The 119,828-nt window shown below is 39.8% G+C and overlaps 5 protein-coding genes and 2 long non-coding RNA genes across 7 annotated transcripts; 5 read left to right on the top strand and 2 right to left on the bottom strand.

The window, feature by feature from the left end:
* Positions 1-16,193: 16,193 nt before the first annotated feature.
* Positions 16,194-79,375, bottom strand: tex264b (testis expressed 264, ER-phagy receptor b). Its single transcript, XM_088337147.1, has 4 exons — positions 78,930-79,375; positions 63,400-63,621; positions 29,981-30,146; positions 16,194-16,492 (listed from the first exon to the last, which is right to left on the bottom strand). Exons 1-4 carry the CDS (start codon positions 79,182-79,184, stop codon positions 16,230-16,232), a joined length of 906 nt encoding a protein of 301 aa, XP_088193273.1. The 5' UTR covers positions 79,185-79,375; the 3' UTR covers positions 16,194-16,229.
* Positions 51,050-52,422, top strand: LOC148364005 (uncharacterized). The gene is made up of 2 exons (XR_015850629.1): positions 51,050-51,198; positions 51,955-52,422. It is a non-coding gene; the product is annotated as an uncharacterized LOC148364005 (long non-coding RNA).
* Positions 52,506-53,668, bottom strand: LOC148364004 (uncharacterized). Its single transcript, XR_015850630.1, has 2 exons — positions 53,301-53,668; positions 52,506-52,881 (listed from the first exon to the last, which is right to left on the bottom strand). It is a non-coding gene; the product is annotated as an uncharacterized LOC148364004 (long non-coding RNA).
* A 1,942-nt stretch (positions 79,376-81,317) lies between the features above and the next one.
* On the top strand, positions 81,318-86,844 carry gpx1a (glutathione peroxidase 1a). The gene is made up of 2 exons (XM_088338133.1): positions 81,318-81,633; positions 86,181-86,844. The coding sequence occupies exons 1-2, from the start codon at positions 81,415-81,417 to the stop codon at positions 86,529-86,531; spliced, it is 570 nt and encodes a 189-aa protein (XP_088194259.1). The 5' UTR covers positions 81,318-81,414; the 3' UTR covers positions 86,532-86,844.
* Positions 86,845-89,808: 2,964 nt separating this feature from the next.
* Positions 89,809-93,208, top strand: brk1 (BRICK1 subunit of SCAR/WAVE actin nucleating complex). The gene is made up of 3 exons (XM_088338132.1): positions 89,809-89,976; positions 90,374-90,456; positions 92,592-93,208. Exons 1-3 carry the CDS (start codon positions 89,859-89,861, stop codon positions 92,616-92,618), a joined length of 228 nt encoding a protein of 75 aa, XP_088194258.1. The 5' UTR covers positions 89,809-89,858; the 3' UTR covers positions 92,619-93,208.
* A 1,790-nt stretch (positions 93,209-94,998) lies between these two features.
* Positions 94,999-115,168, top strand: rbm5 (RNA binding motif protein 5). Its single transcript, XM_088338130.1, has 25 exons — positions 94,999-95,136; positions 95,320-95,360; positions 97,691-97,901; positions 103,360-103,527; positions 103,622-103,691; positions 104,077-104,150; positions 104,790-104,873; positions 105,134-105,194; positions 105,473-105,538; positions 105,632-105,792; positions 105,876-105,973; positions 106,050-106,137; positions 106,213-106,281; positions 106,661-106,715; positions 106,788-106,888; positions 106,956-107,109; positions 107,197-107,288; positions 107,377-107,541; positions 107,612-107,752; positions 107,837-107,923; positions 107,997-108,173; positions 114,259-114,333; positions 114,400-114,500; positions 114,579-114,708; positions 114,804-115,168. Exons 2-25 carry the CDS (start codon positions 95,344-95,346, stop codon positions 114,927-114,929), a joined length of 2,571 nt encoding a protein of 856 aa, XP_088194256.1. The 5' UTR covers positions 94,999-95,136; positions 95,320-95,343; the 3' UTR covers positions 114,930-115,168.
* On the top strand, positions 109,990-114,009 carry LOC148364000 (uncharacterized). The gene is made up of 2 exons (XM_088338131.1): positions 109,990-110,689; positions 111,489-114,009. Exons 1-2 carry the CDS (start codon positions 110,249-110,251, stop codon positions 113,484-113,486), a joined length of 2,439 nt encoding a protein of 812 aa, XP_088194257.1. The 5' UTR covers positions 109,990-110,248; the 3' UTR covers positions 113,487-114,009.
* Positions 115,169-119,828: the final 4,660 nt, after the last annotated feature.

Below are 119,828 nucleotides of genomic sequence, written 5' to 3'. Positions count from 1 at the left end.
GCCGGGCACACAGGGACAGACAATTCACTCGCCCATTCACACCTAGGGACAATTTGGACCGGCCAATTAACCTGACATGCATGTGGGAGGAAACCGAAGTGCCCGGAGGAAACCCACGCAAGAACGGGGAGAACATGCAAACTCTGCACAGGAAGGTTGGTAGCTGGATCCCATGAACTCAGAACTGTGCCGCACACGCGCTAACCACTGCTCCGCCGTGCTGCCCCCTATATTGTATATATTGTAGCATAAAATAAACATTCCACTGACTTACCTTAACTTCATCTCCAAACAGAAGAACAGAAGAGCAGCTTCAGCAAAAGACTACTGTTACAGTCTTGTTCCATGGACAGACTGGGGAGATCATTTCATGAGGCTCTTTAACTCCACCCGGGGGAGTAAGAGCCCACATTAAACCCCACCCCCACATTTGCATATTACCCTATTTTTATTACAGTGTGTATTTTCCGTAGCACTATTTAAATACTCTATAGCAAAACGTTATATTAGGTATTTTTGTATTCTATATCTTTATTTTATTATTTTATTTTTCAACACAAGGATACTGCTTGAAGTGTGAATTTCCCTATGGGGATGAATAAAGTATCTATCTATCTATCTATCTATCTATCTATCTATCTATCTATCTATCTATCTAACTCTTAAATTAGGTGTATGCGCTGTTTCTTTTAAATAAAAGCATCAATCTGAAGGTAATCCTTCATTATGAAAAAGAGAGAAAAATCACTGGATGGCTTGACTTGCTGTAAGCTTGCTAATGTTTTAGGCTCGCCCTGTGCCATGAGGCAAGAGAATTGCGTGCCTCACTCTGCATCTGCAGATGCTCAGCCCAGTCGGATGCTACAAACTAATTGTTGTAATGATATTCATAATATTATGCGGAAATTCAGTGATTTTGGAAAAGAAAATCCCCAAATTGTTAAGTTAAGTAAGAAAGAACTTGAACAGCAAATAAATTTAATTATTTTATTTTTCCATTACGTCAGGTGAGACACAACCTTTAATGCCTCACCCTTACTGCATTTCACTGTTTTTTAAATACAGGAAATCTCATTCTGATGTCCTGTAACATGTGTTTTTACACTTTGACTTTCGTCTGAAAGTTTGGTTCAATCCACCACACCCGACTTTTATGAGCCAGCAAGTTTTTGCTTTCCTGCAAGCCTCAGAATCAATCTGGAGATGTTGCTGATAACCAATATGTCAGCGTTGGACCTTACTGCTGCCCTTTTTGAGCCTCATTCCACTTTGAGGAACCTTCAAGTTTGGAGTAACCTTTTTTTTCTTCGTTCTTACGTTTCTAACATCGGTCTCAAATCTTCTCTCCCCATCTATAGGTCGGCTTAATTTTCAGAGTTCTTATAAGGCGCCTCTTCATTTTAGTCTCCCTGTCCTGTCAATCTCAGTCTCTAAGCTCATTACTCATATCTGTGAATGCGTCTACAAACTCAGGTGGCCCGTCACATAATTTTATATTGCCCACGAAACAATGCTGAGAGAAGCACAAGAGAAAAATGAGCCACAATGATGATTCGTTTTAAATATGTCCGCTGGATGTCGCCAAAACAGGGCGCTACTCACAAAGCACCCACTGTAGCTGTATTTGCTGACTACCATTAATCAACCAGAAAACATTGAGGAAACCTATCCCGGTATTCTATTAGGTAGGTAATAGATGACCTACCTACTTATCGTTTTTTTGTTAAAATTTACACGAGTGTCTTCAGCCCGGTTTTGTGTCAAGGCCCCCGAACGAATACCCCATAAATCGATAAACAGCTGCTTTTGTGGGGTCACTCAAACTTTATGGCAGCCAAATTGGGTACTGCAGCTCCCGACCACTGACCACTCCAAGCAGTGGAATCCAATCTTCTATCAGAACAAACACCTTGATAGATGCAATTGTTTCTTATGCACATGTTCCAACAAACCATGGCCAGGCAACATTGTTTAACTTAAATTAAAATGTACGGTCTCGCTGTTGAAGGCAAACACAAAAATGCAAAATTGAAAAATGGCCCTTGGGTGTCTTTGCAGAAATATAAAGAAGCTTTAGCTGTTTAGCCCAATTCCCATATTCAGGTAAACATTTTCATTAAAAAATATAGATAAAAAGCAGAAAGACTGTCTTGTAAATTAAATCAATTGTTTTTTGTTTTGTTTTGTTTTTACAAATGCACTGATTGGAAACACTTTAAGGGATTGAATCTAGGTGAACGAAAAAAATATTGAGAAAAAAAGCCCTCAAAATCTTTTTAAGATCCCGTAATAATATTTTAATGGCGAGCCTCCCAAAACAGCCCCAGCCCCCCAATATTTCAAGAGAATGGTTTCTACCATGTGGCCCCAAGCTAAACTGAGTTTGACACCCCTGTTCTATTTTGTCCCTTTCAAGCACGGAATTTTACCTTCGCGCATGCTCTGTTTCAGAATGTATACCAAAAATGATTCACTCCATTGCAGGTGTCTCATGAGTGATTTGATTAAATTTCAGTCTTATAATTTTGTTTTTGGTTTTGGTCAGGGCTGCGAGTTTTTTTGCTGCGTGGAGTTTGTTTACCTGCCGCTGTTGCGACTTGGTTTCTGGCTTGCCTTGACACTATCCGGGTTTTTTCATGCTGTCATCCAAAAGTGTTATTGGAATCCATTGCCTCTTGGGTTGTTGGATTTTGTGTCCGGCCCACCCCTTGGCACCTGCGTTTGCCGAAAATCCTCGCTGCTACCTGTTTCGGTCTCTTCCCTACATGCTCTACTTCATCCCATGGGTTGTGTCCAGCTTTGTGGGGGCTGCCCTTGCCCTTCTGCAGCAGTTGATGTCTTGGCTGTGTCCAACATGTCCTGCTAAGGTGGCGTGCGGCATGCCCTGCTATTGCTGCGGGCCGATAGTCTCCTCTGGTGGGCTGAACGCGCCTAGCAGGTCTGTGGGGCTGTGTTCCTGCCCGGCGTTTATTGTGTGGTCGGTTCCTGGCACCGGGGCGCTGTCTGCTCGGTCAGGGGTACACAGCGGCTTTGTCCCCGTGCTGCTCCTTGTGTCCCATCTCCTGTTGGCCTATATTTGTACCACTTGCTAAGACAAGCCGTCAGTGGGTTTACTGTAGGGCTGCGCACTTGCTCGCCTTGGAGAGCGTTGGCGAGCCTCACGCCTTATCGCTGGATTACGAGGACAGTTGCCAGTATAATGCCGCCTGTGGCTGCCCCCTGACTTCAGGGGTGCGGTGCCATTCTACCAGGGCTGATATCACCTTCTGGGCCACCCTGAAAGGGGTGTCCTTTCAGCTACGCTACCAAATCTTGGTCGTTTGCCTAGCACTGTCGCCAGGTTGTTGAAGCATTGATGTGGCTTCCCCCATAAGCTTCTCAGTGAGGTTTGTATCTGGGGTTCCTCATGACTACGCTGGTAAAAGTCATTCCATGTTTGAAGCACCGCCTCTGGTGGTCGGTAGGGACAAAATTAAACGAAAGTCACAAAATTGCCGGAACATCTTGTCACCCTTAATCCTCGCGTCCAAGTGAGGAGGTTCTGAAGGTAGCACACCTGTGATGAGACTGGAATCCATGGGCATTTCTATTGAGACAGGTCCGATGGAGTGACCAATTTTTGGTACGCATTTCTCGAACTGCACATACTCGAAGGTGAAATTGCACGAAGCACTGCCCCTGGTGGTCGTACGGGACTAATACAATCGTAGTTAAATTTGTAACTTTCGTTCTTCGCTCTCGGAGTGTTGCAATTGGACAATTGATTGAAAATTGTACAAACCTCTACACGTAAATGTAGCTAAAATTATCTGAATTTGCGTTCCTTTCCGACATGTATCAGTGTTTACTTGTACAGCGGTTTGACTCGTATACATGCTATATGTCTATTAGGCCTAGTCTCTATCACTGAATGAGAGATGGCATATACATCAGAATCAAGATTGATTTTTACTCAAAATTTGGCATTTGGTGAAATGCCGTTGTCAAAGGATCAAACTTAACAAACGTAAGTCTGGTGGGCTTTACAAATTAGCAGTACTGTTTTGGAGAACCGACAGCACAGGCACTGTAAGAAAAATAAAATAAAATAAGAAAAACAAGACAAAGATCTACCCAGTGTCTATTTTGATTGCATCAAGTTGGACACTGAAGGGGCTTATCAGTTGTTTCACCACAGCCTTTTTCTTTTGTCTTATGTGTGTATCAAAGCCTCTTCTGACATCCATCCATCCATTATCTGCACCGCTTATCCTCAGTAGGGTTGCAGGGGTGATGGAGCCCATCCCAGCTATCTTCGGGCAGTGGGCTCTAACACTAGGGGGACATGGCTCTGGTATATATATATATATATATATATATATATATTTATATATAATAATATTAGTTACACGTGAAAAATATGACTAGAATAGCCTTCTTCCACCTCCGTAATATTGCGAAAATTCGTTCGATGCTGTCCCAATCTTATGCAGAGGTTCTAGTTCATGCGTTTTTTACTTCTCGGCTTGATTACTGTAATGTATTGCTTTCTGGTCTCCCGATGTATAGCATCAAAAGTTTGCAGCTGATTCGGAATGCGGCAGTAAGACTCTTGACTAAGGCAAAAAAGTTTGAGCATATTACTCCTGTATCGGCCCACTTTCACCGGCTCCCAGTCCACTTAAGATGTGACTTTAAGGTTCTCTTAACTAACATAATTTTTTGCATGGACTTGCACCCTCTTATCTCTCAGATTTGGTTTCACGGAGCCTCCGCTTGTAAAATGGCGGTCTACTTGTGACTCCAAGGGCCAAGAAGAAGTCTGCAGGCTCGAGAGGGTTCTCCATCCGGGCCCTGGTGCTGTGGAATGCTCTGCCTCTGGAGATAAAATCTGCAACCTCAGTGGAACTTTTCAAATCTAGACTTAAGAGACACTTATAAACACTATTCAATAGCTTATGATTGATGCCCACCTCATATTTTGTATTGTCCTGTCTTTTTCCAACTGTCTGGCTGGTGGTGATACGAGGGAGAAGGATAATTCGAAATGAGTCAGAGGACCAGCATCTGGACCTGAAGCATGTCAATGCCTGCATTGACCAGCCGGCAGAGATGGGAAGCTGTGTCGTTGCTGTTATGGACTTTTCGGACTAGTTTACAGGCTTGAGGCGTTGTTGCTGTCATGCACTTTCCGGACACATTTCAACATGTTACCTCGTGTTCTCTTTTATTAATGTTGACTGTGTTTGTGTACTGTTACCCAATGCATGTTGGTTTGAGATCAGGCGATGGTGTGATTGTAATCCTGTGCAGTCCTTTAAGACTCGTTGTGATTAAGGGCTATACAAATAAATGGGACATGACTTGACAAGGCAACTCACAACTCAACAACGCACAACTCACTCACTCGTTAACATTTAGAGACAATTTGGACCGACCAATTAACCTTACAAGCATGTCTTTGGAATGTGGCAGGAGGAAAACTCCCCCAAGCACAGGGAGAACATACAACCTCCACACAGGAATGCCATAGCTGGATTTGAACCCATGAGCTCAGAACTGTGCCACGGACGCGCTAACCACTCAGCTGCCGTGCCGGCTCCATAAAATATATTAATTCCGATTTTTTTTTTGTAATTTTTAAATTAGATTTTTAATTTAATATTTTTAGAAGATATTTTAGGAATGGAATATTTTTATCTGAGTTTTTGACCCACCCTTAACCCAGACCCTAGCTACAGCGGCCCCCGCATAATTAGTTAAGACCCCTGATTTCGCATATTAAAATATTTACAAAAGACCAATAACTACATGGTGGCACCAAAACCATTATTAATCATTAAGAAACAAACAAAAACAAAAAAACTGAACACTAAATGATATGGTGTCTCTGTGTGTAAAAATAACTGATATCTAGTGGTTGTCTAATAAAATGCAGCCAAATAAATAACTTTTTCACTTATGTCTTCAACATGGACCAATCACTACTAAACTGTTTTTTTTAGTTTGATTTGGTGTTTCTGTGCTGTATATCAGAGTGACATGCTAGTAAAAATATTCATATATTTGTATTGACAAACAACGGAAAACTGCACTATATGTCAGGACCAGAACGGAGACAGGACCCACTTGTGTTACGTTTCTCATAAGTTTTATTAGAAGAAAGGGAAAGGGTTGCGCCCCCGATGTGGGAAGCAGGTTGCTCCGAACGCAGAAGTGGATCTTCCGTGGCGAGCGATGGCGTTGTCTGGAACGGAAAAACGTTTCAGTAGCCGGACAGGAGAGACGTGGTCGAGGACAAAAGAGGTTGAAAGCCAGGACGGTAGTGTAGACGTGGTCAGGATAAAAAACGGGTCGAAACCGGGGGACAGACGGGAGCAAAAAACAGGTGGGAGTCAGGGTCGGAAAAGGCTTGCTAAGTATAAACTGAGGTTCGCAGAAGGACTGACCACAGGGGACATATAGGAGTGGGGTTAAACAGGGACAGAGAGCCAATCAGAGTCCGAGGCAGTTGGCGCCAAAGGAGCGGGCTCAGGTGAAGCATATCGGTAATCATGACTCTATTGTAGTATTGTAATATTCAAGTGACATTTCTGACAACTGGGCTCCTTTCTATCATCGAAACCCCAAAAAATAGCCCACAGATTCATCTCTGCATAGGCAGTTGAGATCTTCAGCTCACGCCCCCGTGTCAGTCCCGTCCTGGAGAGTTGCTAAGAATTGTAAACGCCACCACAGAGCTTTGACTACTTCATCTGTAGAAAACTGAAATCTTGAAATGCAATATCTAAAATGTGAAGGCGGAATTGGAACGTATTGCAAAACTGAAGAAAAACGAAAATCCTTCTAATTTTTAAAGGGCTATTTTATATACATGTATTTTTGTTATTTGAGGATAATTTTTTTCCATTATATGGAAATAATACTATATATACATCGTTTATAAGCAACCATGGCCGTGTCTAATTAGAATCAAGTTTTTTTTTTAATATGGATTTAAGACAAATGGAGAGTGCCATTTTTGAATAACATACATAGTATTATTATAGTTGATCGACTATACACAGGAATTTGTTCAGGAGACCACACATTAGGGTCTGCTTAATAAAGCATTTCTATCCGGTATCTATATATGGTTTACTACATGGATAGAAAAAAAATATTTTGAAATACATACAGGGTGGCTATGTGGTGATTTCCGAAATCTTGAAAAAATAAGATGGAAAAATGATTTTTTTTAATTCTTAAAAACCAGAAAAAAACACCCTAAAGTATTCTGATAAACAGAATATTTCTATAAAAACCCGAAATGATTAAAAATGACATTAAGAAAGAGTTTAGAAGTTGTGGATTCAATTCCAACTACCACCCTCTTTAAGTGAAGTATGCATGTTCTCCCTGTAGCTGAGTGGGTTTCCTTTGGCATTCTAAAACAAACATGGTAGGGTAAATAGCAGGTCTTACATGTATTTAAGTATAAGTGTGTAAACAGTTATATATCTCTGAGTGCCTTGTGATTGGCTGACTACCAGTACAGGGTGCACCCTACTCAAAGACCGCTGAGATGGGTTCCAGGAACGACCTTTGTGAAAAAAGGTAAAGTAATGGATAAGAGTGAACTGCAGCATGCTTACACCGAGTACATTTTTATTGCGGCGGGGGACTTTAACCAGGCCAACATGAAAACAGTTCTCCCGCATTTCCACCAGCATGTCAACTTTGCTACAAGAGGTAGGAACACATTAGACTTGGCCTACACAAATATCAGAGGAGCATACAGAGCAGCCCCCCACCCCCACCTTGGCTCATCAGATCACCTTTCTGTTATGCTAATTCCTGCATACAAGCCCCTGCTGACCAGAGAAAAACCTACAGTGAAGCAGGTGAGGGTGTGGACTGAGGGGGCAATGGAGGCAATACAGGACTGCTTTGAATGCACAGATTGGGACATGTTTAAATCGGCTGCCACTTACAACAACAAAATAAATATAGATGAGTACGCCATGTCTGTGTCAGCCTACATCAGTAAATGCGCAGAAGACGTCAGCAATACCAAAACCATCTGCACCCGTGCCAATCAGAAGCCCTGGATGACTGCTGAGATACGCAAACTGCTAAAGGTACGGAACCTTGCCTTTAAATCTGGTGATGAGGAGGCGCTGAGATCAGCGAGGGCTAACCTGAACCGTGCTATCAAACTAGCAAAGCGATCGCACAGTCAAAAAATCCAGGACCGTTTCCTCACCACAACTAACACCAGGGATATGTGGAAAGGCATTCAGGCCATCACCAGATACAAGCCAACCACCGCCGCAGTGCAGGACACTAGCATGGACTTTCTGAATGACCTCAACAACTTCTTTGGGAGGTTCGAGGCACAAAATAGCACCCCTGCAGCGAAAGCGGTTCCAAATCAGGACGAAAGAGCGCTCCACCTGGACTCAACTGACGTGAGGAAGACCCTGAGAAGGGTCAACACACGGAAGCCTCCAGGCCCGGACAACATTCCAGGGCGGGTCCTTAGGGAGTGCGCCGATCAGCTGGCTTGTGTCCTAACAGACATTTTCAACACCTCGCTAGACCAAGCCACAGTACCATCACCTTCAAGATTGCCACCATCATCCCAGTGCCAAAGAAACCCCAGATCTTATCATTCAACGATTACCGGCCCGTTGCACTGACTCCCGTCATAATGAAGTGCTTTGAGAGACTGGTTAAAGAGCACATCACCTCCAGTCTCCCCTCCTCCCTCGACCCCTTTCAGTTCGCCTACCGGACAAACCGCTCCACCGGGGATGCCATCTCCTCTGCGTTTCACCTGAGCCTGACACACCTAGAGAAGAAGAACACCCATGTGCGGATGCTGTTCCTGGACTTCAGTTCAGCATTCAACACCATCATCCCACAACACCTGGTAGACAAAATGAGACTCCTTGGTTTCAACACCCCCCTGCGGAACTGGCTGCTGGACTTCCTCACTGACAGACCCCAGTCAGTGCGGATTGGTCAGAACATCTCCGATGTCATCAACCTCAGCACGGGCTCCCCCCAAGGCTGTGTCCTGAGCCCCTTGCTGTTCACCCTGATGACACACGACTGCGTCCCTAGGTCCGCCACAAACCACATCGTGAAGTTTGCGGACGACACAACAGTGGTGGGCCTCATCAGGGACGACAACGACCTGGCCTACAGAGAGGAGGTGGAGCAGTTGCAGGGCTGGTGCAGGGACAACAGCCTGGTCCTGAATGTTGACAAAACTAAAGAGATCATTGTCGACTTCAGAAAAAACCAGCCCAACCATGCCCCACTTTTCATCAACAACAAGGCTGTGGAGGTTGTCAGCAGCATCAAGTTCCTAGGGGTGCACATCACAAACAAACTCACCTGGTCCGTGAACACTGCATCACTGGTTAAGAGGGCACAGCAGCGCCTGTACTTCCTGCGGAGGATGAGGAGAGCCCGCCTGCCCCCACCCTCCCTCATCACATTCTACAGGGGCACCATAGAGAGTATCCTGACCAGCTGTATCTCTGTGTGGTGTGGAGGCTGCAGCGCTACCGACTGGGGTAGTGTGAGGAGGGTGACGAGGACAGCAGAGAAAATCATCGGGACTTCTCTTCCCTCCATTCAGGACATTGGCCAGAAGCGCTGCCTATCCCAAGCTAAGAACATTATCAGGGACCCCTCTCACCCCCATCATGGACTGTTCACTCTGCTAGCCTCTGGGAAGAGGTACTGCAGTGTGCGGTGCAGGACCACCAGGTTCCACAATAGTCTTGTCCCCCTGGCCATTAGACTGTTAAATGGTCACTCAAACACATAGTAAATCTAAACTGCTGCTAATCTGTACATCTGTGGGTTTTGTTTGACTTTTTGCACTACTGGGAGTTCTTTATAGCTAGCCACTCCTTGCACATCTGTTTCTCTGCACTATTGTACTTACAGCGTTATTGTTACAGTGTTATTGTTCTGTTTACCTGACTTGTTTACCTGACGACACATTTTGCACATCTGGTTAGCTACTCCTCTTGCACTATTTGCGCTACTGTAAAATACTATACATAGCCATAGTTATTTAGTATATTATTAGCACTCAATACTACAACGCAATACAACATTTTATTTATATCTGTACATTCAAGGAAACTGTGCGGGTCAGATGTATCGACATTTCGTTCTGTATACACGTGTACTGGAATGACAATAAAGTAGATCTGAATCTGAATCTGAAATACACAAAAACAGAGCCCTTTGAAATCAGTCAAAAAGAGAATGCTTGATACTTGAAGAGAATGGACTCTAGTAGAAGAGCATCGTGAGAGAGTTTAGTTGTTCATATAATTGGAAGCTAGATACAGTATTTGTTATTTTTCCTGCAAGGTCACAAATCATTTGCGCTGCTTGGTTCTATTTCCCCTCAAAGTGGAATTACTGTGTGATATAACCGATGTCATAATTATTTCAATTCAAAAGAGTGTTACATCTCTTTGATCTCTTAAAGGCTTAGCTAAAATGTTTTCCCATTATTTCCAACTGTGCAAAGTAATAAATGGAAAGAAATAATAGATGTACTCTGCAGCAAGCTTGAACTCAACAGTGCAGGCATCGAAGAGTGACTCATACATCGGTCAAGTCTCCGGTGATGGAAATATGAGGTGAGTTTGGATGGGTTAGAATTTGATAGAAAATTGAAATGTGGCACTGCATATACAGACGCTCCCCTACTTATGATCATTCGTCTAACGAAAAACACAAAACAAATTTAGGGATATTAAAAAATATCTGGACATTGCTGTAAGTTAGATATTGTATTGTGTGCACCTTTTTCCGAGTACAATACATTACAGTGGTGATTCTTTCGATTGCTACCGGCGTGTGGCGCTGTGAGAGGACACCCAGCATCCACCCCGAAGAAGAAATCTGCTTCCTCTTCTTAGTTTGTGTGTAAACATTCTATACTTTATCTCCAGCGCGCTAAGAACTGACATTTTTATTGTTTAATATCTTGTGCATCCATTAAATATGGTTGGTGTAAAGTGTAAAGAAGAGGCGAGTCGTTTCTTTTGAAATAAAAGTGGAATAAGAAAGCTTGATGCGGTTGAGAAAATGGTCGCAACGCTTTTCTTCGGCCATTTTTTACCTTGGAGGAGGAAGTCGTCTAACTGTTGAAGCTCATCTTCCAAAAGTAAGTTAAACTTATCTTTATTTATCTTTGTATAGCACAGGAGTGGCGAACAAGTTTGACACTAAGAGCCGAAATTTTTAACTGTGAGAGTCAAAGAGCCACACCACGCACTGACCGGCATTAGGCGTAACCTACGCAGATGATTGGCAGTCAGTTATGTGTCCGGAGCAGCAAAAAAAACAGCAAATCTTCAAAATTTATTTCAAAATATTATTTATTATTTTGTTATTAACTCTGATGGATTCAATTGTGTTTTAAGTAGGGAACAAAAACTAAACATGAAACAAGGCACATTATATAGAAAATATGATAAGGCAAAGAGCCGCATTCTTATTGGCGAAGAGCCGCATGCGGCTCTAGAGCCACGTGTTCGCCACCCATGGTATAGCATATTATTTTATGAAATGTTTATCTTTTTGTACAAAACAAAACACGTTATGTATACAAGTCTTAAACATACTTATACGAACCTTAAGCATACAAAATATAGCACTGAAGCAACTTACGAACAAATTTAATTTACGAACAATCTTGTTTGTAAGTAGGGCAGCGTCTGTAGTCAAAATTGTAAGTTTATTTTTTAAAAGTTATATCCTTTTAAATTATCACATCAAAAGTCAATCATTTGATAGTAATCAATGCACTTAATGATTATCCATGTATTCAAATATCCTTTTTTATTTTTTTTATTGACTTGTCGCCAATGTATCCATTAATCTAGTTGGTATACATTTCTACAGTGTTGTATGTGAGGGGTGGGCATACTTTTTGATTAGTGGGCCACTTTGGGTTAAAAAATTGACAAAAGGGCTATAACAACAATTACATTTTTTTGTCTCCACTGAAGCAGTCTGCCACCCAATACCTCGACAATACAGAAAAAAAAGATAATGTAGGCGTATCTAATTTCTCTCTCATTGTCGCTGACATTTCAAAAAGACTCATAATTTTTTCGGTCTTCTATTGAAAACATTCCACTCATGCAAAAAATGACAAAAAAATGGAGATGAGTCTTTTGTGAATAGCAGTGGCGATACAAATGTATGAATAAACAAACATGCAGACATTTACAAGAACGTGTTATATATTATTTCTTGGAGTCCACTGAAACACATAAAATTAAGACAAAGTAATACATTGTGTCCTTTTTTTAAGCACTAAATTTTATATTATACAGTGCAAAATTCAAAATACAATATGGCTAGCTCAGAAATTGTTTTTCCATTTCATTTTATAAATATCTTGGTAAATAACAAATAGCCGATGGAAAAAATAGAAAACGAGTGAAAATGTAGCTATTTATTTGAATGTTGTGGACATTGCGCACATGAGTGGCACCAAATGGTAAAAGAATAGAATAGAATATATCTTTATTATCATTGTTACAAAATGGGTTGAACATATTGTGACAACAAAATTGGACGTGGCACTCCAGTTTCAAATTTTACTACGAGAATAATAATTAAAAAAAAGATAATTTACACAATATTTACACAAGGAAGTGTGGGCATGTAGAGGCAGAAGATATTTACATTGGGTGTTAACATACAGTTCTGGGATCTTATTAGGTCTGTATTTATATAGCGCTTTTCAAGTCACTGAAAACCTCCCAAAGCCCTTTAAAATATGCTTCACACTTATCCATTCACACACTCACACAATAAAAACGGGGACAGCCATGCTTATCAACGGCATTAGGGGTTCAGTGTCTTGCCCAAGAACACTTTGAAGCCGTGACCTTCTTGTCCCAAGATGAGCGCTCTACCAAATAACCCTTGTTCTGTACTCACTCACCCAGAATATTCAGTTTTTTAAAATTAGTTTCATCGCAATAAAAACTGCTCACTCGAGCGTTCATTTTTAACCGTCTCATCCCGTGACCCAGGTGTTGATTCGAACATGCGGGGTAAGAAAAATAACTGTCCTCTTTCACTGTTTTTTGAGGAGAATGTGGCATTGGTGCATAGTCCGAAATGAACATTGTTGATACCCAAATGCTCAAAAGCGATTTTGATGAGATGGAGTGTACGCCGCCTGCGCACTCACAGCCGTCAAGTGTCTCACTGTGAAAAGCTCGCTGTGATCTCTTGTTTGTTCTGAGATGAAGGCAATGGATATGACTGCAGACATCACAGACTGCTGCGGGTCGTCAGGTGGTCTTGCACGCTGCCACGATTATTTCCGAACAAAAAGAAATGGAATGGGCGGGAAGACATTAGGTTAAAAAAGAAAGAAAAAAAATAGATATCATTTGGATGACTAAAGAGAGTATTAAAGCGGCGAGTGGAATTATGAGCGAGGATAATCAGAAGAGATGACAGTGATAATTGTACAAACAAGAGCGATTTAATCAATTACATGCCCTGGGGGTTCTCAAATTTGTTGGGCTTGAAAACCCATTAAATACATCAACAAATCCTGCTCCGGTGATGTGCATACTGATACTGAAAAATGGATACCTTTAATACCCTGTATGCTATTAAATTGATTCAATCATCAAAAGTAAGTTTCTGCAATGATTACAAGTGTTCGTAGTAAACTGTTCGTAGTAAACTCTGTCGTGTTTCTCCACCCTTCTGAGCAAAGGCGCATAAACTATTCTAATGAAAAACTCCATAAAATATATAAATATATGAAAAGAAAAATAAATAATGCTTGTTCCCGAAATGCCTTATGTAACTAATCCATCCATCCATTATCTGCCCGCTTATCCTAAGTAGGGTCGGGGGTTGCTGGAGCCCATCCCAGCTATCTCCGGGCAGTGGGCAGGGGACTCCCTGAACTGGCAGGTCACACAGAGACAGACAATTCACTCGCACCTAGGGACAATTTGGACCACTCAATTAACCTAACATGCATGTTTTTGGAATGTGGGAGTGCCCGGAGGAAAACGCACGCAGGCACGGGGAGAACAAGCAAACTTCACACAGGGAGGCTGCAGTAACTGGAGTTGAACCATGAACCTCGGCACCGTGTGGCTGCGCGCTAACCACCCAGCACCTTTCTGCATACAATGTTTCACTACTTTCTAAGGCAATACAATTCAAACTTTGACATCTTAAAGTACCAAAAATTAATTCCCACCATGAGTTTCCCCCCAAAAAAATCATTGATTGAAACCAGTAACAGGACATGAAACCCATAAACAGTAATAATTCAAAGTGTGTGGTCAAAAAAGCTAAAATCAATGTTCATTTAAATAAGACACTAAATTTAGCTTAGTCTCAATAAGATTCAATTAGTCAATTCTCTTTGATTAATACGTCAAATCTCATGTACCGTAAATTCCGGACTATAAGCCGCTACTTTTTTGCCAAACTTTCAACCCTGCGGCTTATTCAGTGATGCAGCCAATTTATGTAATTTTTCTAACGGCTTGTGTACAAAAGGTAAGATTTGAACTGCAACTTCTTAGCTTGTGCACAAATTAAATTAGCGTAGACATGTCCTCATAATGCTAATTGCAAAAAGATAGGCACATGACGCAACTTTCAAGCTAAACGCAGTCGAGCAGTCCGACATAGGACCTACTATGCGAGCGTGATGCTAGTGTGTTTATGAATAAGGGAGCGTGGGACGACATCTATATGACAAAGTCTCTTTCCCATATTGAAGGAAGACGACTTTGATGACGTCAGCTACCAGGAGGAAGATGAGGACGGTTTACCGTGCTTACTACAAGTACGGTATGTTTTTTAACAGAGCTGTATACTGTGTTGCGAGCGTGTTCCTGGTAGCGTTTTGCTACCCTTCACAGGCACGGTTTGGGATGAAAGTTATAATATTATTATTAAAGCTTTGAAAACTCTCTTGGTGTACCGTCTTTCTTTGTAAATATGTGTAACCATGTATAATGTGTATTTGCAACTGTATATTTTTGTAATGTATTTATTTTAGAAACTTATTCTGATATGTTTTGTTCGAGCAAATGAGAAGGAAGGGGCGGGGCAAACGTGGGCTGACGGGAAGTGGAGTAAAGGTGAGACGTGTTTGTGGACGCGGCCGACAATAGTGGATATATATTTTTCCCACCCTTACCTTTGGAAATATACACTTTTTTCCTTGGATTACTTTCAACGGGCACCTGGACTCTGCAAGTCTGCATTAAATGTTAATTACCGGTATAGTTTCCCGTTCATTTTGCCGGCTGTGTTGATGTTACTAGTGTCAATAAAATTGTTCAAACCAAAATTTCGTGTTTGTATTGCGTTTTTTCAATGTGGGCGCATGCGGCAAATATACAGGTGCGGCTTGTGTATGTACAAAATCGGTTCTCCTCCCGAAATGTAGTGGGTGCGGCTTATGATCAGGTGCGCTTTATAGTCCGGAATTTACGGTATAACGCTTACACAAACCTTGAGTTTTTATTCAGGTACAAAAAATGTGAGTTATACACAAATGAATAGAGCATTTTGGAACTTGTCTGACAAAACAACTTGGGAAAGATTCGTTTTCTGAGAGCCAGTGCAGGAAGCAAAAATCGATAAAGGCATTCGCGAATGAGTTTGTGGAAAATCTCCAGCAAAAAACACACATCAGAACCGAACTACAACAGATATCATTCACCAGGCAAGCCTCTCTCTTGGGTCCGGTGTCATTGACCTCTGATGTTCCCACCAGATTCCCACAGATACCCCGCTGTGAGTCATTTATTGATGGAAAAGTTAAACAAGTGAAACTAGAAACCATGCCCAACAAATGGTAAGGTGTATAATACTTGGGTAAACTAGTTGGTTTGTTTTCTGAGCATTTAGAAATGACCTAGAGCCGGCAACCATTTGGGCCGCATTGGGTTAAAAAATGTGTTCAAGGGGGGTGATCCTGAAGAACTGTGTATTTTTTTCCATTTATGAATAAAAATACATGCAGACATCTACATGTTATATTTCTTTATATGTTTGATTTGAAATAGATTAGTTTAATCAAGTAGGTTCTGAAATGCTTACAATTAAAATAAACAAATAATAGGTCCCCGTTTTAAGCACTAGATTGGATTTTTTTATTTTGTAGAAAACTGACACTACAGTGGTAACCGAATACAACTTTAATACTGCTGGGTCAACACTCACTCTTCATCGCTGACAACACCAAACCACTGCGGGACGGCGGCAAGGCTGACCCGTTCGGGGTCTTTACAAAACTGCTTTCGCTCGTCTCGGTCATTCTGTTCCAAGCGAGTGTTCCCGGGGGAACGCTCGTGGGTCGATCCCCTTCTGGGTTTTGAGTCCCCGCGGTTCTGGACGGAGTCAGAGCGAGCCGGTGACGTCTCCCGGCTTTCCGTCAGGAGGAACTCGGTCCCCGAGCTGTATTCGCTGTTGGAGTCTGCACCTGGAGAGAAGCCATCAAAAAGAAAAGGAGGAGACGGGACAGATGGTCGGAGTGTTTTCGTAAACAAATGCAAAGAAAGCAGAGCTACCCAAATAAATCCTGGAGATTCGGGTGCAATCTGCCCGCTCCAATTTGACTTGTTTTGCAACTCATCTATTATTTCCCTCCCTAAAGTATAGCCATTGATTGCACCAATATACTTGTGCATGGAAGGCATAGCGATATTTGCACTTCTGGTTTGATCACAACTGTATTTAATTGGATGCAAGCACTGTACGGTAACATTAAAGCCCAGACTATTATTTTCCTGTTTCATAACAACCATCCATAATACAGCCACTTCCCTACTTACTTTCATTCGAGTTATGAAAAACGATAGATACCAACATTTTCTTAGGGATGTCGAAAAATACTTGGACATTGTTGTAAGTTAGATTTTGTATTGTGCACCTTCTTCCGAGTACAGGACAGTACTGTAGTGCTTCTTTCCTACAGGCGTGTGGCGCTGTGAGAGGTCACCCAGCATCCACCCCGAAGAAGAAATCCGGCTTCCTCTTCCTAGTTCATGTGTAAACATACCATACTATAGCTCCAGCGTTTTGACGTTATTATTGTTTAATATCTTGTGCATTCATTCAATATGTTTGGTGCAAAGTGTAAAAAAGGGGCGAGCCATTTCTTTTGAAATGAAAGTGGACTAAGGAAGCTTGATGCGGTTGAGAAAATGGTTGGATGGCTTTTTTTCGGCCACTTTTTACCACGGAGGAGGAAGTCGCCTAAGTTTAGAAGCTCATCTTCCAAAAGTAAACTCAACTTTATATTTCTTTATAGAGCATATTATTTTATGAAATGTTTATGTTTTAGTACAAAACGATACAGGTTACTTATACAAGCCTTAAACATACTTGTATACACCTTAAACATACATTCCATACGAAAGATCTTCCGAAACGTATCTCGTTCATAAGTAGGGCAGCGTCTGTGCATATATATATATATATATATATATATATATGGTATTTTTTAATTGTAAGGCGCATCAAATTATAAGTCTTAAGTCGGATATTTTTCATACTCAAGGCGCGCCAGACTATAAGGTGCTTTAAATTGAGACTGAAGTAAGAGCAACTGCGAAAACCGTTAGGCTCTCCATTCAATATCAACTGATTAATCATTGCACTCAGTATTGCTGATTAAAATCGCAAAATGTTTTTGCAACAGGAATTGAACCCCGGATCGTAGCAGTGAGGGCTTCGACATTTTTCCACCATAGTACACACGAAAAAGCACTAGAGCATATCTCATTACTACAGTATTTTAGACTGCAGTGACAGAAAGAATGATTTGCATAGTGCATTCCGATTGGATAAACATCTCTCCACCTCTTCACCTGTGCATTGAAGGATTTTTTATTTCATAATAGTTTTTTTTCCCTATCAATTTATAGTTTAATTCATAACAGCATGAATACTCAAACGGTTTAATATGAGTTTGTATAGTAGTTTGTTGAAAGACTTTGTGTTTATTATTTTGTATTTCATCTTTCGCAACGTTATTGACGTACAGGTGGAGTGGAGATACAGTTGAACCAAGGGATCAGGAATCTTTTTGAACCAAAAAGCCATAATAGCAATTTTCTTTTGAGAGGTAGAGATACCTTATATTTTAAGACACATTTCAGCAAAACCGTCAAACCTGCTCTACAGAGAAAAGCTCATTCTTTCAGCACATTTTATTTATCTGCGTGACATTAGATGATTTGATAACATTTATAAAATAGGAATTAATGCCTTAGCCTGTGTCCCATATCAACAAATATAACACTTAAAACTTGTCTACCTCCCGCAGTTACTTAAAAGTACAATGTGTAATATTTAGTGCCTTCTAGGGGTACAAAAATAACTTTCATTTAGGAAAAATACATAAAAAATTAAAATGAAGTAAGTAGTTTTTCTTAGGTATAGGTTTTGTGACATGCCACTGGCTGTCAATGCTGATGTTGGCCTATCTCTGAAGAGCGGGAGAACACTTTACACCATAAATAACAGCAATCAGATGATGAAGGTGCTGTATTCGAGTCAGATCAGAATACTCCATCTGCTTCTGGTAACCATGCACAACAGTACCATTTGTTTCATGAGAGGAAGCAAACCCTGACTCCAAAAATCCGCCTGCAGAGGGATGGGCACCTCCAGGCTGTACTTGCCCTAGACACACCACAAGAATTGGTGCTCCGACTACTTTGGCAATTAAGGGATCCGAGAACAGTGAACTCTTTGTTCTTCTATTTTACATAAGGGTAAATATGAACTCAAGATTACATTTATCTTACCACAATAACATTGCCTCTTGGCTTAATGTGTTAGGTCAAAATTATCACATTGTTTTTTAACCTTTTTCATTGACCAAGCAAATGTTTAAAGTCTATATCCTACCTTAGTTTTTTTTAAGTTTACCCTTTGCAAAACAAATCAATTATTTTTTTTTTTTTGTCCACCAGGTTGCTGCCCTTTTCAGCCTTTTGTATAGCAGGGAGAGTTTCACATAACCCTTTTTCCAAATCAATATGTCCAAATAGGCAACAAGCCTGTCATTAGCAGCCGACCCAATGAGAAGGATAAGCACGCGGCATGAAGCAACCTTTCCCAACGAAACAAGAAAGGAGAGGCGAGCTAATATCAGCATGCAAAGAGAACGGATCATTAAACAGCTTTGAGAAAGAAAGTCTCAAAACATCTGCAATGCTTCGAGATTGAAATGAAGAGAGCCGAATAGCGGTTTGACGCTGCTGGTCACTAAAATCTGGTAATTGAGGTTTGATGATGGGGCTTTAAATCTCCCTGATCCGACACTAGTTAGGTCAAGTTATTTGAAATAAAAATGATATCTTAAAAAGTTAAACCTGCAAATCTCGATTTAAACCTGCAAATCTCGATTTAAGTCAGTCACAATTTTCTTTTAACTCATGGGAAGTGCGGATGCCAGCCAAATTTTTGCGATTTTTACTTATTTTTGAAGGCCTACAGAAAATTTAGTTCAGTATGCATATAGACATAGGACAACAGTTTCTGAAAAAAAAACCTTCCAGGAAAACTGAGATTTTTTTTTTTTTGGTGAAAGGAGGTATTTCAAGCAGAACTTTCCATTAGTCGGGAATTTTGCATTTGTGATACCTCCAATATCTTAGCAATGTAGGGGGACATGGATTGCAAAACAACATGTTATTGCAATAACACTGAACTAATGCATGGACGATGCATGAACTGTTAAAGCATCTGTCTGTCCTCCATATATTCGCTTTTCTCACAACACTGCTTCAGCATGCCTAATCGAGGGCTGCCTATACACTATAAATTGCTGGATACTGTAAGCAAAACTAGGAGGTGGGTGCTTCCTCGATGTGTGGACAAAGATCTGATCAAAGACAATCCTGCCAGCCAACGGGGTTTTTCCTACTGAAATCATTCCCAGAGGCTTGTTACTTACTGATGAGCTGTGCCAAATCCTTTCAAATAGTTAAAAAAAAACGACAAAAAAAAATGTTTAGATTTTGTGACAATAAGGAACAATGCTTCTGAAAACGTATTTACACGTAATGGCACTGAATTAGTTAACAGCAAAGCTCATCATTACATTTCCAATCTCGTTAGGTCAAACAACTTTTTTTTTTTTTTCTTGAGCGTTTGCCCTACAGAGTCGCATGTTCCGATGTTGACATTCTTCGTCCCCATTTCCTTTGATCTTGAGCTTGGTCGGGATGTAGATTCACTGCTTTAAGGTCTTTGCGAAGTGTATCTTGCCATTGTTGCTTTGGTCGTCCTCTCGGTCTCTTTCCTTTTACATGGAGATTGTATGATTGTTTAGCAAAAATGTTTTCATTGGCTCCTAAGACGTGTCCATACCATATTAAGATTGATGCAATTTGTCAGTAATTGGCGCTACTCCATGCTGTGATTTGTAACATGGTTGAGTGATTCCTGATATTCAACTGAGAATTTTTATTTCAGTCACATTTAGGCGTTTTTTTTTTTTCTTCTTTCGTTGCTGGACAGCATTCCGACCCATACAATGCTATACGTCGGATGTAGGAATGTGGAATTTTGATTGAGTAGTCACTGATTTTCTTGTAACACATCACTGCAGTAGTGTTTTTCCATTTTAGCCAGGCTGCATTTATGCGTGAGGTAGCTTCAGACTTCAGATTGCCACCAAATGTAATTTTTGACCTCAGGTGTTTGAAGACGTCTGTTTTAGGCAGTGATGGTGTCAAAAACAGAAAAGGAGAAGGACCCAGATGTGCAACATTTACTCACAAGTTTATTGAGAAATAGAGGAAAACAAACGCCAGCGATCCGGTGCCCGCTGGACAAGGGAAGCAAGGCTGCTCACGGGATCGGAGCGTGAGCAGAATGGGGAAGTGGATCTTCCGGAGCGGGAGACTGTAGCGTGGTTAAACAGTCAAAATCGGGTCGTTAGCCGGAGCGGGAGATCAGGGCGTGATCGGTGGTCAAAAACGGGTCGTAGCCGGAGCAGGAGATCAGAGCGTGGTCAAAAGGACAAAATGGGTCGATAGCCGGAGACAAACGGGGAATCAGGAACAGACGAGTGGTATATGGATGAAAAACGGGACAGCCGGGAGCCAGAGTTAAAGTGCGAGCCTTGCGTATGGAGAGGTTCACTGGCGGAATGACCAGGGGTGAGTGAGAGCACTGAGCTTAAATAGGAAGAAAGCCAATCAGGCAACAAGCCGCAGCCGGTTTCAAACGGGCGGGGCCAAGTGAGGGCAATGGGCAACTGTGACAGATGGTTATCGATGGTGATAATGTTTTGCTGTTTTGTTTGGTCATACAACCATGAATAATATTTACAAAGCTATCAAATATTTGTTTTTTTATAGCATAATATGCGAGTCCTTTTATATAACAGCACTTAAATTAGTTCCAGCAGGAGAAATCAACAGCTTAAATTGGCTGATCACCAATTGCCTGAAATGTTGAAATTGGGGCAGATGAATGGGCCATCTAAGAAAATCTTTGCATCCTGTTGGGCAAAAAAAAACAAAAAATATGAAAAACTAAGTTTTATTTCAGCAATGTCCTTATATGCACCAGTAACGTTTCACTGGTGAACTGGCACAATGGATGCTGCCACACAAGAAGACAATATTAAAAATACAGAGCTAGCTTTGAAAATGCTTCTTCTATATTGACACAGGATTCAAGACTGGGGCAAAATTGGAGAAACTTGGGTCACAAGCACAGAAACATTCACTTAAAGGGTGAATAGCAGCCTATTTTCACATCAACTCAAAGAATGTTAAATACCTGCCTGGTAGTTATAATAATAAAACGAAACTGGGAAATCTTTCAATAGGTATGTAAATAAACAATTTAAAAAGCCAACATTCATTTAAATGCTTAATTTACACGACGTAGGCACCTGCATGTGGGCAAATAGTAAAAAAAAAACATGCACACTGCGCTAAGAAAGAAAGACTCATACTAATGGTACACCGCTAGATTATTTTTCGCTTAAAAGCAAACCACATAATGAAAATTGTGCAAGAAGGAAAAACCCGAGTAAAGCTTTATATTTGTGTGCTAGAAATTGATGCATTTTCTTCAACTAAAGAACACAAATCTGGATAAAGCTATACTTTATCCCCAAAAATTTGAATGTTAGAGTCATGGAAAAAGACACTGAAATAAATGTGATCCTGAAATCAAGACAATGTTTCTTTCTAATAAATGAATTAGAAACTCAATATTTAATGAAATTTCCAACTTTTGTCACAATTTCAAGCCAACGGCTTATGCAACATGTGGCTAATGTAAGCCTTTTTTTCTAGAGTCCACTAAAACATCATACAAGAAGTATAATTTTCTGTAATGCGGTTTTTACATGGCTAAAATTAGCACAAACTGACCCTCATAATAGAAGATGCAAAGAGAAAAGCATACGATGCAGCTTTCAAGTTGAAAGCCTCCGAGTTAGCTGATAAAGAAGGAAAAGGAGCTGCGCCACGTAAACATTGATGAATCGATGGTGAGACGCTGGTAGTCCTGACACTATTCTAATCTGAGGATGAAGACTTCCTTGAACTCAGTGCACAGGAGGAAAATAAGAACAACTCTCAGTGAGTTTAACCAGCAGGACTATGCTTTTCTCCTGTTAGTGTTCTGCTACCGAGCGTTTTTGCGGTCCTTGTATTTCTACGTCTCTTTGAGTTTTACCCTTGTGTGTTTATTTTATTTTTTTCAGACCAGCCTTGTTGGCGCTGTGCTACTTGTGTTTCTGCTGCTTTTATCTCCCATGAGTTTAGTTTTCTCTTGTCGGTGTGTCTGTCCAGCAAAGCGTAGGGGGAATGAGTTTAGATATAAGCACTATATTTTTCACAGGTGGGTCATGTAGGTTAGCCTAGATGTGAAAAATGCAAAATAAATCAGATTCAGCAATTTTGTATGCCCATATCAGTATTAAAGGTTTCATCTGGACTTACTCTGACTCTGAGTTTTCACATGTGCCAATGACCCTGATTAAAAGGGAAATGCCACCCAGAAAAATGGTTTTACGTCATAACACGGGGGAGGCTCTAATGGTGCACAACCATTTTTGTTTTAGCTGTGGCATTAGTGGGGCTGCATCTCAGTGCCTTGTCCCCATGTGTTTGTTATTAAAACACTTTGAAAACTTTCTGTCTACTGTCTTTCTTTGCAAATATCTACTTTTTCAACAACAGCAGGTGCGACTTAAAGTAAGGAACGTGTTATCCATTTACAAAATAAGTTTCCTTAAAACATATTCTCGTATTCAGATGTGGGGTTATAGAACAAACACAGTACTTTGATCCTGTACAAACGCATATGTCTATATCCTTATCAGCTTTCATACAGCCTGTGATCCTACCCAATTTTGTCAGACAGACATGAACACAAAGTGACAGGACTTGGGCTTAGCGATTGTCTGTCAAACAGATCCCGCACAGCACAATGCAAGAAACTCGAGGTCTGATTAGTCCCCGAGACAGAATCGGTGTGCATTCTGGAAACACACCAGATGGTTCAGTGGACCGGCCAAAGTTCGAGCGGGCGACTCGACTAAATGGATAACAATGTGACAGGAGCATGGCCGCCTGTCAAATGATGATCCCGAATCGCAAGCCTGGACGTCACATCCACTCATGACAAGCTAAGGGCTTTGTTTATGTGAGGACAGGACACTTTCAGAACTCAGGAGCCACATTGAGTGCTTCAATACATGGACACTATCGCAACTTGTATAAATTCATGCATCGATATCCATGCACCTGCATTTTCAGTTGTTTGGATGTGGATTAGTGTTGTGCAGATTAAATTCCAAAATTGTGCAGCACATCTCAGTCTGCCTTTTATTTTGTTTCTTCGATGTCATCCCTCACCCATTTCCTGTGGATATTTCTGTTTAGTGAGCAGCCATGTTTGGTTTCAGAGACACGGCCATGTGAGCTGCATTCTGACTTGTGAATAAAAGTCAAAGTTTACATTGTTCTAAAAAATTTCAATGTAATATTGTGAACTGGAACATTAATCTTTTTTTTCTTGTAGACAAAACCAAAACATTACAGTGGGCTATTCGACTAATCACTTCAATCTTGTAACTCATTCCCAACACCTGTAAATGTTTCCTGAACCTTGAAAAACACTCAGCTTGGTTTAGTAAATTAATCACAAGTATGAGGAAGACTGCTGATCTGACTGCTGTCCAGAGGATCATCGTTGACACCTTCCATTAGGTGGCCAAGACACAAAAGGAATTTATCAATGAGCCAGATGTTCACCAGAGTGCGGTTTAAAAGCACATTCACAAAAAGTATGTTTGAAGGGAGGAATGTTGCAGGAAACGCTGCAATAGCAAGAGAGATGTCTGCAGCTTCAAGAGCATTGTGAAGAGCAGAGAATTTGGGGGTACTTCAAAGACAGTGGTCTGAAGAAGACGTGTCCAGGAAATGGGCTCAAATAGTGTTATCCCCATGATGAAGCCACTCCTGTACTCAACACAACGGAAAGAGCCTATAACCTCGTCAATGGAAAATAGTCACTGGACAGTTGCGATTAAAAAAGTAAAAATTGATGGTGCTATGGTGATTGGCTGGAAAAATGTGATCAGTGGAACCCTAGTTTTTATACAGTAACACTTTTGCTGATACACAATCATAAAAAAATAAATGACCTGATTCAAAATAATTGCTTTGAAAACACCAGGGGGAAATAAAAGATGATTTGTACATCAACGTCAAAGCCTTTCACTATTAGATTTAAGTGAAGGAGCAATTTCCGAATCTGTTACTGGTTAACTATAAGGCCAAATCTAACTCAAACTCTTAGCTTATAGCTAACAATAGCAGTGAACTAGTTGAAATGATCACCTTTTTGCCCAAAAAGTTATCTTATTGCAATTTTATTTTATTTTTTATTTTGATTATTTTTTTAATTCAGAATGATGAGATCTTATTGTTCTTAAGGCCAAAGTTGGTTGGTTATAGTGAGTGAGATACTTGGCCACGGCCACCCCAGATGTCGAAAACCTAAACAACAGTTGCCTTACGATATGTAATGGGGAAATGGGATATAGCAGGTTTATAAAATAATGAATACATTAAAACAATCTAGAAATATGTGCACCATTGTTTAAGAGCAGGAGTTCGGAACCTTTGTGACTCAAAGAGCCATGAATGCAAAATATTTAGATGAGTAATAGTTTCCAAACAAGGTGCGAACAGAGTTCTTTTGTCAAAATGTCACAAAATATAGCAAACGGGTAGCGTACAAATGTGTTTACCTTAGGGTTCCATTCTGTTTAAAAGATGTGAATCTTCAACATCTTTAAAATCTATAAACACTTATCTTAAAAGTCCAGATCCTTCATTTCTTCACAACTCGTGCAAACTACACGAGAAAAAATATCCAGAAAATGATCAAATGTGGCTGTCACACTCAAATGCATGTTCTGATGCATCTCATAAGCTGAAAACAAAACACAAAAAAATCCTATTGACATTTCTTCTTACCGGGCTTCAAGTTAAAAAACTGGTACAAAATGCTTCAGCGCCAAAAAGAGATCCCCAGGTTGGAGAGCATTCTCCATTCGGGCCCCCGTGCTGTGGAACGCTCTGCCCCCTGATATTCGATCTGCAACCTCAGTGGGACTTTTTAAATCTAAGCTTAAAACACACTTCTATTCTATAGCATATGAATGACCTATATCTCATGTTGACAATGTCTGTATATTGCAACACCCATTGCAGCCTGGTTACCCTGAAAGGGGGATTACCTCAAGTGCCGTCCCTTCTCAAGGTTTCTTCATTTTCCTCATGTCGAGGTTTTTGAGTTTATCCTTGCCCTCATGTAGGTTTTAGATCCGGGGATGGTGAAATAATAGTCTGTAGTTTGCAATACTCTGTGGTCCGTGCAGCCCTTTGAGACTCCTAGTGATGAAGGGCTATACAAATAAACATGACTTGACTTTAAATGGTAAAGCGTTCCTGACACTAGGGGTAGAAACAAGGTATTGCACTCCACTCCTCAAGGCGTTGAAATAATGAATTTTAACTGCAAGCCAAAAGTACTCATGAAAAGAGCCACACCTGGTTAGCAACCATACCTTCCAGACCGTCGTTTTACAGTTTTAAATAAATTATACAATTTTAAAGCAGGCCTTGCATCTATCCATTTTCTGTTTTATTTTAGACCCCCCATGCAATCTCCAATTGCAGAACATGGACATTTTTCATGGACAACACCAATCATAAAATATAAAAAACACTGCAGGGTACTTATTCTTGTTTTCAACACTTTGCAATTTACCACAATTATGCTTATCACCGCAGCATGGTACAATCCCGTTTTATATTTCTAACAAATATTACTTTGCAGGGGCAGCACGTCTGCGCAGTGGTTAGCGTATGTGCGGCACAGTTTTGAGGTTATGAGATCGAACCTCCTGTGTGGAGTTTGCATGTTCTTCCCGTGCTTGCGTGGGTTTGCTCCGGGCACTCCGGTTTCCTCCCACATTCCAAAAACATGCATGTTAGGTCAATCGGCCGGTCCAAATTGTCCCTGGGTGCGAATGAGCGAGGCAACCAGTTCAGGGTGTCCCCTGCCCACTGCCCGAAGATAGCTGAGGTGGGCTCCAGCACCCCCGCGACCCTACTGAGGATAAGCGGTGCAGATAATGGATGGATGGATTACTTTGCAGCTTTCTTTTTAACCCTAACCTTAACCCTATCAATATCACAACCCCTAGAAAAAGGATGGAATCACCAGTCTTGGGCAAGCCCTCAGTAAGACATTTTATTCTGCAGAAACACTAAAAGAAATTAAGAAAAACATTGCAATGGTCAGTAAATGTTACTTTTGTAAAGCAAGTGCAGGGAAATAAATACGGAATCACTCAATTTCTGAGAAAAAAATGGAATCAGTGCATTTGGAGTAGAAACTAAGGATACACCAAGTCAATTTCCTTTCCTCAATTTTGCACCTAACATAGATCAGTGTCCTTGTTAGTCAACATTTAAAAACAGTGCAGTTATCACACCTTGGAGGGCTCATGGACTAAGTGGATTGGCAAGAATCATGGCTCCAACAAGAGAGATGTCTCTTGAGACCATAGACAGGACTGTTAAACTTCTTAAAGAAGGGGACTCTACTCATATGGTTGCCCAAGGTGTGGGCTGTTGACAGCAGCTGTAAGACTGGGCTGAATACAAACAGCATGGGAACGTTGTTAAAGTCAAGCGTACTGGTAGGCTAAGGAAGACAAGTAAGCGTCAAGACAAATGACTAAAGGCCATATGTCTTGAAAACATAATATGCACAACTAGAAAAATGAAAAGGAAATGGGAGGAAGTTGGAGTCAACGTATGTGACAGAATTGTGCAAAATCGCCTAAAGGGAATGGGATTTTCATTTAGGAAAGATAAAAGGAAACCATCGTTGATGCTTAAACACAAAATAACAAGAGGGCAATGGGCTAAGGGAGCCAATCATGGACTGTGGATGACTGGATGAAGGTTATCTTCAGTGATGTGTCACAAATCTGCATTGGACAAGTTGATGATGCAGGAACATTTTCTCTGGTGCTGTTCAGGTGAGATATACAAAACATCAAAATTCCCACAGTTCTTAATGAAATGGGGCTGCATGTAAGGCAAAGGCACTGGGGAGATGGATGTGGTTCAAACCTGCAATAATTGCACAAGTTTACATTGACATTTTGGACAGCTTATTCCTTCAACTGAAAAAAAGTTTGAGGATGACAAACTCTTTTTACTCATTTTACAAGATGACAATGCATGATGCCACAGAGCAAAAATTGAAAGCATTACTTGGAGAAAGACGCATCCTGACAATGTCATATCCTGCAAATAGCCCAGATCTCAACCCAATTGAAATCCTGTGGTGGAAATTGAAAAAAAATTGTGCACAGTGAGGCTCCGACCTGCAAAGACGATCTGGCAACTGCAACCAAAAAGAGTTGGCACCAGATTGATGAGGAATACTGTTGGTCACTCATCAAGTCCATGCTTCATTTTCTTCATTCATTTCATCTGAGTTAGTTAACAGAATAAAATGTCAAAGTGAGTACTTTGTCCAAGACTGATGAATCCATACTTTTTGCTAGGGGTTGTATATTAAACCCATTTTCATGTGATAACCTTGGAGATGGTAGCCATGTCGAAGAAGAAAAGTAGAGGAATCAAAAAAGTTTCATTCATCAAGTTCAAATCCATGTCTACTTTTAATAGAAATAAAGAAATAGTGTCTGTTGTTCCCATCACACTTTTTACACAATGCGTAATGGGATGGACGCGCTTCGTGCGGCAGCAGCTTGGTAAACATTCCCTCAGAAGCATAAAAAGTCTCAAGAGGATAAATTACTGCCAAATGGAATAGCGGAAAAGCATGCTGGCAATTTTTACAATGAAAGCAAATTTTCCATATGGTGTTCAACTGCTGATGGGTCTTGGGTGAGAGGAAGGACACCCCCACTGAGGTTGTCGTGTCAAGTATTTTCATTTACACCTAAGGTGGTGTAAACGAAAAACCCTGCTGCGTGCTCCGAATAAACAAAAAAGTAATTGAAAAAATGTCCAAAATCTCAGAGGTCATATACCACAACTTAATGTCATTTTAGCTTTATGTTATATACTACTGACCACTTGAAAAAGTCAAGGTTATTTGCAATGGGTTGCATTGAATTGAATATCAGTATAGCCTCAATATTAAAAAAATGTTAAATGGCCAATAAATAAATACATATCGGTTTTATTAGACATTCTGTGAGATTCCAGTTGAAAACAAGTCAAGTCATGTTTATTTGTATAGCCCTTAATCACAAGAAGTCTCCAACCTAGTCTCCTACCCCCAGACTTCCTTAACAATTGCGTCCCACATCTTCATCCCCTGTGTATTTACATGTAAAAAATACTTATTAATATACATATTTATATTGGCTCAGGGCGACACAGTTTCTTCATCATCATTATTAAACCGTCATTACTTCCATCATTTAAAAAAAATACTAGATTAATTTAGTTGTATCCATTTATTGACTATATGCCAGTAATCACCAAATATAATTCAGACAACAATAATGACAATAATAACAATGGCAGTTATATTAATTATAATAATAATTATGATTATATAGATAATCATCCTTATTTGTATAGCACTTAATCACAAGGAGTCTCAAAGGGCTGAACAGACCACAGACTATTACAGACTACTGGCTATCATTACACCATCCCCTGATCTAAAACCTTCCTACATGAGGGCAAGGAAAAACTCAAAATGTCACATATTGTCTGGGGACCTACCAAAAAATTACATAGATGACACAACACTGTAGCAAAAGGAATGCACCAAGTACTGGTATTAAACATTTTAGCTCTCGCCAAAAACAGCAACTATTTTGTACTCTCAAATTTATCAAAAGAAAAATAAAATCCTTTTCAAAATGTCAAATTATAACCCTATTATCGTATCATACCGAACAATAAGGCACACCTGATAACAAGGGCACGCATCCAAAAATATTCCTCTGTGAAATATTTATTCACATAAAAGGCGAACCAGAATTTAAGTCACATGAAATAAAAACTACGGTAAAAAAACATCAGAAAATAAAAAAGACAAATATTAGAAAATCTGGTTTCACAAATGACGTAAATTCATTCAGTCATAAACGGTTACTGTATGTAGAAGTATGTCATTGTAATTATGCATTACGAATGTTATTTACAGTATTTGTGGTCTATGAGGTGACACTGGATTATAAGGCACACTTTTGAATTTTATGGCAAATCTTAGGTTTTTAAGTCTGGAAAATAGAGTAATTTAATTAATCACACTACAAATAACTAGAAATAAGGGTTAGGGTGTCAACAATTTCAATGCCAGGATAAAAACACCTTCAGGTTTACAAAGTCAAGCATGGGACTGAAATTACCTGAAATTTCCGAATCGGAGTCAAATTCATCTTGTTCTGGAAGCCTCCTTCCTGTTAGACGTACTTCGGTGACGTAGAAGTCTCCTTGTCGAGCCAACGGAGCCATGAAATGGATCATGTCCTCATTATAAATCTCCAAGAATGGGTGCGCACACAGCTTCTTTTCCTGTAAAAACATAGCATTTACTTACACATTGTGTATTTCCCTTCGGGGATGAATAAAGTATCTATCTATCTATCTATCTACATATGACAATCACAATAAAAACATATTGACCTGAACTGTTATCCTTTTAAATGAGTCATAAATCTCATTGAAATGCTGTCAATGCATTAAGTGTGTCCATTTTCTCCTCAACATCATTCATCTTTTACGATAAATAAAAAGACTACATTTTTTTGAGTTTGTTCCAAGTGTCACCTAGAAGTTAGATTTTTGTAACCGTTATATTTTATTGGGCACCAACCACAGATTGACATTAGAGCGGCATTGTGAAAATGCCACCTTGCAGAATATTTTCTGTCTTTTGACTGCAGTTTAATATTGCAAGCTCTTTATGATTTTAACATTGCTGATTATGACTTACAGCATACTACTGTATTTTTTTCATAATATTCAGATATTTTGATACGGGATATTTGAGTTGACCATAATGTTTATCACAATTTTCTATATTTCTAAGATAATCCCATTGTTTCTCGGAGAACAGGGATCAGGAACCCATGGCTCACAAGCCAGATGTGGCTCTTTACATGTGTATATAAGCTCGGTGATAAAATGTTACAGGTGAAAATTTCCTTTGTAGCATTTCTATTCTGACAAGGAAAAAGTCAGGATTGATGCGTGCATAGCCAAAACAACGGCGTAAATATGATTTTTGTTCGGTGCGGTATCTAAAGTGCACAGTTTAATTAACAGTTAACAGTCAAGGTGTCACACCAACAGACCACGTTTTGGCTGTACATCGCTAAAGAATTCTTTATGTGGACGCTCATTGAATAATGTATTTGAGACACTTTATGATAAAAACCCACAGAACAATTTGATTGGGTGAGCAGTTGAGGTGGGTAGAGGGACGTGACGAAAGGGATTGAGAGACTTGTCTGGGGGTTTATTTTTTAACCATTCCGCCTATCCGACCCCTTCTCCCTACCATTTTTCTTCCCCCATGTGCTGCTTTGTCTGAACCAAAGGTAGGCGATTGATATTTCATTTCCGACACGGTTGAAAATAATTCTTGATCATTTACATTACTTGATTATCGTGCATCATCTATTTGTGCATCTCTACTAGTTTTCTTCTCGACTGATCATTATTGTCCATATCAATGAACTGAAAAATCGATATTTTAAAGCTAAAATTAAAATATGTTAAGAGTATTGCTTCCTTCGTGATAAACACAATATAAGGCTATATCGAGTTAATCCGAGTGGGAAAAAACGTGAGCACAACCTGCTGGCAGAATCGGTAACAACCAAATTAGATTCTAAATTTACACGTCCTGGAAATTATTGCCGGCCTAGGTTGCTTGGGGACAAGGCCCAAAATGACAGCCTCGTCTCCCCAGCCTGGAAACATGGAAAAACCAAGCCCTTGTTCTCCTTTTCCCTATCCCTCGGCTGAGGAATGCGACGAAAGGGATTCAATGACTTCTCTGAGGAGGGTTTTTGCTCCGCCATGCGGCCAAACAAACCCCTGATAATAACAATAATGCCAGAGCTCGTGCCCCATATCAATGCTATGCAGACACAGGACGCTCCGCTCTTTTTCTCACTGCTGAAGGAAATGCATCCATTAATTTATGGTATGGGGAACTCTACAGTACTGTATATTGTAAAGGGTGCAATGCAAGGTGATTGTTATTTTCATCAACGTCAAAGTAACCTGATACAACAATGGTAAACATTTTATAATTAATCAGGTCGAGCCCTCAGGTGGGAAAGTTTACAAGATAGCAGAGCTAACAAACCTAATTTCAGACGCACTGAAAGTGTGAGCAGGCAAAACTGTTAATCCAACTCCAAAGGTGTGGTGGGCTGAGTTCCTACATATAGCACCTATTGTGCGAGTGTGCCTACTCGCATGTACCTGAGAAAAGATATCTTGATGAAATAACACGTCTGCTGCTGTCTTGTATTGCAATCTCAACAGCTATCATCCAAGACTGCTATTTCCTGTTTTGACAATTCATGTCAATCAAGGAAAAGCACTACTTGATAACCTTTCAATGCAAGTTTTTTTTTATCAGATGCAGGATACTTCCACACTCTAGCCATGAAAGATATATGACTGAATACAGCACTAGTGCAACAAGCCTTCTCTCTGTCTCTCTCTTTAAATATATATATATTTATACTTTTCTAAAGATTGTATTCAAAACACAGTACAGTAACTATCAAACCACTTGTAGATTGGGTAAATCTATTGTTTACAAATATCTAAATGAGAATTTAAGTTGGTCAGTTGTGGTCATAACTTATTTTCCTCTGCTGCTACTTAAAATATTTGATATGATTACTTTTGATTATGTGCAGTAATAAAGACATATACATCCCAAAGCCTATACACGAAGAAGGGTCTTTAATATGTCATAAAATCCAAGGACATAACGTCATTGCCAAAGTTTGTTTCTCAACAAAAAATATGAAAGCCACGAGGAAATCCAATGCATAGGAGGTTGATCTATTACTGGGCGGGATGATTTTTCGACAGACATCGGTATCAGTGTTTTTTAATCATTTGACCAGCCGATTATTAACACTCCCTCCCTTGCTACGATCTGCATTTTTTCAAGAATTTATAGTTTGTAATTTCAATGAAAACAGTGTTTGGTCAACTAGAATAGCACTATACATTAGGGCAAACGCTCTGGGGTCCTCGCTTGTGGCTTTTATCTTCTCTCACTCTAATTGGGTTAATTGGTTTAGTGGTTAATTAACATGTTTTTGTATCCGACGCCCTGGCTCCAGCGATCACTGTGCTTTTTTTGGTTAATTGCTTAATTGGGTGATGAACATAGTTTTGTTTTGCCGCTGTGCTCTTACGTTCCATTGAGTGGTGGGGAGAGTATAGTTGATTGGTGCAATCCACATGACGTTATCTTTAAATCTACAGTGAACTTTCACCCATGGGCCTAACCAGCCTGTTTTTGGTGTGCTCAAGCACCCCCAACAATTATAGCATTTTTTAAAAAAACAATTTCCATAATAAAGGACATTATGGGCTTAAATATGATGAAAAACGCAAGATTAAAAAATAAAAAAGTAAAACGAAGCAAAAATGTGAACATGGCAGCTTCAGAAATACTCCACTGCCTCAAAATAGTTCAGACCATTTGATTCCTAGCACTGTTCATGAGACAGGTTCCAGGTGAAACTGACTGAGCCCATTCAGGTCTTCCCTAAGAAAAGCTGTTTAAAAACATTCCACTGTTTTCAAATATTTTTTAATTCGCTACACAAAATAAGATCTAGCAAAAAACAATAAGAATTAATGTGAAACGACAAATGAATTAATGTGAAACAGTATAAGTGATATGATAATTTGCAGGGGCTTTACTTACATTAAAGGGACAATGTGTGTTATTGGACGATTAGATATTGCTGTATTGTGTAGTGCAACCAAAAACAAGTGCAAGGAAGAATACAAACTATACTATTTTTTTGCCTAGGCTTTTTCAATTTTTTGGGTTACCCGTAACAGCAAGATGGCTAAAAATTGACCCCTGTTATGTAAAAAAATGCAAATTTCTCAAGCAACGAGTATTTGTAAAAGAATATGCACGTTTATATCATAGTCTCAATAAACTGGTAAGGAAGGCGGGCTCTGTTTTGGGCACAGAGCTGGCAGCCTGACAACTGTAGCTGAGAGACGGGCACTGAACAAGCTGCAGTCAATCAAGGACAATTCATCATATCCACTACACAGCACCATCTCCAAACAGAAAAGCAGCTTCAGCGACAGACTTGTTCCACGGACAGACTGAGGAGATCATTTCTTCCTCATGCCATGAGACTCTTTGACTCCAGCCGGGGGCGTAAAAGCCAACATTATACCCCACCCCCACATTTGCATAGTACCCTATTTTTATTACAGTGTGTATTTTCTGTAGCACTATTTAAATACTCCATAGCAAAACGTTATATTGGGTATTTTTGTATTCTATATCTTTATGTTAATTATTTTATTTTTCAACACAAGGATACTGCTGGAAGTGTGAATTTCCCTATGGGGATGAAAAAAGTATCTATCCATCTATCTATCTATTTCTTATTCTTTTTAAATCAATATTGTTCTTTTCAATTAAATATTTTTTTCTACTACTTGGAGGCGCTAAGTAATACAACTGTCGAGGCATCAAACAATCACCCTAGGGGCCATCTGCCCTAGTCCCTCCACCAACCGGGGTCTCACAAAATTCTATGGGAAACACTGCACACTATGATTAATAACTCACATTAAAAAAAAAACTAGCACAGAAAATGGACTTTTCAAATCAAAAATCGCATCGAAATTGCGATACTGGTGTGAAAAATCGCTATTGTTTTTTTTCCCCCAAAATCGTGCAAGCCTTGAGAAGACTGATTAATTAGCTCTTATGACATAAGTTCATCAATCTTGTTCTAAAACAGGAGTGCCCACACTTTTCAATTCGCAAGCTCCATTGAAATTATCTTTGCTTCATGTATTTTTTGTTTTAGGTTAATTTAAGTCATGTAGGTTTTATTGACATTATCATTTATTTATTTATTTAAAAAAAAAATCAGGGAGCTATTTATGTACCTTTACATGAGTTGCTGCTAAGCCTTAGTTTGTTTTCTCCACTGTTAAGTTTTTGTTTCAAGTGAAACATTAGTCATTTTGTGTGGCAATTTAAATGTATTTAATGCTAAAGGTTTAAGAAAGCTATTCAGTTTTATTTGAATTTATAACAAATATTCGTTGTTTCTTTTTGCATTATTGAAAATTCTCATGCCAATTTTTAAGCTTTTACAGCAAATGAACATTGCCTCCAAATATCAGTTACCGGCCTCATCTCAATACTAAGAATCGGTATCTGCCCTGAAAATCTATATCGCTCGATCCCTATAATGCATATTGTACAACATGAATATGAACAAAATGGCCCACTAAAATTCGGAAATAAGTTTTTTATTCCCTTTGTGATCGGCCCCAAAAACGTCTTCCCAAATGATTTAGGATTTAGGCATCAGTATTGTCATACACGTGCCAGAAGGCTTTGGGGGCAAAGTGCGCCGTAACGTCCAACACATCTCTTAAGAGTGGGCGGACACTTTAGACGGACAAAAACGGCGACCAGATGATGAAGGTGCTGTTTCTGGGTCAGATCAGGAATCTTATCCAATGACTAACCATGGAATCTGGTGCTATCCGTTTCATGCAGAGGAGCAAACCCCTACCCCCAAATATGGCATGGAGAGGGATGGGCACAGCCAGGCCGTACTTGCCCAAGACACACTACAGGAATTGGTGCCCCAATGATCCAATCAGTTAAAGGATCCTTAAATGGTGAAATCTACTTAATACATTTTGCAACTTGCCTCATATTCCACTAACCCAAATTGCTGTATTTGAGTTGCACTCCGGCAGAAACACAAAATTGTGTTACAAAAATTCATCTGCATATAAAAACAAGTTCGTTTTTTCCTCAACAGATGTCTCCAGCTTTCAGCTATAAGATGGTAGTTTAAAACACAGAATATGATGATGAGTCATGTTTTCAGGACATGAAAAAAAAGACATTGTTGTAGCAAAATAATTAAATATACGCTAATTATGCTTTATCCAAAAAGAAACGTGCATTAGTTTGATTTAAAAGCTAGCAATCTGAAAAACGTGGAGGAAATAAATATATGGGCACGTGTTTTTCCATATGGAAATCACAAAAAAGCCAAATGATGGAAATATCGTACAGTAATCTTCTCTGCAGCCCTTTGAGACTCCTTGTGATAAAGGTCTATACAAATAAACATGACTTGATTTAATCGGAATGCTGTGTTTGGACTAGTGGGATTTAGAAATCATTGTAAAAAAATAATTTGATGGGTTTGTACATAAGTGCATTTTTACTGCCATTGCCTTGTCTGTCTGTTGAGAAAAGTGTTGAAACTTTTATGTTTGGAGGCATTAAAACTTTCTCAAGCTTTTGGAAAACCAAGATTGTTCAACAGTTTTTTGACAGCTCCAAAGACGACAAATATGTCTGCGGTCCCTACTGATACAGCCCATTTTGACTGAAGCACAATTGAAGACAGTAAGGTTATTCAAATGCATTACTTGTAGGATCCAGATGCACACATCAACTACACAATCATAGTCACAAATATAAAGTACACTCCCGAAGGAAATATCCGAAATCCTTTTCAAATTCCACCACGTACTCGTTATCGGCATGTCTCAGTTATGACAAGCCTCGCTCTGCCATATGCAGGAACATTCATTTCAGTGATTTCGACATCAATTATCAGAAAACTTCCCCCAACCATATGCATCGAAGGTTCTCTTAGAACAGGTGCTGCATAATGCATGCTGGTGCGCATGCTGTCGGGCTGCATGACAGACACAAGCCATCAGAAATTGTCGCAACTAAAAGGAAAGAATACATTAAGGGGTGCTGGGTTGGTAATGTGTCCATTTTCATTTTTTTTTCTTTTGTTCTAAATAATGGAAGGTCAGAGATTTCATGCAAAAGAATTGGAAGTGGAACTTCTAAGTTCAAAAGATTTGACAAGTTGCAGCATTTTAGAAAAGGCTGCGGTTTAATGGAAAACTTCACCAACATCAACCTCTCTGTCCTCTGCAAATACATACTTCATTTTTCCTTTTAAACTTCAGGATGTGAGCTTTGTGAGCATTGAGATCTTGATCAAAGCCGAGGAAGCCTGCTTTGTAAGGCTAACACATATTGGCAAGTTGTTTCGTGTACTCAAGTCCTATAGTTCAATTGATCTTTTGACGATTTACTTAAAATGAATCCTATTCTCAAATACTTTTGAGGCATTAACAGATAACATATACAAATTCCTATTCTTGTTTGACTCAGATGGTGAAAAAAATGGTGCTAACCAAATGATCACGATTACAAATGTGGGTGTTTCGTGTCATGGAGAAACAAAACTGCAAAGATAAAAATAAATAAATAAATATAAAAATGTATATACAAATAAAATGCATAAATTACTAACAAGTGAATGGCAATAAAATCCACAATACATTGTATGCATTACAAAATAAAACGAAAATATATATATTAAAAAACAAATGCAATACTACATCCATCCATTATCTGCACCGCTTATCCTCAGTAGGGTCGCGTGGGGGCTGGAGCCCATCCCAGCCATCTTCGGGCAGTGGGCAGGGGACACCCTAAACTGGTTGCCTCGCTTATTCGCACTTAGGGACAATTTGGACCGGCCAATTAACCTGACATGCATGTTTTTGGAATGTGGGAGGAAGCCGGAGTGCCCGGAGGAAACCCACACAAGCAGGGGCAGAACATGCAAACTCCGCACAGGAAGGTTGGTAGCTGGATTTGAACCCATGACCTCAGAACTGTGCCGCACACGCGCTAACCACCGCGCCGCCGTGCTGCCCCAAATGCAGTATACAAATAAATAAAATATATTTGTAATTATTAGCAACATTTTAAATTAAGAATACAATTTGTACTAGTGTATTACGCACACACGTATTTTTTTGGATTAATAATCGGTGTTGTCTATCTTTTTCTGCACTCAAACTTTGTGGTTGAGATATAGATGACATACGCAAATGCATTTGATATTATCGTACAATCAAACCATTATTATTATTATGGTTGGTTGGTTGGGGCTCCATTTTCTGTGGTGTGTCTTGAGCAAGTAGTGCCTGGTAGCGCCCATCCCTTTGCAAGCCGACCGGGTACCTTTCGCGTATTAAGCGAATGAGCTCACCATTGCACTACGGAAAAATGGTACTAACATAAAATATACATTATATTTATTTAATGTTCTTCAAAGTCGAATTCATCATCCGATACACCAAAGAGTTGTTGCCCTCGTCGAGATTTTTTTGTGTTTATTTACATCTTTCAGGACAACTTTCTACTCGGGTATCTTAACTAAAATAGTGTGATAATAAGATAAAGATGACGTCTTATCACTGGTGGAATAGTGGTTAAGATTCGGCGCTCTCATTGCCGCGACCCAGGTACGATTTCTATTGCATCCAATGTTTTTCAATTTTGGTCAGCGATACGGTAAAAGCTTGTGTATAACGCGCAACAAAACTTCTTTTATATTGTAATAAAAAAAATGGCCTTATACATGAATAAATACGGTATTTCTAAGGTAACCATACATGTGACAGTGGATTGTGGGCAACTACTGAAGTTTCACTGTAATTACTTCTAAACTGATCATACCCAACAAACGGCCCAAATCATTAGCACTTACATGATTGTTTCACTTCGTTTTCTTACTCTAGTCCAGAAGTATAAAATAACGCCAGTTTTAATGCTAAATACCTGTATCTAAATGTTGCAACAAAAAAAAGGCTTAGGTATGTCCAGTAATACACTGTCACCAATCCCTGTCTTGCTATAATTGAAGATCTGCACTGTCTGTAAACAGTATCTCATTCAACTGCATATATAATTCAAGGGTACTTTTTGTTAAGTCAATTAGTTGTGGATTTGTTTTGTCTTCATGCATTTTTAACCAATTTGATAAGCTTTCCACAAAAAAACAAAAATCAAGTATTAATCTGATTGATGGCGGTTTGAGTCTGCTGGTTTTGACTGTTTTTAGAAACTGATGAGTAGGAGTAGGAGAATATTAATAGTAGCACAAAGGTTTAGATGGGATGAACCAAAAATAAATTGGAGTGCCCTCTGTTTGTTGTACTGACAGAATGTGTCGCCCGGTTCAAAATCATCTTTCATATGTTTTGGATCCTTTTTAAAGTATGATCAATGGCAAAACTGAATATCAAGCTCTCAATACACAAAAAAGGTTGCTAGAGAGATCAAATCTGTTTGCAGATTTTAAATCTGGAGGAGGTGTTGATGACAATTAAGATGCCAAAGCGGATGTAAAAAGTCTACTTACACCTACACAAATGCCAAGTTTTAAAATATTTATCAATGACACCGATATCAACCTTTAAGAATCTGTTATGCAATTCATGTTGCCTATGGCCTGCACACCTCAAATGAGGTTTAAAAAAAAACAGTTGAATGAGTCACATCAGTTAAAAAAAATGGGCACACTTGTGCAACAGTTTTTTTATATTTAGCCTACATCGCCATTGAAGACATTTTTCAAATTGCGTGGTCCACAGAACAGGTTACCTTGATGATGGAAAAAAACTTTTAAGCATCTTGGCCTTATTTTGTATGCCACAAGAAATGCCGTTTCGAGATCTGTGTGCAAATATACATGCAGGAAAAAAATCAGATATGAATGAGAATATTGCTGATGTTACAGTTTTGTAGGGACTTGTAAAAGACCAGTCCCAAATGTGGTGTTATTCGGACTGCTAATATTCAGATAAACAAGGTTGAGTCACTCTTCACAACCGGATTTTTTGTTAATATCAGTCCATTGAGCAGGTCTGATGCCTCGTATAGATGCTTGATTTTTTTCCTCTGCGCTAGTGCCGCAAAAAAAACCTTAGTCTTGTAATGCTGAAACAAATTATACATGCTCTCTCTTACGAAATAAACAAGCCTCACATAGATATATGAGTTTCTCAGTGATATTTTTGTTTTATTTACTGTCACCATGTTGAAAATCCCGTAAATGGGTCTATACGCATGTCGCATTATTGGGAGGTCAATAAATTATTTGAACAAATAATCGATTAACCAATTAAACGAAAGAGCGAGTTTATTTTTTTTCAAAACTCGTCTCGCCTTTTTGGAGCGCCACAATAATTTCAGATAATTATATAAGGGAAAAAATGAAACACTTTTCAGTCAAATAATTTAAAGATAGGCTACACAGAACTTTAAGTGTTTTCTTTTATTTTTTTACCTTTTTTGATCGTTCAACTTTTCTTTTACTAACCAGCTACAGAAGAAACTTGAATAAAACACAAAACAAAACAGGAATAAGAAAATAAAACAAAAAAGATCAAAGTTGGAATCTTAACTGGCACTACAGTATTTAGATAGAAAACAAATTGATAGAATTCCCCCTTAACGCTACACCAATACCTAGAATTATGAGATTCGGGTTCTGGTTAGATGAAGGTGAAGGCACAGTCTGGATGTCCTCGGTTGAGAGGCGAGGGACCCTCAAGTCGGGACAAGGACCACAGAATTTAGTGTTTTGAAGGAGTAATTGGCTGTGGCTGGCTGGAGGCTTCTTTGAGGTTGCTGGCAGTGTTCCACCGGGTTTGCCGCTATCCCGATTAGGCTCGGGCACTGTCAAGCAAGGTTCTCTGGTTGTTTGTTCAACTGGGACTGGGTTAGAGTCTTTTTGGTTGTGTGAGGGCCAGGATTTGGTACTGTGCTGCCTGTTTGACTGGAGCTCTTGCCTACTTGCAAACCAAATTGCGAGGCGTGAGGTACAATGAGTCCCTACCCCGATCCAACCCGCACTCTGGATTTTGTCAGTGACCTTTAATACGCATACCACCCAACATACCAGATAACAAAGCTTATACCCCGGTGTGATCAGATAACCCAGTAACTGTGAATACTTGAATTAAAGCATAGTATTAAGTTCACATGATCCAACATTGTCTCATCATTTTCTTTTGACAATGCAAAACAGAATTCTTACCCAACGTCGAATGTGCTACACACATTTAGATTAAGTCCATGCTTCTGGTGGGCAAGGAACAAGCAAATTTTGAAAACACACAAAACGCAGAAACAAGGCACAAGAAGAGAACAACTATGGTAGTTCATTGATTGTAAAAACAAACAAACATATTTTGTCTAATGTATAGTAGTTAAAATGCAGAAATAATGTTTACTCATGTAATGACAACACTCTTGCTTAAATACTTTTGATGGGGATTTTCCTTAGTGTCATGTAAAACGGTTTAGCTCGTCACTAGCCATGAGAACGAAGACTGATCTCAATCCATCTATTCCTAAAAATAAACATACCCTGTGTGTAGACATTTTACATCCACTTTACAGTTAAGATCATCTTTGAGAGTCAGCTGACATGAGGTAATTCTGAACTTTCTTTTGGGTCTGTAAATTCAAAACTGTTAATATAGGAAGAGTAACAGTCATTGCTATCAATGAGCATCTTTGAATACCCAAGACCTCTCCTGCTTCCCATCAGAGGGAAAGGCCAAGGGGACAAAGGCCAAATAATAGGACCTGTACCAGAATCCCTGAGACACTGCCCGGCGTGCTGGTATAATTGGGGAGGGGATTGTGGTTCATGCACTATTGATTTTTGTTGTATTTTCTTCATACACAGCAGAATCAGGACCACTGGGACTGGGGCTAGCACTTAAAGACAGTAAAGACAACCAGGGTCAATAGAAGGTTATTTCTTCGAAGACTGTACAACACAGGAATGACACTTTTACCAACAGCTAGCACTTTGTCATTTTCAAAACAATGAAAGTGCTAAAGCCCAGCTCACTTAAGGGAATGGAAATGGGACGAAAAGGATTGCTTCAATTGTCTGTAAATGAGGCACTTTTGAGAATAGTCATCTGCTCTTCGCAAAGTATCAGGGTTCCCACCTGTTCAAGCTTTTACAACCATCATCCAATCTGCAGCATAAATAAGCATATTTTAGAAACCATTAAACACATTTGTTCCTGGACTAAACATTATCCTGCAGCTTTGTTGGTCAATTTTCTTTTAAACTCCAAAGGCCAAGACAGAAATGTTGCTTTTTCACATGCAGCAAATTCAGATGGAACTGATGGCCTGATGGTCAACAAGAGGAAACGGATATGCAAGTATTTTTCTCTTTTCAGGTCTGATAGCCTGGGGGACTACATCTGCATGGGACCCTCCAGTGAGTATGTCAAGCTCCCTTAGATAAATAAATCAAACAGTGCAGTGTATTTTTAGTGCTCTAAAACCGGCCAATTCTGATCTCCCTTGGTAAAACATGCCTATACACTTAGCCTATACACAACACAAAGGCTTTTCATGCGTCTTATTTTCCTCAAAAGCCAAGTAAATGTATAATACTGGGATTACATTAAAATTGTTAAGTGGGGGCGCCATACAGTTTACATAAGTTGGATCCAATTTATAAAGTAGTTAGCAGGACCATAAAAAAGTCAAAAAAGTTTTTCTGTTGCCTTGAAATGTGAATTTCATGACCAAGCTACAGGCTCATTTTACTCCATTCTGGTAAGCTATTTAGAGAATGTAATAATTTGTTAACCACACAGCGCAATCTACAGACCACTGCCCCTACAGGGAAACAAAATTACAATGTTTTAAAATGTAACATCACTCGATACAACTCTATAAAAATTCTTATATAGATTATATTCCATTAAAAATCAATCCACATGCACTCAACAAATGAACACAAAATGCAAACAAAGTGGTGATGATAAGACTTCACAATACCGACAGACATTAACGCATGGCGACATTTCATGACGAACAAATTGGGGGAGTAATCTTATTGTACATTGACTGCTTTTATAGAACAGAGTTGCATTTCCTGAAAGGTGCTACAAAAAGAGATTTATTTGATAATGTTTTGTAGATTCCAGGGGGCATTTTGCATCCTTCTGACTGTAGAAAGAATGGGTCACCACAGATTACATAAAGATTATTTTAAATGGGGACAAAACAGTCAAAAAGAAAAAGTTACTGTATATGTGAACACTGGCCTTAGCCAACAAAGACTGTATTCTCTAGAGAAGGTTGACATCAAGCAAAGCTACTGCTACAGAAGATCGAAGCTACCGAACAGAACACATGCACAACTTTTTCCCATTATAGAGTGCTATACTAGTCATTTACTATCCATCCATTATCTGCACCGCCTTTGTTCAGTAGGGTGGCGGGGGTGCTGGAGCCCATCTCAGCTGTCCTCGGGCAGGGGAGGGACACACAGAGCTGGTTGCCAGCCTGTCACAGGGCACACAGGGACTCACTCGCTCATTCACACCTAGGGACAATTTGGACTGGCTGATTGACCTCACATGCATGTTTTTGGAATGTGGCAAAAAAAAAAAAAAAAAAGGAAACGACATGAAGTAATCCAGTACAAGTACAGGGAGAACATGCAAACTCCGCACAGAAAGGCAGGTAGCTGGATTTGATCCATTGACTTCAGAACTGTGCCGTGCTGCCCAGTTATTTACTAAATTAAATCATAATTTATTTGTAAAGTACTTTTCAGGCAATGAATTGCAACTTAAAGTGTTGTATAAAAACAAAATAAATAATAGTACAAATGGAAAAAAAAATACATCGATTTATGGCAAGGCAGAGACCAACCATGTGAAGAAAGAGACCTGAGGGAGGCTCATCCAAACTGATAGAGATGGCAGCAGATGGCAGGTGAACCACACACTACCAGTGTAGATGCCCCGGCACATTAATAAACACTAAAATTAAGGGGAAAAAAACTACAGAACTAAAACATAAAAAGGTGAAATATAACCTCGAGAATAATTATAAAAATCAAATCAGTCAGGGGTCAAGCCATGTTCAATCAGGGATTCTGTTTTTTGGGGGGGACTACACATTAACAGACCATTAGACATTTCAAATAGGACAAGAATTTTTACTGTAATGCAAAGTTTACAATAAAACCATTATTTACAGTTGTGGGCTTCAAAGCAGTTGACATTTAACCACATTAGAAACTAAACATCTGTTCATGGCAGTAATCATTATAGATTTTAGAGATGCAAATCTCACACCAATGCGAGTGTTAAGATGCTACAATTCATGTGCCCCAAAAATAAATAAATAAATAAATAAATAAATAAAAATGCAAAGTAGACATATTCTGTACTTTTTCTCATCCAAGAGCAATCTGCACATCTTATGGTCTACATCTCCCATAAAAACCCAAAAGGTGAGAAAGTCAATTTAAGATCCCGAAGACATAATGAGTACCAGAACTCACTGCCAGTACAATAAACCCTGATGTCACTCAAGCGGCAATTTTCACTTTATTGAAGTGTTCGGTTGAGACAATTTGTAATAGGACTGCCTAATAGTCAGTGACCTGAATAAAGACGTTAATTCCCTAAGCCTCTTCTTTATCTACACAATATTCTTTAGTTCCAAAGTGGAAGTCCAAAACCACCTTCACCTTGGTTAACAGGAGCCCAATCCCATCACACTTTAACTTGAATAGTGTAAAATTGCTGCTTATTGCTATTCACAAACTCCCTTGAAAGCAGCTGAGAAAAAAGGTAGCTGGTGAATTGCTCCCAGTTTGACGTCTGTGGTTTGAATACAGTCTCTAGTCTTCCTTAATGTTGTTTGTGTCACTTATTGCTCTGCTTGCCACCTTGCATTATTATTTTTTCCATTGAATATAGGGTTTTTGCAGTCTCAAAATATGGCCTTAAGTATAAATGGTTTTCTGCCTCTGTGCCCCGCTGGTGGCCAGTAAGGAAAACGGTGATTAAGGGTGTCTTAATCGGATATTAATAGTAAATATAGGTTCCAAGTAACCACAAATAGTTTGATTTCATCCAAAATATCTGATCCTGGCACTTATATCCAAGCAGTAAATTCCAGTTGCCCCTATTGCTTTTCTATCAGCATCTGGATGCAGCAGCCAGTGAGTAGGTGGTCGATAAAAAAACTTTTTTTTTTAAGGAATAAACTCTTTTGGCGTGAGTAACCTGAATTTCTCAAAACTCTAATGAATATATAAATATGTATTAGTATACATTGCCAACCTGAATCGACTATTTCTCATTTCAAAACCACTATGATAATCTGTATGAGAACACTCTTACTAGTGGCCTTAAAAGGATGAGCAGTACATTAAAAAGATGGGAATATGGAAAATTTCAACAGGACACATTTTAAATCAACTTTGTTCGCATTGTGCCTGTCACACCATGGACTTAAATAGCAGGCCTACCTCTTTGCATAAAGAAATTAGGAGGATAGACATCTGCGACAGACATTGATCGGACAAAATCTATCAACATGCAAAGTGCCTCATTGTCTGTGAGCTCCTTAAATTCAATTAAAACAACCAGAAATGAGATCAATAAATTATTGAGTCTTTCACACCCTTAACGTCATTCGAATAAGGCAGCGTAGAGAGTGCAAAACAATGACGTCACACAGGCCAAACAAAATTCTCAACAAAAACACACCTTACTCAATCACATTAAAGACATCAAACCAAAAGATCACTGACAGTTTAAAAGAACTTTTAACGGTTATTCAACCTCTTAACGTTCTGACGGCGGGCCGTAGGATTGGTGAGAAGCAAATACGTGATCTCACCAGTCACTGAAATATGTCACGCCACATATCATTGGACAAACTAAACTGACCATTTGAAAATTTACTTATTACAGAAACATCACAATTAGACTTTAATAAGATACCCGAAAACTATAAATCTGTTAGGGTTCACCAAAAATGTCGTCTTGCAGCCACAAATTCGATGATAGTACGCAACCATAGCCTCCCTACATCAACACATGATAATGCCGACAGATTCAAAAAAAAAAAAAAAAATCAGCCAAAAAGAATCCCTGCACCGCTGGACGTTCCTTGTTGCTAGCTGTCTGTTTAGACAGACTGGTAAGATTATTTTATATGGGCTGTTACCCTCAGAACTTGCAGGCTTTGTTTCACATTCTACGGCCCGCATAAGCCAAAACAGGCCTGTATTGCTTAAAAGGATAAAACCTTCTTTAGCCTATAGCAGTAATTTTCAACCACTGTGCCGCGGCACACTAGTGTGCCGTGAGAGATCGTCAATTGTGCCGTGACAAATTATCCAATGTCATTTTTTAAAATTTTAAATTTTATAAAACATTTATGAATCATTTTCTGCAGATATTATGTCATTGTCAAGTGTCTGTGCTGTAAAAACTGAGGGTATTATAAACTATATTGTAATTAAACATACTGTTCAGTGTAATTTTACTACATTTTTGGTTAGTGGCGTGCAACGAAATTTTTCAAATGTAAAAACCATGCCCTGGCTCGAGACGTGGAAAGAGAATTCAAATGTTTACAACTCTGTCACAATGTCTAAAAAAATTGACCGAAGTAAAATACACATTTGCTAAGGTATTTGTGTTGTAAACTGATCCGTCTCCAAATGGCCACTTTTGAAAACACCTAAACCTACCCTTAGATAACTGTGTCAAATAGAATGTTTAGTTTTACAGACTTTGATCAAATCTGACAAGGAACCAGGTAAGGCTTCAAGCTATTGTCTGGCCTGTTTTCCAGCTAAGAGATAAAAAAACCTTTTTTTATGTGTTCTAACTCAGATTACTCAATGTTAGTAGCACTTGCAATGATTATTTCAGTTTGGGACAAAAATGTAATTTACTTTAGGTATGTCTTGGATTGGGATTTTAGGCGAATTTTGCAGGAACGTTAAAGGAATTACTAAAGATCCCTTTTCTTTCAATTAAGCACAGAATGCGTAGTTTTCCTTCCCACAATCATGCAAAAATTTTTCAAATTATTCCACGTGCAATGGATCTGGAGGAAGTCATTTTCAAAGTAGACAGTTTGATCTCACATCCCCTGGAGCTGTGACATCACTGGATGACAACGAGAACCAAAACAATGGTGTGCGCCACCTAAAAACAGACGGCGATTGTCGTTAACAGCCAATGCATAGTGCTTATTTCCACTTAGAGTAATTGGAACTTTTCTTACCGTGTCACTAAGCAGCTAATGCTGTCTTGTACAGTGTGCATTTCTTTTTTTGCCTTCGCCTTATTTTAGGTATATGATAGTGACTTTTCCTCTCGTGTTTAATGTTGTGTGCCATTAAATAAATATAGTATTGTCCAAAGTGGCTCCAAGTTAGTGTGCGGGCTCCGAAGGCTTACAGATTTTTTTATTCCCGGCTGGGTTGGTGTTTGTTGCCGTGAACGTTTTCCGTTGTTGGCTCGCGGTCATCCTAACTGCTTACTGCATGTTTTTGGTTAGCCAGCCTCCCGTTTTTCCGCCGATCGATCCTGGTTACGTTTTTAGCAACCAGCTAGCCTGCAGTATACCAGCTGGTTTAGCCCCTCTTAGTTGTGTTATTTTTGCCAGTTTCTCCCATTTTGGCTGCTCCCCAATTGTTGTACCGTTACTGCACGCACCAGCAACACAACGCCTGGACTTTATTCACAATAACTACCATAACTCGTAAAAATTACTTAACAGGTATACTAATATGTTGACTGGCTTGCTAGTGTGCTTCACTTCACATCAGAGCTCAGGAAGTCAGTTGAGACAGACTGTCGTCAAAATTCATTATCTCTGGAAATAATTGGAATATACCAATGATAAATATATAGATATAATGCAAAAACATGTAATATTTTCTAACATTTTATGATGTGAATATTTCTTTAAGAAGTTAACTATAATGATTACATTTTCCATGACACTGAACAATTGGCCCTATATGTAAAAATAACCAACTCTTGAATTACATTTAAACTCAGCAGGTGTGATCTTGATAGTGAGTGTCAGGTTCAAGATTGAATCGGATCAATCACATGCAGATATGACATTTAAAACCAACAGTACAATCCCAGAAGCCTTGGAGATGAAAGTCATGTTTGAACGGGCGAACACCGGCAAGCCTCATGTGGGAGGTGTTCGCTCGCAGGCTCATGATGCAACGTTCCCTAATAAGGAGGGAACGCTAATTCAGTTTTGTGGCCTGAATTTTTATCGCTGTTACGAATAATTAAAATTATGTTGTAAAAAAAAAAAAAAATCCTTGAAAAACATTTAAAAACTAAACTAGAAACAGAACGTAAATGGCAAATTATATAGGGTTGGAAAATTAGTAAAGACAAGACACAGAAAGATACTGTGTGACCTAATAATAGGTAATGGAAACAAAATACATTTTTTTAAACAGTTTCAAACAGCTTTTTAGACTCTCATAAATTTTAAGAACCTTCTCGCAAAGGTTAATAAGTAAAGTCAAGTCATGTTTATTTGTATAGCCCTTAATCACAAGGAGTCTCAAAGGGATGCACAGACCACAGATTAATGCAAACCACAGACTATTATGACACCATCCTCTGATCTAAAACCTACACGAGGGCAAGGAAAAACTGTAATTCAATCAATCATGTGAAGTGTCTTATGTTTGTGTGGCAGAAGTCATTATTTTTATGCACACAGACACTGATCTACTTACGAACAAGATAGGTTCCGGACGATGGCTCGTAAATTGAATCTGTTTGTAAGTTGCTTCAATGCTGTATTTTGTATGTTTAAGGCTTATATAAGTAACCTGAATTGTTTTGTACAAAAAAATAAAAATTTCATAGAATAAAATGCTGTATAAAGATAAAGTTAGGTTGAAGTTACTTTTGGAAGATAAGCTTCAAGACTTGCTCCTCCATGGTAAAAAATGGCCGAAAAAAAGTGAGCCAACCATTTTCTCAACCGCATCAAGCTTTCTTATTCCACTTTCATCTCAAAATAAAAGGCTCACCTCTTCTTAACACTTTACACCAACCATATTGAATGGATGCACGAGATATTAAACAATAAAAACGTCAAAGTTCTTAGCGCGCTAGAGATACAGTACACGTAGTATGTTCATACACGAACAAGGAAGTAGAAGCCGAATTTCTTCTTCGGGGTGGCTGCTGGGTGACCTCTCACAGCGCCACGTGGCGGAAAGAAGCACTGCTGCACTGTCCTCTACTCGGAAAAGGTGCACACAATACAAATTCAACAGCAATGTCCTGTTATTTTTCGACGTCCCGAAAAAAAAATGTATCTCCCGTTTTTTCTAAGTCGAACGGTTGTACGTAGGGGAGCGTCTGTACTTAAATAAACATCAATAGGATAATAAAACCTAATATGTAGCTATATGATTGTTCTCAGCTCAGGGATGCTGCTGGAAATGTGAATTTCCCTTCGGGGATGAACAAAGTATCTATCTATCTATCTATCTATATGTAACCCAAAAATAAATGTGTAGATATCCCTATGAATAGTCTTCCTCGCTTTTGAATCACAGCTGGGATGTACAGTATACACAGTTCTAATATGCTAACTATGTATTGGATGAATTGCCCTCATCTTCTCGTTAATTCTGTGTAGGCAGAAGCAATACATGCAATGTAAGTTAGTGTAACAACATTGCAGATGAAGTATTGCCACTGATCAATGCAAGCCGCCACAGTTATTCTGACGTCTTATTTGAGACCACTTTCTATATTGTCATGTTTGTCCCGGCTCATCTGGTAAACCTTTCGCTATTTATTAGGAGTTTTCCATGGTTTGTGCATCAATAGAAACACTAAGAGTCTAAATTATTTTTTTCGCAGAGATTATGCAAATTTGACTTCTCTTTCAAAAACCTCATGGAAAAACAGCTTGCGTGTATTAAATATTTCAATATTTTGTGGATATTTCATCTCCCAGCAAACAACACCGCCTCCATGTCTTTGTCCAGCATAAAAAACCCGTTGACCTTCCCTGACCTTTCTGAATTCACATCATAGCCAAACGTCTGCATGTTTAAGAAGCCCCGAGGATTAACAGATGTGCCCTGGTTTGCGCCACTCTGCTCCGCTGCAGTGGTGAGACCAACACAAAACTTCAAGAGGTGGCACTTTGCGAAGCTTCATGAGTGTGTTGTTGTGTGTGTTGGTTGCTAAAAATAAACACGTTATCGAGGAACAAAGGTAAAGTTGCTTTATATTCAGCACGGAAGCTCAGTGCTGGCAATCAACTTTCGAGCCCTCGAGCAAACAAATGTTCCACAGTCTGCTCTTCTCTGTGAATGTCAGAATTATTATCTTCCTTTTCCAATCCTCACCACAGGTCTGAAGGCTCGGCCGGTGCAACCCAATCAAATCTCAAGACATTGCTTCATCCATGATAAAGCTCCCTACCTAAGGGGTAAATTGCAGAAGAAAGACTTGTGGGCTGATCGATGGTCTGACTAGGCAAATATCAAGCCTGACCATAGGGCGGCAAAACAAAGTGTATGTTAGGGAGAAATCATCCGTGCCTTGGCAAGCCGGATCTGCTAAATGCTGATGAGCTGCTTTGAAAAGGTCTCACCATTTGGGATATTCAATGTGTTAGACATCTTCCGCATGCTTTATTTGAGAGAAACCAAGTTCATCATTCAGTTTATTGAATTAATGGAAGGATTTTCTTGATAATTAGGGGTTAGTGTTCCTGTAAGAATGTAACTGCTTACGACATTGGCTAGAAATGTTATACAACACATTTTGGAATAAAATGGGCCAATACCATACATTTCAATTTCTCCCAAGTTTTCATTCCTTGTTTTTTCCTCATTTCACGCCGTGTTTATGCGGTATAACAATTTTTGTACGAATTATTTTTTTTAAATGTTTTTCTAAAATGTTCAGTGGCAGGCTGGGAAGGTCGAAGTGGAGTGAATGTTTGATGAATGCGATTGTGTTCTTGACCCTGGCCACCTTCCACTAAGGGGATATGGCAGTGGTATATAGATTGACTAAAAAGATACATTTTACTTTTGTTAGACTGATCTCATCTTGCCTATGTCTGCTCTAGCCTCCGTCACTTGTAGCAAACAACAACCTCATCATAGGTTTCCAATATTATCACAGTATTCCACATAAGACTGTCTGGCTGTGATTAATAGGTGCCGTGTTGTAAGTAAGTGAAGCAGAGGTTGACAGATATGCAATCCTATGATTTTTTTCATTTTTATTGGTAAATAGTTTGGCAAAACAGTTGTATAAACACATACCAGCTCAATGGCCTTGGTGTAGGGCACCTGTCCTGGGACTGAGAGGTTGCTGGTTTGAGCCTCGGTCGAGTCATACCTTAGGCTGAGTCCCATTCTTCGCACTTTCACTCGCTATGTGCCCTAGTCACTCGGTTTGCGCGTTCACGTGAAAATGGGGTGTGTCCCGATACTCTCAAGACGGAGGCAGAAGTGCCCTCAAACCATGTCGTAACCACTTCAAGACCGAGGGGGCTCTCGACCTCACTTGGCAGCGAAGTGACTACCCAGAAGGCTTTGCGAATTCTCAATATCAACAAACATGCCCGAAAAGGAACCGCACAAATGTAAGTAGTTTTCCACAACCACGCATGTATTTGCAATAAAATGTATTGAGATATCTTAGTTAGACGTAAATGCAATAGAAAATCGTATTTTCGCGTTAAAACACGAACATTGCAAAATCGCTACTTTACGAAGTGCACTAATCTACCAAGGGAGCTGGCAAAAAAAAAATCTTCACGCTACAAACTGTAAAGTAGGATAACTGTGCAGAAAATCACGGTTCAGCCCATCCCTGTTTTTATCTTAAACGAGTCGTGCTTTTACATCTACTGTACATGGCCAGTCGCTAAAGGAGCATAGTCAGAATACCGTTCTGGACATAAGCGCTTGTTTACTGCACACAATTTCGGGTGTCGTGTTTTATTTACAATATGATTCTTTCATGTGAGATCAGAATGCATTAGTTTTCATCATGCATTATGAGTAATGTCTCCGAATTTCACGTGGAAATACAGTTGAAACAAACTACTATCACATAGTCCACTGCCTTCTCTGTAAACACATATTAATTACCTTCTCAAAATGTTGTCCAAATGTGGAGACAATTCTAAAGCATATGTGATGCTGGCCAATAGAAGGCTCATACAGCCATAAGAATAACATGTCAATTTTGTGTATCTATTCACTATCAAATAATTATCCAGAACACATCCTATAATTTCCTGTCTCACATCAACTTGTTGAGCATCCTATACACAGTTGTTTTTGTACAATACATCAGCATTAAGTAATTCTTGTTTTTTCCACCCAACCTAAAGGCCACTGTAGAACGTCCCGTGGAAGAGCTGGTCACCATCACAGCTACCACGCCATCCACACCACCGGGCACGTCGTTGGCACCTTCTAGTCCGGCGCCAAACCCCAAATCACCCAGAAAAAAAAGGAAGCGCGATACACTCCTTGACTTTTTGAAAGTGGAGTCTGCCGGAGTGAGGAAAAGGCTCGAAGAAACTGTGGCCAAAACTGAGCGGTTCCTGTCCTTTTTGGGAAGCTCGTGGACAAATTTCCAGAACAGTGACATCCCTGCAATGTTTCCCTTTGTTTTATAAAAGGAAAATATTTTTTTTTTATTAAGAACTCAATGAAGTTCCAGTTTGTGTTTTCCAGCTTCATGGAAGTATTGGTATATTTTTGTTAAAATTTGTGACACATTATTTATTTACTATTATGTATTTTGGCCCAATGTGAGTTTGTTTTTCTGAAAGTAAACTATTATTTAAGCTGGAGTGATTTGTAGTTGTTTTCTGTCCAACAGTCACATAGTTCACACACAGTATCTCACATCATTATGAAATAAACCACCAAGGTGTTACTCAAAATGAAGATGTTTATTGAATAGTAATGCAGAAAAGCACATAATGCAAATGTGGGTCTGACTTAAAGAGCCTAAAATATGGCTTTTGGGCAATTTATTCCATATTAACTGTGGACAATTCTTTGTACGGTGGACCTGGGAACCCTGAAGACCCGTGACACCACACGGTAGGACAGAGCGTGGGCCAGCCAGTACACGTAGATCAGGACCTCCAGCCACGGCCCTGTTCCCTCTTTAGCAGCTCCTGCAGGGCCCACATAACCTTCTTGCTCAACCTTAAGTCCTGAATGAGTTCTGACTCCACATCCAACCATAAGCACAGGATGGGAACATTCCTGTCCAACCTGTCCACGCTTATGGGACAGCCACTCTGGAACACAATAGATAACAAACAATTTAGACATAAATGTGGGCATAGAAAAGAAAAAGACCGCTTTAACTGTGATGTAAGCATCATGAAAAAAATGTTGAAATGACCTTTTTTATATCCAATGACAACTCTTTTGAATTAAATTCCTTATGAACTAAGGTTTTTGGGTCGTACAGGGAAGTTTGGTGACGATATTATGTCAGCTTAAGGGTCAGGTGGACTGTTCTTGTGTTTGTTTACTTTTCGTCATGTCACACATTCAAGACCCCTACTATATGTCATAAAATGGCATTAAGATACTAATAAGTAGATTGCCATTTATGTCTACACAAACATAGGGTATTATGTGAACGTGCATTGTATGTTAACTCTTACTGTATTTGACCGAACGGGTCATTTTTTTTAATGAGTGTACGTACCTTGTAAAGATGAATCAGCACTACATAGCGCCGAAGCTGTCTTCAGTATAGCACATTTCTCCTCCGTTGATTGGAGACACGGAAAAGATGATGAGCTTTCAGGCAATCGGTAATAACACAGCTGTAGCGGGCATTTTTAACGTTGCACGAACTCTCCAACTGACACACTACAGGTTGAGACTCGAGTTGTTTACATGTGACGTAGGCCTTTACGTCACTAAGGTCTACAGCCAATTAATATTACCGCCATCTCCTGGACAGGGGTGGAACCTTGCAAGTCTTGTCCAAACCATCTCCACTTTGCACTCAACTCGCGGAGGGCACTCCTCTATCGAGGGACCTCACTGGAGGGTTCTCAGGGCCGAGTGAGAGAAATGGGATTGGGCCTTAGACTTACAACATTGGTACCCATTGCCTCCCTGACCATTTCTGCTCTACGACTTACCGATGACCAGAGTTGAAGTAATGGACAGAGTCTGTAGCAGGTTTTTCCGCAAATGGCTGAGTGTTCCTCCAGCCTTCAGCTCAGTCAACCACTACAGTAAGTCATCAGTACCATGCCACAGTAACCAAAAGCAGTTCCAGGTGGCTGTGGCTGTCAAGAAGTCATAGCTGTACCCCATCTGCAGGTGAAAGCTAGCTCAGCCCTTGCTGTCACGCTCAGAAGAGATGTACAGGTTAATGGCCCTGAAATTCCTTATCAGAATGCAGAGGGTCTGTAGGAAATCAACGACACTCCACCAGTACGAACCTTAACATCCACATCCGCAGTCTCTGCTTGAAGCGAAGCACCTCTAGTGTTTAAATCATCCTAGTGATCTTAAACTTTCGATTTCACTCTAGTTGGCACCAGCTGCTGCCCTTTTAAATGCCTTAGACTACCCCAGATAAAGTCCCACTGTGCTTGTTCCAACTTCTATAACTCACGACACAACGGACAATGCTCAGAAATCTCACAGAGCATCAAACAGATCTTGTTTAAAAGTAGAAGAGTACAAAATAATCTCCAAAGAATTAAATATTTCACAAAACACTGAAGTCAGTCATTATCCAACAGAACATTTTATATAAAACATACAGTATGACACATGATTTAAAAAAAAAAAAACACTGGTCAGGGAACATGTTGGCTACTCAAAGCAAGGATGTTAAAAAAAACAAAAGGAAATTTGTCATTTTGATAACTTCAAATATAGGAACTAAAAGAACTTTAATGAAACAAATTGAATGCTAGCCATTATTTGTACACCTTTTTCATTGCCAAATTTAAGCACCTTTAAAGCACTTTCAAGGCTTCTTTTTAAAAAAAATTCCGGCACCTTCAAAGGAAGAATTCCAGCACTGATCAAAAGAAAGTTTATTTGTGTTGACTTTGATGAGTAAAATAAATTCAGTATCATGCTGCTAGCACATACTTTGCTATTTTCAGATGTTTCTATCTAGGATGAAGCCGTTACGCTTCAGCAGTGCACGTGCATCTTGGCTACATCACAATTGTTAACAAACAGAGAGCGCGCTATTAGGTGTTGGGTAATAGTTAAATTCAATACGGAAAACAAAAACCGAAAAATGAGCCAAATTTTGACTTATTTTATAGTTTGCGCAAAAGCAGAGTGCATTCGATCTTAGAGACTGCAGATCTTTTGCTTTTTGTTTTACATATCTTAATTTGTATTTTGGGATTTTTTTTACAGAGAGTCAGTGTCTGAATTGATTAGAATATAAATTTAAATAGTTAATTCATTTGCATTTACCATTTATTTATGGTACTGTATTGTCTGATCCCTGTAGTGACAGTAGTATATTTTTCATTTATATTTTAAGGTTTTGCATTTTAATTGGCCGGTCCAAGTGGTCCATAGGTGTGAATGAGCGAGTGAGTTGTTTGTTTTTGTGTGCCCTGCGACTGGCTGGAAACCAGTTCAGGGTGTCCCCATGCCCACTGCCTGAAGATAGCTGAGATGTGCTCCAGCCCCCCCGACCCTACTGAGGATAAGCGGTGCAGATAATGGATGGATGGATGGTTTTTCATTTTCTGGGATTTGGTGCTTTTTTAAATAAATGGATGGTTTATAGAGTCAAACTGTCAAAAAACATTGCAATGAAAACATTTTCAAGCATTTTCAAGAACGTCACTCAAAATACAAGCATTTTCCTGACCTTGTATACACAAAATTAAAATTCAAGCATTTGCAAGGCTTTCAAACAGTTGTACGAACCCAGACTAGCAAATCCCAACTATGGTCTCTTGATATACACACTTGTAGGAAAACTATAGCATTCCAAAATCTCCTCATTTCAAATTACTGACATTGCCCTAAATGTCAAGGTTCATTCTGGGTGATGTAAGAGAATCAGATATTAGGTACTGCAATCTGAATTTCAATGCGTAACTCCCTCGCAAAATTGACTTTAAAAAAAAAAATCAGTGAGGTTTGAGGCCTCGTTATTATGTCTCAGGCAAACTTCAAACTGCGAACACTGAGCCTGATTCCAAAATCAGAACACCTTGTTGCGGATTAAAATGGAGAAAATGCGCCGTACAGTTAAAAAAGAAAGTGCTACAAATCCTTTTAACATCATCAGGACTTGAGCCCAGATGATGTTTTACAGCAAGTATTTATTAGAGTTATAGGCCACTGATTATTTTAAATATAAAGGCTTGCAGAAATTACAATCTATTTGTCTATCCATCCATTATCTGCCCTGCTCATCCTCAGTAAGGTTGCGGGGGTGCTGGAGCCCATCCCGGCCATCTTCGAGCAGTGGGCAGTGGACACCCTGATCTGGTTGCCAGACAGTCGCAGGGCACACACTCACTCGCTTATTCACGCCAACTAACCTGACATGCATGTTTTTGGGAATGTGGGAGGAAACCAGAGTGCCCGGAACCTACGCAGGCATGGAAAGAACAGACAAACGGCACACGGGTAGGCTGCAGTAGCTGGACTTGAACCCTGAGCCTCCGCACCGTGGGGCTTGCAGGCTAACTACCCATCCGCTGTGCCGCCCCACAATTCATTCAATTAGAAACGTTTTACACAAAGTTACTTACGGTTAACTCTGGGCTTTTAGTGTCAAGAATTGCTCTGCATTTAACAGACCTCAATAACATATATACTAATTACACAGTTTATCTGTGCTTATAGCAAAAGAAACCAATGTAAAAGGCTAGCCCCGAGATTGCATTGTAAGGGAGTGATAAAGTAATTGATCTTGGTATTGGCCCACACATAAAACATTGGCTGAATCCGAGAACAAAAGAAGCAAGATATAAAAAGATAAATTGTCCTGGCATCAGCTGATCTCCATTACCCCCTTTTCTTTTTGGGGGTGTGTTGTGCTTTTGGTGTGCCAGCTCTTTCACAAGGGTGTCAGTGACTATAGGCAAAACATTTCAAATCGAAACAACAACAGATGTTACACCGAAAGCGCGAAAGGATTCCAATTGTTAAATGTTTAACAAGAAAAAATTTCGATGTCGAAAAATACTTGCTGTAAGTTAGATTGTGTGTAGTGTGCACCTTTTTTTCCAAGTACCGGCGTGTGGCACTGTGAGACGTCACCCAGCATCCACCCGGAAGAAAAAAAAATGTCTTGGATTGTGTGTAAACATTCTATACTGTCTATGTCTATACTATAACGAGCGCACTAAGAACTTTGACGTTTTTATTGTTTAATATCTTGTGCATCCATTCAATATGGTTGGTGTAAAGTGTCAAGAAGAGGCGAGCCATTTCATTTAAAATGAAACTGCAAAATGGAAGCTTGATGCGGTTGAGAAAATGGCTAGATCGCTTTTTTTCGGCAACTCTCTAACACGGAGGAAAACCTCTTGAAGATTATCTTCCAAAAGTAAGTTACACTTTATTTTATTTATCTTTATAGAGCATATTATTTTGTGAAATGTTTATTTTTTAGTACAAAACAATACAGGTTACTTGTACAAGCCTTAAACACACAAAATATAGCACTGAAGCAACATACAAACAGAGGATTGTCTGGATCTCGTTCTAAGTAGAGCGGCGTCTGTAAATACAGTTATCATTCCTTTGCCACAAACCTTATTATCAAAAGGAACTTACAGTTGAAAAAAGTATCATCCTTGTTCGAGATAATCTTGAAACCCTTGGAGAAAGTGTCCCACTTAAGCTAGCCAATCTTTGCCTGAGGGGAGCAACTTTATCTTGTTATCAGTGATAGGGGCTGGAGTCTTTTTGCCTTGTTCTCATGCTGGCATGTATTCTCATTTACAATCGTGTTCCCTTGTTGAGTTATGTATCCCTCCCTTGAGTTCAAAGAATTCTGAGGCTGAAATATTTCCAATAAAAAGGTGCCGAGAAGCTGATGCAAAATACATTAAGTATTTCAGCCGCTCACGATTCTCATACATTGAAATTGACATCTCATCCCTCATTGTGTTTTATTCTGGATGTTAGGTGATAAACATGACATAGTTCGATCTGATATTCAGGTTTGGTAAACTGCTCTTTTCTAAATGTGTTTTTTTTTGCTTTATGCCAAGATGCCATTTGTAAAGGATTCTTTTTTTTATGACAACAAATCAATTGCTGTGAACAAACCCTTGGAGGAAGGAAACAAAAGAGCTCGTTTTAAACTTCCAATGATTGCTTGTTGTTTGAAACAACATATCCCATCCCGGTTTTGGGAATTTTTATGTACAATGTGGCCCAGTTCTTTATAGGGTTTGTAACAAAAGTACAACAAATGTTGGCGTTGTCTACGACAAACATTTCCAGGATTTATTTATTTTTGTACAATGAAATGCAAGATTTGATTTCTAAATTGTGTTTGTAGTTTGAGTTTTATAAACAAAGATAAGCACTAAAAATCATCACTTGTCGAAAGATAAAAACAAAAATGTAATTAAAAAAAAAAAACTCCCTTAAACTCAGCTAAGCGAGCGGAAACGGAGATAAAATGAAGATGTAATTAGGCGAAGAAGAAGATGGCAGGTTTGATCATCGGCTATCTACATTGACCTCTTAGACCGTCTAAGCGCCACTGGAGGGCTGCCAGATTTACACAGCGTCCAAGCAGATGGCGGCTGCAGCATCCAGATAGGGGCAAAGCCAACATTCCTTAGATAGAAAGCAGCACTACTCAAGACAACCTGTGGTGCTTCCACCTGTTTGTCGCGCCCTGCATAATTAAACAATCGCAAGATTCGACACACAAGTAAGCACATCCCAATGACTCATTTACATGGGATCCCTTAAGCTGCACACAGCAAGGCCCTTCATCCAGTGTAAGGTGATCACTGAAAAAAAGTAATTAGTTACAGTTACTAGTCATTTGACTCAAAGATAAATAACATTACCCCCCAGATTACTGACACCAAAAAGTAACCATCTAGTTACAAATCACCATAAATACTCAAAGCCAAATAGTACTGTGTTTTCACGACTATAAAGCGCACCGGGTTACAAACTTCACCCCCCCAAAGTATTTTTTTTTGTCTTATATTTTCCATACAGAAGGCGCACCGGACTACAAGGCGCTACAGTGGGAATGTCAACAAAACAGTCAGTTCAGTCAAATTTTTTAACCCCTTAACATTCCGACGGCTCATAAAGAAGCAAGTACGTGTCTCCGACACGTACGGTCACGGTGTCTGTACGATGTCACCAATCACTCAAATGCGTCATTCCACATATCATTAGGAGGTTTCAACTCTTGGGATTCAAGAAATGACAACCATTTCTTAGTTTCTATTATCTTTTTCGCTGGCATTTGTGTGGACAGCAAAGTACGAATTTCATTGTACAGTGAAACGTGGTTCTTTACTGTGCATATGACAATTAACACTTTGAATTGAATTTAATTGAATTTAACAATAGACTCATTACAGAAACATCAAGATCAATCTGCAACAAGATACTGGGAAAATTTCAAGCCGGGGTAGCTCACCAAAGTCATCTTGCAGCAATCACGTTCAATAATAATACCCAACCATTGTTTTCTTACATCCGTGAGTTTAGTAAATCCAACCGTGTAAAATGTTTACACACTCCGAAACACGCAATAATGCCGACAAATGAAAGAAGAAAATCCGCCGAGAAGTATCTGCATCGATACATGTTGCTTGTTGCTAGCTGTCTGTTTAGCCCCATAATTCCTGTTTACAAATAAAGACAAGTAAAAAATGTTTTCTCCATGCCGTAGAGCAACCTGACTGTGATTCATATTCATCTTTATCGGCCAATTGCAGGCTTTGATTTGCTCGCTTTAGCCTATGAGAGCCTGTAAATGCTAAAAAGGCTCCTTTACCTCAGAATAACTTTAGCCAATAGTGACCGATTCAAATGGTGATTGACACATTGGTTAGGAAATTAAACACCGGTATATATAGCCCAGCTACACCACAGACTACTTGGCCTACAAAAATCTAGTCGGCGGCTGCCTGCCTTAGTTGCAAGACTTTGCGACTCAATATTGATCCATATATAAGGTGCACTGTATTATAAGGCGCATTGTCAGCTTTTAAAAAAAATAAAGGCTTCTAGGTGTGCCTTACAGTCATGAAAATACGGTAAAAGAAATATAATAAATCAAGCGGACCACCCTATAAAAGCGGTATTTCTTGGCTTGTGCAAACTTGAGAGCTTGCAAATTAACACAGCCCAGACACTCCATATCCATTTTGTCTTGTGTCTTCAAACCACTTGAAGATTCCTGCTCAATTTCCGTCCAAAATTTTATTTTTTTTCTTCCAGATATTGTGTAATGCAAAAATAATGATCCAAAAATGTAAGTACAAATAAAATTACATTACTTTGCCGTAAATTCTTTGCCGACGTTTGACCCATTGAATTTGTTGTTCCTCTACAGGCCACGGCCACTCCCTCACACGCTGCTAACTATTCGCGACTGGTGACACACAACCAAATACGCACATATGAACTGACCACTTGATTTCAGTATTCTATTGCATAGTTGTAATTACAGCTTTGTTTTGAATAGAGAGAATATCAGAATATCTGTGGGGAACAAATTACTCGGCCTCACACTCCTTGTATAAGATGGCCGCACTGTAACTGTATTTAGTTCTATCTTATAGAAAAATAAACATGCTCATCCTTCTCACAAGTTGTAATCAGCATTGTGTGGCTGGCGGATTGAAGCATGTAGAGTCAAAGAAAGTACGACATTGTAATTATTTAACTGTTTATAAAAAGTACCGGAGTAACGCACCATGTTGCAACAGCAATTGAGCGTCAACATTCTATTAATAGCGAGTTACAATGCTCCTTACAGAGAAAAGTAATTGCGTTCCAGGAAGGTTTTTCTTTGTGATGCGTTATTTCCAAACCTGCCTTTATCACAGTGTGGTGATAACCAAACAATACTAATGTAATTATTCTCGAATAAAAAACATAAAATACAGAAAGGAAGCATTTGGCAGTGTTATATTATGAGCACTTAATTCAGTCTGTTTGACTTTGGCCTTAGCAATGATTCATTGTGTCACCCACACGTAACATGTTTCATTTCTTTTGTGTCCGCTACTAAAGTAAGCCTGTGATTCATTGTTCTTTGTTTTATCGCCTCTCCTGTCTAAATATGCAAGAATTTACTTGCAGCTAATAAGTTCACAATAAGTAAAACTAAATTCTTAAGCGATATAAATGATTCTAGATTAGGGGAATGCAAAAACGTGACAGCGGGTCACACACGATCCTTATGCTTTTTCATCTGGCTCGTCAATTGTTAACAACAATATTTCATATAAAATGCTGAAAAAAAACTTGCAGTGATGCTAAAGGGAGAAGCAAAAACATGATACTGAAGTACAAGAAACCTGCAAGACGAAAAAGGGTCATGCTTAGTTGCCCTCGTGACAGAACATGCCCATAACTAATTGACGATCAGGAGAATTACCGGTAAGAATGAGGATGGGATTAAATCAATGATAATCCTCGTAAAAAGAATGTTTAGAATCTTCATCTACCCGCAAACGTAACTGCACGGGCCAAAGTCATGTCACACGAAACGTAAATGTATATCTAATTAAAATGTGATTTAATCATACATACTTAAATGGGTGGGCAAACTCTTTGAGACGTGGGCCACATTGGACAAAAACTGGCTGATTGATGCATTTAATTTTGGTAAATGCCGACCTCCTTAAATCCAATACCTTAGCAATACCTGAGAAAAAAAAAGATAATATGAGCCAAAGCATTTATTCTTGTCAAGTCACATTTATTTGTATAGCCCTTAATCACAAAATGTCTCAAAGGACTGCACAGGTTACAAAGACACCATGCCCTGATCTGAAACCACCATGCGGGCAAGGAAAAACTCAAAATCCTCAGCATGAGGAAATAGGAAACATTGAAAAGGGGCCTCACAAGTTGTAATTGCCCTTTCAGGATGACCAGGCTGCAATACATTTAGCATTGGGTAACAAGACACAAAACATAGTGACCATCAATAAAAAAAAACATAGGTAATATGTAAAATTTGTCTAGAAAGTCCCTGACCGCAACGAAACCTCCAGCCTGTAAAATTGTCCAAAAATTCTAATTTGTATTTACCTGCACAATTTCTGTTTTATTTTGAAACACTCAAAATATACAAATACATTTATTTATTTACAAATAGAAATTTTAATTAAAAATAGTAGCAAAGTAATACCTATTTGCTGTTGCTCATTCATATCAATTAAAGAAATGAGACAAAACTTGTATAAATTTCCGCTTTTTTTTCCAGTGTGTATTGTTTAATCAGGTGATTGACTTCTATTTTAAGAAAAATAACATTGGGACAGTTTGTTTCCTCAAATGTTCTCTTGTTGATAAATTGGAGTCAGTAAATAAAGCTTTGGGAGTGGTGCTCAGCTTTGACGACATCCAGTGGACTTATTTAAAACTACAGGTAATTTTCTTACGTAATGCGGCGTATTTTTTTTTCTTGTGTGCTTCTCTCAGATTTGTTTTACGTGCTGAATTAAATCCCTTGGCACGCCTGCAAGGGGGATTACCTCAGGTGCGGTCCATTCTCAAGTCAAATCATGTTTATTTGTATAGCCCTTAATTACAAAGAGTCTCAAAGGCCTGCACAGATCAAAGACTATTGCAAAGTACAGACTATTATTACACCATCCCCTGATATTGTCAACGTAAAATATAGGTTATTCATATGCTATAGAATAGAAGTGTGTTTTAAGCTTGGATTTAAACATTTCCACTGAGGTTGTAGATTAAATCTCAGGGGAAAGAGCATTCCACAGCACCGGGGCCCGGATGGAGAATGCTCTCGAACCTGCGGATCTCTTCTTGGCTCTTGGGATTCACTTGTAGACCAGTATTTTCTCAGATTAAAAAAAAACACACATTTCATTTCCACGCAAGTTCAGCAACGATGATAAAATTGAAAGTACAAAATGTTCTCTATTAAGCTTGAGTTAACAATGCCCAACTGAGTTCAAAGAGACTTTATAATTGTTATCTGTTTATGGCACCCGTTTCCTTTGTCTTACTTTTAGCACCGCTGACTCGCAGGAAAAGGGCGATACGGAGGAAGGGTGTAGAGCAGACCTGGGCACTCCGGTCCTGGAGGGCCATACGTCCTGCCAGATTTTGAAGTTTGCTCTTCTTTAACTCAGGTGATACAAATTATAACCTCGTTAGCAAGCTAGCAAGTGCTTGTTAACGATACTGGTGATTGGAATCACCTGTATTGGATCAGAGAAACCTCAAAAATCATGCAGAACATACGGCCCTCCAGGACCGGAGTGACCAGGTCTGGTGTAGAGTGATTTCATGCTCATTCCCAGGTTTTTTTTGTGTGGCCTGAAAATGGTAAAAGTAAGAGAAGGCCTTTTTCAATTGCATTTCAAACATCAACCCAAACCGCAAAAAAGATGAAAAAGAAGAGTTTATTAGTCCTTGAGGAAAATGCCGACTGATGCTACAATCATGACTTCAAGCCAGGAGCTGGCGACAGAGTAGCAAAATTTCAAGTCGCGGACACGACATTTCAATTCATATCTATGATCACATTTCTAGGTGAGGTTTCGAAAATGATTCGGAGGTGAAGGAAGGCAGATTGTGTACCAGATGGGTGTAAATACCTTGATGTAGTTTTCTAATCGTGGGTAGACTCTTTTTACTCCCAAGAGGATAGAGAAATGGGTCCTCAGAGGAAATGAGGTTGTGACCACGTGTGTGACCTCAGGAAAGGAGAAGACATTGAAGCCAGCTGTCTCGTAGCGCTTCAGCAGCTCCTCGTTGGCCTTGCCTTCCCCTTCGCTCACAATACTGCCAACAGCGGAGCGGCACTGAGGTCCAGGCACCTTTGAAATTAATACACACAAGCGGATAAGGAGGGTCATTAAAACATAGTGTGCGTTAGCAGCACATGTTTGAGAAGGTTGCTTTGCTGACAATATAAATATTTTCTGTACAGTCAGCCAGGTGACAAAATTGAAGGGAAAAAAGCTCGTTAATTAGAGCTCTAATTGTAGTGTTTGGCATTCGGGACCTTCAGAGCACCGCGGTGCCAATTAAGAAGAGGAGGATGTAGAGAGAGAAAAAAAGGTGATGTTCCAAACAAACGAACCCTTGTGGGACATCCAAGCTTGCTGAGTGCCACAAGAAGCACAGAATAAATAAGAAACAGTGATTTAGGAATGGGAAATTTCGTCCTACTTTGCAATCTCGAAAGCAAACATTTTGTGCTCAAGTGAGCACTTGAAAGTGAGGCGCAGTCTGGTAAATAAGAAATATATAACTGCCAACCCTACTGATTAACATATTGGACTTTTTGTAAACAAAAACCATAAAATCTACACTCGAGATTAGTATTTTAGTCTCCGGCTGGATTATTTTGAAGCAAGATAAATTCTTTGTGCGTGAATTAACCTCTCCAACGATTGCATTATGTCTATGTTGTGGTAAGTAAGCCAATTTGAAACAAGCATCCATTGTTGTTTTTGAATATCTATAAATCTACCGCTTTTTAAGGTTAAAATGTTGGCATGTATGCAAATAGCGGATGAATATACAATTACTTAAATATAAGAGGAATCATAAACAATTTCTTAATCAAAAGGATGAGGGCGGCAGTAGCTCAGGAGGTAGAGCGATCGTTTTAGGATTAAGGGATCCCAGTTTGAATCCCGGCTTGTCCGTGTTACTTGTCGAAGTGTCCTTGGGTAAGACACTAAACCCCCCAATACCCCCAATAAGCAGGTTACCGCCTTACATTTGCACGTCACATTGGGTATTTGTATATTGTATTATTTTGGCTTTATTATTGTACTGTTCTCAGCTCAGGGATGCTGCTGGAAATGTGAATTTCCCTTAGGGGATGAATAAAGTATCTATCTATCTATCTATCTATCTATATGGCTGCACAGATCACGGCCGCTATTGGGAAATGTGAAGCACAATGTAAAGCGCTTTGGGAAGTCATTGACTTGAAAAGCGCTATATAAATGCAGATCATTTCATTTCATGAGATTTTTTTGTTTCTAGACAGTAAATTGTTTTTTTTAGAAATGGTCTTTAATCATAGACAACCGTTTATTGTATTTAACAAAAGTCAAACATTTATATAATCTTGAAACGTGATGTCATGGATCACAATTTAGTGAATTTCACATTTAAACAAACAAAATTAATTCAATATTGGGTATCAGTAATCCTGAATCACATTTTAGTGTTTGAAAAACAGTGAAGAAAATAAGTATTTGAACACCCTGTGATTTTGCTATTTCTCCCACTTAGAATTCATGGAGTGGTCTGAAATTTTCATCCTAGGTGCATGTACACCGTGAGAGATATAAAGTAAAAAGAAAAATCCAGAAATCACAATGCATGATTTTTTTAACGATTTGTTTGTGTGATAAGGCTGCAAATAAGTATTTAAACATCTGTGTATGATCTAGAATTCTGACCCTGAAAGACCTGATAGTCCGCCCATTAGAAGTCCACCTGCATACCATGTATCATCCTGAATCAGATGCACCTGTTTGAGGTTTTTAGCTGCATAAAGACACCTGGTCACCCCATACAATCAGTAAGACTAACTTGTAACATGGTGAAGACCAAAGAGCTGTCAAAGGAAACAGAGACAAAATTGTACACCTCCAAAGGGCTGGAAAGGGCTACGGAGCAATTGCCAAGTAGCTTGGTGAAAAAAGGTCCACTGTTGGAGCAATCATTACAAAACGGAAGAAGCTAAACATGACGGTCAATATCAATCAGAGTGGAGCTCCATGCAAGATATCACCAAATGGCGTCTCAATTATTCTGAGAAAGGTGAGGAATCAGCCCGTAACTACACGACAGGAGTTGGTCGATGACCTGGAAAGAGCTGGGACCACCGTTTCCAATGTTACTGTAGGTAATACATTAAGACGTCATGGTTTGAAATCATGCATGGCACGAAAGGTTCCCCTGCCTAAACCAGCACACGAGAGAAGGTTTTGTGTTCAGATGAGACCGAAATAGAACTTTTTGGTCATAATTCCACAAAGCGTGTTTGGAGGAAGAAGAATGAAAAGTACAATCCGAAGAACACCATCCCAACTGTGAAGCATGGGGGTGGTAGCACCATGCTTTGGGGGTGTTTTTCTGCACATGGGACAGGCAGGACGAGTGCACTTCATTAAAGAGAGGGTGACTGGGGCTGTGTATTGTGAGATTCTGGGGAACAACCTCCTTCCCACAGTCAGAGCATTGAAGATGGGTCATGCCTGGGTCTTCCAACATGCCAACGACCTACAGCACACAGCCAGGAAAACCAAGGAGTGGCTCAGTCAGAACCATATCAAGGTTATATCATGGCCCAGGAAGTCTCGAGACCTGAACCCAATCGAAAATCTTTGGAGGGAGCTCAAACTCCGTGTTTCTCAGCGACAGTCCGGAAACCTGACTCATCTAGAAAAGATCTGTGTGGAGGAGTAGGCCAAGGTCCCTCCTACAGTGTGTGCAAACCTGGTGAAAGACTACAGGAAACGTTTGACCTCTGAAATAGCAAACAAAGGCTACTGTATCAAATATTAACATTCATTTTCTCAGGTGTTCAAATACTTATTTGGAGGTATATCAACCAAATAAATAATTAAAACAATCATGCATTGTGGTTTCTGGATTTTTCTTTTTAGTTTATCTCTCTCACAGTGGACATGCACCTATGAAGAATATTTCAGACCCCTCCATGATTTCTAAGTGGACAAAATATCAAAATAGCAGGGTGTTCAAATACTTATTTTCTTCACTGTGATGTATATATATATATATATATATACATATACACACACACACATTGCATACATTTTTTGTATTGTTTACTTATTAAATGTGTCTTTCTTTTCATCATGACTTGCAGTCACACCCTTGCATAATATTTAAAAGAAAGCCCGGAAGACGTTATGCAGCAGTCAAATGTAAAAAACGTAATATTTTCATGAATGTGTCGCTTACAAAAAACAAGGTTTTGTGGCAAGATCACTTTAATGAAAATATTGCATTCAATAATCCCCATTATCTGATATGTATTAAATAGAATTCCATTTAATTCATAGTATAAATATTGGGGGAGAATTACATGTAGTGTTTATATTTGACTAAGAATAGAAAAGTTAATATGTTATCAATTTTAACACATATTTATTCATGTGATAATTGGACATCAAACGGTAAAAAAGGCAGATAAATAGTGCAAAGAACTGCTAAGAAAAAGATTACAATTCGTACGACAATAAATCATAACATACAATTACACAAAAAAAGCACTAGCGTTTATCCACTCTTCACTTCTGTTGTTTATTATTGCACTGTTCATTCATGTAATGGAAAATAGAGACCAGGGCAATGCAAAAATGGGTAAATGGTCTGCATTAATGTAGAGCTTTTCAAGTCAATGAAGACCTCCCAAAGTGCTTTACATTGTACTAATCTGTGAAGCCCTTAGAGACTTATTGTGATTAAGGGCTATACAAATAAAAATGACTTGACTTGACTTGCCCATTCACAAACACACTCACACACCAATAGGGAGTCAGCCGTGCAAGGCGCCAACCTGCTTGTTGGGGGCATTCAGTGTCTTGCCCAAGGACACTTCAACATAATACATGGAGTAGCCGGGAATCAATCCTGCAACCTTTTGATCACAAGACGAGCACTCCACCTCCTGAGCTAGTGCCACCCATTAGAGGTGTAAAAGGATTTGGGGAAATATGGACTTCTGGAAATTTACTTGAGTAGTAATAACAGTAAAAAAAAAAAGGCCTAACAGAAAAATGTAAACCGTGGATGAGGAGCTGTAGCATATAAGGTGAGTTCAATAACGCTCAGTGGACTGAGGGATGATCCCAGAAGCAATCTTAACATCACATCCAAATCAATCCTACTGATTGGATGTCACAGGATGCGAGAAACGCTTCCTAAACTGAGGTACAATGTGTCAAACACGTGAACTATGAGGATTATTTTGATTGCTCCTTTACAGATGATCCGCACGAATCAGCCAGCCCTGTACGCACATTTATGAAATCAAGGATGGATCTTCTAGGATTTCACTGTGGGAGCTTTCAGCCAGCTCGGCTTATCAATAACCAAGAACCCCTTGTTTTCCTTCTCTGCATGTCGTGCACTTAACCCAAAGTTCATATGTGTTGATTTAGCCTCGTTATGATTGCACTTTGTGAAGAAAGGATTACTTTAAATATTTTACTATCCGTTTTGTCTGGATGCAAAGCAAATGTACCTCCCCAGTGTAAACGCCATTGTTTTACCTTCTTTGTTCTTCAACCTCTGCTGAATATTTAAAAGGTAGATCGACTCCAACAACATGGAATGTATTGGTTGGCCCAAACAGAAAATTATACACTGAAACTTGTAACCTCTGTTTGCACTATGTATCATATTTAAAAGGTAACACACAGTCAGAGAGATGTTACCTCAAAGCGGACCCTTTGTAGGCTACTGCAAAACTGCTTCTTAAACATCTTGCTTTGCTAATGGAACCTAAAATTCTTGCTTTTGGGATGAGTTAAAATACGGACTATAAGCCGCAGCTTTTTTCCCAAGCTTTCAACCCTGCGGCTTATGCAAAGATGCAGCTAATTCATGCATTTTTTTCCAACCGCCATTAGGGGCGCGCGGGCAGTAAAGTTAAGAGTAAGACACAAGGGATGTATGCATCAAGGAAGACGCAAGTTTAATGGAATTCGCGCTTTGTGCATGAATACAACTAGCATGAGCAGACTCTCATCATGGAAAAGCTGTCAAATCAAAAGGGGAGGGCTAAGTACCATATTTGAAATAATCTGTTTATTTTTAAACAGAAATAATGTAGCGAAACGAACAGATTGCAAGAAGGAACTTTTGATGAAGCAAAAATATTTAAGGCGGATTCCTATTGATCTGTTGGCATTTTGGTGTTTTGGAGTAAATATTTTACACGATTGGGTTCTATGGATTGTCCTTGATGAAACAAAGACATTTTCACAGGCATTCAAAGAAGTTGAAGACGGCCAGATCATGTTAGGGTGAGTTACCCTGGCAATATTGTTTTTGAGTATCTTGTTTAAGACACATAGTGATGTTTCTCTGATGAGTTTATTTTGAAATGGTTTAAGCGTTCCAATTATATGTAGCATCACGTATTTCAGTGACTGGTGACATCAAAAGGTAAGGGGTTAAGGTACTGTATAACATTATAACTCTGTGTACCGTCTGTCTTTGTTGATATTTCAAGATTCAAAGTGGGCACATGCGGCTTATCGTCAGGCGCGACTTATTTATGTACAAAATGGTTTTCCCTTCAAAAATGTACAGGGTGCAGCTCATAATCAGGTGCGCATTATAGTCCGAATTTTACGGTACACATTGATAAATATATTGACAGTCAAAAATGTTCTCTATATTAGCAAGATAGCACTCCTAAGACTAGGATTCAGCAATTTTATCAGGGGCATCATCAGAGGTTCCGGAAGTCACAAGTTTCAAAATCTCCACCAATGCTAGCCACTAATATTAGTGTCGCTGAGGCTTGTAGGAAATCCTAATGCTTAGGTAAAGAAGCTAAAGCAAACATTGCTGGTGGCAGCTGCTAGCAAGGAACTTTTAATGTTAGCATAGTGGCTATTTAATCTCATGGTTTGCACATCTTGTCCAATGCTAGTTTAACCATGAAAATGATCACATTTCTACTTTTATACCTGACAAGACCGAATATTGCATCCAAAATACCATTTTTGTGCATCATACCAGAAAAATGGTCGGACACAAGCAAATATTTAGAAAAATTGGGATTAAATATGTATCGTTTTAAACTGTGATAATATAACTTTATAACTTTTATGGACAGAATTTCTAGGCACAGGCTTAGCAGGGGGAGGGACTGTTTTGGGAGCCTCAGCATTGCATCTCTGCTTTTTGTAGATGATGTGGTGCTGTTGGCCTCCTCCAGCCATGATCTTCAGCTCTCACTGGAGTGGTTCACAGCAGAGTGAGTAGCAGCCAGGATGGAGATTAGCAGCTCCAAAGCTGAGGTCATGGTTCTCAGACGGAAAAGGGTGGCATGCTCATTCCGGGATGGGGATGTGACCCACTACCAAGTGGAGGAGTTCAAGTATCTCGGGGTCTTGTTCACAAGTGAGGGAAAGATAGAACGGAAGACCGACAGACAGATCAGTGCAGCGTCAGCCATAATGCGGACTTGATGCGGACTTTGTACCGTCCGTCGTGGTGAAGAAGGAGCTCGGCCGATAGACAAAACTCTTAATTTACTGGTCAATCGACGTCCCTAACCTCACCTATTCTCATGAACTGTGGGTAATGGCCAAAAGAAAGAGATGAGAATGAGTTTCCTCCGCAGGGTGGCTGGGCTCTCCCGTAGAGATAAGAAGAGAAGCGTGGTCATCTGACAGGGACTTAGTGAAGAGCTGCTGCCCCTCCACATTGAGAGGAGCCAGTTGAGTTGGCTTGGGCATCTGATAAAGATGCCTCCTGGAGGCTTCCCTAGCGAGGTGTCCCACCGGCAGGGTGCCCCGGGGATGACGCAGGAGAGGCCGGAAAGACTACGTCACTAGCCTGGCCTAGGAACGCCCCAAGATCCTTTTGGAAGAGCTGGACGAACTGGCTGTGGATAGGGAGGTCAAGGCTTCCCTTGCCGAGGCTGCTGTCCTCGCAACCCGACCCCAGATAAGCGGGGAAAATGGATGGATGACTGGATGTGATGATACGTTACCCACCCCTAGTCATTTTGTCTATGACTGGTAGGCGCTACAGGTCCCTTAAAACAAGGACTAACAGGCTGAGAGAGACTTTTTTTCCCTGGGTCATCACCACCCCAAACAAGCTCACATAGCTGTCAAAATATATATTTTGCGGCTTATTTGGGATTCTTTTGGGTTTGTTACTGCTAAATGTTATTTAACTACTGTTATGGTACCTTTTAACGCACTATTATAACTAAGGCCAGTCTCTAAGCACTACTTTCTAAATATTTTTGCCCATTTCGCCTGACAGTCCTCGCGACCCTTGTAAGAAAATGAATGATTGAATAACCTGAAAGTCTTTTATCTTATTGTTCTCTTTAAAGTCTTTAGTACAGTACATGCTTACCCTGGAGTGCCATGTATAATCTTGTTGCATTCCATTTTTCACAATATTGATATCAGTGACAATAGAGACAATGCAATTCAAAAAAACAGAAAAAATAGAATGAAATGTACAATGGTAGACATTGATACTTTCTCAAACACAATAACAAGGAACAAATGTTAATCCAAGTAGCTCATTGAGATTGAATTAAAATGTTCATTATGATTTAGGGAGGCAACAGAAGGGTAAAGGCAAGCTATTCCCTCGCATATAAAGTACTTTTGCATGGACTTTCTGTCAGAGACAGCATTAGCGAGATTGTCGACTATTTCATCAGCCTCTATAAAGGATGCCAACTGCACTAATTCGCATGTCCTGACTTACTCGTCCTCGGTTTCCGTCACGTTATAACCTCAGCATGGCTTGTTGAAACATTCCAACTTGTCATCTCAACAACAGTGATTTTAATGAGGACAATGTATGCCAAAACATCCACCTTGACTGCATATGAGATCGTAGAAAGGAAGTAAACATCTTCTTCGAGGATGAAGTGAGCCCCAGGGCAGTAAAGGAGCTTGCATTAGGTCAGGGAAACACCACTTGAAATTGAAAAGTTGTCAGGGGGGTGGAATTCATGAGCCCGGAATATGTCATTGCTTTTTAGGGGGAAACAAAAAGAACCACTCCAGCCCTGTGTCCATGGCAACCGTAACAGTACCAACTTTATTTCTTGTTGAGGTCTTTTGTTTCCCCGGAGGATATAATTAGCCGTGGTAAACGTGAGAAAAAGCTATGGGAAAAACAAGTCAGGGGACCCCGGCAGTCATTCAGACACTTCTCCCCTGTCAACCATATCTTTTGAAAAGTCTTCTCACCGCTAACATCAATAGCAAGTAACTCCCCAGTTAAACACCAAACAGGGGTCCTCCTATTTCAGAGCACTCTCTGGTGTTCCTGTCTAAGAATGAAAGCAACTGGCGGATTGAACGCTAATGAGCTGAGATCATTACACCAATTATTTGAACTTGAATCACGAGTTGGCTGAGACCTTTCAGTGCTACCACCATGTGCTAGCCTAATTGTCAGGAACTTCAGAGCGACGACTTCTTCCGTCTACTCTAGTATTCAAAAGTCTGGGTTGTTCGAGTAGCAGGTTATAGGACAACTCGCAAGAACAAGGGGAAGCTGACAACAATTAGAGGAAAGATTAAAAAATAATTGCAACCACACATTTTCGTGTGCCAACAAAACCAATTTCATGGAAAAACAAGGGTAAAGCACACCACACAGACCAGCGCTCTCAAGCATGTTCAACCAACGCCAGATCCATCGTCCACAATGAGTGAATTTGAGCTGCGGATCGCCACCAACAACGTCTGGAATTGGAGTATTTTTTTTGTCATCACGGACTCTTGGCTTTCCCGACGCCGCATTACATCACCGGCTCGAACGAGACGAAGACTCCGGTAAAAACAGGGGTTGGAGACTACGCGCTACAATAACAGCCGAACCATTGACACACACTGCTCACTCGATATGGAGTTTCTAGCAGTATCGTGCAGACCCTTCTAGGTACCGGGAGAGTTAACTGTGGTCTTTGTGTTCGCTGTTTACTTTCCACCGCTAACCGTTTCACCGGATGCTAACGTTAGCATAGCGCTAAATCTCCTGCCCGCTGCTATCAATAAACAGCAGCTTGCACACCCCAACGGAGCTTTATCGTCGACGGCGACTTTAATTGGGCATGTTTATGGACTGTACTCCCAAATCCATTCAATTGTGGACTGAGCAATTCAGAAAAACACTGGACTATGTGTAATGTGTAATGTAAGATCAAACATCCAACATTCCAGTTGTATCCAGCAACTCTGTTTGACCCTCACCCCTCTCATCAAAAGCCCCCCACCCCCCCGGAGGAAAACAAAGCCTACTTACAACAAAGTCAGTTAGTACTTTGTTCCTTTATCTCTTTGTTTCCTTATCCTCACTGTAAATGTGGAACTGGAGTCGTCCAATTTCGTTGTCACAGCATATCCCATGTTGTAACAATGACAATAAAGGCATATTCTATTCTATTCTATTCTATGTACATGCGTGTGTAAATTTGGTAAACAGTAAATCTGTGAAATTAGGGATTCATTGATTCGTTCAGCAAGCATTTAGGTTGTACACGCTCATCTGATTGAGATTGACAAAAAAAAGCCATTCATCTGTTTCGCTACATAGTAATACTGTAACTATGTTCATTTTTTCCACACTCAATGTACAGGGATCAGAATGGAGATTTTCATTTTCAGCTGAAATAGCCAGGGTCCAGGGGCCGCAGGCCCCGGCCAGGTCCAGGGCGGAGCCCGGTGGGGGGCTCACGGGGGCAAACCCACCCGAAGCCAACGGCATTTATCTTATTTGCTATGTGAAAATTGCACTAGAATGAATTAAATCCAACAAAACAGAAACCATGTATTTTTTTCAGTTTTAAGATGTTTAAAACAATTGGGGGATTACAATGTTACAACCATCACCATTGTTGTTGTGTTTTGATGATGAAGATGGACCTTGTATTTAGCTACTAATCAACAATATATATGAAAATATATACATTAATAACCATTCATCATTAATTTGAAAATAGAATGCACAAACTGAACATGCTTAAAGAAAATACATGTCAGACTGTGACAGTCTTCTCCAGCCATGATCACTTAAATTTATTCTTGATTCCTTTATCAATCTCTGAGACAAAAGCCTCGTCTTCTTTTCTTAATATTTTCACATTTACTTTTTCAAACACTCATTTCACCGTTTGAAAAGACCGGAAGGAGCGCCATGTTTGAGAAAGCCAATGCTCTGAACAAAAGCTCCGCTGATTGGTTATCAGCGAACCTATCGACCAATGGTAGGAGTCCATCTATTTGTTGTGTGTTCTAGATCTTATGCGCTGCGCTTCTTTTTGCCGATTTTTCTCGCGATCTCTAACTGCTAACTTGGGGTGATGAAACAGTCACGTATCATACCTCACCCCCCCAAAATATTTTCTCATCGAATTTAGACGATTTACGGGAATGACCTTTGGGGTTCAAAAACAGCGGAAATCCGCGGATCCGCGGAAAATTCTGATCCCTAAATGTAGTGTGTATACCTAGGCCCCCTGTATAAACTGCATTTCCAGGTATTCCATCTCATGATGACTGTTTTTAATAATAATAATTGAATGTGTTTGGTCCCCTGAGGGAAATCCATTTGCACCCACTGTACCGGGTGGGTACAGTCAGTGCTGTTGCAGCAGAACATGTGCCAAATGACCGATTTACAGCACCTGGTATTCTCAGGTGGTCTCCCGTCCAAGTATTAACTAGGCCCAACACTGCTTAGCTTCCTGATATTGGGTGTTCTCAGGGTGGTCTGGCCGTAAACAGGTCCCAGTGACTAAAAAAAAATTGACTTTTTTTTGGTGACTACCATCTGCTTATAAGGGTATCAACAAACAGCTTGATTACTATTTTCTAAAGGAAAAACTACTGTGTCAAATATCTTCCTTTTGTAAAGTTAGTTGAGTTACTTATCTCAATTCACTTTTTTATTTTGTTATTTAGATCCTTTAGGTGACTTCTTTGTAAATGAATTTGTAATTTGAATTTTAAGGCACAACTACATTACAGGGTAAACCATGTTAAGAACCACATTAAAATAGGGCTTTAAATGGGTTTAGTGAGAGATTTGTTACATCTAGCCAACTTTATATAAACAAAATGATGAACTGTTTGACTAAAGTTTATTTTTGACACCCCAGTAGATAACTTTTCTTTCTAACAAGGTTTGATATCTGTCTTTCTGTATGTTATCGTGTAGCCAAAGCCATGTTACATACAGTTTGGTATGCTTTTTTACCTCAAGGTGAATGTGTGAACTGGAATGTCATGCCCAATTTCGTTGTCACAATATGTTAACCCATTTTGTAACAATGACAATAAAGGAATATTCTATTCTATGTATACCATTTATCATTACAAGGTAATAAATTCCTTTCTACATGTATAGTTCTGCTTGAATTCAGACCATTGTAAAATAAATAACATCTGCTAGAAACACGAGTTGAAAAATGCACTGCATGAGTTGGAAGACTCCAAAGCGTGTCCAGGATTAGGTGTCAGAAGCGGTTCTAATGGATATTATTGCATACTGTGCAGAGCCTCAGATATGTTGGGTTAAGCTTTCATAAACAGAAGGAAGGAAAACATCAAATGATTCCATCCCAGTACATTTTACATGTGACATTTAAAAGGAGAGGAAAAACAATCTGGACTAGTTTACAGGATGGGGGCGTTGTTGCTGTCATGCACTTTCCGGACAAATTTTCAACATGTTAACTAATGTTTACCATGTTTGTGAACTGTAATGCTAAATCTAATTCACCCTGGTCATCCTGAAAGGGGGATTACCACTTGTGAGGTCCCTCCTCAAGGTTTTTCTTTTTCCTCACGCTGAAGTTTTGAGTTGTTCCTAGCCCGCATGTTGGTTTAAGATCAGGTAATTGTTTAATTGTAATCCTGTGCAGTCCTTTGAGACATTTTTGTGATCAAGGGCTGTATAAATAAATGTGACTTGACTTGATTAGTTTGTAATAAATGAACAATGAGTAAGAGGATTCGGATACTTCGTAAAACCTTCCTGAGGTCAACAGGAAATGACATGTGAGCTGACATTGTTTAAAGCAGCGGGACAGATTTCAGAACTTTATTACTTACTCCCCCCATCTACTGGCTTGTGTCCTCATTGCAGCCCGAGTCAGCTCCATCACAAGTACGTGCATTTTTTTAGACGTACTTGAATAAACTCTCTTTTCATCTTTTAAGAGGTTAATGTTTGTTTATGGACTCTCCTTGAAGCAGGCCTTTTCTTACTTTCACCATTTTCATGCTACATTAACAAACAGAAAAAAAGAAAAAAAACGCAGACAAGCATGATGTCGGTCCCCAGCACCGACACAGCACCTCTTACCTGGAGTGTTCCGCCCTCAACCATTTTTCTTAAAATAATAATAGAGCAGATAGGTGCAGTGGAAAATAAAGCATAAGGGCTCGTTGAACTCAGTTGGGCATGAGTAAGACAAAATATTTAACTTTCAACTTTTTAAGGACACCTGAAACGACACACTCCACCTTTAAGAATTATTCTTGGTCCTGAGTTCGTAAATATCTTGACTACAATGACAATAAGAACATTAATCATTTCCCAGTTATAGGTAAAAGGAGTAGCTGAACTTACTTCACTATTTTTTATTCAAACTTTATTTAACAAAAATGTTAAATGTTTAAATACAATAAAATGTTTTTTCTCAATTGAACTAGTGTTCTGTTTTACCAGACATAGATTTAAACAGGAACAGTTTAGTTTTCCAAACAATCAAAAAACATCATCGGCAGACAACAGATTTATTAAAATATAAGTTTGTTGATGCCCTGTCTCCAAGTACTATCTTGTAAATTAGCCATGTCCAAGTTTCGGGGGCCAATTACGGTCCATGATCAAATTTTTGCTTGCCTCTGTCATGAAATCAAAATGTGGCCTGCCAATAATGGTGACCGAAGAATGAAAAAGTGTATAAAAAATACATTTACCATCTCACGAGATGGTGGCATTAGCAGTAGTAGTTATGTAAATAATGCAATTTGCCCTTGGCTTTCTGTTAGAAATGTAGCCCACCCAATTTCCCACGTGGTAACTGTGAAAAAAAAGAAAGATGACTGTGAGGGCTGCCATTTCCAGGACAAGAGGAAATTGGACAATTTATTTCACCGAAATCTGAAACAACTGTCTCTACCTAATTTGCCAAGAGACTTTGTCTGTTTTTTTTAAGAATACACTATCCAGAGGCACTGCCAGACAAAACATGCAGACTACACAAAACTAACTGGAAATGAACACTATTAAAAGGTGAAGCAACTGGAATCTGTTTTAACGACACAGGAAGGTTTTTTCACAAGACCCAGCGAGTCAAATGAAAATGCTACAAAGACGAGCAACAAAGGCGAGCTACAAGGTCGCGACGCTGATCACTAAGCACCGTAAACCTTTCACGAAAGGTAAATTTATTAAAAACTGTTCAAAGAATGCCAGGCTAAACAGTCGCCCCTCACACTTTTCATGTTACCTAATCTAGCCCGCTTTCTGAAACGTATGAATACCCCTGTCGTAAATCCTTTGCCCTTTTATCCCGACATTTGTTTTATCTTATTTATCTTTTAAGTCCTTATTAAGTGTTTATTCCGAAGTGCCAGCCATGTCTTGTTGTAAACAATGTTCACCAACTTCGAACAATGGCAATAAAGACAATTCTAATTGCAATTCTAGTACACAGACTGTCCAGATGTCTTATCATCTACATCGACTAAGACTGTCTGGAACCATTTCATTATTTTTATGATCCATACCGATTTTGTCATGCAACAATTACAAGAATATTTATCGTGGCGGCACGGCGGCTGGGTGGTTAGCACGTCTGCAGCACAGTTCTGGGGTCATGAGATCAAATCCAGCTACCAGCCTTAAGTCAAGTCAAGTCATACTTATTTGTATAGCCCTTAATCACAAAGAGTCTCTAAGGGCTGTACAGATTATTGCAAACCACAGACTATTAATACAGACTATTATTAGACCATCCCCTAATCTAAAGCAAACACGAGGGCAAGGAAAAAAAACTCAAAAACCTCAACATGAGGAAAATGAAAAAACCTTGAGAAGAGACCGCACATGTGGTAATTAATCCCCATTCCAGGATGACCAGGCTGCAATGGATGTTGTAATAACAGATAATACACAGATATTGTCAACATAAAATATCGGTTATTTATATGCTATTGAATAGAAGTGTGTTTCAAGCCTAGATTTAAACAGTTCCACTGAGGTTGCAGATCGAATCATAGGGGGAAGAGCATTCCACAGGACCGAATGGAGAACGCTCTTGGACCTGCGGATCTCTTCTTGCGGAGTTTGCATGTTCTCCCCGTGTATGCGTGAGTTTCCTCCAGGCACTCCAGTTTCCTCCCACATTCCAAAAACGTGCATGGTCCAAATTGTCGCTAGGTGTAAATGAGCGAATGTGTTGCCTGTCACGGTGTGCCCTGCAACTTGCTAGCAACCAGTTCAGGGTGTCCCCTGCTCACTGCCTGAGGACAGCTGGGCTCCAGCACCCCTGCGACCCTACTGAGGATAAGCAGTGCAGATAGAGTATGGATTGATGGATATTTATGGTATGATGAATGTGTTTTGGGGAAATAAATACAAGATGCCCCACCTTGAGACTCTTGATTTTGATGCCTAAGATCAAGAAATGTGATGTCGCCATCTAGTGACTCAATTTATGTATTGTGTGTCAGGCTGCAATAAATGTTGTAATAACAGATAATACATAGATATTGTCAACATAAAATATCGGTTATTTGTGTGCTATTGAATAGAAGTGTGTTTCAAGCCTAGATTTAAACAGTTCCACTGAGGTTGCAGATCGAATCATAGGGGGAAGAGCATTCCACAGGACCGAATGGAGAACGCTCTCGGACCTGCGGATCTCTTCTTGCGGAGTTTGCATGTTCTCCCCGTGTATGCGTGAGTTTCCTCCAGGCACTCCAGTTTCCTCCCACATTCCAAAAACGTGCATGGTCCAAATTGTCGCTAGGTGTAAATGAGCGAATGTGTTGTCTGTCACTGTGTGCCCCAAACTTGCTAGCAACCAGTTCAGGGTGTCCCCTGCTCACTGCCTGAGGACAGCTGGGCTCCAGCACCCCTGCGACCCTACTGAGGATAAGCAGTGCAGATAGAGTATGGATTGATGGATATTTATGGTATGATAAATGTTTTGGGGAAATAAATACAAGATGCCCCACCTTGAGACTCTTGATTTTGATGCCTAAGATCAAGAAATGTGATGTCGCCATCTAGTGACTCAATTTATGTATTGTATGTCATCCCCAAAATAAATCTAACTTGAGGTATAAATACAGAAATCAGCTCATTTTCTATAAAAGGCATGACGTGTTGAACTTACCTTTTTAGGATCATCATAGAAAATTCCTATACAAGGAAGCCCAGGTCCGATACTGTTGGTTTCTTTAAACAATTCGGGACATTTTTTATACGGCCCTTCTTGAAACTTGTATACAATCATTACATTTTTTATAGGAGGAGAGCCAGATAATATTACAATTTCTGACAAAATTCCGGAGTACAAAAAGTAACCCGTTAGTAACAAAAGAGTGACCACCGAGCTAAAAACCGCACACAGACTCGTCCACTCTAACATAATAATAAGCAGGAGAAGTCCTTCACTGGCTTTAAAATATATTAAACATTGTCAATTATGAAAAAATGTAGGATAAAGCCACTACTGTGTCAACAAAAATATAAATAATTCCTCGTTCAATGAGAACTACAATTCATGATATATTTAGCATATAAACCACCTGGTGGCTGGATGAATGAAACTTCCTGGAATGTACCATTAGTGTCCGGGAATGAAGGGGAGGAATAATTGTTTTTAACACTAACCAAAGAAACGCACTCTTATTGATCAAATTATTTTTTATAATCCATCACAACTCTATAACACTATCAAATTAAGAACAAATATGTATACTGTTTGAACAAAACGGAAAGGTACATACAATGTTCAGTGACAATGGTCGCTAAGTTTCCTTGGTTTGTTTGTTATAGTGTTGGGAATTCCGGATCTTTTTAAAGATTCGTCTTTTTCGGCTCAGCTCTTTGAAGAGAGCCATGTCGATCGGCTTCTTTTGCTATATTTGTTTTTTTTAAATGATGTATTACCAACAGTGTCTGAAACTCGTGACAAAAAGTTACCGGACACAAGGGCAGACAACTCTGAAAAGTTTCCGGCCCAGCTATAAAGTTGCCTGCCCCATTTTTCACAACTTGAAACGCAATAAGACGACTAATCGCAAAAAAAATTTCGTTGTTGCAAGGTATTAAGGATTGATAATCAGAATATATAACAGAACAACACTTTAAAAAATACGTTTATTATAAATGTACTTATAACATTGATTGCATGTATATGACATCGCTGTATTCCATCTGCCATCAGTATGTTCCTGTATTTACTCATCTTCATTCATGCAATGTTTGCGTTGCGTCGTCTACTATGACGTGAACTCCTCTTTCCACAATGTTTTTAATGTACGTTTACGTTTTGTAGCGTCATACATTTTGTTAGCTTCTTTTAATTTTTCTTCTGGAGCTGAGGTTTTGGCTTGATTTCTAACCACTTATCCGTTTTTCTTGTGTTCTCTGTGCGTCTACTTTGGAAAATGGCAGTGGGCAGGGGACACCCTGAACTGCTTGCCAGATAGTCGCAAGACACACAGGGACAGACAATTCACTCGCTCATTCACACCTGGACCGTCGTCTTTACCTGACATGCATGTTTTTGGAATGTGGGAGGAAACTGGAGTGCCCGGAGGAAACCAACACAAGCACGGGGAGAATATGCAAACTGCACACAGGTTTGATCTGATGACAGCAGAAATGTGCAACACACGCGCTAACCACTGTGCCGCCGTGCTGCCCTAAAGAAACATTATGAATCAATTAAATTAATTTGGAAATCATGTTTCTATATTATAGTAGCCTTTATAGTTTAGATATACAGTGAACGCTTACCTACGCTTACCACCTACATTGCATATTACCGAATCTTATTGCAATATGTATTCTGTGTAGCACTATTTAGTTATTCTATATAACACGCTACAGTGGGCATATGCACGTCACACTGGGTATTTGTATATTGTATTCTTTTTGCTTTATTATTGTATTGTTCTCAGCTCAGGGATGCTGCTGGAAATGTTAAATTCCCTTCGGGGATGAATAAAGTATCTATCTATCTATCTATCTATTTTAAACTTTCAAATTGTTTGGACTAAGCAGGCGACATAAAGATGACGCCACTAATATTGACCAGTCACACGCACCTTCAAGAGAGAGAGGGAGAGGGAGAGAGAAAGAGAGCTAGAAGAGAGAGAAATAAAGAGACAGTGAGACTGAAAGAGAGGAAGATAAAGGGACAGAGAGAAAGAAAGAGTGAGAGAGATAAGAGAGAGATAAGAAAGAGAGAGAAAGATAAGAGAGAAAAAGCGGGGAGAAAGAAAGTGAGAGAAAGGGGAAGAAAGAGAGAGAGAATACGAAAGAATAAGAGAGAACAAGAGAGAATAAATGAATGAACGCAAGAAAGCAAGAAAGTAAGAAAGCAAGAAAGAGAAATAATGATAAACAGACCGAGAAAGAGAGAGAAAGAAAGCGAGAGAATAAGTGAAAGGCAGAGAAAGAGAGAGAAAATGACAGAAAGGTAATCGGCTCCTTATTGATGGGGAGCTGGCTTCCGTTGTTCAATTCAAAAATCCGGATCTTAACGCCGTTTCGTCCGCGAACGTCACATCACTCGTGTGTAAAAGGGGCGCTTCTGCATCACATGCAAATCATTAAGTTCTTGGCCATCTACTTTTTTTGCACTAAAAATGGCTGCGAGGCGATTTTACGAGTTGACTGCTAAATTGCTAACTGGAGAAATGTTGAACTTTTCCTCGTTGAAAGGGAAGGTGGTCCTTGTGGAAAATGTGGCGTCTCTTTGAGGAACGACGACCAGGGATTACATCCAAATGAACGACCTTCACAGCCGCTACTCCGCTCAAGGTCTCGTCGTTCTGGGTGTGCCCTGCAATCAGTTTGGACATCAGGTGAGAAAATGGTTTAAAACGCATTAAAGACTGGTAATGAACTCATTTTTTTCACGAAGTAGCTTTCTTTAGGTTGCGAGGGGTAACGGTAAACAGACAGGTGAAGTTCCGCCCTGCACTGATTGTCTACCTGTATTTCTAATACCCATATGTCCCATATGTAAGCATTTTGCCCTGCACCGGCTACCTGCACACTTCGTTATGTTTATAAATGATGATGCTGGTGTGGTGTAAATGTAGTTTGTACAAACCATTGAGGTTTTTGGGGTTTAAGGGATATTCGAATAAACATTACTTGATATGACTGAAGGAAACCAGCATAGAGGTCGAATGAGGCTAAGACGTTCACATTTAATCCTTTAGAAATCAAAAGAAACCCTCCTATGTTTGGAATTGGGTCTTTTTTTGCCACAATAACAAAAGTGCAACCTAGTGTGCACATCAAATCAACAAAACTTCTAATGAGAGGTAACATCTAGGGGCCGAGCCCGGTGTTGTGCCCAAATCCGACTCCTGTGCAGATTCCTCCCCCCTCGCGTGAACGCGCATTCTGCTGCGCTTCCAACAAAAGCGATCGTATTCTATATAAAACGCTTATTAAAACAATAAAGCGAGCTAATTATAACAATTGGGAGATCCTAGTCTATATAACGCGTTTATTTAAACAATAAAGCGCGATCGTATTCTACAAATTGCGTTTAACGCGGATGCAAAAGTCACCAATGTCACAATTTTTTTTTTGAAGTTTTCTAAAAAATTACAAGGATTGGTTCAAAGATTCCAAGTACAATATAACAACTTTATAGTCAATAAATTGTCTATTTAATGCAAACAGCATTAAAATGCCTGCCCGAATCCTCCCCCCCCCCCCCTGCTAAAACAGACTCTGTTAGAGATACAGACTTGTAACTTCTAGAGTAACCTTCTGTGGCATTAATAAGTCAGCACAGTGAATTTGGGGTCATTTGGAGTTTTTATTCAGGAGTTAGCAGGGGGGGAGGATTTGGGTAGGCATTTCATTTTGCCTGCCCAAATCCTCCCCCCCCTGCTAAAACAGACTCGGTTAGAGATACAGACTTGTAACTTCTAGGGTAACCTTCTGTGGCATTAATAAGTCAGCACAGTGAATTTGGGGTCACTTGGAGTTTTTATTCAGGAGTTAGCGGGGGGGGAGGATTTTGCCTGCCCAAATCCTCCCCCCCCCCCTGCTAAAACAGACTCTGTTAGAGATACAGACTTGTAACTTCTAGAGTAACCTTCTGTGACATTAATAAGTCAGCACAGTGAATTTGGGGTCATTTTGAGTTTTTATTCAGGAGTTAGCAGGGGGGGAAGATTTGGGTAGGCATTTCATTTTGCCTGCCCAAATCCTCCCCCCCCCTGCTAAAACAGACTCGGTTAGAGATACAGACTTGTAACTTCTAGAGTAACCTTCTGTGGCATTAATAAGTCAGCACAGTGAATTTGGGGTCATTTTGAGTTTTTATTCAGGAGTTAGCAGGGGGGGGGGATTTGGGTAGGCATTTCATTTTGCCTGCCCAAATCCTCCCCCCCCTGCTAAAACAGACTCGGTTAGAGATACAGACTTCTAACTGCTAGGGTAACCTTCTGCGGCATTAATAAGTCAGCACAGTGAATTTGGGGTCACTTGGAGTTTTTTTCAGGAGTTAGGAGGGGGGGGGGGATTTGGGCAGGCATCTTGCCTGCCCAAATCCTCCCCCCCCTGCTAAAAGAGACTCTATTGGAGATACAGACTTGTAACTTGTAGAGTAAACTTCTGTGGCATCAATATGTCAGCACAGTGAATTTGAAAACTTTCAGACATTTCTCATACTACTACTATTATTATTATTAATAGTAGTAATAAAAACGAACTAGATTGGTCGAACACCTATTCAGTAACACATTGCAAAGTGGAGGTATTCCTCTGTAGTTAAATCCCAAAACCAAAGAGCATAATAAGGTTTAAAGCGTGTCTTATTTTGCAAACAGTATAGACAGGGAAGTCCGATTTTAAATGAAAAAAAAACAACAATTTGTTTACACCGCGGGATCCAATGCAACCAGGGTTTCATTCACAATAAAAAAGACATTACATACGGATATTATAGTAAATCAAATAAATATTATTTGTGTACAATTAGTTGTGATTGCGGAAATCATAGCGTACATTGACGTTGGTGAATTTTTTATCCGCGTTAACAAACGCATTTTGTAGAATACGATCGCACTTTATTGTTTAAATAAACGCGTTATATAGACTAGGATCTCCCAATTGTTATAATTAGCTCGCTTTATTGTTTTAATAAGCGTTTTATATAGAATACGATCGCTTTTGTTGGAAGCGCAGCAGAATGCGCGTTCACGCGAGGGGGGGAGGAATCTGCACAGGAGTCGGATTTGGGCACAACACCGGCCCAAATAGTCCATAACTGGTTTGGGTTTGGGTCAGGCCAAGCTTCTCTTTCGCTGACTTTTTACTTTGAATTATCCACCCGTCGTTTGTTCTATTTTTTTTTTCCTTTGTGGAGGATTCATGTAGCGCAGCATGCACGCTTGCTGGTGCGTGCGCTTGTTGGCACTTTCGAAAAGAGAGAAGTGGGCGCGCGGCGGATTATCCTTCCTCCTCTTGACCCCTTTTTTTAGAGTAAGGGTAGTTACAGTGGCTTGCGGAACTATTTGGCTTCCTTGAACTTTGTGACCTTTTGCCACATTTCAGACTTCAAACATAAAGATATAAAACTGTAATTTATTGTGAAGCATCAACAGGAAGTGGGACACAATCGTGAAGTGGAACTCACTTTATTGGATATTTTAAACTTTTTTTAACCAAAAATGAAAAAGTGGGTGTGCAAAATTATTCAGCCCCATTGAGTTAATACTTTGTAGCGCTACCTTTTGCTGCGATTATAGCTGCAAGATGCTTGGGGTATGTCTCTATCAGTTTTGCACATTGAGAAACTGATATTTTTGTCCATTCCTCCTTGCAAAACAGCTCGAGCTCAGTGAGGTTGGATGTAAAGCATTTGTTGAACAGCAGTTTTCAGTTCTTTCCACAGACTCTCAATTGGATTGAGGTCTGGACTTTGACTTGGCTATTCTAACACCTTGATATGTATTTTGGTGAACCATTCCATTGTAGCGTTCGCTTCATGTTTTGGATCATTGTCTTGTTAGAAGACAAATCTCCGTCCCAGTCTCGGGTCTTTCGCAGACTCCATCAAGTTTTCTTCTAGAATAGTCCTGTATTTGGCTCTATTCATCCGCCCATCAATTTTAACCAACTTCCCTATCCCTGCTGAAGCAAAAGCAGGCCCAAACCATGATGCTGCCAACACCATGTTTGACTGTGGGGATGGTGTGTTGAGAGTGATGAGCTGGGCTGCTTTTACGCCAAACATAACATCATGCATCGTTGCCAAAAATTTTGGTCTCATCTGACCAGAGCACCTTCTTCCACATGTTTGGTGTATCTGCCAGATGGCTTGTGGCAAACTTTAAACAACACTTTTTAGTGATATCTTCAAGAAATTGCTTCCTTCTTGCCACTCTTCCATTAAAGATTTGTGCAGTATACGACTGATTGTTGTCCTATGGACAGATTCTCCCACCTCAACTGTAGACCTCTGCTGTTCATCCAGAGTGATCATGCGCCTCTTGGCTGCATCTCTGATCAGTTTCCTCCTTGTATGAGCTGAAAGTTTAGGGGGGCGGCCCGATCTTGGTAAATTTGCAGTGGTCTGATACTCCTTCCATTTCAATATTATTGCTTGCACAGTGCTCCTTGGGATGTTAAATGTTTGGGAAATATTTTTGTATCCAAATCCAGCTTTAAACTTCTCAACAGTATATCGGACCTGCCTGGTGTGTTCCTCGTTCTTCACGATGCTCTCTGCGCTTTAAACAGACCTCTGAGACTATCACAGTGCAGGTGCATTTATACAGAGACTTGATCACACACGGATGGATTCCATTTATCATCGTTAGTCATTTCGATCAACATTGAATCATTCAGAGATTCTCACTGAACTTCTGGAAAGAGTTTGCTGCACTGAAAGTAAGGGGCCTGAATAATTTTGCACACCCTCTTTTTCATTTTATATTTGTTAAAAAAAAGTTTAAAATATCCAATAAAATGTGTTTCACTTCATAATTGTGTCCCACCCTTTGCTGATGCTTCACAAGAAATTACAGTTTTATATCTTTATGTTTGAAGTCTGAAATGTGGCAAAAGGTCACAAAGTTCAAGGGGGCCAAATAGTTTCGCAACCCACTGTATTTTTACCTTTTTCGAATTGACATACTTGGAGAAATACTGACCAATACAATCATGCGCTGACTTGTTAGCCATTTTCCTCCTCAATAATAGTATGATGTAATTTTTATTTGATTGTGAATAATTGCCTGGATAAGTATTGATTGGGAACTGCAGAAACGTTCTCATTTTGAATCTTGGGAGGGCATTGATTTAGTACGATAAATTGGGGGAAAAGGAGAAAAAAACAAAAAAGTCACATGTGTAACATAATGCGTGTTGCATTTCACAGGAAAACTGCAAAAATGAAGAGATCTTGAGGTCACTTAAGCACGTCCGTCCAGGGAATGGCTTCGAACCAAAGTTCCAGCTTCTCGAGAAAGTGGAAGTTAATGGAAATAATGCCCACCCGTTATTTGTATTTTTGAAAGAAAAGCTTCCGTTCCCCAGCGACGACGCAACTGCTCTGGTGACGGAACCAAAATTCATCATTTGGAGTCCTGTCAATCGCAGCGATGTGTCCTGGAACTTTGAGAAGTTCCTGGTTGGTCCAGATGGGGAGCCATATAAGCGCTATAGTAGGAAATTTCATACCATTGATATAGAAAAAGATATCAAGACGCTGCTTAAGCAGGTTAAGTAAAATTCTCTTTAAATAATTCGCTGTGAGTTAACAAATATTAGCAGTTTACTTTCATTTTCTGTGAGGATCATTATGTATTTGTCTCTTGACAAATTTTCCAGTGCCTTAATGCATTATACGGTACTATATACAAAGGGAATGTACTATATTATGACTATATAGTCAATTTACTAAATGATGAGACACTTTGAAACCATTTTTGGATGGGGAGGGTTTCGGATGAATATGTAAACGACTGTTTTGTCATAATGCGTACAAGACTGATGTCACAAGATAGTTTCAAGCCAACAAATAAAAAAAATCATTGAAATCATTACTGTGTCATTTGACTTTTATATTTACCAGTTCGATTGGATAAACGTGCATAATGGAATAATACAATTAAACCTATTCTATATTATAATTTTTGGTGATAGGAATGAGTGTTGTAAAAGGATAGTGGAATGTTTAGATGTGTTGTAAGGGATGGGCAGGGCACCTGTATAATAATAATAATAATAATAATAATAATTTCCTTGTATTGTCATTCTGTGTAACAATGTACACAGAACGAAATGTCGATTGCACCTGACCCGTTGTAGCGAGCCGATGCAGCCGCAGCCAACAGAGGGCGCCGCCGACCACTTTTTAAGTCTTAGGAATGACTCGGCCGGGGCGCGAACCACCGACCTCCCAGTCTCAAAGCGGGTAAACCAATGAAAGCTGTCTGGGCCCTGGTGTTAAACAGTAGAGTGTTGTTTCACCCTGACCCGAGTGGCATGTCCGCTTTCTTGTGTCCCGTTTCATCTGGAGGGACGAAAGCATGACCAAATTGAGTGCCGAAGTGCTTAACTTGTTTGGGTGTTTGGGCATTTGGGTCGATCATGGTCCAAAAAAATTTGTGTGAGTTTTTTGCTACTTTTTCCTTTTTTTAATTTTCTTTGTTTTTGTATGTGTTTGTCTTGCTGTCGATCACCCCTAACGAGGGATATGACCTGGGTAGAGAGATAGATATAATATCCAGCAAATACTCATTAAAGGAGCTGTTTGGAATTTAGAACTTTTTCACTCTGCTACCATCTACTGGATTGTGACATAATTGCAGGCTCAGCTTGTTTCTATGCTGTGTATATAGTAGAGCCCCACTATGTAGTGAAAAATAGGTTTTATTTTTTGATTGGGATCTTCTTTGCCGAGCCTGTTAAAGATTGGGTTCATCCTCTGTTGGCTGCGGCTGCATCGGCTCGCTACAACGGGTCAGGTGCAATCGACATTTCGTTCTGTGTACATTGTTACACAGAATGACAATACAAGGAAATTATTATTATATTATTATTATTGTATTAGGTGTACTTCCTTGTCCCCCATTTTTTGTTGTTTCTATTTATTGTTGTACCATGAAAATGGTGAAATTAATAAGTCTTTCTCTAAGTACCGTCCAAACGTCAACATAGAGATAAAAAAGTAGAGTTTAACAAAGCACGTATTAGAAATGCTCATACCTGCGCACGAATGTCATGAACGAGGTGGCGAGGCTGCAATGATTGCACAAGCCAGGAGATAGCGGCAGAGAGTAAAGTTCCAAATTCTGCACAGCTCCTTGAAAGGAAAAGCATTCAAAAATAGGAATACTGTATGTTGATAATGCCTCAAATATGCCTGGTTTACATGAATGATCAGTCATTCGCAAACAGCAGTATGGATCAGCTTTCTCTACCAATCTGGGGCTGGCCCCCTTTTAGACGTTTGATTATGTATTTTCTTCAGGGATTTTGTGTTGTTCACTTTATATGCAAACAAGTACATCAAAAGTTTGTATTCATTAAGGTACATGTTTCATTTTTATAGACCTAATTATTTTACCTTATTTATCCTGTGTTTCACAATTTAGCTTTCTCACGGAACAAATTTGGTGTTGATTCTTGTATTTCACAGTTTATTTGTCGTAGCACCAAAAACACATTATTTAAATGTTGTTGTCTTGTGTGTTTTCCAGGTATTCCGTGTTGCTTGACTATAAAGTTGCTTATTATAAATAACGTTACGATTGTTTAAAGTTCACTGTAGAGTGAAAAAAAAATAGTACTGTGATTGAACCAATTAATACAGTTTCTAAAGTTAATTATCAAACCTTTTGTGCATCATGTTACATAATAATTGGGATTATCTCGATTAAAGGAACAAAAATAATCTGAAGAGCCGTTTGGGACCCAAAAAAGCCGGCTCTTTTTAGTGAGGTGAGCTGAAAAAGACGGTTCTTTAGAAAGAGCTGGAATTCCCATCAGTACTTCACAGAGAGAGAGAGAAGAGCGTCTTGCGGGGATCGGCTCCTTGTTAGCTTTAGGGGGCTGGCCAATAAAGCCATTTTGTTCGTTAACGACCTATCACTTTACACTGATCGAGTGATGATCGCTAGACTCATGGCGTTTTAATGGGAATTCCAGCTCTTGTCAGAGAATCGTCTCTTTGGGCTCGACTCGCCAAAAATAGCCGGCTCTATCTTCTCCCGACGACTCTTTAGATTGGTTTTGTCTCTTTAACCCATCTGTTAGCAACTATTTCGTAACATTATGCGCGAAATGACATTAAAAAGCGATTTTATTTTTTAAATGAAAAGTAGGAGGAAGTCAAGGCATGTCATGTTTATTTGTATAGCTCTTAATCACAAGGAGTCTCAAAGGGCTACACAGACCAGAGATTATTGCAAACTACAGACTATTATTTCACCACCTCCTGATCTAAAACCTAGGGCAAGGAAAAACCCAAAAACCTCAACATGAGGAAAATGAAGAAACCTTGAGAAGGGACCACACATGAGGTAATCCCCCTTCCAGGATGACCAGGCCGCAACGGATGTTGCAATAACAAATAATCCACGGGTAATGTCAACAGGAAATATTGGTCATTCATAAGGTAGAGAATAGGAGGGAAACAAGAGAAGAAAAAAAAAGAAAGAAAATAATTTAAGAAATAAGAGAGAAAAAATAAAAAGCAAGAAAAAGAAGCGAAAGCTAGGGAAACAAGAAACAAAAGGAGAAGAAATGGAAAAAAAATAAACAAGAATAAGAAAGAAATGGCAAATCGAAAAAAAATATTTAAAAAGGAGTAAAAAGCTGGGGTGCGTAAACAAAAGAAGATGTAGGGGGAAAAAATAAATAAAATGAAGTCAATAGCAAAGAAACCTGGAAATTGCATACATTTTGATTATTCACAAAAGGAAAAAGGGCGTTTTGAATAGAAACAGCTCTCAATTGGCGGGGAGTCGGATCCCGTCGCTCGATTTCAAGAGCCGGCTCATAGACCGTTTAGTTCGCGAACGATATATCACTAAAACTCGGTTCGTCCAATATGGCAGGCCAAGAAGATCCAGTTCAAAGAGAAATACACCAAGACTGGGCCAACAGGGAGTACATCGAAGTAATCACGAGCAGCATTAAGAAAATTACTGACTTTCTTAACTCGTTTGGTAATGAATCTCTCCTTTTGGGTCATCATTGAGATTAACTTTCCCTTACGATTGATTAGCTAGCTAGCTTGTACTCAGTGATGTCCTCCGTAGCCACTCCCATATAGCATCTAGTTTGTGGATGTAAACTGCATCTTTCGCGAAATACGGAACAAAATATCAACATATAGTACAGAACTTATCGCAGTATCGATATGACCAAGTACACTAAACGCATAGCAATTGACATCAACAAATGTACAGCTGTAGCACGTTAGCATGCTCCGTCGCTACAGCTGTATTAGCTATTGATGAATGTTCTAAAAATCTCTGCTTATCTAGCACATTTTCGTTAAATGTGACAGTAGTGGCGAAGGAATCCGTATTAAAGTCCATGCTTCCGTTTTATGTTTACTAGACATGTCATGTCGATCCCGCTTGGCCACCCTCAATGAAAAGTTGACAGCCTTGGAGAGGAGAATTGAATATATTGAAGCGAGAGTAAGTATGACATTTTGACAAGATGTTCTTACAACTGTGATTTACACTGTCAGTATCACAATTGCGACAATAGTGAAAATAAGGATCCATGTACTTATATTTATACATCGAAGTTTTAGACCAGGGGTCGGGATCATAAGGCTCCTTTCATAACATCTGTCTCCGAGAGAAAATGAGGGCTATGGTAATCTATTCCAGTTTTAGTATATGAAAAGCCGAAACATCGCAGTAGGCATTTGCTGCGGTCCAGAATATATAAGGCAGAGTCCCTAACTTCTGTTTACAGTCACGATGTTACACCAATAAACCCTGTTTTGGGTGTACATGAAATCCTGTAAATGGAAGGTCATTAAACAATCAATGCTTACTGATTAAACACTTTATGATTTAAAACCTAGAGAACAAATTAAACACCCGAAAACTCCAGCCAAGCACCCAGAGTAATTTGATTGGGTGAGCGGTAAGGAGTGGGATTATCCCTGCACAGATAGCGCACTTCACTAAATACATCTGTATCCTTCTCGTTTGCCGTATTTTGTGACATTTTTACAAAATAACACCGCACGCACCTTGTTTGACAGTTAAAATGAGCATCAACAACCTTAAAAACTGTGGGAGGGACACATTTCAAGTGGTATATTTGTTGATAAGGGAAACGGGCATTATTATTTCATAGATTTGATTAAATTATCAAACGTCACATAGTGGAAAAAATTGACCCAAAGATTTAGCTTTTGTCTGGAGAACGGCTTTGATGGTTTTGATGACTTTTGTCTAAATATATGGTGTGGCTCTAAATATTTTGCATTCATGGTCCCTTGAGTCAAAAAGGTTCCCGAACCCTGTCTTAGACTTAATTGTAATTTGATCCAGGAAAACTCATTTGTATTAAACAAATCATAAAAAAATCAACAGATGTTGTAAAATCGATCCATTCTAGACATCAAATGCGAAAGTATACGTTTGAAATAGTTTATCACACGATATACAATTTAGCCTACAATGTCAAGGAAATGTAAACAACGGACAGTGAGTAGTAAACATTAAAGGTGGAGTGCATTGTTTGAGGCGTGTTCCTAAAAAGGTTGCAAGTATATATTTTTCTATTAACTATCACGGCAGTTGGGGTTGGAACACATGAGGTAGGAGAAATGGGCGACAGGGAAAAGTGCTAGAGAGTGACTTTATGCTCATTAGAGTGTTTTTTTTCGGGTTTTTTATTTTAGTATAGCAAGAAAATGGTGAAAGTAAGAAAAGGTCTGATTTTAGGATAGTCCAAACACCAACCCAAACCCCCTTAAAATGATGAGTTTATTCAAGCCTGTCTCAGAAATGCACGTATTTGCACGCGCATCATGAATGAGCAGACAGAGGCTGCTATGATGACACAAGCCAGGAGATGGCGGACCATAGTAAAAGAGAAGTTATTAATTATGTGACATTACATTACTTTAAACTCCAGAATTTTGCTTTTGTGCTAAATTTCCTGTACTTTTCATCGTACCAGAAAGGTAAACACAAACCCTTCTTGAACAGCCCAAAAAAAAAAAAGAAATTAATACATTTTGGGTTGAAATTGAAATTCAGAAAATGGTGAATTCTCGAAGAAGCATTTATAGAGTCACGATAAAAGTGTAGCACTATTGCCTTAAAAAGTAAACGGTTGATCACGAGCATGAACAATAAATACAGTATTTATGCCATATTCGAATTAGAATTGTCTTCATTGTGATTTATAACAAGGTAGTAAAGATTGTTTACGATGAGATTCGACATGGGCACTTTAGGATAAACATTTAATAAAGACTTAAGATAACAAAATAAGATAAAAGGAATGCCAGGATAAATAGGCAAAAACATTGGCCTAACTTCTAAGTGCATCGGGATAGTACTACAATTAATTAATAGTGCAATGACATTAAGGAGAAACACAATTCCAAAATAAGTCGATAAATAAGATATGAATACCCAATTTTCTATACATCGGTAAGATATATTTTGCACTGTCTCGTGCACCTGTCTTGTGTGGTGATGATTCTGTGGAAGTATCAGTGTCTGAGGCTGAGACCTGTAGCACCTACCAAAAGTCAGCGGTTAATTACATTAATATTTGTACATTTATTCCTCTTCAACAGGTGACAAAAGGAGAGACCTTGACTTAAGTCATCATGAAAAAAGGGCGGCATCCTGATATCATCCTTCCATCTCCCAGTTGGCCCTCTGATTTTAGTTTGCTTCATTTTTTGATCATCATTTTTAAAGTGTATCACAAATTTCGAGTGCCATCAACAGTTCGAGCGTAGAAGCCTAAACTTTGAGTTAAAGCATTAATGCAGCTTTTTAACTTTGAACCAGCATTAAAACTTTAACTCAAGAGTGAATGCAGCTTCAACTTTGATGGCATTAATGTTTGCTTGTTTTATATGATGCCACCATTGTGTGTGCACTCTATTGAAAATGGCTATCCGAGTGTGTGCTCCTTGAGAATGGCGTTTTAAGGAATAAAGAAAAAATACATGGAAAAAAAACGTTTAAAATTTCGAGGGACTTTGGTTCTTGTTTTGCAAAGTCTCGTTGGACCACTTCAATTGTTTTACATCGTGTCAGTCACAGCACAGAATTGATGAGTGGGGACCATCCTCTTGTGCCAAGTTGTCTTGTGTTGTCTTTAATAAGGACTGTGTGTACAGTGCACTCTTTGTTTTTTGTGTCTACATAAAATGCTGTAATAAAATATGTGTGGAAAAAAACATTGTTGGAATATGTGGTTCAAATTTCCTTTTCAATTTTTTGCATTTGATTGTTGGTGTACGTGTTTTCGGTTGGATATTGTGCAGGTTCATACCGCCATGAATTCAAAAAACATGACGAATTCAGTGGCCTGCTTCACATTACAAAAAAGCGTCAATAATAACCTCAAAACTGCAATATTTTTTAAGGAATACAGCCACATTTAACTCAACAATACTTTGTATTTGTGCACAAAATTTAATTTTTCTTTCCTCAATGTTTCAATTACAGTACAGATTCTCCATGGATTTCAGTTCCATCAAAAAGTTATTTTCTATCGCAATCAAAGCTAATTAATGTTTAGCCTGTTCTGTTTTTTAGGGCTGAAATAGTCTGTTCAACAGAGGCAGTGGACACTGGGAATGTTTTCAACATTTTGGTTGTGATGCTTCTTTTACCGCTTTAGTTGGTCAGTCTAAATTGTCCGTAGGTGTGAATGAGCGAGTGAATTGTCTGTCTGTGTGCCCTGCGACTGGCTGGCAACCAGTTCAGGGTGCCCACTGCCCAAAGATAGCTAAGATGGGCTCCAGCACCCCCGCGACCCTAATGAGGATAAGCGGTACAGGTAATTGATGGATGGATGATTCAGGGTTTTTTTTAGGCCAGCAGAGAAGGCCCTGCAGGTCCTGACGTCCCATTGCTGGACGATTATTAGTTAGGACAGGTATTCTCATGAATATTGTTTGGTAGTACCGATAAAGATGGCCTTGTATTATTTATCTGTTGGAATGAGAAATGTTTTACCTTAACTGAAATAGAAAAACTACATATCTAATTTGCTTCTAGCAACTTACAAGCATCTCGGGGGAGAAATGAAACAGTTCTGCGAGTGATGAATCTGACCATTGCCGTGTGCATAAAACTGTTACGGTTATACACTAAAGTACAGGCGGCCCTCTAAGGGATTGAATCTGGCCCGCGAGACAACACTCAGAGAAGCGCAAGAGAAAAACAAGCTGCAGGTTGAAATAAGTCAACTTGATGTTGCCAAAGCCAGGTGCCTTGATCAAAGACACTGTAATTGTATTTTTTTTTCTCTCTCTCTCTTTTCCACCCCCTTTCTCACAGTCTTTCACTCTCTGTGTCTCTCTTTTTCTTTTCCTTCCTTTTCTCTCTTTTCTCTTTCTCTCTTATTACCCTTCGCGATTTATTTTCTCTTTTCGCTCCTGTCTTTCTATTCCTCTTTGGATTTCTTTCTTTCTCTCCCTTTCTTTTCCCCCTCTCTCATACTTTTTACCTCTTTTGTTTCTCACGCTCTCTCCTCTCTTTTTCTTTATTAGTCCCGCCCTCTCTCCTTTTTCCCTCCCTCTTTCTCTTATCTCTCTTTTTCGTTCTCTTTAATCTGGCAGTCCGGCCCCCGACAGAATGTTTGTTCTATTGTGTGCCCCCCGAGTAAAAATGAGTTTGACACCCCTGCACTAAAGCGATGCATCTGTAGTGTTAACTTACTAAACGCAAACAACGATTCGTGAAAGCCATACACAAGTATCAACGTTTGCATTTGCTTGAGTGCATGAAACCATCTTGTGGATCTGATTTGTCCAAAGATTTAACGATTAGCAATAGAATAACGTATTTTCGTCGTTCTTTTAATAAGGACAAAATCGTATTGTATTTGAATAAACTAAGGTAACTTATTGACCCCGCAACAGTAATGTTATGATACAAAGAGCTCACATTTATTACAAAGTAAACGTGTTATTCGGTTCGAACGTCCTTTCAGGCAAAACCAGGGTTATACCAACTGATTTTGAAAACAACCCCGATGCATCTTGGGAAGAAGAAGCTATCGTCGTTCTTTCATGAGACGTCCTTGAGCATAGGCGCTTGTCAGTTTTTAAAAAAATCTTGTTTTATACCTTGCGCAAACAAAAGAGCAATACGATACTAGTAAGTCATGATACTTTAAAACCTGAATGTTCAATAGTCAATTTATCGTAGTTCTTCATAACATGTAATATTTATAGCAACTCTATGCGTACCACTAGCTTTTGAGCCATTCGGTTGCCCATTTATTCAATGTATGGTTGTTTATATTTTTGAGTAAAACATGTTTATGGTCATTTTCTCAAGGTTGCGTGGAATCATTTGAGACAAATGGGAGCGGACAAGAGGTGAGTTACAGCGTTTATTAAACAAAAGGCAGTATGTTGTTTGCTCGTGTGAATTGTAACTCTCCTTCTAGGATTTATTTGCAATTCTCGCGAGATTCACTGCAAAATAATGCAAAGTGTTGCATCGAAAATCACCCCATACTTATAAATTTGGCACAAGACGCTTTGAGTGTTCTATTGAATGCGTGTTTTAGTCTCTCAATTCTGGACTGTCATTTTTTTCCTGAATTATAGTGATGATGCATTGACATCTCAATATGTCCACAATCTACGGTATAAATGACTCTTATGGATGATTCTCTATATAACATTTAAGTAATAACATCTTACCTATCACGATTTCTCAATGTACATTAACAAGTTGTATTTTTCATATATAACATGTCATTTGCACAGTACTGGTTTGGATGGTTGAAATATCTCCTTACTAAACAAATGACCACATTTTAAGTGGAACTAAATAATGTGGTTGCAGTTAGAAATATTTAATTTTTGGGTTCGACTTTTAACATATTCGCTGCTAAGAAATGTCACTAAATGTAATAATTGTCAATATAATGCTAATGAATCCCTTTCTTCCTGTTTTTTTATGTAGGCACAGTATATAAACATCAATTAGTAATTAACAAAGTAAAACAATAATCTTTTTGCACAAAACAGCTGTATATTACAATAATCTCATCTCATTGGCTACACCGCTTATCCTCAGTAGGGTCGCGGGGGTGCTGGAGCCCATCCCAGCAATCATCGGGCAGTGGGCAGGGGACACCCTGAACTGGTTACCAGCCAATCGCAGGGCACACGGGGACGGACATCTCACCCGCTCATTCACACCTAGGGAAAATTTGGACCGGCCAATTCACCTGAAATGCATGTTTTTGGAATGTGGGAGGAAACTCACGCAAGCCGTGCTGCCCTAATACAATAATATAATATATAAACATGTCCCTAAAGGGAGTAGGTGGAAGCCAAACCTTTTAAACGCCTACCCCTATTCCATTTTTTTTTACCTTGCAGTGAAGGCATATCCAAAATCACAACAATAAAACAGAATTTTTTACCACAACAAAAAAATAAGAAAATTAAGAAATTACATTTCAAACTTATAATAGTATTGTTAGTGATTCCTATTCCATACAATACCCTTATAATCTCTTAAATGTATTAATGAACATTAATATATTATCTATAAACGGTATAAAATAGGCAGCACGGCGGCGCTGTGGTTAACGCGTTTGCGGCACAGTTCTGAGGTCATGAGATCGAACCTCCTGTGTGGAGTTTGCATGTTCTCCCCGTGCTTGCGTGGGTTTCCTCTGGGCGCTCCGGTTTCCTCCCACATTCCAAAAACATGCATTTCAGGTTAATTGTCCGGTCCAAATCGTCCCTAAGTGTGAATGTGCGAGTGTGTTGTCTGTCTTTGTGTTCCCTGCGACTGGCTGGCAACAAGTTCAGGGTGTCCCCTGCCCACTGCCCAAAGATAGCTGGGATGGGCTCCAGCACCCCCGCGACCCTACTGAGGATAAGCGGTGCAGATAATGGATGGATGGACGTATAAAATATGATTTTTAAAATTTGATTTAAAATTAGGGATCTCTTTAAGGTCATCATCTGAATCATTCTGTAAATAAAGACCTTCTCAGCTGGAAAATTGGCTTTTCAATGTTGTGCAAGAATATTGGACTTTGAAGATATGGATTCTACTTATACATTTTAGGAATAAAGTATGTTCTTAAAATTGAGCAATTTCTCCCCAGATATATTGTATCTGAAATTTGCTTATTGTGTCATCTACTGGCAGCTGTGCATCAATAAAATGGTGTCCAAATTTGCATTTTAATGAAAACTCTCCCACTAGTTCCTGTTGGGGAAAAAAAATACAATTGAGGTAAACCCAAATTTGTTGTTTAAAACGATTATTGCTTATTGCTCCCCGAGCCTCGTTGTCCGAAAATTACATTCTGACGAATTTAACATTTCTGGATATAGATTATCGCTTCAAATAATTCTCGATCTCATGAGCTTTTGGCCATTTTTGCTTTGGCTTTCCATCTCAAATGTCAATTATTTTTCCAAGTTAACTAATAGATGAACAATTTTGCTTCAGAAAATAAATTAGAGCATCCGTGGTTATTCTCACCCAATGAAAGCTGCTAAAAGGCTTACCCTCTCGATGGGTGAATAAAAACATGGATTTAGCCTCTTATACATTCGCTTACATTCAACAAATGCAATTGTAACCAGAACGACACAGTAGAGGAGCACAGAACATGATTATTTTTGGGGGGTTGAACCACCTTTTAACTCATTTGCAATGCTCTATTGACTAGGATAAGTCGCTCTGAACGAAGTGGCAGGTATGGCTCCGATTCTCCTCGTGACATGGATTGGCGTGACAGACGAGAACGTGATCGAGATCGGAATCGAGACCGGGATCAAGAACAGGATCAAGAGCGAGAACAACGCTGGTCCGATGACAGGCGTGATCGCAAGGAATCGGAGCGAGACAGAGATCGTAAAAGGTCCAGGGAAAGTCCAGAGGTGATAACATTTATCCAGCCTAATTATTAATCTTTTTGTTGTGTTTTGGTTGATGACACAATTTCAGAAAAAAATACTACTTATGTGTTTTTGTTTTCCTTTTTTTTTTTTTGTTAAACTAGAAAGCTTAAGCAAGCATTTTATTATTGCAATTTAACTGTTTTTAAATGTGTTTCCTTATTCAGGGAGTGTGTTTGAATTCTGAGTGCTAGAGTGGGTGATGAAACGGTTGAAAATGTGATTGGTAGATATGGAGTACTCTACCTTCCTCAATTTCTTCCCACTCTCATTTCTTCCTGGTACTCCATATCTACCAATCACATTTTTAACCGTTTCATCACCCACTCTAGCATTTAGGTCACCTAGTATTATCACTTTCCACCCTTCTTTCAAACTTGCCACACATTCAGACAAGTCCTTCCAGAATTCCTCTCTCTCCTCAGCGCTTCTTTCTGAACCAGGTCCATATGCACTTATAAACATCCATACTTCTACACCCCACTTCAACCTCACCCACATCAATCTGGAAGATATCTCTTTACACTCCACCAGTTTTTTCTTTGCTTTCTCACTCACAAGCACAGCCACTCCTTCTCTAGCATGTCCACCTGTAACTCCAGACCTTCTACCATACATACCTCCTAGCTGTAATTCACCCTTTCCTTTCATCTTTGTTTCACTCAAGGCTAACACATCAACCTTCCTTTTAGTCATCAGCCTTCCGATCTCCTCTTTCTTCCACCTAGTCGCTTTACTTCCACATCCTCTCACATTTAGTGACCCTATAACTAGGGTTTGTCGGATCTTTCGATCTCCCGCCCCCCCTTTTTTGCTTTGCTGTCTCTTCGGGAGTATAGATAGAGAGGAGAGGATCCCCAGTCCCCTCGCTCCCTCCACTTTAGTCGCCTTTTACGACACGCAGCGGACCACGGTGGGAGAATTCTCTTACTTCTCACGAGGAGAGGGCCCCTCACCACAGGGCAGTTGTTAGAGCTTGTTGTTGTTAGAGCTCTTGTTGGAGATAGGAAGGAGTGGAGAGGTGTTGTGAAAGGATAGAGGGATTGTGGACACGTTCTTAAGGATGGCCTGGGCACCTGTATGATGCGGCAGGGGTAAACCAGTGAAAGCTGTCGGGGTCTGCCGTTGAACAAAAGAGTGTGTTGTGTGACCCTGACACGAGTGACATGGCCGCTTTCTGGTGTCCCATTTCATCTGGAGGGACGAAAGCATGACCAACTTAGGTGCCGAGGTGCCTAACTTGTTTGGGCAATTGGGTTGGCCATGGTCCAAAAATCTTTGTGTTTTTTGCTTTTTTTTTCCCCCCTTTTATTTTCTGTGTTATTGTATGTTTGTCTTGCTGTCGGTCACCCCTCTTGAGGGATATGACCAAGGTAGATAGATAGATATGGAGTACCAGGAAGAAATGAGAGTGGGAAGAAATTGAGTTATGTGTGGAAAATGAGTTGGTGATTGGAAATACATTGTTTACAAAGAGGGACGTGAATAAGTATACCTTTGTCAGAGTGGATAGTGGCAAGATGGTGGACAGAGCACTGATGGATTATGTAGTGGTTAAGAAAGGGATGTTAAGTACCGTAAATTCCGGACTAAAGAGCGCACCTGATTATAAGCCGCACCCACCACATTTTAAGAGGAAAACCGATTTTGTACATACACAAGCCGCACCTGTATATAAGCCGCATGCGCCCACATTTAAACATGTAACACAAACACAAAATTAACCCAAACCCGATTTTAAGTCCCGCGATTAAAACAAAATGTCCTCATATTAAAGTCCACAGTCCAAAAATCACAGCCGGCAAAATGAACGGAGAATGATACCGGTACTTAAGGTTTGATGCAGACCTTCAGAGTCCAGGTCCTGTTGAAAGTAATCCAAGGAAAAAAGTGTATATTTCCAAAGGTAAGGGTGGGAAAATTATATCAGATGAACACATTTACTCACGCAACTCCTTTTTCTTGAACCAACATTTTACCCCCTCTTCTTTCCTTGTCTGTCCCTCACCTTTAGCGGTCCCCACTTAAACTCGGCACCCCGCGTTTATTCCGCCCCTCATTTTTGTTCACCCGTGCAAAAATTATACGTCGGTTACACATATTTACAAAGAAAGACGGTACACCGAGAGAGTTTTCAAAGCTTTAATAATAATAATATAGCTTTGACAGGGCAGTTAATGGCAGCAACACTCGAGCGCCGCTAGCGGCCGTTAGAAAAATTACATAAGTTGGCCGCATCACTGATGCCGCAGGGTTGAAAGTTAGGGAAAAAAGTAACGGCTTATAGTCCGGAATTTACGGTAGATTGTTGGATGTGCATGTTTACAGTGGTGAAATGAGTGGTATGTCTGATCATAAAAAAACTGAGAATAGATGGATCGTGGAGGGCTAGTTATAAGAAGAGTGTGAGGGAAGAGGTAAAAATGTCAGAGTTGAATAAAGCAGAAAAGGAAAGAGACTTTAAAGAGAGGATAAGGGAAGAGTATGAACGGATTAGTAGAAGAGAAATGGAGAGTGGAAATTGAATGGAAGTGGTTTAAAGAGGCAGTGTTGAGGAGTGCAAAAGAAGTGTTTGGAATGAGAAAAGTTGGTCGAGGTATTATGAAAGGAAGTGAATGGTGGAATGATGAGGTATCATAGGCTGTGACAGAAAAGAGACGTGCCTTTAAGGAGTGGCTGCAAGATAAGAGTGGCGATGCGTATGAAAGATATAATGTGAAGAAAAGGTTGGTAAAAGCGGCTGTGGAAGCAGCGAAAAGGAAAGCAAATGATGAATGGTGTCGAAAGATAGGAGTGAATTTTGAGGAAGGAGAAAAGTGTTCTGGAAAGAAGTGAAAAGAGTAAGAAACAGTGAGTCTGGAAAGGAAGAGAAAGTGAAAGATAAGTATGGAAGGTTGCTGGTTAGCGGTAGTGCAGTCAGGACAAGATGGGCAGAGTATTTTGAGGAGTTGCTAAATGTGGAGGATGGGAGAGAAGTGAGAGTCGAGGCGATCGATGGTATGGAGAGAATGGCCGTGTTGGGTGATTTAAATGTGAAGTCTGTGGAAACATGGGAGGTGCAAGAGTCAGTGAAAGAAATGAAAGGGGGGAAGGCACCTGGGTTGGATGGTTGTACTGCTGAATGCCTGAAAACAGGTGGCACAGCTATGATTGAGTGGTTAGTACGCTTGTTGAATGTATGCTTTTTAAGTGGTGTGGTTCCTGTTTATTGGTGTAGTGCATGTGTAGTGCCATTGTATAAGGGTAAAGGTGATAAGTATGAATGTAGCAATTCGAGAGGTATCAGTTTGTTGTCTGTGCCGGGTAAACTGACAAGTGAGTGGTTCCCCGTGTTGACTGGTGTGAGACAGGGGTGTGTGATGTGACCATGGCTGTTTAATGTGTACATGGATGGCGTGGTGAGAGAGGTGAATGCAAGAATATTTGGCAGAGGTGTAGCAGGGATGTGATTTTTTTCGACTATAGTCGGAATTCCAACTTTTTCACTTGCGTAGCAAACAAATCAGACTGTCTCACTCTTTCCTTTATTGCTCTGGCGCATCCTGGTGGCCGTTAGAAAAATTGCATAAATTGGCCACATCGTTGCACAAGCTGCAGGGTCTGAACTGCATTTGAACTGACCTTGCAGTATTTACAAAAAAAATCAGGTATGTGGGCAAATTATTTTGTTATTTAAATCTTGTAAACATGTTAAATTATTAATTTAAGCATGGTTTTGGACAAGTAAATTGCTTAAAATCCAGGAGCTTTTGGGGGGCATCGCCCCCCCACTGGGCTCTGCCCTGGGCCCCCAAACCCCCGGCTAGGTTTCAGACTTTTTCTCCTCACCTCAATCACATCCCTGGTGTAGAGATGATGGACAACAGTGGAACAGTGTGGCAGGTAAGTCAGTTGTTGTTTGCAGATGACACAGCGCTTGTGGCTGATTCTGAGGAAACATTGAGAAGTTTGGTAGCAGAGTTTGGTAGCGTATGTGATAGGCGTAAGTTATGTGTCAATGTTGGGAAGAGTAAGGTGATGAAGTGTTCACGTGATGGAGTGGGCATGACGTTATAAATCAGGTTGCATGGACGGGTGCTGGAATATGTCGAAAGCTTTAGGTACTTGGGATTGTTATGTGGCTGCAGTTGGTGTAATGGAGTGCGAGGTATTGCATAGAGTGAATCAAGGAAGCAAGGTTTTGGGTGCTCTGAGGAGAGTGATGAACAACAAAAAGAGTATGAGTATGGATGTTAGGAGGGGAATGTATGAGAGTGTGATTGTGCCGACTGTGTTGTATGGCGCAGAGACTTGGAGCCAGAACGCAGATTTAAGAAGGAAATTTAATGTTTTTGAGATGAAGTGTTTGAGGACTATGTTAGAGTGACAAGATTGGATAGATTGAGAAATGAAATTGTGAGAGACAGAACTGGAGTAGTTGTGGAACTGAGCAAGTGTGTTGATAAGAGAGTACTCGGTTGGTTTGGACACATGGAGAGGATGGATGAGGGGCGAATGTTGAGATGGATCCACAGAGCAGAAGTCAATGGAAGGAGACCAAGAGGAAGGCCTCGATTGACGTGGATGGATGGTGTTATGAGTGCACTGCAGGAAAGAGGTCTAAATACAATGGAAGCTAGAGCTCTTGTTGGCGATAGAGAGGAGTGGAGAGGTGTTGTAAAAAGATAGTGGGATGTTTGGACACGTTTTAAGGTATGGGCAGGGCACCCGTATGATGCGGCAGGGGTAAACCAGTGAAAGCTGTCGGGCCCTGCTGTTGAACAAAAGAGTGTGTTGTGTCACCCTGACCCGAGTGACATGGCCGCTTTCTGGTGTGCCGTTTCATCTGGAGGGACGAAAGCATGACCAACTTAGGTGCCTAACTTGTTTGGGTGTTTGGGCAATTGGGTTGGCCATGGTCCAAAAATGTTTGTGTGTGTTTTTTTGCTATTTTTTTCCCTTTAATTTCCTTTGTTATTGTATGTGTTTGTCTTTCCGTCGGTCACCCCTCTTGAGGGATATGACCAAGGTAGATGGATAGATATTGTTTGAATTCAATGTTTCAAACATTTATAGTATGCAATTACCTAAAAAGTATGAGTTAATTAGTTGCTAACAGAAATGACATACCATGCTTGATACCATTTTGACCAGTTTTGATCATGCACATCATCACTCCAGTAGCATTTGCTGTAACATAGTACATTCATATATCTTGCGTCTATTGTATTTTCTTCTTTTTATAATAGCTTTACTTTTCTTGTAAAAAGTACCGCTCCTTGGGGTCATAAATTGTCTAGTGTTAACAGTTTTTATATGCTCACTGGCTAAAGATGTTATGGCTATAAAAATTGTGCAATACATACCGCTAAAGACAGGAGGTGTAGAAGCGTCTGTTTGTATGTAGATTCTAATTAGGTTATATGAGAGTAACTGATGGTTGGGTCTGTTTTTTTTCTAGCCAAGAGAACAAAGGGAGCGGAAAAGACACCACAGTGACAGATCAGAAGACGAATATAACTCGGATGTCGACTTCTCAGATTACGATTACAGACGAGAAAACGGGGAGGATAACAGGAGCAAGACCATCATGCTTTGGAGTCTTTCACCTCTCATCACTGAGGAAGATGTATGTTGTTTTTATTTTTGCTTGTATACATGCAGTAATGTGAGGGGGTGGGGGTTAGTTCACAGTGTAATGATCTGTTTCCTTTGACATTAAGATATGTTTTGCCATTGATCAACTGGAAGGTCCCCAGCCATCTGAAGTCAGACTGGTGAAAAGGAAAACAGGTGAGACTGGAATACATGAAGGACCTTTACATCCCCTCGTCTATGACCATAGAGCAAATCTGCTTCCTGTGAGACCCATTTACCAAATAGGAACATGGTCATGTTAGTTATTCTTTAAAAAAATGAAATAAAGCTTTCACGTCTCCTCATTAAAGATGATAATAAGGCCTGCTCAGGTAAGTGGGAACAGCAACGTTATGACCGGTAACGGGCAGTTTTTCTTTTTTTCTTTACGTCTTTGTTGTGGTAAAACTCTTTTAAGGATCGGCCAGATGTTTACCAACAAAGGCCTGGGTCGTGAAGCAATATGTGGAACAGTTTTAATGATATGCCCATGGACTCTTAACTAACACGCCTCCCGTCTATATTTGAATGCTGTCTCTAGGTATAAGCCGTGGTTTCGCCTTCGTGGACTTTTATCACTTTCAAGATGCTACCCGATGGATGGAGACCAATCAGGTTGCTTCACAATCGCCAAGTCTAGCTTTAATCTTGGAGATCTAGGGAAAATAACTTAAAGGCAACCTAAATGATATAAATTATTGAAAAAGTTTTTATTTACCAACAATATATGTTTTTGATTTGTATCGTACTTGCTTGCATATTTCATGGATCTTGCGAAGCCATGTTATGTAGCGTATAGTATGTGAACCTAAAATTGTTAATACAATGGTTTATACTGGCAATACTGATAAGACTTCAATAGCCTTTTTTTTTTAAAAATTCCTGGTGGTGTTGCAATTTGTGTTTCTTTTCTTTTTGGTTTTGCAAGTTTTTTTTTAATGTTAATCGTTTTGCCAATATTTTGTGAGGAGCTCATCTGTGGTTTCCCAGAATCCAATCTGACTCTTCTTTTAGGGTCTCATAATACACTTTACTCTGGCTCAGATTGAGCTCATGGGTCCCAAACACTTAAAACATCTTCTAGACATCACATACATCACATCTGTCTTTAACAATGGGACACATGCTGGGCATCCCTCGCCCCATGCGGGGTGTCCCTCGGGCCCTCCTTTCCACTTCCAAAATGGTTGCTCTGTTGAGTTGACATCAACTCATGTATCACTTCCTCGGTTGACATTTTAATTCCTCTTTCAGAAACGTCTGATCATCCAAGGGAAAAATGTGAAAATGCACTTCAGTCATCCCAAGCACAACTGCGGTGACTGGCTTTGCACTAGTGTAAGTTTGTCTCGTGATCTTCCACAATTCTTACCACCACACTGGCCATGTATATAGATTAGCAATCAATATTTAAAAACATCTGTGCCGTCGCATTTTTGTTCAGTTACATATATTTTATGAGAATTAGAGGTTAGATTGTTTCCCCGAGGTAAGTAGCCTGTGCTGTAAGGTATAAACTATAAATTTATCTCAGGCAGCACTGTGCAGTAGGGCATTTTTGGGTGTGTAATAAAAATGATGTGAACGGTTACTTGCAGTGTGGCCTGTACAATTTCCGGAGGCGAGTGAAGTGCTTCAGATGTTCAGCAATTAAAGTTGGTAAGTAGTTAAATCAACAGGAGGCCACCGAATCCCAACATGCAGGCAGGCTGAGACATCAGTGTTGGGAACCCAATGTATTTTGGAGTTTTCTCCTTTAACCCAGCAGAAAAGGGGAGAGCATGCAATCGAATATAACATATACAGCTAAATATTCCACTCAATTGACTGAAGATCAGAGATTGGTTTTAACCACTGAAAGGGATTTGGCTGTTGTCCTTTTTTCTGACTTTTGTGAAAGTCACATTTATGCACCAAGTTTTATTTTCCTTCAACAGAAAGTGACCCATGCAGTCCGCCTGACACCCTTGAAAGTCAGCTGGCAGGAGACTACTGTAGTGACAGTAAGGATCCTTCTATTTTAGTGATGGTCAATGCGCAGTAGATGGCTTTTCTGTATGCAGTAATGATTTGAATCTTTTTTTTGTCATTCACAGCTATCATCCTGAGAAACATTGCTCCCCTGAGCACTATTGAAGGCATCATGACTATCCTGGCGCCATACGTTAATCTTGCTCCTGGCAACATTCGCCTAATCAAGGACAAACAGACGGGTCAGAATCGAGGTTTTGCCTTTGTCCAGCTCTCTTCTCCTCTGGTGAAAACACTTGCCTTTTATATTTTCATATTTCCGTTGATTTGATATTCATTAAAAAAAAATGTATGTATCGGTGTTCACAGGAGGCTTCTCAGATGCTAACAATCCTACAAGGACTGCAGCCTCCTCTTAAACTGGATGGGAAATCAATCGGGGTGGATTATGCTAAAAGTGCTCGAAAGTATTTGGCTGTCTGATTCTTTTGATTTGTGACTGACATGGAGTGGAGAGTAATTCTTCTTTAACTCCAACTCTAGAGACCTTTTACTCCCTGATGGGAATCGTGTGAGTGCCTTTTCCGTTGCAAGCACGGCTATTGCTGCTGCTCAGTGGTCCCAAAGTCAGGTAGAACTTTTTTTCTGTGTTTTTTTTCTCAGTTACCTGTACAGAGCGTTAATTGTTTTTTTTTTTCTTTTCCAGCCTCAGCCCAACTCGGGAGGAGTATCTGATTACAGCCCTTTGCATGAAGGCTACACGGCAATGTCACAGGTTGGTAAGACCGGTGAGGTCGGCCTTTTAAAAACTGAAATTGAAAGTAAAATGGGCCAGTGCAAGGGCCCTTGACATCCATATTCATTTCTTTTTTTCTTATCTTCCTCTTCCAACACAGTTGAGTCAAAGAACAGGACAGTTATACAACTTTTATAGTTAGCCAATGAGCTACAGCTTTGTTGAAAGAGGAAAACATTTAAAGCAGGCCAGACTATGGCTCTGAGATTTCAATGTTTAGAAAACTCAAAAGCAAAATGTATATCAAGGACCATTTCGTGATAGAACAGCATATATCCCCTGAAAGTCATTTTATCGAAAGCTCTGTCTTTGAGTAAGACATCAGTTAAATAGATTTAAGGTTTTGATTTATTTCCAGGCTTTCTATCAAGTTGCTGGAGCCAGCACCTCACAAGAGAATGGAATCCTTGGAGGTGACAAATTCTGAGGTCATCATCCTTGTAATAATTACAATCCTATCTAACTTTGTATCTGCGTAATTCCAGCTCCTCCTTCTCTAAAAGTTGTTCCGACTGCTGCTGGTGTCGTTCTCTCTTCCGCCTTGCAAATGTACCAACCTCATATCATTGGACAACCCGCTATTGAGGTGATTCGATTTTGTGTTTGTACATTTCATTAACTTAAACGTAACATAAGAATTGTATTGGTTGCAGGCATTGCAACTGGCTCAGCATTTGGTGGCCAAATCTCAGGCAGGAGGACATTTCCCTGGTGCCGATTCAGTACCTGCTGCCACGGTAACAGCTGGCGCTGTAACAACTACCACCACAGCTTCAACCGTTGAACATATAACAGACACAACCACTGGTATAAACAATTTATATTTTGTACAATGGAAACGGGATTGTATTCCTGTTTTTGATGAAACTGCGAATACATACTACTTTCTAACAGTTGTTCCAGATACGTCCACCTACCAGTATGATGAATCATCTGGCTATTACATTGATCCCCAAACTGGCCTGTACTATGACGCAAACACGCACGTAATGCACTCACAATTTCATAAAAGCTCCCTTAAGATTATTCCCATGTCTTTATTTGATACCATTAACTTATTTCTTGTCCTTTCAGTATTACTACAACTCTCAGACTCAGCAGTATCTATACTGGGATGGTGAAAAGCAGTCGTACATCCCCGTGCCAGTTGACACAAGCGCTGCCACCGCAACCAACTCAAAAGAACCGCGAGAGGCAAAAGAGAAGAAGGAAAAACCTAAAAGCAAAACTGCTCAGCAGGTGGCATGTTTCTCTGACAGCAGCACCACTATTTCTATATTGCTTTCTTGATATAATGGTTGCTTTCCAGATTGCTAAAGATATGGAACGCTGGGCTAAAAGTCTAAATAAACAGAAGGAAAATTTCAAGACTAGCTTCCAGCCCCTCAGTCAAGAGGAAAGGAAAGAGGCTGCTGCTGCTGATGCTGGATTTGCAATTTTAGAGAAAAGGGTAACTCAATTCGTCCAAGTACATTAACTTCTTATGTCGGGATGAATTTGTCTTATTCTCGAAATGGATGTGCTCCATCTTCAGCAAGCAGGAGTTCTGGACAGATTGATTCCAGAGATTGTATATGTTGTCGATGAAGAAGCGACCACCAGCTCCTCACACCCATCCAAGGTGAGCATTTGGATAATTTTGGAGCCTATCTTTGGTACTTTGGAGTGTGAAAGTGGCCTGTTTTTGTTTTTAGAGCGGCCTAGTGGACTCCTACAGCGGAGACAGCGACCCCGACGAGGCTGCTGAGGGTGGTGAGGGCAGTCAAGACAAGTTGACTGACTGGAAAATGCTCGCTTGCTTGTTGTGCCGCAGGCAATTTCCCAATAAGGAAGGTTTAATTCGACATCAGCAGCTGTCTGACCTCCATAAGGTAACGGGTCATAATTGTGTGTATGCCAAACAATATCATATTTTCTGGACTCTCAGGCGCACCTGAAAAAAAAACAAATTGGACTGAAATTTAAAGGTGCTTTACATACTGGATAATACGGTGGATAAAATTAGAAATTCATGCAGTATTTTTCTGTGTGCATTATTAAACGAGGTTTACGGTATACTACCGTATTTGTGCAATGATTGATCAATCGTGAAATATCGCGAAACAAAACTGCCATCAGACTTCATGCAACTGGATTCGAGCCCGGGTAGGAAATTTCCTCCTGCCGTAGGAGCAGGAAATCCTAACCACTAGACCAGTGGTCCTCAACTGGTCTGATATCGGACCCAACATTGCACTCTAAATAATTACATCCTGCGACCAAAATCAAAACATTTCCACTTCTTAAAGTTATTAAATGAAAGGATTGTGCATCTTATTCCAGACATGGTAAAATATTTACATTTTTTTTTAAAAACAAAACAATGACCAGAAAAAAACAAAACAACTACAAGTAATATTACCTTTTAATGCTCAAATAGCTGCATTTTGAATGACATCCAAAGCGGTTCACTTCAGTGGCTTTGTCAAGATAAGATAATAAACTCCATATCTCATATATCCTCTGTTGCATCTGCATTAAAACATGTCCAACAACAAACTTTATTTGTCCTTTTCTGTGGTGTGAGTTTGCAGGTGTTACCTCACATTTGGAGGGGATTAGCAACATCTACTATTAAGGAGTTTAAATGAACCTCTTTTATCATATTTTCAATTTGCATTATTTTGCTAAAACAAAGGCCTGCGACCCACTCAAAACAGGCCCGCAATCCAATTTTGGGTTCCGACCCACCAGTTGAGAAACACCGTACTAGACCACGTGTGATATAGGTAAAATCGAATGCATTTACTGATGTTAATTGTTACACTACTTTAGGGACTGATGTTTGAGAATGGAGAAAACAGAAACTTGTCCAGAAAAACATAAATGAACGCAAAGTCCGATTGTTTTCTCCACTCTCTAATATTCATCTTTGGGACTGAGTAAAAATCGCGTGATAATTACTGTATCTGTATCGCTGGTTGTGTAGTGGTTAGGTTTCGGCGCTCTCACCGCCGTGACCCGGGTTTATTTCCTGTTGCATACAATGTTTTGCGATTTTGGTCAGTGACATTTTTCCACTAATCAAACATTGCACTTACATATACTGTTAAGTGTATAAAATATGCAACGGTATTATACCGTAAACTTTGTGTAGTAACACACACAAAAGAATACTGTATGTAATTCCAATTTTATCCACCGTATTATCCATCATTCAGTAGTTCTTATAGTAGTTCCATCTGCCGTATTAGTCGTGTGTGTGTGTGTGTGTGTGTGTGTGTGTGTGTGTGTGTGTGTGTGTGTGTGTGTGTGTGTGTGTGTGTGTGTGTGTGTGTGTGTGTGTGTGTGTGTGTGTGTGTGTGTGTGTGTGTGTGTGTGTGTGTGTGTGTGTGAGAAATATACACACACAAACTGAAGCCATATCCCCCCGGTGGGAGGTGGCAAGAGTCAAGAACACATTCCCATTTTTGACTCTTTCTGGGAGATTGATACAGAGGAGGGGATTCCCAGCCCCATCGCTAAACCCAACCGATGTGTTGCAACATCTTGTTGGGAGTCATTAGGTGACCAAACCCCCCCAATCCAACCCCTAATGCCGAGTGCCAAGCATGGAGGCCACGGGTACCAATGTTCTAAGTCTTAGGTATGACCAGGCCGAGGCTCGAACCAGCAACCTTCCAGTCTCGGGCGGGCGCCTTATCCTCAAGTCAGGGATGTGATTTTTCCGCTAATTCGCGGAATTCCGCTTTTTTTATCTCCAAAAATAAAATTTTAAAATTTCCGGTGTTTTAATTGGTAAAAAAAAACGATTTCGTCTCGACAGCATGCCATTTGAGTGTTTCCGTAACTGAAATGAAACGTACTTGCGATTGGTTGAAGTCTCGTGTTGACCAATAAACGCGCTTGTTATAGGAGTGTGCCATTGTTCATTTCTCACACGTTTTTGCCGGGTGTTTAAAGAAAGATGTCCGTGATCGAACGCAAAGATGCTCCGCGAGCTAAAGAAATTGATAAGATTGTAAAAAACAAGTTTCGATGGGACTGGTTGGAGAAGGAATTATCTACGAATGTTGGAAAGAAGACTGTGACGAATTTGTTCAATGACTTTATTCGGAAGATCGATCGTGCCGGGAAAGCACTTTGCATTTGGTGTCATGATACCATCGACTATGGTGGGAGAGGTTTCAAAGCTCTTGAAAGTCACGCAAAGAGCAAAAAACACGTGAAAGAACTCCAGTCAAGAACGACAAATTATTCCATCGCTGGAAGTTTCGGTGCCCAAACGAAAACTCCAAAACTTTACGGCCTCCATCCCTTATTGACATCACAATCGGAAGCGGTAATAAAGAGACGTGATCCACCCCAACAACCTGTACCAGTTGCTGATAGAGTCGTGAATTTTGAGGTAGGTGGTAAACTTTTCAAATTTATTTGACAGTTTTCCCATTTTTTTCGAAAATATTATAACGTAATAAAAATGGCCATAAATATTTAACAATTACAATAATAGATTTTCATGTGTACATTACACCAACACTTTACTGTAGGGCCTATACTTATTGTACTTTCATTTATCAAATACTTGGATACGCTGCTATTAAAGAAATAAATTATTACATTTAAAATATGATTTAGGAAATTTAAAAATATTATTAAGCCTAATAGTAATCAAAACTATTGTCAGTATTTATATTTTTTAAATTAAGTACTTGTATGATATTCTACCATTGATTTTCTTAATGGCCACGATATTATTATGGTACATAATTTACTTAATATTAATAACATGGTTAATCATTGACACAAACTCAAATGAATGCTGCATGTTTGCACTTTTTAGGTTTCAAGATGTTGAGTGTCTTGATGTATGCAGTTACAGAGATGATCTTAGTCGAATGCATGATTGTGTTTTTATCAGAGCTTGCTGCATGAGGTATTTTATGTTTTTGTTATCCATTATGTATTAAGAATGATTGATTAAATGATTTATTGCATGGTAAATATTATTTCCAATGGTTTGTAGCTAATTTTCAACATTTTTTTGTCACCATAATAAATACTCTGACATGTGAATGTGCATGAAAGTTTAGACTAAATCCTTTTTTATTTACTTTGGTCGCATGACATTTTGGATTATAATTCAAATAATTATTTAAATTATTTAATTGTTTACTGATTATTGTTAAATTTCTTTTATTCTTCAGGCAATGCTGTTGGGAGTGCTGGCCGAAAATTCTCTTCCGTTCACCATGGCCCCAAAGCTCATCACACTGTCAAAGGAACTGGCAAGGGATCCAAAAGCTCTGAATGGACTGTCCATGGATAGAACCAGTGCATCCTACAAAACAAAGTATGGCCTTGCCCATACTATGCTTGATGAGACTTTAACAAACTTAAGATCCTCCCACTTTTCAATGAACATTGATGAGTCCACCAGCAACAATCTACACCGTGTCCTGTGTGTTCTCGTCAGCTATTTCTCCCCGTCGACAAAGTCTGTTGTGGTGGAACATTTAGCATCTTTGAGTGTTGTTAAAGTTGACGGCAAATCTCTCTTTGATGAACTCTCAGCCCTCATGACCAAGAACAATATTCCCTGGAGCAATTTGGTGTCTGTGTTGATGGACTCATGTGCAGTGATGCGGGGTTCCAAATCTGGAGTTGAGACGCGTTTGCGAGAGGGACCAGCACCACATCTCCTTGACATAGATGGGGATACCTGCCACCACATCCACAACGCCTCTAAGCATTTTTGCAAGCCATTTGAGTACAAGATTGAAGGACTCCATAATGATCTCTTCAACGATTTCAAGTGGTCAACCGATCTGAAGGAAGCTCTTCAAGAAATTTGCTTTCTGACAGGCATCACCTTCACCATGCCAGAGAGATTTGTCAGCCATCGATGGCTTTCAAACTATAATGTTTCAATGTCCACCTTACGCCTCATGGATGTCTTTACCATCTTCTACTATGCATTTCTTGGCAGAGGAGATAAAGAACTCTATCTTCCCACCATCATGGCCATCTACCACAAGAAGGATCTTTCAAGAGAAGTCAAAGCCAAACTCAAAGACATACAATCAGCTTTAGGCCAAAAGAACATGACTGAGGAAGGAAGGAAGAGGAAGCAGAGGATCTATGAGAAGATATTCTTCACAAGATTGGATACGCTTCTCACCCTCAACCTGTACACAGCAGTTCTGCCCTTGCTGAAGAACTATGTGATCACCTTTGAGACGAAAACGCCAATGATCCACAAGCTGAACGACAAGCAAGTGTCCTTCTTCAAGAAGTTCTTGTCCTGTTTCCTAAAGCCAGAGTCCCTTCAAGGCTGTAAACTGACAGAAATTGAACTGAACAACAAAGCCAACCAACTCCGAGAAAATGATATTTTCTATGGTGGTGTCACCAGCAAACTGATGGATTCTTCTAACAAGTCGTCAGTTGTGTTCAAGTTCAAAGCCAAAGCCAAGGCAGCATATCTGGCATGTGGTCTGTACCTTCAGAAAAAGTTGCCCATGAACAGCAAGCTTCTGAGAGCAGCCTCTGCCATTGACCCACTTGCCAGAGGACACAGCTCAACTTTAAACCAACTGAAGAAGCTGTCGTCGTTGGTCACCAATGTCCTTGATGAGTCAGAGCTGGGGAACTATGATCTCGAGGTGAGAGAATACCAGTTGGACAGTGAGTTGCCAACACCTTTGGACTCAGAGGGGAAGGCAATTGCACTGGATCGTTGGTGGGCCCAAGTCTTTGCTGTTGGAAGATACCCAACCCTGGCCAAGATGGTGAAGGCTCTCATGAGTTGCTTCCATGGGCCGCAAGTAGAGGGGGCTTTTAGTGTCATGGGTGATGTCCTGAACCCCAAAGCATGCAGAATGGACATAGCCACATACAGTTCTATCCAGACTGTAAAATATGCCCTAAGAGCAAGAAATACCACCTCTGTCAGCCATTTTGGAAGGAAAGACATTCTGATGGATCCTGTGCAGTCCATACTGTGCCTAAATCTGAGGACATCCTCCAAAAGGTACAGGGAGGAGAAGGATGCAGAAGCAGCTATGTTGTCTGCAAAACGAACAGAACTTGCTGTGAAACAGGACACCCAAATGAGCAAGGCTGCCTCAAGAAGAACCATCAAAGCTGCACAGAAGCAGGCTAGAAAGACCCATTCCAAAGCAATGAAGTCTAGGAGGAAGTAGTGTTTGGGTCATGTGAATGGATTTAGCTGTGTCCCAACGGATCACCACCTTATCGTGGTGGGGCACTTTGCGCGTCTCCATGACCCCCAGAGCTATGTCGGCGGGAGTCTCGTACTCCTGGTAGGGTTACCCAAGCCGAACAGGTCGAAGGGTAGAGTCCAGACTAAGAGTGATCCCAAAAGCTGGTGGCGGCACGCTTTGAGGCGGTTTCCTACAGACCTGGATCCCGTTAGCCGCCTGCAGTTGTAGAAAGATGCCGGTCGTCTAGGGTCTCCCTTGCCACTGGAACCATCTTCTTTACAATTAAGATAGTGGCGTTGGGGAAATGTTTTTTAATGTGACTGATTTTGAGTTGACTTAAACTGTAATTTTATATGGGATAGTTCAATATACATTGAAAATTTATGCTGTTGTCTTGTCTATTTCTTTGTCATCTGAGTGCATTGAAAGTACTTAAAAAAAACCATGAGCTCCGGGGGGGGGCTTCGCCCCACTTTTCCCCCCACCAGGGCACTGCCCTGGTCCTACCTGGTTTCCCCCCCCCAGCTAGCAATCACCCCCCCCCCCCCCCCCCCCCCCCCCGCTAATTTTCAGATAATTTCACTTTGGTCAAATCACATCCCTGCTCAAGTCCACCGAACTTAGTTCAGTGTGCCTTCATATATTAAAAATATATGACAAAAGACTCATCTTGGGGGGGTGTTTTGACTCTTGCCCCAGTCATATTGCAAAAAATTCTGTATATTATTCATGTCTGATTTTTCTTTGCTAGAAAAACTTGGAGGTTTTGCGGCGATCCCAAATGAGTGAAGCTGAGCTGGAGGAGTTAGAGAGAAGAGAAACAGAGGTTAGACAAAAGCCTTTTGATGATGTTGCTTTCAGAGCGACTCATACTAATTTTTTGCGTTTATAGTTGAAGTACAGAGACAGAGCGGCAGAGAGACGGGAAAAATACGGCATCCCCGAACCACCTGTGCCCAAAAAGAAGAAATATACCCAGCCAGCACCAGTCGTGTAAGAATTGTCTCCTCATAACGTCATGTGTTTTTTCTTTTATATGACTATAAAAGAAGGTTTCCTTTTTCTCTACAGTAACTATGAGCAGCCTACAAAAGACGGCCTCAACAGCGACAATATCGGCAGCAAAATGTTACAAGCGATGGGCTGGAAGGAGGGCAAAGGCCTTGGTCGCAACCAGCAGGGGATCACTGCACCCATTCAGGTATATTGTAGGAGTCTTAGCAGCAGTAGAAACCCAATTCCATTTTCTGATAATAAACGGGGAGTGAGACACTTAAACACTTTTTCCTTTTCAAGGCCCAACTGAGAACCAAAGGAGCTGGTCTGGGAACCAAAGGTAGCAACTACACTCTATCGGCATCAGACACGTACAAAGATGCAGTCCGCAAAGCAATGTTCGCTCGCTTCACTGAGTTGGAGTGAACCAGATGAATAAATGTTAGTGTGAAATCATCATCACTGAAGTGGTAGGATACGTTCCTCAGTCTGTTTATTATCTTGAGGGAGGAAATAGAATGTATATGTTGTACATATGCACAGTCAAAAGTGTTGTTTTGTGTTTCATTTCTGGGGTCATAACGTATATCCCATCAATACTTCATACTGTACAGTTTATACAAAAGGTTTGTTTGACTACATCGAATAAACCACACCGAAAAATACGGTCTTGTGCTTTTTTTCAAAACAAAGATTACACCTTCATCTGTTTTGTAAACTATGAGGAGAATGAGTACAGTCACCATGCTAAATGTACATAACCAAAGGCCTTCCTTGGTTATGAATACAAATAAATTGTGTCATGTGTCTAGTGTCAATTTATGGAGATGACGATAAATGCCTCTGCCTTTGCTATGTCAACTTGTAAAAGATTACACCTTTAATGTGCGGCACAAAACTTATTGCGTAGACCAGGGGTCAGCAACCTTTGGGTTGCGGATTGCCACTTTCAAATTTCCTCGTAAAACACCAAGTTTAATGACTCGCAAAATATATTTTTTATATCCAACAGAGCTGTCATTTTACACCAGTCCAAATATACAACAAGGATAGACATTTTAATCGTATAACTCAGTGTTTTTCAAGCCTTTTTGAACCAAGGTACACTTTTATATATAAAAAAGTTCCGAAAATGTTTGAAAATGAAGTTATGTCAAATATTTCACTGTACTACCCAATAAGCAGATAATTAGTATATAAAAAGAAGAAAATAATACTTAAAATTAAAAAGAATGTTGTGCTTTATGTTTTTCTTTTTTATAGTACAATCTTAAACCGCTTTGTTAATACAAATCTACTGCCACCTACTGATATGGATGACTATTACAGTTCCTCGTCTGAAGAGTGCAAAAATACAGAATAATGGCCAAAAATTTAGGATAGAATTCCAGCGGCACACTTAGACAAGGTCTCACGGCACACTGGTATAACTGACCTATTTTATCTTCCACTATTCTTTTTCATTAATCAACTAAAATATAAATGTGAACAACATGTGGAAAGGCCTGTAGCCATTCTGACTTCAACTTTTTACCACAAGAATTAACCAGAATCAACCATTCTTCATCAACTATAAACTACAATCAAAAAAGAAGTAACTTGGTCAGCTACTATACCACTCATCAATGATATCTTGTTGCAGAAAATATCAAAACTTGAAATAATAGCAGCAATGCAGAAGGTACGCGTGCACACACACACACACACACTTCTTTAAAATATTCGCCATCAGTCAATGGTTTTACGTGCTTTGCTATTCAGTGAGCAATTTGTTAGATAGCTTCAGCAGCGACAAAGCTTTTCAGGGTCTGTGTTTGTTTGCCGCACATTTTAATGTCCTCGCCTTGAATTCATGTTCATGTTTCGTCCCGTAATGACGTTTAACACTTGATGCGCGACGTACAACGCTCTCGGGGCATAATGCACAAAACAGCACGGCCATTTTTTGCACAAAGCCCCAGTCATCTGTCCACGCTGGCTGGAAAGAATGAGATAATTCTGCTCGAGGAGCCGTCATGATTCGTTCATTTATCGCGCGTGTGTGTTTCGTTGGCTGGGTGAAAACACGGATCTCTCTGTGAGGCGCCGGGCAAACACACTGAAAAAACCCACGTAAAGCCTAACGTAAAGCCTTTAAACAACACGGCGCGCAACTGAAAATGTCAAAATTTCAGGCGCTTTAAAAAAAAGTTCATTATTTTATTGGCTCGTGTGCCACTGGTTAACCCCTCGTGTGCCACTGCTGATACGCGTGTCATAGGTTGCCGACCCCTAGTTTAGAGAAGGTAGAATTATTTTTTTATTCCTTCCCAGTTTGGCCACTTCAAATATTTCCTAAATTAAATTAGCTGCTGTCTTCAATGCACAATCTCCCCTTCCACCTTTTCTTCCAGGAAATAGTTCTCATTGTTTCCAAATGCTTGTGAGTCATATATGAATGCTTTCGTTATCAACTGGTGGGTTGGAGCCCAAAAGTGTCGCTGACTCATTTTCAGTAAGGGTAGGCGAAAACTGGGATTTTTGGTATCGATCCAAGGAATGACACGGTTGTATAAATCAAAACATTTTGCTTGGAAATGTCATGATCATTGAACCCTCACCTTGAGTTTATAGTTGGAACAAACAAAGAGAGGCGCTAAAAATGGGACTCAGTCACATGCTCAGGCATAGACAGAGTGGCTGAAGGTGTTGGGTGAGGCTTAATCCATACATTTTCGCTCATAATTTGAATGAGCAAGACGTGTTTTTTTTGGCAATAGAAGACACTCGATAAAACACACTGTACCCTTAAAGCAGGGGTGTCAAACTCATTTTACCCAATAGAACAAATATTTTCTCTGGGGCCGGACCATTAGATTAGAGAGAAAGAAATACGAGAGAGGGAGAGAAAAGTAGAGAAGGTGGGACAAAGAAAAGGGAGAGAGTGAGTAAAGAGAGAAAGCGTGAGAAACAAGAGATGAAAAGAAATAGTGAGAGAGGGGGAAAGAAAGAACAAAATGTAAAGAGGAAAGAGAAGGGGAGAAAGAAATCAAAAAGCGAGAGAGAGGGAGAGAAAAGAAAAAGCAAGAGAGTGAAAGTGGGTAAAAGACGGAAAGAGATAAAGAGGAACCAAGAAAGAGAAAGAGTCTGAGAGAAAAATGGAGGAAGAGGGAGAGAGAAATACAAGTACAGCGTAGGCAAAGAAAGCAAGAGATGGAGAGAAGAGAGTGAGAACAGAAAAGGAAAAAGGAAGGGAAAGCAAAAGAAAGATCAGGGGTGTAAAACTCATTAACATGGCCGCGACACAATAGAACAAACATTCTCTCAGGTGCAGGACTAGTAGATTAGAGAGAAAGTAAAAAAGAGAAAAATAAAAGTGGGAGAGAAAATTAAAGAGGTTGGGACAAAGAAAGAGAGATAAACAAAAAAAGGAAAAGAAAGCAAACGCAGGTAAAAAGACAGAGAGAAAAATAAAGAAAGAAAAGGGAGAAACCGAGTGAAAGAGAGGGAGAAAGAAATACAAGTACAGCGTCTTTGTGAGAGGCACCCGGCTTTGGCAACATAAGGGAATACATTTCAACCTGCAGCTCGTTTTTCTCTTGCTCTTCTCTGAGCGTTGTCTCACGGGCCAAATTCAATCGCCTAGCTGGCCTGATCCAGCCTGCGGGGTGCCAATTTGACACCACTGCTTTAAAGGAACTCTTGTTTTGGTCGTTAATGGTACGTTAATGGGTGGCATTTTTCCCCTGACACGTGGGGGGCGGCACCGGAACATAAAAATAATAAGAATATAAGTCAATTGTCTCATCTCAACAGCTGTACCGCTTATCCTCATTAGGGTCGCGGGGGGGGGGGGGGGGGGGGGGGGGGTCCTGGAGCCCATCCCAGCCATCTCTTGGCAGTGGGCAGGGGACACCCTGAACTGGTTGCCAGCCAATCACAGGGCACACAGGGACAGACAATTCATTCGCTGATTCACACCTAGGGACAATTTGGACCGGCCAATTCACCTGAAATGCATGTTTTTGGAACCTGGGAGGAAACCGGAGTGCCCGGAGGAAACCCACGCAAGCACGGGAAGAACATACAAACTCCGCACAGGAAGTCTGGAGCTGGATTTGAACCCACGACAGGTTCCCATGACATGAACTGTGCCGCACAAGCGCTAACCACTGCGCCGTCGTGCTGCCCTAAGTCAATTGTATTACTCTATATTATTTTTTCCCCTCACAATTTTCGATTGATTTCCCTTTTTATGCATGTAGTGTATTTGTATTTATTATTTAAAGTTTGTTTGATCATGATTTGCTATTTTTATGTATATGGCGTATTTGTATTTCGTATTTAAACATTTTTGATAAATACTTGCCACTTTTGTTTCAAATATTTTAATTTGTTTTATAAAACAAATTATAAACAAGATATATTACAACAGGTCATTTATACAAGGAGAAAGAAAACGAACATAACAAAAAAACAAATATTAACCCCTAGACCCCCTCCCCATGCCTTTCCGCCATTCCCTCCACCCCATTTCCCCGAGTGCTATCAATGTCTGGACCCCCGCTCCTGTTCCAGGGAGATAATAGTTGCCACTTTTATGTATATAGTGTTTTTATATATATGTATATATAATATACATATATATAAAATCAGGGGTGTCAATTTTAATTTACCTCGGGCGCCACACGATACAACAAACATTCTGTCGGGGCCCGTACTAGTAGATTGGAGAGAATAAAAAAGAGAGAGAAAGAAATAAGAGAAAGAACAGGAGAGAAAGAGAGAGAAGGTGGGACAAAGAAAGAAAGGGAGAGAGAGAACTTAAGAAACAAAAGAGATAAAAAGAGAAATAGTAAGAAAGGGGGAAAGAAAGAAAAATATCCTAGAAGAAATATAAAAAGAAAGAGGGGAGAAAAAAGAGAGAAAACGAGAAGGCGAGAGAGAGAGAGAGAGAGAGAGAGAGAAGGGGAAAGCAAGAGAGAGAGAAAAGAGATAAACACTAAAAAGAAAGAGAGCAAAAGAAGTTAAAAAGACAGAGAAAGACAAATAGAAACAAAGAAAGAGGAAAAAAATAGAGAGAGAGAGAAGAGATAAAAAATAAAGAGAGAGAGAAATACAAGTACAGTGTCGTCGTGAGAGGCACCTGGCTTTGGCAACATCAAGTGGACATATTTCTACCTGCAGCTCGTTTTTCTCTTGCTCTTCTCTGCGCATTGTCTCGCGGGCCAGATTCAAATCCCTTAGCCTTAGCGGGCCGCCTGTTTGAATTATGTATTTGACAAATATAACTACCTCATTTATTTGTGTTATATATGTATCTTGGCAATTATTGGTTGGGGAAGG

The sequence above is a fragment of the Urocampus carinirostris genome, chromosome 6, assembly GCF_059441175.1.
Source record: "Urocampus carinirostris isolate Australia breed hairy pipefish chromosome 6, RoL_Ucar_1.0, whole genome shotgun sequence".
Classification (NCBI taxonomy): domain Eukaryota; kingdom Metazoa; phylum Chordata; class Actinopteri; order Syngnathiformes; family Syngnathidae; genus Urocampus; species Urocampus carinirostris.
This window is presented reverse-complemented; position numbering and strand designations above follow the sequence as displayed.

Bases quoted from the DNA above. Each gene is read 5' to 3' on its own strand.
- tex264b (XM_088337147.1), bottom strand. From the start codon at position 79,184: ATGTTAGAGTGGACGAGTCTGTGTGCGGTTTTTAGCTCGGTGGTCACT. The intron at 63,622-78,929 runs GTAAGTTCAACA...TTAATTTCAAAG, and splicing joins TCTATGATGATCCTAAAAAG to GTGCCTGGACCTCAGTGCCG. The intron at 30,147-63,399 runs GTATTTACACCC...ATGTTTTTACAG, and splicing joins GATTAGAAAACTACATCAAG to GAAAAGAAGCTGTGTGCGCA.
- brk1 (XM_088338132.1), top strand. From the start codon at position 89,859: ATGGCAGGCCAAGAAGATCCAGTTCAAAGAGAAATACACCAAGACTGG. The intron at 89,977-90,373 runs GTAATGAATCTC...TATGTTTACTAG, and splicing joins TGACTTTCTTAACTCGTTTG to ACATGTCATGTCGATCCCGC. The intron at 90,457-92,591 runs GTAAGTATGACA...CCTCTTCAACAG, and splicing joins TTGAATATATTGAAGCGAGA to GTGACAAAAGGAGAGACCTT.
- rbm5 (XM_088338130.1), top strand. The intron at 106,282-106,660 runs GTTGGTAAGACC...ATTTATTTCCAG, and splicing joins GCTACACGGCAATGTCACAG to GCTTTCTATCAAGTTGCTGG. The intron at 106,716-106,787 runs GTGACAAATTCT...GCGTAATTCCAG, and splicing joins AGAGAATGGAATCCTTGGAG to CTCCTCCTTCTCTAAAAGTT.
- LOC148364000 (XM_088338131.1), top strand. From the start codon at position 110,249: ATGTCCGTGATCGAACGCAAAGATGCTCCGCGAGCTAAAGAAATTGAT. The intron at 110,690-111,488 runs GTAGGTGGTAAA...TTTATTCTTCAG, and splicing joins ATAGAGTCGTGAATTTTGAG to GCAATGCTGTTGGGAGTGCT.